This window comes from Pinus tabuliformis, chromosome Q, assembly GCF_031772625.1.
Source record: "Pinus tabuliformis cultivar Carrire ecotype Pingquan chromosome Q, CPIR1, whole genome shotgun sequence".
NCBI classification, from domain to species: Eukaryota; Viridiplantae; Streptophyta; class Pinopsida; order Pinales; family Pinaceae; genus Pinus; species Pinus tabuliformis.
Genome location: NC_142296.1, coordinates 1,233,923,496 through 1,234,067,674, shown reverse-complemented (window position 1 = coordinate 1,234,067,674; position 144,179 = coordinate 1,233,923,496). Strand labels below are relative to the sequence as shown.

Sequence of the window (144,179 nt, the reverse complement as noted above, 5' to 3'; positions counted from 1 at the left end):
ATTCACGAAATCAAAGGTGCAGTTTGTAGCTATTATCTAGGAATTCATGTGTAGTGAGTTTGTGATGATGCATTTTCTCTGTTTTAGTTTTATTTTAATGATATACATCTTTCCTTTCCATATCTTGTTTCTTCAGTGGTTTTCCTTAATGTTCATAAGTAGAATTCTTTGTATAAAGCTCTGTTTTTATGGGAATATTATTTTGTGTGATTTTCTTCCTTTCTTAATGAATTCATGTGCTCATGCTCATTAAGGGACTTTTCTTCTTCCAAACACTACACTACACCGACAAACCCTAAAGCCATCACAAAATTATTGCTACCTTGCTCCTCTATATCTTTTTTGTTGTAACCCTTTGAGCCTTTGACCTAGCTACCTGGTTTTCATCCCTTGTCCAGCATCAAAACCTAAAACTTTCAAAACCCTACCTGAGCCTAACATATCTAGCCTAAAATCCTTTCCCATTCCAGTCATCTTTGGCTGTGAATTCATAGAGAGATCCCTCTCTAGTTTAGCAGGGCTAGCTACTGAAACGCAAGTGGTTTGAGGTTACCTCCTTCGGTCTCCCTTCTCAGCCTTGGGATATTGTGGAGGATAACACAAGCCACTCATCTTTAGGTAAGAGGGGAAAACACTCCAGAAGAAGGTAGTAAAAAGCCATTTAAGAGTAAAGGGAAAAAAAGGGTTTCAAAGGGAAGGGAAACAAAAATGCATTTATCAAGAAGGAAGGAGAGAAATTAACATGCAACATTATTCCAAAGAGGGTCACGATGAAGCTCATTGTTGGAAGCTTCATCCCAAAATGAAACCAAAAAAATTCAACAACAAGGGAAAACAAAAGAAAACTGCAACCACTCAACAAGATTTGGGATTCGATTCGGGTGATGAAACTAAAATTACATCCATGGGTATGAAAGGAAAAGAATCCATTGCTCTCACTAGTACTTCAAATTCACACAATGAAACTCCAAATGAAAAGAAGAGGATATAACTTTTTCACATAAGGGTGATCTCAAAACATAGCAAAATTGATACACTTTTCGACAGTGGCTCTCAAGCCAATCTTATCTCTGAAAACATTGTCAAAAGTTTAAACTTGGAAACCATTCCACATCATAAACCATATCCACTTGGATGGGTGTGTGACAATGCACAATTGCAGGTTACTAGAAAGTGTAAACTGAAATTCGCCATTACTGCAAATTTCATAGATGAAGTGGAGCTTGATGTTGTGCCATTAGACATATGTGGCATAGTTTTAGGAAGCCCATACCTCTATGACATAAAAGCTATCTTCCATAGACAAGAAAACAAATACCATTTGTTCAAAGATGGAGTAGAATATATTATAAGAGCTCATAGCAAGAAACTAAATCTTTCACTTGGTAATGCAGGGCAGATGAAAAGACTAGTGAATTCAAGCAAGAATTTTGTGCTTCTAATAATCAAACCCAAGAATGATGTTGATAATGAAGCTTTTAAAGATTGTTATTCAAAATTGAAATCTGAATTGATTGATCTAGTTAACCAATATGATGAGATGTTTCAGGTACCAAAAGGATGACCTCCCAAGAGAGGAATCCAACATGAGATACAGTTGCAGCAAGATTGTACTCTTCCTAACATTTGCATGTACAAGATGTCAGTGATGGAAAGTGTAGAAATTAAAAAACAAATTCAAGAGTTGATGGATAAAGGTATCATCATGCCATCTTCTTCGCCATGTGGTTCACCTATTGTCTTGGTGCCAAAGAAGGATAGAACATGGCTCATGTGTGTGGACTTCCGTGCATTGAACAATCATCATGCCATCTTCTTCGCCATGTGGTTCACCTATTGTCTTGGTGCCAAAGAAGGATGGAACATGGCTCATGTGTGTGGACTTCCGTGCATTGAACAATGGTAAAGCATCGTTACCCACTGCCTAGAATAGATGATTTACTTGATCAATTGAAAGATGCAAAGTATTTTACTAAGTTGGACTTAAGAAGTGGCTACCATCAAATTAGAATTGTTGAAGCAGACATTTGAAGACAACATTCATAACAAAACAAGGTTTTTTTGAATGACTAATTATGCCTTTTGGTTTATGTAATGCTCTTGCTACATTAATGTGTGTGATGAATGATGTGTTGAGGCCATTTATTGATGATTTTGCTATAGTCTACTTAGATGACATCTTAATTTTCAGTAAATCTCGTGATGAACATGTCATACTTGGTGTCTTAAAGAGAGAACAATTTTATCTTAAGATGTCAATGTATGAGTTTGGAAAAACTTCTTTAGTTTACTTGGGTCATATTGTTGGAGGAGGTGAGTTGAAAATAGATCCCTCCAAGGTTGATGTCATTTTGAATTGGCCAAGGCCCAAGACAATTACTGAGGTAAGAAGTTTTTTGGGAGCAACCCAATATTGGAGGAAATTCATTGCTAACTTTTCTTCTATAGCAGCTCCTTTGCATGCATTGACAAGTGTGAAAAAGGTTTTTCAGTGGGGAGGAAAACAATAAAAGGCCTTTGATGCATTGAAGGAAAAGATCAGTTCAGCTCCAGTACTTGCACTTCCAGACTTGAGATAGTCATTTGAGATTCAAATTGATGCTAGTGACTATGCCATGGGTGTAGTTCTCATGCAACATGGTAAGCCTATCTATTTTCATTTGGAAACTTTTAATGGTGCATTAATTAACTATCCTACATATGAAAAGGAATTGTATGCATTGGTGCAGAGTGTGAAAAAGTGGAAAGACTACTTGATGGAAACAATCATTCACACTGATCATCAACCATTGCAATACTTGCAATTTCAATCAAAGTTGCAACAATCAAGGCACTTCCGATGGATGGGTTTTCTTCAACAATTCCACTTGGTAATCAAGTATAAGAAAGGTATCTACAATAAATTTGTTGATATGCTTTCTAGGCCTATTGTTAGTGCAGCTACTTTACTCAAGCATAATTATGTTTTGCATGAAAGTTATATTGGGCAATACGCATTAGACAATGACTTTCAAGATGTTTATGCAAACTTGAGTCAAGGTAACCAAGTAGAGGAATTGGATTATCATTTGAATGATAACTTGTTGTACCATCTTGGCAAGCTTTGTATTCCACTGGGAGAAAGAGTCAACATCATAATAGAGGCACATACTTCTCTTATTGCTGGTCATTTCGGTGTAAGTAAGACGGTGGCACATCTACAGAGGTATTGTTATTGGCCTCGTATGCTTGAAAGTGTGTCACATTTTATTAAAGGATGTTCATTATGTGTAATCAGTAAGCCTAGCAATATGAAGTTAGGATTGTATACACCACTTTTCGTTCCTTCACGAACGTGGGAGTGTGTTTCAATGGATTTTGTAGGAGGTCTTCCATTGTAAAAAAAGAGGTCATGATTATTTGTATGTAGTTGTGGATAGGTTCAGTGAAATGTGTATTTTGATGCCATGTAAAAAGCAAGTTACAGCTGAACATACTGCTCAATTATTCTTTCAAAATGTATGGGTGCATTTTAGATTTCCCACACCCATTGTTAGTGATCAAGATTCTCACTTTGTTGGGAATTTTTTGTCAAGCTTGTGGGGATTCATGGACACCAAATTGAAAAAGAGTACAACATTTCATCTGCAAATAGAGGTGGTGAACAAGGCAATGATACATCTTCTTCATGGGTATTGCAGCAAGCATCCTAAGTTGTGGGATGAACATTTGCACTATATTCAACATGCTTAAAACTGGGCTAAGCACTCTTCAACTCAAACATCGCCATTTGAGGCATGTTTGGGATACTTGCCTAAATCTCCTTTGGATTTCATTTTTGGAAAATATGTTGCTATTGATGGTCATAGTGACATAGACAAAGCAAAAAGAGTTCATTGAACCACTCCAAATGGTACATGAAACAGTGCAAGATCAGCTTGAAAAGAGCAAAGGCAAGTACAAATCAAGGCACGACAAGCATCGTGTAGATCACAAGTTCCAAGTCAGTGATGAATGGATCGAGATTGGAAAGGTGAGGGAACTGTACCCTCACTTGCTGGACAACTGAAAGTGATCTTTTCGGGTCCAAAAAACTTCCAGTAGGGAGGAATGATTAGGTGCTAAAAAAATAGCTCAAATTTCAAAGTTGTCGAATTGGTGTGGAACCTGGACGACCGCATAGTGCTCGTCATCCTGAATCCGGTGCAACTTGTTTCATGGAAAACGGACTCTGTATGACTCCATAAACAAGTTCTGTTCACTTTCCCAAACAGGCGAATTTAAAAAAAAAAGGACAGCCCAATCAACAGTCTGTATTGCTGACATGGCACTGACTGGGTAGGTGATGTGGACGTTGACTTGGTCAAATCACTTTTTGGCTAATGAAAATCGTGCCAAGTGGTACATCCTAACTGGTCGAAATTTCGTGGTTTTTCATTGGTTGAAATGATGGCCAACCACAGGCTAACACATGGCCCAGCCGGAGGCTACCACATGGCAGCTCGGGAGGCCACCAAAATTGTTGCATAAATCAGACGGAGGTAGCAGGGGTCGAACCCGCGACCTCCCAACACATAACAGAGTCCAATACCAATACACACATGGATATGATTTAACAATGTATAGTGGCACATTCTATTTAAAGGACATGGGCATAGAGTTCGGTGGAACGGGCCAACCCATGCGGTTATATAACTGCGTCATGTGAATAACATCTATGCTCTAAGCTGCTAGCATTTTACGTGACCATCAGAGCTTGACCGCTGGGGAAAACCGCCAGGGTATGCCATGTGAACACTGCTTCTACTTAACCGCTAGGGTTTCGTGACTGCCAGAGGGAAGGGGCCAGCTCCGAGGGCTAGCCCTTAGGCGCATGACCCCCCCCCCCCCCCCCCCAGCACCCAAATATGACCCTATTTTTTTATTTTTAGGCCTCAGCAGGCAAATTAACCGTCCAACAAATCCGCCTGGATTTCAGCGGATTTGGTGGCCCGTTAGTGGAAAATGGGGCGAAAATGAGGGTCGGTGCCGGATTTTGGGCAAATTGTAGAGCGAATAGTGGAGAAACTAGGAGAGGTCATAACTTCTCCAATTTTCGACCAAATTGGGTGCAAAAAGAGGCTAGGTAGCCATTTTTGGACATTATGGACTCATTGGAGTAGGTTTCAGAAGCATTTGAGCATTGTAAACACATCTTTTTACACATTTGAGCATAATAGAGAGGCCCAAGCCATTGGAAGCTGGACCAAGGAGATGTAGCCCAGGAGGGGTGAACTCCTTCATCATGTTCCTGTTGTGATGTGTTTTTGGTGATGTTATGTACATTTATATGTTGTTATTCAGTTTCTATTTTATGTTAAATTTCTCATAAAATTAACATAAAAACTCATTTTTCACTTGCAAAACTCATGAATCCTTAAGCACATGAATAACATTTTGTTTCTAATTTGAGGAGGATCTTAGCACAATAAAGCTAATATTCTTAATCAGATCACTTTCTGCCAAGTTATTTATCGTGCCAAGGAGGTGTTCTGAAATGTAGTAGGGTAGTTGTTAAAATAAATTCTCCTTATCCTTGATAAAATATTGTGAAATTATGTTATCTTCTTATGTTCTTTGTTTGATTCTTTTCATCAAACAATTATCAAGAGAAAAAACAATCAAGACAGTAGACACAAGAAGTAGGCTCCAACCCCTCCAAGGGGAAAACCCAAAAATAATCTCTTCTCTTCTTTTAGAATCTGCTTCGAATGAGAAGACCAAGACCCAAAACCCTAGAGCAAGTCCTCCTTCAAGCATAATGACATCCCTCCAAGAATATCTTCTAAACAAGTAAAAGTTTGACCAAGTCAACAAGAGTTAAACCTCTTTAAATCTGCTTCACTTCATAATTTCGGCCTTCTACTTAATATCTACAACTTCAGTCCTTTGTAAGAGAAGAAACCCTTCTTTCTCACACGTGTCAACCTTCTAAGAAATATTCCTTCAAGCAAGTTAATGTCTCAAAAGTCAACAAGAGTCAAACTATGTTAGAATAGAGTTTCGACCCTCCTGCAACTTGGATCTGCTATCCTCGGCATCCTGCAATTCTCAGCCTCTCAGTAGTTGCAGAAGCCCTAACCTTCACACGTGTGAGTAGAAGAGTCAAAATTTTGGCTTCTTTCCTTTGTTAGGATTCTTCTTCTTGTCTTGTAGTGTTCTTCGCTCTTATTGTCTTGCTTTTCTTGCTTGATATCGAATTTCAGAAGTGTGTGTGCTAATGAGGTTGAGTTCTTCTTATATATAGCCTTCTCATGAGGTCGAATACCTTTATCTAGGCTGAGTTCTTATTGGTAGGGCTGACTTGAGCTAGGAGCCTTATTTTGACTTTCTAGACTCAAAATAAATTCTTTCACAAGGAATAACTAGCCCAATAGGGTCTTATACAAATGACATTTACTCGACTCATGACAATTATTCTTATGACATGACAGACCCTAGAATCATGAAGAACATGCTTAACCTAGTTGACCACTTAAAAGAAGCATGAAACCCATGCTTGAAAATAATAATTTTTATTTCTTCTTTTACTTGTTACATAAGATATACATAATGACATGAGTACAATGACAATTATGAAGACCAAAACTAGTTACATTTTCCAACACTCCCTCTTAACTAGGGGGGTATTCAAAATTGTACAACCAGTCGAAGGATATTCTCAAACTGTAGAGTTCTCAAAAAAAGAGTCGGGTTGGTAAGCCATCTTTACGCATCAATATCATGACCAACATTGTTGACATAATAAGGCCTTAATGTGACAAGCTCTTCTCATAACCGAGCATAATGTTGGGAGGCTTTATGTGAGATACCACACTACCTCTCAAGGTACATACCCCATCTGGATGTTCCCTAGGTATATTCTTTTAGGACTATTTTTATCTTGAATTCCCAATCCTCAAAGAATATTTGTCCTCTTCAGCCACTCTTGTCTTGGATACCTGTCCAATCCTCAAAGAGTGTCAGTAAACAAGACTACTTCTTATCTTGGATTTTATATCCTCAAGGAGATTAATCTGAAATGCTTATCCAATCCTCCATTCTCCTTCCTAGTGCCTTCACTAAGACTTACAGTGGTTAGTCCTGGTCTAGTGCATGACACATGGAGAATATGATGTCTTGACATCACTCCCTCTCAACTAGAGAGGAGATCCTCATTCGTTCTTGATTAAGGAATTGTTCCTTGCTTCTTTTCAATTATTTGAGGAGAGTTCGTACTCCCTCTAAAACGTAGAGGAGATTATTTCACTTCCTTACAATTTGGAAGTCATAACCACACGTTCTTTTAGCTTGTCTTCATAGATACATATGCTACTAGTTCTTCATGAAGATATCCAAGTAGTAGTTATATGGCTCCACCTTTCTTTTGCATCTCATCATATTGAGCTTCTTTCTTCCTGGATTTTATGGAGCCATATTCTTCCTTGATTTTTATGACAGGGTTCAAGCCATCAACCTTACACATCACTTTCTTCTAGTTATCATCAATGAATGCATTATATTGAGCATATCATAACTTCTTCTAAACATGAAAGTGATAATTTTTTGTTATATTAGGTTATACTCTTATATTGCTACCTTTCAATTCCAAGATGATGATGTAAACATCCAAAATATTCACTCAATCCATATGTTCTTTTAATTGAGTTCAACACCAACAATTGAACTTACCTGAACTGCCATTATGCATTTCTGCACTATCCTTACAGGTAGCAAAACAATATGTCAACCAGATAACCGGTAACAAAATATTAATATTAGACTTACCTTGTCATGATGGCCCTTTCATCAAAGTATTTTCTTACTTAAATCCTTTGAGATCAACATCCTTCCACATGTTTCATCTCCATATTGCATAAGGGTCCTTCTCCATGCATTCTTATTTAATCAAGGTTCCCATGGATTGAATTAACAATATCTTCCTTGGAGTTATCATTGTTAACCTCCCTTTCTTCCTTCCGAATACGATACTTGTTGTTGATCAATATCATTATATTTGTGCCATGTTATATTGTGTGAGAGTCTTGGTCCTTAGCCATTCCGAAGCATACTAAACTTCTTCTTCCAAGCATCAAGTAACAACATGGAAGACTTACCGAGCACATTCTTGTAACCAACTCTTTTTTCAAGGTTCTAGTAGATATGAACTTTACCTTCTAGAGAAGAGTTTCATACCTTTGCTTCTATACAACCATCTAGCCATCCTTTCTTTAAAGAGCTTGCTTCTTATATCTATCGAAGATATGTTTCTCTTCCCAAGAGAAATACTATAATTATGTCTTTCATACCGCATCTTGACCATTTGCATTCCTTAATCCTTCAAGAGTATTGTTTCCATACTGGATGGAATATATACTAGTCATAATGCTTCTTCCAATAACATTCCTAAATGATATTTCTTATGGGAGGATATTTAATGACACTTCTTGCAAAATAACTACCTCTAACAATATGTTAGAAAATACTTAGATGAACTACAATACACAATATGGTCCCAATGTTCTCATTCTTGTAAGCTAGATGATTTCTCCCAAAGCAAATTAATTAAGTAGACTCTAATTCCTCTATTGTCATATGCTTCAGTCTATGATATCATGTTTCACAAAAAAAAAAAACTTGTAAAGGATGCATTGATGCATACTATTCTACTTTCTATTCAATAAAAGAAAGACAAATTTCATAATGAACCTGTTGGAGATGGAGGTTCATTCAATAGTAAATATCCTTGGGATCTTCTCCTTTATGTCTCTTCTCAAGTTCTCCTTTTTCCTCAGCTATGTGAGCTTAACTTATTTCCTTCCTTTTGTCGTTCTTCTTGTTTGGACAATCCCTCTTGAAATGTCCATACTCTTTGCATCCAAAACATTATCTTGTTTTCCTTTGGACTATCCAAACTTCCCTTTATTCTTCTTCTTGGACCTTGCAATAAAGGCTTGATAGTTTTCATTTGATTATGTGTCATCCTTTACCTTTATCCTAGTTTCTTCCAAGATACATTGAGCCCATAACATCAAAAGGAGTATTATCCTTTTTAGAGTAGATAATAGTTGCAAAACTGCTTCAGTCTGGTGGGAAATCATTTAATACACAAGTGGTCATTTCCGAATCGGAAACAACTTCCCCAAGGCCTTGCATCTGATCTCTAATTTGTGATATCTCCATAAGATAAGTTGCCACGTCTTCATCCTTTGACTTCCTTATTCTATATAGTTGATTTCTCAAGGAAATCTTTTAACCTGATGTACTTATAGAGTACAATTTTACCAAATTCTCATACATGGCTTTGGATGTCTTCAAATCAACAACAAAGGAAACAAGATGATACTTTATGGATTCAATAATGATCCTTTGTGCTCTTACTTCTGCCTTCGTGTATTTTGCTAGCTCTTGATTCTTCTCTTTGTCTCATACAACCACTTCACCAATGACATATTCCATGACTTCATTTTTTGTGAGTGCCAAGTCAATCCTCTTCTTCCATTCTAGGAAATTTTCTCCAACAAACTTGTTGCTTTATTTGCAAAATGTAGCCATATGATTTGTAGATTGAGACATACAATATAATATGACACTAACTCGTCAACAAAGAGTTCTTCTTCTTGATGATGTCTCCAACGATCTTGATGCTTTCAAGACCTTCAAAGAGACTTCAAAACTTCTAAGATCCTTCACCAATAGTGTCTTCAAGCAAATTCAAAGAGTGGCTGGTGATCTGAAGATTCCTTGATGCTTCCTTTGCTTCAAGATGATTCACTAGAGAGCCTTCAACAAGAGCTTATTCTTCCTTCCTTCAATGGGAGCTTGATCCTTCTTGAGATGAATAGATCTTTAATGAAGGTTTGATGTAGTGACCTTCCTTATATATCAATAGGTATTCTTCTTATTTCCTTGTGTCGTATAGCAAGTGATTCCCTTTTACAAACAATCTCTTCTCAAGATTATCCTCAAGCTACCTTCTCTTCTTCAACACAGATTTGATACCATGTTGGAGAATGTAGTAGTCCAAGTCCTCCTCCAAGCATCAAGTAAACTCTCCAAGAATACCTTATAAATAAGTAAAAGGTTGACCAAGTTAACAAGAGTCAAACCTCAATAAATCTATTTCACTTCAGAATTTCGAGCTTCTACTTCAAATATGCAACTTTGGTCCTTTGGAACAACATAAACTCTTCTTTTTTGCGCGTGTCAACCTTCCAAGAAATCTTCCTTCAACCAAGTCAATGTATCTAAAGTCAACAAGAGTCAAACTAGGTCAAAATAGAGTTTTGTCCCTCTTGAAACTTGGATCTTCTATCCTCGGCCTCCTGAAACTTAGAACTACAATTATCGGTCGCCTAGTAGTTTCAGAAACCCTAGCCTTCACATGTGTAAGTAGAAAAGTCAAAATTTCGGCTTCTTTCCTTGCCTAAGATTCTTCTTCTTGTCTTCTAGTATTCTTTGCTCTTATTGTCTTGCTTTTCTTACTTGAGATCGAAGTGCATAAGTGTGTGTGCTAATGAGGTCAAGTTCTTCTTATGTATAGCTTTCTCATGAGGTCGAATACCTTTCTCTAGGCCGACTTCTTGCTCGTAGGGCCGACTTGTGTTAGGAGGCTTATTTTGACTTTCTAGACTCAAAATAAATTCTTTCACAATGTACAACTTACCTAATAGGGTCTTATACAAATGACATCGACTCTCTTAACTCATGAGAATTATTCTTATGACATGAAAAAACCTAGAAGCATGAAGAGCATGCTTAACCTAGTTGACCACTTAAAAGAAGCATGAAACCCATGTTTGAAAATAATATATTTTCTTTCTTCTTTCGCTTGTTACATAATATATACATAATGACATGAGTACAATGAAAATCATGAAGACCAAAACTAGTTACATTTTCAAACAAGAGGTGTAGTAGAAGATTTTCCTGGGCATTGGTGGATGTTGCTATTGATGGGAGGTGTGGGACACACAAGGAAATTAGTCCTTGTTAATGAACGAACATATGTATGTTCTAGGGGATGGGAAAAAGGATGTCCTAGGGAATGGAGACTGCATGTCTATGAATAGATGAAAAAGTTTTAACTGACTTGGAATGGTCATTAATCGACCATAACCCCCTATAATGGGAAATTGTTTAATTACTCAAAGGGTCGGGATCAGGTGGAACCCTTGACTGGGCTGAAGTGGTAGGATGTCGCATAAGTATGCGAGACTTGTGGATGGGTGAGACATGGAGGTCATCATTGGTCCCACCTAACATAGGGAATCTATGTAGCATTGACAGAAGTCAACATGGCAGGAGTCATGTCACTACAAAGCATGGGTCCACTGAGTCGTTTTGTGTTGCATCTTATGGTTGGGGCACTGTTGACAAAAGCCACTGAAAAGATGGAAGCTACAAGATGGAGAATCCTCCTTGTCACTTGATGTGGAAGTGTTTGTATCGTTATAAAAGCTAGGGAGTGGAATGCTCTTAGCATTGAGGTGTGGTGTGAAAGCACAAAGGCACCATGATGTGGCGTCCACTACAGTGGACCTCTCTTGAGGTGGTAGTACCACCTGGCATGTGACTTGTTGATGTGGCAAGGGGTTTAAGAGACCTAAACTTTAAAAGGGCATAAATTTTGATCCAAGAGTTGGAACAGGGTAAAATGCATATCATTGGAATTCTCTTGACAAGTTGGACGTGATGGTGTTATCCAAAGTCGATTCCGCCAACTTTGGGAAGGAAAAAATTTGGTAACCCCATTTCCATGAGGAAACTATGGAGGTTGGGTTAGATTAAAGTAACACTTCCCACTAGGCTTAGGGAATTCCAAGGGGGTGGAAGGGAGTGTTACATCCCCACGAAGAATCTTAACATGGCACATAAGTCTCCACCCTCCTCAGGAAGTTTACAACATAAAGCAAATCAATATATAACAATCCATGTGTAAGTTATCTCTAATGTATATGTCCATTGTAGTACAACCAAGTGTAGTCAACAAATTATGCACCTGACATTATATGATGTAATTTCAAGCATGGTGGAAGCACTTTTAGGATGACCCCAGATGTTACCACATAGCTTAAAGCTCTCGAGGCCAAGAAAAACTTATTAAGGGCCACTACTACTAACTCAAGTCATTAAAATATTCGTGCTTCTATGTCTAATTTTATTTTACTTATTTTTACTTGATACTATTGGGTTTCCAATTAAATTTGTAGGCTTGCCATCATGTTAGTTTGAATAATGTTTTACTACAAAATGCAAAAGACAACGTTTTCAATAAACTATAGTTAACTTGACTAGTTAGATCAATTTTCTATGTTAACACTTAGTATTTTAGTTTTCTTTCCAATTTTGATTTATATTTACATTGGATGTGCAACTTCCAATTGTTGCAAATTCTTTTCCTTCATTTTTGATTTGCACATGTTTAGTTTTGTACCTTCAAATGCGATTTAGACTAAATCCCCACTCTTGCCTCATCATCAAATTTTAATGTACAATTACTTTCACAATTGAACTTAACTCTTAGAATATGCTTCATTCTATCATTTCATTTCCATAAATAGGATTGCTAAAAGTAAGGATTTGGGAACACCAATCTTGAACGTCATTCATTGATGAATTATCAAGTCCTTGCTATTGAATATTACTACATGTTAGACTTACAGAGTTGCTCAATTAAAAAAAAAATCACCTACTTAAATGTTTGTGTTTAATCTTGTAGTCTACCCTATATTAGAATTTAATTCTCAATACGCACTTAAAAACAATCACAACCACACACTCAATTGAATATTAATTAACTTATAAAACTTGGTTTCAAGCCACAAATATCAACTTAGCATTCCCTCCTAATGGTCTCCTTGTCACCTCAACATTTTTCTCGGGCCAAACTCCACCAATGAGCTATGGTTGTTGTTGCACATTTTTATTATTGATAAAAATAATAAACAATAATACCTTATTCTCTTTCTAAAAATACAAAAATATACATAACTCGTTTTGAATTTTCATAACTTATAACTTTGTTATATGCCATTTCCATTGCTTTTGGCTCAAAAAAACATTTATCTTATTTGATACATATTATAGTCATATACATACTATATATATTTAGCTATTAATTTTAAATTATATAAAATAAATATACATGGAAATAATAAATAAATAAATTATTTTAATATTAAAAAGTTAAATATTTATAGAATTTATTTTATTTTTTGGTATTCCCCGTCTTAATAAATCCAAGATTATAATGAATCAGGTATTCCATAGAGATATTTCATTTCTCTAATTAAAGTGTCACTCTTGTGGTCTTTACTTCTTAAAAAAATAATGGTGGTAGCATAGTTGGATTTGTTATCGGGGAAGTGTTATCTAATCAAAGTGAAAGATATTGATAAAAGTATTGTTTAATGAATAGGAAAATATAATAAACAACTTAGGTAGAAAATGAAAATGATGTTTAACTTGGATTTAATTATTGCTTATGAGAATATAGATTCAAATGATTATTGTTTTAATTAGTTATGATTAACAAGGATAAACGTCATTATGGGTTTATAATGACATTTCTTACTTTATTTTTAAGTCACAGGATCATGTTATTTTTTTGGATAACTTTGAACATTTTGTATTATTTTACTATATTCATTATTTCAAAGATTTTATATTGTTTTGTGGTGCATCACTTTAAAGATGGTGTATTGTTGTATTGTACTTATTACACGTGTATTTTTTTCTTTCTTATATATTTATAAATTTATAAATTTTTGTTATATGTTGTTGTACCAAAAGATATGAGATACATCTTACAACTAGAATGGAATTAGTGTGATTACATTTACATAAGTGATATATATATTTTATAATTCATATCAAAATAATGATGTTTGATTTTTCTTATAAAAATATATGACATTTATATATTTAATAAGGATATTATTATAATTTTATTAAATAATGTATATATATATTAATGGTGTTAGAAATCTGTCAATTAAAGGGTTTCTTTGATGTAAAGTTTCAATTAGACCTTACATGTTTGGAGTAGGAACCTTATCCGGAATATCGGCTTAGTTGTCATGTATTTTTAAAGATATGTCTTGGCTCTAACTGTCAACAAGAGAGAGGAGTGCAAATGCGCTTTCAAAAAGCAAGGGAGTGTGCCCGATGAGTGTTCGATTGCATGTGTGTCAAAGTTCTTTCATTGTGGAGGGGAGAAAGAGTGAGCCTCTTAGAGAGAGGTCGTAGTACCACCCTGGTAGAGACACACATGAACAAGAAGGGTTCGTACAACATCAAGCAGAATAGTCCACAGAGATGCGATGATCATTGAAACCAATATGACAAGGAAGATTTGTCTAATATCCAGCGGAATAGTCCACGAGGATGCGACATCAATAATAGCAATTACAACACATTCTCAATATGATAAGTACCAAAATAACCAAAATAGTTCAACTACTTTAGCACAAATGAAAACAAACATGAATTACAAACATTCACAAAATAATATTACAAATATCCATAATCCATGCATGAAGAGCATGCTGGCCCATAGGGCTTCTTATATTAAGTAAAAGTTCCAAGACACATATATACAATGAACACCACTAACTCCAGTAGTGGAGCGTTGGAGCCACTCCTTGCTCCTCAAAAGAACTAGCTTATCTCTCTAATGCCTTACGGGAGGAGCCAAGGTGAAAAGTCCTTTGCTCATACAATGAGGGTGTATATATAACCAAGGGGTGATGCTTCACCCTCCTTGTGACTCTTTGACTACCCTCATGACTGTTTGACTTCCTATGACTTTTCGACTTACATGACTCTTCATATTCCATGTGTGTCCTTTGGACTTCCACTTTACAATACATTTCGAATAGGTAATTACATAATCCACAATAATGATGTGGCATATGATGACTTGTGACAGGACATGACATGACACTAATGACATGGACTGCATGATGATGTGACAGTGTCAAATTGTCCTTTTTGTTGCTTATTTCTTTGTGTCTTCTTGAACATATGGTACATGTTCTTATTCTTCCTCCTCCTTATGACTTGAAGATGAGGAGTCTTCCATGTGATCTTGATCTTGATCTTCTATTAGAGTTCAATGTTCCTTCGTCTTCTCGCATGTTGATCATCTTATCTCTTCAGCTCCATATGTGTCTTCTAAAATGTCCTCCTTTTCCATCTCCTTCTTCATCATCTTGCCATAACATGATAGAGTTCATGTATCTGCAATTCACTCATGACAAGACAACATCAGTCTGATAAACCCCTTAGTCTAAGATGGTGCACATTGATCCACTGATTGAACCAATGTTAGATGACAAGCTGGGAAAGAGGCTTGATGACTGCACAATTGCGCAACTCAAGCAGTCAGGGGTGAAGCTTGAGCCTTGAGATTGCGCAATGTGCAGTTCATGTAGGACTGAGGAAAAAATTTGCGCAATCTGGAAGCTCAGTGTGACAGACTGAGGGGATGGGCACTGAATCAACCTATTGCACAGTTTTGGAAGAGAGAGAAGCCCAAGTGATTGCGCAATTAAATAATTCAAGATCTCAGGGCTGAGTCCTGAACCTTGAGACTATGCAGTGTATAGTTCAGGCTGGGCAGAGGGAGAAAACTGAACAGTTTGGGGAGGCTAAACCACTACGCAATTGCGCAGACTAGGAGCTCAAGGGATGAGCTTGAGGTTACAGATTGTGAAGTGCGCAATTGAGGCCAGGTTGGGAAAAGGAATTGCGTAATTCTGGAGGTCAAGGTTGGGGCTTAAGCATAAAAAATGCGCAGTGCAGCAATCCTGTGAGGCAGGAAATGCGCATTGTGTAGTGCCAAGAGGGTGAGTCACAACTAGAGGATTGAAACTGCGCAGTGCATAGCTGATCTGATTTAGAATATTAGTTTGCAGTGCTAAGATCTTCCCTAGATTATAAATAAAATGCTTTCATTGTGCTTAAGGATTCATCAATTATTGCAAGTAAAATGAAGAGCTTTTATGTTAATTTTATGAGCAATTTAACATAAACCAGAAACTGAACAACAACATAAACATATACAGAACATAATCAAAAACACATTACAACAAGCACACGATAAAGGAGTTCACCCCTCCTAGGCTACATCTCCTTGGTCCAGCTTCCAATGGCTTGGGCCTCTCTATTATGCTCAAAATTGTAAAAATTTGTGTTTACAATGCTCAAATGCTTCTGAAACCTTCTCCCAAATGGTTATCTAGCCTCTTTTTGCATCCAATTTAGTGGAAAACTAAAGAATTTATGACCTCTCCTTGTTTTCCCACTATTTGTTCCACAAAATACTCCACATCCAACAGTTTTTGTTTTTTTTGTTTTTTGTTTTTTGTTTTATTTTGTTTTGTTTTTTTGTTTTTTTTAGCCTCTTTTTGCATCCAATTTAGTGGAAAACTAAAGAATTTATGACCTCTCCTTGTTTTCCCACTATTTGTTCCACAAAATGCTCCACATCCGACGGGTTTCCCACTATTTGTTCCACAAAATGCTCCACATCCACCTTTTTTTTCTTCTTTTTCTTTTTCGCGCGGCGGTCCATAATCTGTCGACACTGACAGCCCATCGCAAATTGCAATCAATGAAGTCCTGCGATCTTATGGACTGTGAACCAGGCAGGCGATATACGATTACGATTTGGCAGACCTGATAGAATTCTTAACTGGAGCTTATAATTGTATCGCATCCGGGATCCTTTCGCAGTCGGCGGAGTACCGGGGTCCTGTATATGCGGGACTTTGGACCGTGTTTGGGTTGAAATTGCAATATCGCATCGCAACCGAAACCTGTCAGGGCCGATTCTGTAGTGTCATGCAAGATGTGCGATCACATCATAACCTGGTACTTACCGGGGGATGATTATTTAACACCTCCCTTCGCCGATGTGCGATTGCGATCCATCGCATCGCGCCTCCGTCCGATTCTTGAATGCCTTCCCACCTGCCTTATTGCATCGCAGCCCTTCCCTGCTAGGAGTACGATTTTTAACATCGACCTGCCTGCGATTGCGATGTGCGACATGTGGGGGCCAATGGCGGCTTGCCACTTAGCGCCTCCTCATTCGCTGAAGGACTTTGCCACATCATCCAATCTTGCCATGTGAACAAGTCAAACCTGAACTTTGAATTGCTATAACTTCTACATATGAGCTTGTATTTGAGTGTCATTTGCACCGTTGGAATTAAAATAACGAGATATTTGATCTTAAGCTAAGTTTATCAAGATTCTAACACTTTGATTTTTGAGCCTAATTTTGAGCACCTGGTCACTTCTCGCCACTGGAAGTCTTTTGGACCCCAAAGGGATCACTTTCTTGTTCAGCAGGTGAGGGTACAGTTCCCTCACCTTTCCAACTTCTATCCATTTCAATTTTGAAGGAATTGTACCCTTGAGCCCCACTCAATAATCGATACTTCCCCTTTCTGATGTCCTTGTTCTTCTATCAAGTATAGTGTCTTACTGAAGCACATCAAGGAATTCTGGAGAAAAATCTTCAATAGATGGAATTTGAATATTCTCTCCTTGATCTTCAATCAAATGAAGCTCATACAACCTTAAATTCTCAACATTAACAACAACATAAATTTTCATATATGAAGGCAAATCCAACCTGAAGGCATTGTTACCAATCTTTTCCAAAATTCTGAATGGACCATATCTAATTGGTTTTAGCTTTTTACCTTCTCCTTGGAGCCTCTCTTTGTTAATGTGAAGCCAAACTTCATCACCAACTTGGAACTTGTGATCTTGACGATGCTTGTCGTGCCTTGCTTTGTACTTGCCTTTCCTTTTCTCAAGTTGTTCTTGAACTTTTTGGTGTACTAATTGGATTTGTTCAATGAACTTTCTTGCTTTATCTATGTCACTATGACCTTCAATAACAACATATTTGCCAAAAATAAAATCCAAAGGAGATTTAGGCAAGTATCCCAAACATGCCTCAAATGGCGAAGTTTGAGTTGAAGAGTGCTTGGCTCGGTTGTAAGCATGTTGAATATAGTGCAAATGTTCATCCCACAACTTAGGATGCTTGCTGCAATATCCACAAAGAAGATGTATCATTGTTTTGTTCACCACTTTTGTTTGACCATCTGTTTGTGGATGAAAATTTGTACTTTTTTTCAATTTGGTGTCCATTAATCCCCACAAGCTTGACCAAAAATTCCCAACAAAGAAATAATCTTGATCACTAACAATGGATGTGGGCAATCCAAAATGCACCCAAACATTCTAAAAGAATAAATGAGCAGTTTGTTCAGTTCTAACTTGCTTTTTACATGGCATCAAAATACACATTTTGCTTAACCTATCCACAACTACATACAAATAATCATGACCTCTTTTCGACAATGGAAGACCTCCTAAAAAATCCATAGAAACACTCTCCCATGGTCGTGAAGGAACCATAAGTGGTGTGTACAGTCCTAACTTCCTATTGCTAGGCTTACTAGTTGCAGATAATGAACATCCTTTAATAAAACGAGACACACTTTCAAGCATACGTGGCTAATAACAATACCTCTGTAGATGTGCCACCGTCTTACTTACACTGAAATGACCAACAATAAGAGAAGTATGTACCTCTCTTATGTTGTTAACTCTTTCTCCTTGCGAAATACAAAGCTTACCAAGACGGTACAACAAGTTATCATACAAATGATAATCCAATTCCTCTACTTGGTTACCTTGACTCAAGCTTGCATAAACATCTTGAAAGTCATTATCTAATGCATAATGCTCAATATAACTTTCATGTAAAACAGGATTATGCTTGAGTAAAGTAGTTGCACTAACAATCGACCTAGAAAGCATATCAACAACTTTATTGTAGATACCTTTCTTATACCTGATTACCAAGTGGAACTGTTGAAGGAAACCCATCCATCATAAGTGCCTTGATTGCTGCAACTTTGATTGATATTGCAAGTATTGCAATGGTTGATGATCAGTGTGAATGATTGTTTCCTTACCCATCAAGTAGTGTTTCCATTTTTTCAAACTTTGCACCAATGCATAAAATTCCTTGTCATATGTAGGATAGTTAATCATCGCACCATTAAAAGTTTCTGAATGAAAATGGGTAGGCTTACCATGTTGCATGAGAATTGCACCCATAGTGTAGTCACTAGCATCTGTCTGAATATCAAATTACTGTCTCAAGTTTGGAAGTGCAAGTACGGGAGTTGTGCTGATCTTTTTCTTCAACGCATCAAAGGCCTTTTGTTGTTTTCCTCCCCACTGAAAAACCTTTTTCACGCTTGTCAACGCATGCAAAGGAGCAGCTATAAGAGAACAATCAACAATGAATTTCCTTCAATATTGGGTTGCTCCCAAGAAACTTCTTACCTCTGTAACAATCTTGGGCCTTGGCCAATTCACAATGATGTCAACCTTGGAGGGATCTATTTTCAACTCACCTCCTCCAACAATATGACCCAAGTAAACTAAAGAAGTATTTCCAAACTCGCACTATGACATCTTCATATACAACTATTATTTTTCAAGACATCAAGTACTTTTCTTACATGCATGACATATTCAACACAGGATTCACTGAAAATTGAGATGTCATCTAAGTAGACTATGAAAAATTCATCAAGAAATGGCCTCAACACATCATTCATCACACGCATGAATGTAGCAGGAGCATTACATAAACCAAACAACATAACTAGCCATTCAAACAAACCATGTTTTGTTTTGAACGTTGTCTTCCAAATGTCTCCTTCAGTTATTCTAATTTGATGGTAGCCACTTCTTAATTCCATCTTAGTAAAGTACTTTACATCTTTCAATTGATCCAGTAAATCATCTATTCTAGGCAGTGGGTAACGGTTCTTTACCGTAATTTTGTTCAATGAACGAAAGTCCACACACATGGGCCATGTTCCATCCTTATTTGGCACCAAGACAGTAGGTGAACCACACAGAGAGGAAGATGGTTTGATGATCCCTTTATTCAATAACTCTTGAATTTGATTCTTAATTTCTGCGCTTTCCATCATTGACATCCTGTACATGCCAATGTTAGGAAGAGGACAATCTTGCTGCAACTGTATCTCGTGTTGGATTCCTATCTTGGGAGGTAATCCCTTTGGTTCTTGAAACATTTCTTCATATTGATTAACTACATCAACCAATTCAGATTTCAAATTCAAATTACAACCTTTAAAAGCTTCATTATCAACATCATTCGTGGGTTTTATCACGAGAAGCATAAAATTCTTGCTCGAATTCACCAGTCTTTTCATCTGCCCTGCATTAACAAGTGAAATATTTGTTTTCTTGCTATGAGCTCTCACAATATATTCTACTCCATTTTTGAATAAATGATATTTGTTTTCATGTCGATGGAAAATAACTTTTCTGTCATAAAGGTATGGGCTTCCCAAAATGATGCCACAAATATCTAACGGCACAATGTCAAGCTCCACTTCATCTATGAATTTTGCAGTGATGGAAAATCTCAGCTTACACTTTCTCGTAACCTGCAATTGTGCATTGTCACACACCCATCCAAGTGGATACGGTTTATGATGTGGAATAGTTTCCAGATTTAAACTCTTGACAATGTTTTCATAGATAATATTGACTTGAGAGCCGCTATCGAACATCGTATCAATCTTGTTATGTTTTGAGATCACCCTTATGTGAAACAATTCTATTCTCCTCTTTTCATTTGGACTTTCATTTTGCAAGTCTGAAGAACTAGTTCTAGCAATGGATTCCTTTTCTTTTAACCCCGTGGTTATGATTTTAGTTTCATTACCCGAATCAGATCCAAAATCCTGTGGAGTGGTCGCAGTTGTCTTCTGTTTTCCCTCGTTGTTGTTTCTTTTTGGTCTCGTTTTGGGACGAAGCTTCCAACAGTGAGCTTCATCGTGACCCTCTCTAGAACAATGTTTTCATGTAAGTTTCTCTCCTTCTTTTTTGATAAACGCATTTTTCTTTGCCTTCCCTTTGAAAGCCTTTTCTTTTCCCTTACTCTTAAATGGCTTTTTACTACCTTCTTTTGAGATATTTTTCCCTCTTGCTTCAAGATTTGTGGCTTTCACACACACATCATCTAGATTATTGGGATTAAACATTAAGATAGTATGCCTAATATAACTGTGTAAACCTCCTATGTACTTCAACAATGTGTCCTATGATTGCAAATCTACACCTAACATCAAAGACCTTTTTTCTGAATTCTTGGGTGTAATCTTGCACATTTTGACCTTTTAGCTGTCTAAAGTTTTGCTAATTCATGATGGCTTTCTGCATATAAGCTAGAGGGTAGAATTGTCTTTTAATTGCAACAATGAAATCATTCCAAGAAATTGAGATCTTACCATGTTTTTTAATCTCCTCTTGGGTCTTTGATTCCCACCATACTAGTGTTGCACCCTCCATTCTCAAGGAAGCTAACTGAATCTTTATGTCATCCTCTTGAAGGTTTTGAATCTTGCAATAGACCTCCAACTGACAAATCCAATTATCAAGCTTCTCTGCATTCACTTCACCATTATACATGGGCAACTTGAATTTAACATCAAGTTTTAAAAAAGGTGATTTACCAGTTCCTTTTGAAGAATGATGATGAGTATGAGTAAGGGTTGTGTTAGTGGAAGAGGGTGAAGATGCTTGTGAAGAAGAAGATGAAGAAGATGGTGGAGAGGGTGGAGGTTTGTCTCCATTCCCATTACCTCCTTTTCCATTTCCTCCTTAATAGCCTTCTCCTTTGGGAGGTTTGGAACTTTCTCCTTACAACCTGCTATTCCTCTCTTCATAAAGGACCTTCACCATATATGTCATATCAAAAAAAGCGTTTATGAAGGTCTTCCCATCTTATGTCATGTTTGTAGGTTCTTCTTCATGAGACATGATCTCTGGAGTCTCAATTGCAACTTGAGGCTGAACTGGTGTTGGAGATTGTGGCGACGTTGCTCTTCTTCCCCTTGACCCGACTTCAGGGCTTCCAACCAGCTTTCCTTCATCTCTTTTGAGTTTTAACCTTGTAAGCATGACATAAACTTGCAAACAACTAAATCCTTCTTTCACAAAGAAAACCTAGTGCTCTGGTACCAAATTCATCTGATTTAGAATATTAGTTTGCAGTGCTAAGATCTTCCTTAGATTATAAACAAAATGCTTTCATTGTGCTTAAGGATCCATCAATTTTTGCAAGTAAAATGAAGAGTTTTAATGTTAATTTTATGCGAAATTTAAGATAAACCAAAAACTGAACAGTAGCATAAACATATACAAAACATCATCAAAAACACATTACAACAAACACATGATAAATAAGTTTACCCCTCTTGGGATACGTCTCCTTGGTCCAGCTTCTAATGGCTTGTGCCTCTCTATTATGCTCAAAAGTGTAAAAAAACTATGTTTATAATGCTCAAATGCTTCTGAAACCTTCTCCCATCAGTTCAAAATGTCCAAAAATGGCTATCTAGCCTCTTTTTGCATCCAATTTGGTGGAAAATTGAAGAAGTTATGACCTCTCCTTGTTTTCCCACTATTTTTTCCACAAATTGCTCCACATCCAACAAGAACCGACAATTTTGCTCCAAAAATCCGCTAACCGAGAGAGAATTTTGCCTTGCGGCTGGCCATAATCCGTCGGCACCGACTGCCCATCACAAATCGCAATTGGCGGAGTCCTGTGGTCTTATGGACTGTGAACCAAGCGGGCGATATACGATTGTGATTCGACAAACCCGACAGAATTCTTAATTGGAGCTTATAATTGTATTGTGTCCGAGATCCTTTTGCAATCGGCAGAGTACCGAGGTCCTGTATATCTGGGACTTTGCACCGTGTTACGATTTGCAATTGCGATATAGCATCGCAACCCGAACCTGTCGGGGCAGATTCTGTAGTGTCGTGCGAGATGTGTGATCGCATCGCAACCTGGTACCTACCGAGGGTCAATTCTGTAACATCTCCCTTCGTCGATGTGCGATTGCGATCCATCGCATCGCACCTCTGGTCGATTCTTGAATTCCTTCTCACCTGCACTTCCCCGCTCGGGGGCTGATTTTGAACACCGACCTGCTTGCGATTGAAATTTGTGACATGCAGGGGCGAATGGAGGCTTGCCACTTGGCGCCTCCTCATTTGCTGGAGGATCTTGCCACATCATCCAATCCTGCCATGTGAGCAAGTCAAACCTGAACTTTGACTTACTATAACTTCTGCATATGAGCTCGGATTTGAGTGCCACTCGCATGGTTGGAATCAGAATGATGAGTTCTTTGATTTGAATCTAAGTTTTTCAATATTATGATACTTTTATTTTTGAGCCTAATTTTGAGCACATGATCAGTAGTTCAAGGAGGCTGAATGAAGCTAGGTTGCTTGGTTGGGAAGCCCTTCCAAAAATGGCTAAGTGTGGTATCGACGAGACTAATGTGGACAATGATAAGACTTTGAATGTGATCACACACTTAGAATACTTGATGACACAACAACATATATCATCCATGACAAATGAACAATGCATTTCCCTCCGTGTGACAACTTTATGACAAGTGCGAGACTGAAGACACACTTTACAACGACCGTGACGAAACTTATGCGACGGTGCTTAAAACTTTGGAAATGAGTGCGACTAATGTTTACATGGTTATAACAACTCATTTACACAAAGGTGATTGATGTTTCATGGTTAGACCAACTCATTCACACAGAGAAAACCCCTTGAAACCACCATAACATGCATTCATACATCGTGTGATAGTTAACATGCAAAAATATGACAATTTCTTAAGTGTGTACGACTCTTGCGATATGTGAACGACAATGAAAGTAACACATGCCAGAGGAAAAATGACATGAAAACGAAATTAATTAGAGTGAAATAAAGTGAAAGCGACAACCGGAGACATGACAGCGACACTTGGAAAACAAAGGTGTGCGAAAGCGATAATTTTCAAAAGTCACCAAAATAAAAGTACGAATGAAACTATAATTATGAGAAATTGTCATTGTCAGTGTGCACTGACTGTTGACATGGATTGGACATCACACATGCACAGTCTTGATGGAATGTGGTGTGCTTGTCTAAGCTTGTGTAAAAGAATGCGCTCATGAGCTTGTTGCGGACTGAGCATGTGTGAGAAAGTGACTTCGACACTTCCGATCCAAGAAGGGAGCTTAAAAGCATCTTCATGCACAGTCTCACAAAATGAAAGGAAAGACAACACACAACAAGGAAACAAAACCTAAAGGCAAGACAAAGAATGGCTAAAGCAAATATGATGTGAAACCAGACTCAGAAAACACAAGACATGCTATAGGAAACGAATGCAAAATGGATGTGCAGGTAAACTACAATGCAACTAGGCCTACTCCTAACCTAACCAACTAGAAGGTTGGGGTCACGTATAATGGAATTTCCAATGTAGCCACCGTAATCGTTCTCAACCTGCAATCACAAATATATGATCAATTAAAACAAATATAAAGTAATGTGCAAGAGAAAATATGAGAGCTTGAATAATTTTCACAATAAAAGGAAGGTCTTGCCTATGGGAAAAAAGGTGTGTCATAACCACTACTTTCATCCAATTCACATTCTTACCTTTTCAATTAATACCATATTCTAATAAACCTTAGAAGCTTCTCACGGATGTGTCTCCATCTAGACTGAACTCCTTAGAAAGTGTGAGGGGAGTGCGATGGAGCTTGCCATGTAAGATTGTTCCAACCATTCAACGATTGGATCGTAAAATTCATGATGATCCTCTTGAAAACCCTGAAATATTTGAAAAGATGAATTTTCAATTAGAGGTAGGGGATTACGATGGGAATCTTGTGAGGGAAAATAGATCTGATCATATTCAGCAGTCATGTTGAGACAATGAGGACCTGACATAACCATCAGCAAAGGCTGAAGTGCCTCAATTGCTCGACAAAAATCTGAATAGTGAGATATTGAATGATGAAGATCAAAGGATGTAAAACAATTGTCATTGGATGTGCTGATGGAAAAATGATAAGTTGAATGATAATCATCGGAGACAAAATAATGATTAGATGGGCTGATTAAAGAATCATATTCCCAGTTTGTAATTAACCAAGATAAATCAATTTGGACAGCTCTACGAATGCTTTGAACAATCGAACCAAGTTCCTCGCAAGCCAAATGTGACAAACCATTTTCCTATAACTGGTGACAAACTGTACAAGCATCGTAATCATCAAAAGAATTTAAAATGGATGCCAACACAACAAATACATGAGACCAGTCAGGGCATGGTGAACAGAGAAGAACTTGATTCGTGCGATAACTCATGCATTCATTATCACTCAAGAGGATTTCAGGTGCGATGAAGGGAAATATTTGCAATATAACATTCATAAGAAGAACCAGGAGTTGATTATTAAGGAATGAATTTGATAAGCATGATTCCTTCGGCCAAAGATAGTCCTTGGAATGATCAACTTTGCAATTCCATGACTCTATGAGAGATACACATTCCAAACCCGAGTTTGATGTGAGAGATTTGCATGAAGATGAATGAACTGAAACAAATTCTTGAATCCGGTCAGAAGTAAAATCTTGAAAATTTGAAATATCATACCTGAAATACCAAACATTTTTCAAAAGAAATTTTCATCGAGTGAAACCATGAAAAGAGAAGGATTGTGCGGGAAAAACCAGATCTGACTTAGTTCGAGGGGCTTACCAGAGTTGCGAGATCCTGACATAACCATCAACGAAAGTTGAAGTGCCTCGACTCCCTAGCAGGTCCCGAAACTTTCCAGGATTGTAAAATCACATTTTGAATATTGAACCAGATCATGCATGGTTTGAGGATAGCTGCTACCACTGGTTTCAATAAAGCCATTGCTCACTGAATGGTAGCCATCTTTGTCACTGATTTCACCAGATTTTTCAACTTCAACAACTAGATTACTCAAATCGAAAGATTCTTCTGATCACAAATAAGATGAATGAATCAGGGAAATTTCATGAGCAAGTTGATTTGAAGAGTTGTATTCATGCAAGAGAATAGATGATGAGGGATGGAAAGAGTATTGAATGATTCAATTGTTTTCATTTGCATCGTGGATAATCTCACTGCCTTATGTCAATTGAGAAGATAACTCATTAGATGAAGAACTTAAAGAGAGTGGAGTATCTTTGTCGCAAGTAGATGAATCACAGATGGTAGAGCATAAGGGATAGTGAGATGAAGAGGAAGTTTCGATAAGCCCATCTTCTTTGATCGAATTAGATTTTGGTTCTAAAGTAAAATCTTCATGATAAACCAAAAGATCAACTAATACACCTGGGCTTTCGTAATTGCATACATCAATAAAGTCATCATCATTGGAATGATTGTTTCCTGAGACTACAAATTAATTGAAATAATTGATTACATTTGATTCACTACCAATATTAGCAGATTGAAAATCATCCAAGAATGGAAGCGTGTCATCTTCACGTGGAGGATTTTGGAAAATAGAAGAAATATTGAAAGCATCTTCTCCTTCCTGCTCCCCTACCTGTGTAATATGACTACCTTGTATCTAATCGCAATTTGAACCAGCAACACGAAAATCAAGAGAGTGTGAAAAAATAGTTGGTGGAACAAATTGCTCAAGCAGATCATGGTACAAAGAGTCATGGCTTATAGATGATAGGGGATAACAAAAATTGAAATCAGACTCGAGACTAAAATTATGAACAATAACATCATCTTGTGGAATGGAGGAGTTAGTCTTCACCGTAGGCTTCCTGAGCCAATCTGGAATTTCCTCCATTGAATTTGAATCATGAAAAGCGGAAAAAGAACGAGAAGATGGATTAGGAATTTGATTTGCAGATTTCCAAACTTTACACTCACCACATGGAGGCACCCACATTGGGATTGGAAAAGGAGGACGACAAGGAATAAAAGGAACAATAGGTTCCTCCTTTGAAATTAGAGGTGTCTCAATATTCACAAGATTTGGGGAAGTGAAAACATTAGGAGGTTTAGATTCAAATAAATCCGAACCAGATGTTCAAAATTTTGCTTATAGAAATCTTGATCCATATCTTCTTCAGGAAACTCATAACATAAATGAAGGAATCTATTAGAAAAACCCTCAACTGATTCATCAAGCTCCATTCTGAGTTGATTGATTCTTTTGTGAACATCTCAATTATCATACCAATCGAAATATTGATGAATCTCCTTAGTAAAATGGCAAAGAGAATGAATGGAAGCAGATGGTAAGGTATGACACCAATGCTTAACACGACCTTCGAGAGTGAGGGTGAATATAATACACATAACATCTTCATCATCGATTTGGAAAGTTTTACAAAACCCAAGAAAATCATTTATGTGTCTGGATAAAAATATACCACCCTCACCATTAAAATTGAACTAAGACAAGGCATGAACAAGTTTCGTGGAGATTGAAAGTTTTCTAGGAGGTAGGTTGGAAAAACAATCTGGGATTATGATTTGGGAAAGAGCCATTTATGATAGGAGATTCAAAATAGACTCAACGGGCTCAGCTTGTCATATGGCCCTCCTTCTAGCGCCATTGTTGATGGTGCTGGAAATTCGTCAACCAAGGGGTCTCCCCGATGTGAAGTCCCAATTAGACCTCACACTGTTTAGAGTAGGATCCCCATCAGAAATATCGACCCGGTTTCCATGTATTCTTAAATATATGCCTTGGTTCTAACTGTCAGCAAGAGAGAGGAGTGAAAGTGCACCTTCGAAAAGCAAGGGGGTGTGCCTGGTGAGTGTTTGATCGCATGTGCGTCAAAGTTCTTTTAGTGCGGAGGGGAGGAAGAGTGAGCCTCTAAGAAAGAGATAGTAGTACCACCCTAGTAAAGACACACATGAACAATAAGGGTTCGTACAACATCAAGCGGAATAGTCCACAGAGATGCGACGGTCATTAAAAACAATATGACAAGGAATATCTGTCTAATATCCAATGGAATAGTCCACGAGGACATGACAAGGACAATAGAAATTACAACACATTATCAATATGATAAGTACCAAAATAAGCAAAATAGTTCAACTACTTTAGCAGAGATGAAAGCAAACATGAATTACAAACATTCACATAATAGTCTTACAAATATCCATAATCCATGCATGAAGAGTGTGTTGGCCCATAGGGCTTCTTATATTAAGTAAAAGTTCCAAGACACATATATACAATGAACACCACTAGCTCTAGTAATGGAACATTGGAGCCACTCATTGCTCCTCAAAAGAACTAGCTTATCTCTCTAATGCCTTACAGGATGAGCCAAGGTGAAAAGTCCTTTGCTCATACAATGAGGGTGTATATATAACTAAGAGGTGACGCTTTACCCTCCTTGTGACTCCTTGACTACTCTCATGAACTTTTTGACTTACATGACTCTTCATATTACATGTGTGTCCTATGGACTTCCACTTTACGATACATTTCAAATAGGTAATTACATAATCCACAATAATGATGTGACATATGATGACTTGTGACAAGACATGACATGACATTGATGACATGGACTGCATGATGATGTGACAGTTCCAAGCTGTCCTTCTTGTTGCTTCTTTCTTTGTGTCTTCTTGAATAGATGGTACATGTTCTTCTTCTTCCTCCTCCTTATGACTTGAAGATGAGGAGTCTTCCATGTGATATTCATCTTCATCTTCTATTAGAGTTTGATGTTCCTTCGTCTTCTCACCTACTGATCATCTTATCTCTTCAGCTCCATATGTGTCTTCTATCATGTCCTCCTTCTCCATCTCCTTCTTCATCATCTTGCCATAACATGATAGAGTTCCTGTATTTGAAATTCACTCATGACAAGATGACATCAGTTCGATAAAACCCTAGTTTAAGATGGTGCACATTGATCCATTGACTGAGCCAAAACTGAATGACATGCTGGGAAAGAGGCTCAGTGACTGCGCAATTGTGCAGCTCAGGGGTGAAGCTTGATCCTTGAGACTGCACAGTGTGCAGTTCAGGCAAGACTGAGGAAAAAAACTATGCAATCTAGAAGCGCAATGTGACAAGGTGAGGGGATGGGAACTGAATCAACCTATTGCACAGTTCTAGAGCAGAGAGAAGCCCAAGTGATTGCACAGTTCAAGAGCTCAGGGCTAAGGATTGAGCCTTGAGACTGCGCAGTGTGCATTTTAGGCTGGGTGAGAGAAAAAACTGCACAATTTTGGAAGCAAGTGAGACATGCCGAGGGGATGGGCACTGGATGAACAAACTGCACAATTTTGGGAGGCAGAGGAGGCTGGGCCATTGCACAATTGTACAGATCAGGAGCTCAAGGGATGAGCTTGAGGCTAGAGATTGTGAAGTGCGCAGTTGAGGCCAGGTTGGGAGAAATAATTACGCAATTTTGGAGGTCAAGGTTGGGGCTTAAGCACGGAAATTACGCAGTGCATCAATCCTAGGAGGCAAGAACTACGCATTACACAGTGCGGCAAGGTCACATCTAGAGGACTGAAACTGCGCAGTGCGCAGTTCAAGGAGGCCAAGTGAAGCTAGGTTGCTTGGTCGGGAAGCCTTTCCATAAATGGCTAAGTGTGGGATCGATGAGACTGATGTGAACAATGATAAGACTTCAAATGTGATCACACACTTAGAATACTTGACGACACAACAACATAGATCATCCATGACACATGAACAATGCATTTCCCTCTGTGTGACAACTTTACAATAAGTTACGACAAGTGCGACACTTAAGATACACTTTACGACGACTGTGACGACACTTGTGCGACAGTGCTTAAAACTTTGGGAATGAGTGCGACTAATGTTTACATGGTTAGACCAACTCATTCACATAAATACAACCCCTTGAAACCACCAAAACATGCATTCATACATCGTGTGATAGCTAACATGCGAAAATACGACAATTGCTAAAGTGTGAACGATTCTTACGATATGTGAATGACAGTGAAAGTAACACATGCCAGAGGAAATATGACATGAAAACGACACTAATTAGAGTGAAAGCAAGTGAAAGTGACAACTGAAAACATGAAAGTGACACTCGCGAAAACAAAGGTGCACAGAAGCGACTATTTTCAAAACTTATCAAAATAGAAGTACAAACACAACAATAATGTGAGAAACCGTCGTTGTCAGTGCGCACTGACTGTATAAAAGAAAAAGAAAAACTAAACAAATATATGAATATCACAATTAATTAAATCACATGTTAATAATTATATATATGATGAGAATATCGTATTAAATCAAAATCTGCACCTCGCATGTCAGTACAATGAAAATACTTAGAGGCTAACGATACCTATAACTTTACGACGGTCTTTATTATCAATATTTATTAACCATTTTACTATCCTAAAGGACACCGAGTCTTTGGAGGTGTAGATTCTCCAAAGGACTTGTAGATATAGACAAAATTTACACTGCATATTAGACCCACTATTAAGGAATAGTTGCGAGGGAATGAATACCATTTTTCATTAGGACTCCTACATCCAAGCTTACACCTTTATGGACAAGATCATCTGCAACATAATTGTGCATTCTCAACACATGAAATAAGCTAATTGTAGAGAAGGCTAGTTTCAAATTCCTGATTGGATCAATAACGCTTCACAACTTGCAATCCTTAGGCAAAGATCCATGGACAAGGTGGTGGATAACCAATTGAGAATCTCCCTGTTATGAAACCAGCTCAAAAAAAGATAGAAAAGATAGATCAATGCCTTAAAAATAGGCCTCTTCGATGGGGCAACCTCCTTTACAATACACAAATGAACAATTCTTGGATGATACAAATGACAAGGCCTCCTTTCTATATATAGGAGTATAAGGGGTCATAATATAATCAGAGCCGACATAACAATAATAATGTAAGGGCACAATAATAACAATAGTGGGCTTCGATGGGGCACAATAATAACAATATGGGGACTACATGGACACAACAATATAATAAGGGGCTTGTACTAATAACAATAAGAGGTTACACTAGTAGTATAGGGACCTAACATGCCCCTCTCCTTCAAAAAGTGTTGTCCTCAACGCTTAAGTAGCTCTTGATGCTTCTGTATAAAATTCTTGTCCTCCCATGTGGAATATTCAGTGGGTAAGTTCTTCCACTTGATGAGATACTCTGAAAGTGATCAATTTCGTAGCTGTCGGGTTTTTGTTTCTGTGACTGCTCCAGGTTCCAATATGATTTTTCCTTCCTCATCAAGTTCTGGCAATATTGTTTGAACTAGGAACTTCTGCAACTTTTGAATGAGTGGCCACACTTCTTCGTCCTTCTTCCATTCATCCCTTGCTTCATTTAACCAATCTGGTTGGATAATAGAAATAGCACAAAACAATGCTTCCACATCCTCATCCTTTCTTGAGAGTGCATCGACAACAACATTTTGCTTCTCTTTTTTGTAGATGATTTCAAAGTCATAACCCAACATATTTGTGACCCATTTTTTCTGTTCTTCTAATGATAAATATTTGTTCTAAATAGTATTTAAGACTATCATGATCCATTTTTACCTTGAAGTGTCTTCCCATTAGGTAAGGTCGCCATTTCTCAAGTGCATGTAGTATTGCCAACATTTCCTTCTCATAAATAGCTTGCTTGAGATGTAGTCGTAAAAATACCTAATCGCCTACATCAAAACTTCTTTCACTACAATGTTGATCTGCCTGTTGTTTCATTCGATTCTGCACCAAAGTGGCGTTATCTTTTAAAAGTTGGAGAACTTGTTGTTGATGCTCAATGTGATCTTTCACTGCTTGAATCTTTTTCTTCTTGATATGTCTTTCTATCTTGAAAGTTTGAGGAGTGGTAATTTCTTCCAATGCATTACAAGATATGGTCGGATTCATTTCTTGATGCTCGATGTGATCTTTCACTTCTTGAACATTTTTCTTCTTGATATGTCCTTCTATCTTGATAGTTTGAGGAGTGGTAATTATGGCCAATGCATTACAAGATATGGTCGGATTCATTTCTTCTTTCTCGATGTGATCTTTCACTTATTGAACCTTTTTCTTCTTCATATATCCTTCTATCTTGAGAGTTTGAGGAGTCGTAATTCTTGCTAATGATTTACAAGATATGGTCAGATTCATTTCTTCTTTCTCTGGGGTTGGTGTAGAGCCTCTACTCTACACCTACTTGTCTACCATTTCCCTCAGTTTTTCCTCATCTTTTCTTCACTTTTGCCTCATTTTCACTGTAAAACCACCCAGATCATTACATTAGGTGTCATTAAGCATGATCAAGTGAGTTTTGCTAATGGGTGACTGTTTTGTTTAGATTTTGATTTACTTGCAGGAATTCCGCAGCTGTCTGGCAATCCCGCAGCCATTCAGCGATCCCGCAGCCATCTGATGATCCCGCAGCCTTTTTGTTAAACTCAAGGTTCCACGTGTCAGTTTGCCAAATGAGCCACATGGGCACTTAGGTATCAACGTGCTCGAGGTTCCTGTGCCATTTGTTCAACCATCCACGTCATCTGTACCTCCGGTCAAAACTGGTCAAGTTACGGTCAAATAAAGGCAGCTTAACGGTGATTGTAAGCTGTTAGGTCACGTAAGCTCAAACAGTGACTTGTCCGCGTTTTTCAGGTGGTAGGGGACATGATCCAACACTGGATTCATTGCCCATGACGACAGAACCTCCAGCTCATCCACGCAGCCTTATGATGTGTCAATGAACCTTAAATACGCATTACAGTTAGTTGTTTTCAGTTATTAGCTGTACGTGTTAGGCCATCCTTCAGATGCCTATATATACTTGCGTCTGCGTACGCTTATTTTACTTTTTTAGCGGCTGTACTTTCTGAACTTGTGATAATTTTAAGAGCATTTGTAAACTCTGTTTTTATAGTGCTGTTCTAGCACTCTGTTTTGTACATTTCTGCAAATGGAGCAATAGAAACAGTGTTGTTTTGAAGCTTTCAGTTCCTTAAGTCTTCTTGTGGCTGAATGAATGGAGGGCCCCTGTTCATGTTAGCCTCTGTAAAGTATTTTATGTTCAGCATTTCTTTATTTTCTCATTCAGCATTTCTTTAAACATGTATAGTTTGATTTATTTGATTTCTTTTCTTTCAAGCTGATCAGTGTTGTTTCCTTGCAGGTTTTTAGCCCGGGATTTGTTTTTATGTTTGTGTATTTGCTTTACAAACTAATGGTATTTGAAGTTGACAGGTTCAAGTTGCTGCCTTTGTTCTTATAGCTGATTTTTAGTCTTATTTCTCAAAGTTCTGCTAACACATGAATGATCTTTTATCATAAATTGCTATCTTTTAAGGATCAGAATACCACTAACTTGCAGTTGGCTTTGAGTGCTTTTTAGACTAATCTTTCACTACTTTCTAATCATACTTTGCATAGTACATATGGCAGAAGTAGAGAGTTAGAAAGAGCAAAACGTTATCACTAGTCTTTAAAGTATATTTTTCTTATTTTTAATCACTTTTCTAATTCAACTTGAGCTACTTCCTAATCATGCTTTACACAGCACTATGTGTTTGAAGTAGGGAGTTAGGGAGAGATAATCATTATCTTTGGTTTTAAAAGTGACTTTCTTTTCTTTTGTTTGCAGCAGCATGAATGGTGCCTAGTGCCATTGGAAGTGGTTATTTGCTTTCAAGTTATTTCAAGTTACTTATTTCTTTCAGGCATTTACTTTCAAGCAAGTAGTTAGAGATCACTAATCACACACTATCACTCATCTGTTTATAAATCCCCACTCCATCTAAGGAAGATAAATTAACCACAAACAACACCCCCAACGATAAAAAAAACTCTAAGAGGTTGCTTAAGTACATATAGTACACCTTCACTTCATCAGCTTACGAGCCTTGGGTTGACAATTAATACTAGCAATTTAGATAACACTAAATTGACTAAACATTTTGGCGTCGTTGCTGGGGAAGTGAAATTAAGTAGCCATATTCTTAGAAAAAAAAACATAAAATTTCAAGAAAAGAAGTTAATAGCCTATCTAAGTATGCTCTCCTCTTGCACTTCGAAGTGATCTGGAGGATCAGAAAGGAGAAAGTTATTGATTTAATAGTTTCTTGAGTATGCTCTCTTCTTGCACCTAGAGTGACCTGGAAGATCAGAAAAAGAACTATTAACTTGACTTGAAGATAAAATAAAAAAATGACATGCATAGAGCTAGAGATTCTAGGGGAGGGTTTTTAGCTAGAGCTCGAAGTTCAATTTTTACAAGTCCATCTGCTTTAAGAGATAGACAAGAGACACCTCCCTTATCTCCAACCGAAACTCCTAGTCCTAGAATTCCTGAAATTCAAGAGCCAAGAGTTGACTCTCCTACACCTTCTATTGAGTTTGAACCAGGAAGAGACTCTTCTCTTTCTCCTACAAGAAAACCAATTGTAATTGAGGAAATAGACTCACCTGAAGAAGAAGGAGAAATCTCTTCTCATTCACCCTTTGTAGAAGAACCAGAAGATTTTGAAATCCCTAGGAGAATCATCATGGCAGAGGAAGAAGGAGGTGGTAGAGGTAGAGGTAGAGGAGGAGGAGGAAATAACAATAATAATGGAGGAGGTAGAGGTCCCATTGGAGGAAATAGAGATGGGGATAACTCATTTGGGTTTCCCATTGTTAATGAGGATTCCCGAGCCACCATGAAAAACATATCACCATCCGTCCTCCCAAATTTTCATGGGTTAAGAACTGAGGACCCTGAAACATTCTTGTTTGAATTTCAAGTTGTGTGTCGAACCTATGACTATCTGGATGATACTCAGAAACTCAAACTGTTCCCATCAACATTAAAAGATCAAGCTTTGAAATGGTTCATGGGGTTACTTACTCAATCCATTAGGACTTGGGATGAAATGAAACAAACCTTTTTGGATAGGTATTTGGACTATTGTATGCCTACTAATCACAAGGACGAGGTTTTTAAAATGATGCAAAAAGAAGATGAGAGCTTACAAGATTTACTTGAGAGGTTTCAATATAACTTAAAAAGAGCAAAAATGAGTACCTTGGATGAAGAGACCTTAAAAGCCCTCTTATTAAAAGCCATTAGGGATGAATGGATAGATAACTTAAACATGATGGGGAAAGGGGATATTTCTCAACTTTCTCTCAATGATATAGCAGAACTTTGTATCCATCTCTCAAGGGGCAAATCAAAAATTCAAAAAGGGCCTAGAGATCCTTCTCTCCTTAGGGAAAATAAATCTGCAACAGGATCAGTGAGTAGGGCTGAAATCGGTAATATGTTGGATGAATTTAAAACTGACATCTTAGGGAGTCTTAGTGAACAAATTGATACCCTTAAGATTCAAAATAAACAAAAAGCAGAAGCTGAGGCTATGACTATCTTTTGCCCGAAGTGTAGAAAGAAGCATGCTTTAAGGGAATGTCCCTTGGAAGCACAAGTTGTGGAAACATGTGTAATTTGTTCAGAAACCCATGAGACCAAGGATTGTCCTTCAATCCCTGGGCTCAAATCAGTCTTTCAAGAAGATCCAAGTACGCTTGAATCTCTTTGTTTTATTGCAAGGAGACCTTGGCAAGGACAACAGAATCAAGGGTTTAACAACTCTATGAATTCTCAATCCCAACCAAATTGGAACCCTTGGCAACAACCTTGGCCTCAACCACAAAATGCTTTTCAAGCATGGTTGCAAAGCATGCAAAATCCTTATGCGAGATTTGCTCAATTCTATCAATATCCTCCATCATTTCAGAATCAGCAAGCTCCCCAACTTCAAAATCAAGGTCAACAATTATCATTGCCATACCCTCAACAACAACAACCTCCTCCACAAAATCAAAATTCTCAACTCTCCCAGCAGAAGCCAAATCAACTTCCCTCTCAGCCATTACCCAATCCAAATAATAGGAATCCTCAAAATGCTTATGTGATGGAAGGTCAACCATTCCCTACCTATATGGTTGTTCCTCTCAATGAAGTACAACTCAGATCAGGTAGAATCCTAGATCAACCTTCTACAAGTGTTCAACAGCCAAGCATTTTTGAGGAAGAATCTCTTAAAGCTAATAAGGGTTCTGAAGCATTCCTTCAAAATCCAAACATTCAAGAAAAAGAAAAAGAATCAACTCCCTTAGTTGAGCAACCTACATCTTCAACTACACCGCCTTTCCCTGAAAGGTTACAAATTGACCAGGGGTGGAAAAACAAATTTGGTTGCCTGACTACAACTTTCTAGATGAATTGAAAAATGTCTGTATCAAGATTCCCTTGTTAACAGCCATTAAGGAAATTCCCATCCTAACAAAGACAATAAAGGAGTTGGGTTTGAAAAAAACAGGAAAGAAAACCAGAGATACCAAAAGGATACATCTAGTTGGAAAAATTGCAGACATTATGATGGGTAAGATTACCATGCAAAAGTATGTGGATCCCGGTAGTCCTATTGTTAAAACTCATATTAATGGGGTTGAAATCCCAAATACCTTGATTGACTTAGGAGCCGCTATCAACATCATGAGTAGACAGACCATGGATCAGTTAAAGCTTCCTAACCTTCTCTTTACACCTACTTTGCTGCAACTTGCAGATAGATCAATCATCAAACCTGATGGTGTATTGGAAGATATTCCAGTCTCACTAGATTCTTGGGAGTATCCAGTTGATTTTATGATTTTAACTCCCAAGAACAATCTAGGAGGACATCCTCTTATTTTAGGAAGACCTTGGCTGGCCACAGCTGATGCTTTCATAAGTTGTAGGTCTGGGGACATGTATATATCAGATGGTAATTCTACCAAGAAATTCAACTTGTATCCTCCCGCAAAGGCAATAACAGAAATAGGAGAAGATGAGTGGATCAATGATGAGGATACTCTTCAACCTGTTCTAACCATCTCTGAGATTAGTGAGGACAGTTAAATTCTAAATACATTAGAAAATTTTGAGACACCTTTAGAATATGACTCTACACAGTTTCAGTTAGATGCAGACATTGAATATCTCTCCTCTAGACAGATGTCTCTCTTCTCAATGGAAGAATTTGGTAGTTCTACAGTTGAAATCTTTCCATGAAAAACATTAAACATTAACAAGAACTTGAAAAGATTACAACAAGAAGAATTAACTAAACTGTTGCAAAAACATTCCACTGCCTTTGCATGGGAATACACTGACATGAAAGGAATCGACCCTAAGACTTGTATTCATCACATTTATATTGAAGAAAACAGCAGACCTATTAGGCAGCCACAAAGACGGATGAATCCAAATCTTAGGGAAATTGTGAAAGAAGAACTTCAGAAATTGCTCAAGGTAAACTTCATTTACCCCATTTCAGATAGCCAATGTGTTTCTCCCTTGGTTATAGTGCCCAAAAAGAATGGTAAATGGAGAGTTTGCATTGATTATCGAGAATTGAACAAGGCAACCTTAAAGGATCATTTCCCTCTACCTTTTATTGATCAGGTACTAGACACTTTAGTAGGCAAAAAGTATTTCTCATTCTTGGATGGTTTTAGTGGTTACAACCAAATTCAGGTAGCACCTGAAGATCAAGACAAAACCACATTTACTTGTCCTTGGGGAACTTTTGCCTACCGAGTACTCCCTTTTGGATTGTGCAATGCACCCGCTACATTTCAAAGGGCTGTACTAGGAATCTTTTCAGATCTGATTCATGATTGTGTAGAGGTATACATGGACGATTTCACAATTTATGGTAATACATTTGAAGAAGCTTTGGAAAATTTGGAAAAAGTATTGTTAAGATGTAAGGAAACAAATCTTTCTTTAAGTCATGAAAAGTGTTTTATGATGTTTACTGAAGGGATTGTTTTAGGACATCATATTTCAGGAGATGGAATCAAAGTTGATAGATCTAAAGTCGAAGTCATCTCTAAGTTACCTGTTCCAAATTGCCAAAGAGATGTTAGAAGTTTTCTTGGGTTTACTGGTTATTACAGAAGATTTATTGAAAACTTCACTAAGATAGCATCCCCTCTTTTCAAACTCCTTACTAAAGATTGTGAATTTAAGTGGGATCCTAAATGTCAATCTGCCTTTGAAGCTTTAAAGATTAGAATATCTGAAGCACCCATTCTAAGGGGTCCAAATTGGAAACTCCCTTTCCACATTTCTACTGATGCTTCAGATACAGCTTTAGGAGCTGTTTTGGGACAAAAGGATTTGATCCCTTATGCCATTTATTACACAAGTAAGAATTTGACTCCCACTGAGTTAAATTACACTGTTACTGAAAAGGAATTTCTAGCCGTTGTTCATGCGATAAACAAGTTTAGACATTATATAACCGGTTATGAAACCTTTGTCCACACTGATCACTCTGCCATTAGATACCTCATGAACAAACCAGTCACTAATGGTAGAGTTACAAGATGGCTTTTGCTTTTACAAGAATTCAACATAACTGTGTTAGATCGACCAGGTAAACAGAACACAGTGGCTGATTTCTTGTCTAGAATTCAAAACACTAACGAGGATTCTCCTGTAGATGATAAATTTCCAGATGAATATTTGTTTGCAGTAACTACCAAAACTCCTTGGTATGCTGATATTGCTAATTATTTAGTTACTGGAAAGCTACCTTTACATTTATTTCCTAATGAGAAGAGGAAAATCATTCAGGAGAGTTCACATTATTCTTGGATTTCTAATGAATTGTTCAAAACAGGGCCAGATTGTATGATCAGAAGATGTGTACGGGAGGATGAAATGCCTGACATCCTTAAGGCATGTCATGATGAACCTTGTGGCGGACACTTTGCTGATAAGAGGACAGCCTATAAAATCCTTTCTTTAGGATATTATTGGCCTTCTCTCTTTAAGGATGCAAAGCAATATGTTAGAAGGTGTGACAGTTGTCAGAGAGTTGGGAGACCAACTCTTTCAAATGAAATGCCACTACAGCCACAGGTATGCATCGAACCCTTCGAGAAATGGGCTCTAGATTTTGTTGGACCAATTAATCCGCCATCCAAGCAAAAGAGATATATATTGGTTTGTACTGATTATGTTACAAAGTGGGTAGAAGCTAAAGCATTGACTTCTGCTACTGAAAATTCAGTTGTTCAATTTCTTTTTGAGGATATTTTCACTCGTTTTGGTGTCCCAAGAGAAATTGTAACAGATCAGGGGAGCCAATTTACATCAAGGATGATGGAGAAGCTGATGGAGGAGTATAAGATCAAGCATAGAACATCTACTCCATACCATCCGCAAGCGAATGGTCAAGTAGAATCTACAAATAAAGTTCTTGAAAGCATCATCACAAAGACTGTTCATCTTCATAGAAGAGATTGGGCAGAAAGGCTTCCTGAAGCCTTATGGGCCTATAGAACCACATGGAGGAACACCACAGGACATTCTCCCTATGAACTTGTCTATGGGAAGGAAGTCCTGTTCCCCATTGAGTTCCAAATCAAGACCTTCAAGACAGCAGTTCAATTGGGGATGAGCTTATCAGAAGCACAGAATGAACCAGTTAAATGAACTAGATGAAATGAGACAAGATGCAATTCTAAGGACCGATCTAGTTCAGCACCAAAGAATCAAATGGCATGATCGACATATCAAAGAAAAGAAGTTTCAAAAGGGTGATTGGGCACTCTTGTTTGATTCCAAATTTAAGGACTTCAAAGGAAAATTTCAAACTCATTGGCTTGGGCCATATGAGATTGATGAAGTCTTTAATAATGGAGCAGTTAGAGTGAAGACTATTGATGAACTTCAAACTCCCTTTATTGTGAATGGCCACCGGTTGAAAGTTTACCACAAGCCACTCTCAAAAGAGGAGTTTGTTAAGTTGTTCCAAGGTGATTCTGAAATAAGGCTGGTGGAGAAGAATTCTTCTCCTCCATTAGCCTAATCTCTGTTTCTTTCAATTTCAATAAAAAAAAAAAAAAGAAAAAAAAAGAAAAAAAAGAATAAATGTATGAGCCTGAAAACCAATCTCTGATTGGCAGTCTCATGCAGAAAACCTGAGGTGAAAATCAGGGTCACCTGACACCTCATGTTTTCCAAAAAAAAATCTCTCTCTCTCTCTTTCATCTCATTTCGCCATTTCATCCATTCCATTTCACCATCTCATTCCATCTAACCATTCTCACTTCACCTCACTGCTTTCCACCCATTCATCCATTCATTCCATTTCATTTCATTAATAAAAGTTTTTTTTCAGGCAACTAAGGTTATTTTGTGCAGCTGGAGGACACCATTGCAGTTCCCGCAGCTATTTGGCAATTCTGCAGCCGTTTAGCCTTTCCGCAGCCCTCTGCACCTGCACAAAGAAACACAGTCTGTTTGAAAAAATTTTACAGTTCAAAAATCACCAATAACAAGGAGGAAAGAGTCATGTAACAACAATAAGTTAACAAAGGGTTAATGGCAAATCATTGAAAGGCAAACCAAACGCGGATCTGAGGTATGTTTTAATCTTAAACTTACAGTTATTTCATTACGCAAAAGTTTTCTGGGTTATGTCTTTTTGCCACTAATTGTAATGATTACCCATTTTCCCTACCATGCGACCATATATCTACGTATCTCCCAAGTCTATCAGTCCTTGATTATCATGATTTTGAAAATCACTTACGGCTGCTTCTGTCATTAATGCTTTCGTACCCTAGTGACGTAGCCTAATGTACTACGACTCTCTAAGTCCTCATCCCGCAGCCATGTGTAAACCTACCGCCGAAATCTAAGGATCTAGCCGTTTCCATTCATTATTTCGAAACCCTCCTACGCTCATAACACTCCATTTCACGCTATTCCATTCTCTCATTTCCTTCATTCCATTCCACTCACTACGTTGCCTCCATAAACCATACTCTGTTTTTTTTCCCTCTCTGCTAATTCTGAGAAACAGTGAATACATATAACCAGTGAATGTATGTTACGGTTGTATTACGACTGCTAAACCACCGTTCCACTGTGTTAAAGCTGTTAATCCACCATTTCACTATGTTCAAGCCGTGAATTCACTGTGTCTAGGGCTATTGCTGAAACCATACAACCTCTTTTCCACAAAATTCTGAACAGAGCCGAGAATTTACTGTGTAAAGCCACCATTGAAGTCGTGTTTTAGAACAGAGCCGTAGAGTCAATGGGGAAACTTTTAAGGGCTGAACCAGAAGGTTCAAAATTCCTGGAAGCATATCCTCAAGTTAAGGAGGCGTTGCAAAAAGCCAACTGGCTGCAGTGCATCAAGAAATTTAAAGGCTACCACAAGGAGGTTACAAAGGCCTTTGCAAGGTCATTCAGAGATAAAGACAATCAAGTAGAGGTGGGTGATTTAACGTTTGCAGTCAGTGAGGGCAGCATAGCACAAGCTACATCTCTCCCACAAACCGGAGAAAGGTGGTTTAAAAACCGTTCAGTTCAAGATCAACAATGGAAGCAGATTTTAAAAAACCCAGGTATGGATACCAGTGTCTTCACAAAAGGAATTCCTGTCACTTATGTTAAGGAAGAATGGAAAATTTTACTGTTGTTAGTACAAAAATTTTTCACTTGTGAAGGGAGATTTGGGGTCTTATATGTTTATCATGGTAAAGTTATGCTGCAATTTCAAGGAGAACATGATATAAATCTTCCCTACTTTCTATTCCAAAGCCTTAGAAAAATGTGTTCCATGGCCCAAAGGAATCCACGAAACATTGAAGCACATCTCTGTCATCATAGTCTTGTTAAGATGTTAGTGGAGGAACAATTAAAAGCAAAACGAGACACCTGGGAGAAATTTCTTGTGAGAAATCATTTTGAAGAAGCTGGAGAAACCTTTGTACCTAGAAAAAGTAGAAGAAAAAGAAAAGAGGATACCCTTGAAACTGATATCTTAGAGGGAACTGTCCAAGGACAGATTGAAGAGGAAACTGAAATACATCATTCTGAACATGAGATTGAGCCTGAACCTACTGTGGACAGTGATCCAATAGCTCAAGGGATTATCACACAAACCCTCTCAGAACTTGCCCAAGAAGCTGCCCAGAAGATAAAAGAAAATAGGAAGAAACAAAAGCAAGACAAGGGAAAATCCATAGTTCAAGAAATTTATCAAACTCCAGAGACTTCTAGTGAGGAAGATAGTCAACCCTTAGCACAAAGGTTGGCCAAACTCCATGAAAAAACTGCCCTTTCCAAGAAAGTAAAAGTGCAGAAACCAAGGAAAAAGGCACAAAGAGAAACACAGAGTGTTACCAATGTAAGAAGGAGCAGCAGATTGCAGAATAAAGGGAGAGCCACAAGGACACTTTTCATTTATCTAAGCACACCTGAGAAGGGTGCTATAAAATCAGACCTTGAGGATAGTCCACAACGTGATGCAGCTACTCCTCCAAGGGAGGACAGACCATTTCAGCCGGAGTTTGAAACTGGAATTGAGCATGAACACAGTCCAAGAAAGTCACAATTGTTGACCCAATTCAGCAAGAGGTGTACAACTATTTTGAAACATTAGAGCAAAACACTGCTGGCCCAAGTAATATCATACCTCATGAGCAGCAAATAGACATACTCAAACAAGAGATCTATGAACTTGAGGTGCTAAATCGCCACATTAAGCAGGAAAATGAAAAAATCAAGCAGCAAGCTGATATTGACAAAGCGATCCAAGATAACACCATGCTTCACATGGGCATGTGGCAGAAGAAAAACAGGAGACTCAAGAAGAAATGTAGAAGGCTAAACAGAGCCTTAATCAATTTGAAATTCAGATGCATGTTCAAGAGACCAAAAGTCAATGTCTCCACACAGAGGAAGAAGAGGAGATTGGATGTCTTAGCAGAGGCATCCCAGCAGGCGGATTGAGCTGTGTTTCATTGCATGAGGACATGCAATACCCTCGTAGTGGGGGTATGTAGAGCCTCTACTCTACACCTACTTGTCTACCATTTCCCTCAGTTTTTCCTCATCTTTTCTTCACTTTTGCCTCATTTTCACTGTAAAACCACCTAGATCATTACATTAGGTGTCATTAAGCATGATCAAGTGAGTTTTGCTAATGGGTGACTGTTTTGTTTAGATTTTGATTTACTTGCAGGAATTCCATAGCTGTCTGGCAATCCCGCAGCCATTCAGCGATCCCGCAGCCATCTGATGATCCCGCAACCTTTTTGTTAAACTCAAGGTTCCACGTGTCAGTTTGCCAAATGAGCCACATGGGCACTTAGGTATCAACGTGCTCGAGGTTCCTGTGCCATTTGTTCAACCATCCATGTCATCTGTACCTCCGGTCAAAACTGGTCAAGTTACGGTCAAATAAAGGCAGCTTAACGGTGATTGTAAGCTGTTAGGTCACGTCAGCTCAAACGGTGACTTGTCCGCGTTTTGCAGGTGGTAGGGGACATGATCCAACACTGGATTCATTGCCCATGACGACAGAACCTCCAACTCATCCACGCAGCCTTATGATGTGTCAATGAACCTTAAATACGCATTACAGTTAGTTGTTTTTCAGTTATTAGCTGTACGTGTTAGGCCATCCTTCAGATGCCTATATATACTTGCGTCTGCGTACGCTTATTTTACTTTTTTAGCGGCTGTACTTTCTGAACTTGTGATAATTTTAAGAGCATTTGTAAACTCTGTTTTTATAGTGTTGTTCTAGCACTCTGTTTTGTACATTTCTGCAAATGGAGCAATAGAAACAGTGTTGTTTTGAAGCTTTCAGTTCCTTAAGTCTTCTTGTGGCTGAATGAATGGAGGGCCCCTGTTCATGTTAGCCTCTGTAAAGTATTTTATGTTCAGCATTTCTTTATTTTCTCATTCAGCATTTCTTTAAACATGTATAGTTTGATTTATTTGATTTCTTTTCTTTCAAGCTGATCAGTGTTGTTTCCTTGCAGGTTTTTAGCCCGGGATTTGTTTTTATGTTTGTGTATTTGCTTTACAAACTAATGGTATTTGAAGTTGACAGGTTCAAGTTGCTGTCTTTGTTCTTATAGCTGATTTTTAGTCTTATTTCTCAAAGTTCTGCTAACACATGAATGATCTTTTATCATAAATTGCTATCTTTTAAGGATCAGAATACCACTAACTTGCAGTTGGCTTTGAGTGCTTTTTAGACTAATCTTTCACTACTTTCTAATCATACTTTGCATAGTACATATGGCAGAAGTAGAGAGTTAGAAAGAGCAAAACGTTATCACTAGTCTTTAAAGTATATTTTTCTTATTTTTAATCACTTTTCTAATTCAACTTGAGCTACTTCCTAATCGTGCTTTACACAACACTATGTGTTTGAAGTAGGGAGTTAGGGAGAGATAATCATTATCTTTGGTTTTAAAAGTGACTTTCTTTTCTTTTGTTTGCAGCAGCATGAATGGTGCCTAGTGCCATTGGAAGTGGTTATTTGCTTTCAAGTTATTTCAAGTTACTTATTTCTTTCAAGCATTTACTTTCAAGCAAGTAGTTAGAGATCACTAATCACACACTATCACTCATCTGTTTATAAATCCCCACTCCATCTAAGGAAGATAAATTAACCACAAACAACACCCCCAACGATAAAAAAAAACTCTAAGAGGTTGCTTAAGTACATATAGTACAGCTTCAGTTCATCAGCTTACGAGCCTCGGGTTGACAATTAATACTAGCAATTTAGATAACACTAAATTGACTAAACAGTTGGTTCCTGGTGTATGTCCTCTTCTTTTGATGTTTCTTGATCCTTTTCTTCCTCCTCTTCATAATCTATGTAAAATAATTTCTTCTCAACACACTTATGACCTTTAGTGTATTTGCTATCACAATTGTAGCAAAGCCCTTTTTCTCTTTTTTCTTCCAATTGTTGTGGTGTAAACCTTGTAGGTTGTGGAAGGCTAGGAGCAAAAACACTTCCATATTTGTAGTTGTGAGTGGTGGGATTCCTTGTTTCCATAATTCCACTTTCAGTTTTTCTTGCCAACCTGAATGCCTTCTCCAATGAATCATGTTCCCAAAGAGGAACCTCATGTTGAATGTTATCCTTTTTAGTCCCTATGAAGACATCAACCCTTTGCTTCTCTGGAATATCATTTACCCTTATATTCAATTTTTGAAAGTCCTCAATGTGCTCTGCCATTGAACCCTTTTGTTTGAGATTTATCAATTGGCTAAACAAGGTGTTTCTCTTTGTATCTTTATAATGTGCTATCATTTCCTTCGTGAAAATTGACCATGTGACAAGTGGTTTACGAGAAAAAATCCCTTCATACCATAAAAATTGATTCGGTTCTAAATATAAATATGTAATACGTACCTTTTGTAACAGTTGCACCTCATGTAGATCAAAATATTGCTCCATCTGTAGTATCCAATTTACCGGATCCTTGCCATCAAACTTCCTCATATCGCTTGTTATTAGGAGCTTGATCTTGAAACGACTGTAACTTTGTAATTTCGGATATTTAATTTCTAAAATTTTGGTTTGTGATATCCCTCTAAGTCCTCTTTCTAACCTCTTAATTCAGATTGCAATTGGATTCCCGAAGAAAGAGTTATGTCCAATCTCCCGCGATGACCTAATTATAGACGGTTCAATAGAGCGAACTTCTACAACGTGCCACGTGTCACTATTTCGACCTTAGGTTTTGAAAATGATACCCAACAAACTACAGTCCATATGCTTTCTGTCACTTTTTATGAAATTTGAATCAGATGCTCAGAGAGAGAGTTATGACGATTTTCCCAAGGTCACCTGTTTGGGGTGTAATTCGGGAGCCTGCAAAAACCCTAAATGTCTCGGACCATATCTCTGAAAATATAGCGAAAAAAGATCTGAAATTCGGGCCCGAGCTTCACCAAGATTTCAGCTCAAATGGGTTTTAATTTCAGAATCTAAAATGCAGTAGAAACAAAATTAGAGCGAACATTCCATGATGACCTGTTTGAGATGGAATTCTAGAGCTTGCAAAACCCCTAACTTCCTCAGATCATATCTTCGAAAATATAACGAGACAAGATCTGAAATTAGGACCCGAGGTTCAATGAGATTTCATCTCAAATGGGTTTTTTTTTGAGCTTTTGAAACGTCGCAGAAAAAAAGCTATAGCGAAAATGCCACGATGACTTGTTTGGAGCAGTGAAACACTAGAATCCAAAGCTCTGATACCAAATGTTATGAAACCAGCTCACAAAAAGATAGAAAAGATAGATCAACGCCTTAGAAATAAGGCTCTTCGAGGGGGAAACCTCTTTTACATTACACAAATGAACAATTCTTGGATGATACAAATGACAATACCTCCTTTCTATATATAGGAGTCTAAGGGGTCATAATATAATCAGAGCCCACATAACAATAATAATGTAAGGGCACAATAATAACAATAGTGGGCTTCTATGGGGCACAATAATAACAATATGGGGATTACATGGGCACAACAATATAATAAGGGAGTTGTACTAATAACAATAAGGGGTTACAATAGTAGTATAGGAACCTAACGCTCCCAACACCACCAAATCTTTAATGTTTGCTTCTTTGGCTAGAAAGAACCCTTGCAATAATCCATGTGTCTCTAGCACATTATTTGCACAATTGCCTAACCCCAACTATACTCAATTTCATTTTTTCCATCAAGGTTACAAATAACCCTCTAGATCTTGCCACCCCAATAACTATAACTAATTAAACAATAAAAAAAACATTATTTTTTTCTGAATGCTTATGTGAAGTATTAAATTAGATTATTATATTTTTTTATTAAATTAAAAAGATAAATATTTAATATTTTTAAATTTTAATAATTAATTGATTGATTAATTTTTAAATTTGAGATTCAATGTAATTATAATTTAGAATTATATTATTATTATTAAAAAATTTAAAAATAATAATAATAAACCACTTTTTATTCAGCATTAAAACCGTTGAATTTTGAAAACTCAAGCATTATTAAATAGAACAATAAAACAATTAGAGTAAAAAATTCAGCGTGTCCAACAAAACCTCCCACAAGGCAGAATTCTGTTGACCCCAAAAACTTGTAATACCTTCAAAATGACGCGAGAGAGGCTCTTCGAGAAGGAGAAAATCACAATTCATAGGCTTCATAGTCATGAATTAACACATTTAATTCAATGCGCACTTGCAAAGTGCAAAAGATCAAAAATTAAGAAGTCTAAAATAAATTGCTTTCCGATTAATGCTTGGTTTGACGAGGAATGCAAAAAGACAAGGGGAATGTGGAAAGAGTCAAACAAGGATAACATAAAGCTCAAAGCTTACAAGCAGTTATTAAGCAAGAAAAAGGTCAATTTCATGGTTTCAAGGAGGGAAGAACTAATCTTCCTTGAGAAAAATAATCCCAAATTATTTTGGAAGGAACTCCAACCGAAAAAGATACAGATTGGAAATAGTATTGCAGCTTCTAAATGGTTTGACTATGCAAGACAACTCTATGAGCAGGATCCCAAGGGTGACCCTCCCCCCTTGGTCAACACTGATACTGAACTCTTCACGGTGCAAGAGGTAGAGATGGGTATCAAGAAGTTGGGTGTTGGAAAAGCAAAAGACTTAGTTGAACTCCAAACAAAATATCTAAAGTGGGGCTCAAAGATTCTTGCACCTCACATTACAAAAAAGTTCAACAACATCATACAACAAGGGCTCCTCACATATTGGGCAACTAGTATGGAAATACCTCTTTTCAAGAGCGGTGGCGTCAATAGTCCCTCCAATTATAGGACCATCATGATAAACCCTTTGTTTGCAAAGCTATTTGGAAGCATGCTAGAAAAAAAAATTAGCAAGTGGGCAGAAGAAAGAGATAAGTGTGCTAAAGGGCAAGCAAGTTTTAGACCTAAACATTCCACAGTTGATCATTGTATAACTTTAAGGCACATCATTGAAAAAGTTTGGGAGAAAAAGGAAGAAGTCTTTTGTTGCTTTATTGATTTCAGAAAAGTGTTTGACTCGGTTCCTAGGGATAAGCTTTGGCACAGAATGGTGGAACTTTGGGTTCCTAAACATTTGAAAGCAGCTGTGCATAGGCTGTATGAAGAGGTGAAAGCCAAAATTAGAACTTCATCGGGCATTTCTGAAAGTTTTAGAAGCGATATCGGGGTCAAGCAAGGTTGCCCACTGTCTCCTACCCTTTTTGGTTTATATATCAACAAACTTGAGGAGTAGTTAAATTCGCAAGGGGGTGATGGTATCTAATTGGGCAAGTTTGTTATAAGGCTTATTTTGTATGCAGATGACTTTATTCTGATTGCTAAATCGACTCTTGGTTTGCGAGAGCACTTACTATCCCTTGAGCATTTTTGTAGAAGTGTGGGGATGCAAGTCAATATCAACAAAACGAAAGTAGTGATTTTCTCTAAGAAAAGAAAACATACCCAACATAAGTTCTACTTTGAAGGCAACATTATGGAAGAAGTTGCAGATTACAAATATCTTGGAATTGACTTCAACAAAAATCTAAGTTGGAATGTTTGTAGAAAGAAAAGAACTTTAGGGGTTGGAAAGCATTTTATGCTTTTCAAAATAGGTGTAGAGAGGCAGAGTTATGGGACTGAAAAACCACTCAAACTCTTTTTGGGCTTCTAGTGATTCCAACGATTCTCTATGGTTGTGAACTATGGGCCAGTAGTACATCCGACATGCAGTGGAGACCAATTAAGAAAATTCAAAAGCCTTTGATTACAAACAAATTTAAGATTAAAAGTGCAGTTCCTTATGTTATCTTGTTAAGTGAAAGAGAGACTGCTCCTATTGAAGCAATTACTATGGTGCGAGTCATTAGGTATTTAAAAAAAAATGAGCAAATGGAAGAGGGTAGATGGCCTAAAGTTGTCTTTAATGACAGATTGTGCAAGAGAAAAGATACTTGGATGCAGCAAAATAACAAATGATTTAGTAAATGGGGTATTTGCTTGAACGCGTGTCCCATAAACAAAAAAGAGATAAAAGTTGTTGTTAAGGAACAGTTCCACAAGCGTACTTGGGATAAGGAGCTAGGAAGAAAGAAAAAATACTATATTGAAGTGTTTAATCCCACTGATAGTCATCTACCAAAAGCATACATAGAGGCCAATATCTCTTGGAGAGCCAAAATTCTTATTGCTCAGTTAAGGACTAATTCTCATCAGCTCCGTTGTGAAACAGGGCGCTGGAAAAGGCCTAAAGGAGTGTGGGAAATAAAGGAAGAAATAAATTATTTTAATGTCCACGAGGCTAAAGATAGCCTATGGGACAGATTGCTTCTTCATCTTCTTGATGTATTCAACCCTTTCTCTGTGAAGCTTCAAAATAAATGCTCCCAGCTTCTTGACAAACCCCTCGCTAAATAGATTATCCCAAGAGCTAGCTGCCAACATATCTGCATAACTTTCCCTGTTGTCTTTGAAGGCCTCACATTCTAAAATGAAATGCTTTCCAGTTTCCACTTTTCCGGAAGAACAAAAAATGCATACTCTTTCCTCCCACACTTCCTTTGGCCTTTTCCAGCGCCCTGTTTCACAACGAAGTTGATGAGAATTAGTCCTTCACTGAGCAATAATAATTTTGGCTCTCCAAGAGATATTGGCCTCTATGTATGCTTTTGGTTGATGACTATGAGTGGGATTAAAAACTTCAATATAGTAATTTTATTTCTTCCTAACTCCTTATCCCAAGTACGCTTGTGGAACTTTTCCATAACAAAAACTTTTATCTCTTTGCTGTTTATGGGACACGCGTTCAAGCAAATACCCCATTTACTAAACCATTTGTTATTTTGCTACATCCAAGTTTTTTTTTCTCTTACACAATCTATCATTAAAGACAACCTTAGGCCATCTACCCTCTTCCATTTGCTCAATTTTTTTTAAATACCTTATGATTCGCACCATAGCAATCGCTTCAATAGGAGCAATCCCTGTTTCACTTAACAAGATAGCATAAGGAACTACACTTTTAATCTTAAATTTGTTTGTAATCAAACGCTTATGAATTTTCTCAATTTGTCTCCACTGCATGTTGGATGTATTGCTGGCCCATAGTTCACAACCATAGAGAATCATCGGAATCACTAGAAGCCCAAAAATAATTTGAGTGGTTTTCCAGTCCCATAACTCTGCCTCTCTACACCTATTTTGAAAAGCATAAAATGCTTTCCAACTCCCCAAAGTTCTTTTCTTTCTACAACCATTCCAGCGTAGATTTTTGTTGAATTCAATTTCGAGGTATTTGTAATCCGCAACTTCTTCCAGAATGTTGCCTTCAAAGTAGAACTTATACTGGTTATGTTTACTTTTCTTAGAGAAAACCACAACTTTCATTTTGCTGATATTGACTTGCATCCCCACACTTTACAAAAATGCTCAAGGGATAGTAAGTGCTCTCACAAACCAAGAGCCGATTTAACAATCAGAATAAGGTCATCTGCATACAAAAGAATCCTTATAACAAACTTGCCCAAATAGATACCATCACCCCCTTGCAAATTTAACCACTCCTCAAGCTTGTCGATATATAAACCAAAAAGGGTAGGAGACAGTGGGCAACCTTGTTTGACCCCAATATCGCTTCTAAAACTTTCAGAAATGCTTACTGAAGTTCTAATTTTGACTTTCACCTCTTCATACAGCCTATGCACAACTGCTCTCAAATGTTTAGGAACCCCAAGTTCCTCCATTATGTGCCAAAGCTTATCCCTAGAAACCGAGTCAAACGCTTTTCTGAAATTAATAAAGCAACAAAAGACTTCTTCATTTTTCTCCCAAACTTTTTCAACGATGTGCCTTAAAGTTATACAATGATCAACTATGGAATGTTTAGGTCTAAAACCTGATTTCCCTTTAGCATGCTTATCTCTTTCTTCTGCCCGCTTGCTAATTTTGTTTTCTAGCATGCTTCCAAATAGCTTTGCAAAAAAAGGGTTTATCATGATGGTCCTATAATTGGAGGGATTATTGACCTCACCGCTCTTGAAAAGAGGTATTGCGAGACTAGTTGTCCAATTTGTGGGGAGCCCTTGTTGTGTGATGTTGTTGAAGATTTTTGTAATGTGAGGTGCAAGAATCTTTGAGCCCCACTTTAGATATTCTGCTTGGAGTTCAGCTAAGTCTTTTGATTTTCCAACACCCACCTTCTTGATGCCCATCTCTACCTCTTGTACCGTGAAGAGTTCAGTATCAGTGTTGACCAAGGGGGGAGGGTCAACCTTGGGAACCTGCTCATAGAGTTGTCTTGCATAGTCAAAAAATTTAGAAGCTATAATATTATTTCCAATTTGTATCTTTTTTCGGTTGGAGCTCCTTCCAAAATAATTTGGGATTATTTTTCTGAAGGAAGATTAGTTCTTCCCTCCTTGAAACGATGAAATCAGCCTTTTTCTTGCTTAATAACTGTTTGTAAGCTTTGAGCTTTATGTTATCCTTGTTTGACTCTTTCCACATTCTCCTTGCCTTTTTGCATTCCTCGTCAAACCAAGCATTAATCAGAAAGCAATTTGTTTCAGACTTCTTAATTTTTGCTCTTTTGCACTTTGCAAGTGCGCATTGAATTAAATGTGTTAATTCATGACTATGAAGGTTGTGAATTGTAATTTTCTCTTCTCGAAGAGCCTCTCTAACGTCATTTTGAAGGTATTACAATTTTCTGGGGTCAAAAGAATTATGCCATGTGGGAGATTTTGTTGGACATGCTGAATTTTTTATTCTAATTGTTTTTTTCCAATCCAAGAGAAACATAAATAAATTGGCTTATGATCTGATTTCAAGTCCCAGAGCTGATCTCCAATCAAAACTTTCTCCATTTTCTCACACAGACAATGCGAGCAAATTACATAATCTACCACACTTGCTCCATTGTAAGTATTACAAGTGAAATTACAGGACTTTGCCCATCTAGTCAAGCCATTACAAATGACTAAATCAAAGGCCCCACATAGAGTAAGCAATTTTTCACCAAAGAGATTGCAACCCTTGTCCTCTGAAATTCTTTCCCGCTGATGATTATTTTCTTCTGTAAGCCAAATAGGGTCACAATCATCTTTACAACAAAGTATGCTAGCTTGCTCACTTGCAGGCCTAGCATTGAAATCACCCACTATAAAGACTTCACTTAGCTGCAAATATGCAATATCCGCTTTTAAAGCTGCAAATGGATCTTTCTGGTCAAGCCCTCTACCTTTGTAGATTTTTAAAACCTGCGACACAAAATAACATGCTGCAATTCTGATGTGGTTTCCATTTTCTAATATTTTAAACCAAATGAATTGCTTATTTGAGTCTTCTTTTTCTAACTGAATGAGACGACCTTCTTTCTCCCTTACTAAAACCATGATACCCCCGTGCCCTTTGCCATTCCCTGCTGCCTTGTTCCACACTACCATCTTCCAGTATCCTTCAAATAGAGGTGTCTTGCACCCTTCATGCTCATGTGTTTCTATGAGGCAAATTATGTCTCTATCTTCCGCAATAGGCCCTAACCCAGGTCCTTGTCTCCATGGGTAACCTCTGCAGTTCCAACAAAATAATCTTAAGGAAACCTGGGTATGACTTGATTGCTATTTATTTTGACATGCAAGACTCACATTTGAGTCTTTGTCCCTACTTTCCCATACTGACCTTGCTTTCTGATTTCCTGTTGAAGAGTTTGTTGCCTCTTCTTTATTACCATCTTGCTGCTCTGTTTTGGAAGGAGGTCCAAATCGCGCTATCACAACTTTGCCTTTATAAATCCATGCTCTCTTGCCTTCATCTCTTGCTGCCCTAACCTTTAAAATTTCCTCCCTTCTTTCCTCCTGTTGTTTTACAGTTAAATCTTCTTCTAGGAAAAAACGAGAACCCCTCAAGAGATGTTTCTTGCTTAGAATGATATATTTATCACGCAAGCTAGGCATAATGACTTTTATGGGCCTGACTCTCTCCCCGTTAAACTTACCCACCCTCCATGCTTGGCATATTTGTCCTTGCCATAGCAACTTGTCTTTCAAGAAGTCTCTTGCAAGGTCAATAGTACATTCATTTTTTCCATAGTCTTTCACCCTTTTAATAATTATGTTTGCTGCCCTATTTTTTCTTTCTTTGCCTTCACTGTCTTGCATGTTGTCAACCTGAACATTTGTTTCTCCTTCCTTACTAGCAGAATTGCTAATAACTTCAGCCCAAGTTTTGGAAACTTTGGTGGAATCTCCTTTCGTTTCTTCTCTTGCGTTCTCTTTATGGTTGTTGATTTCACATTCACCACCTTTGTACTTTCCACTACAGATTTCTTTATGTTTTGCACATCTGCCTTCATGCGTTGCCATTTTGTCTTCCCTATCAGGAGAGCTTCCTGTAACAATGCCACTTGTTTTTTTAAAACTTTATTGCTTTCTGCTAAAGCCTTGTTCTTAGCTATTATTATATGAATTTTATGATCTCTTTCCCACCCTTTAGCTTCTAAAACCTCCAACCTTTGTTTTGCATTTAACAATTCTTTCACATAAAGATCAGATGACTAGGTGAGAGGTGTGGATGTGGGACTATATAAGGCAGAATCATCAATGACTTTTCCTCTAGACTTCTTGTTGCCACGTGCTTGTAGAGGAGATTTGTTTGAGTGCTTCTTGCGAAGGGCTCGAGTACTTTTCTTTTTAGATTGTTTCTTCCTTGTTTGCTCCCATTTTATACGGGTTATCATTCGTTTTAAAATGCCCCGATATTGTTTTGCATTGACCCAAACCCACTTCCCAGCTTTGGTGGATGAGGAAATTTTCACTTGTCCTAAATCATTTGTCTCCACATGTTCTAAAATTTCTTGTTCCTTTGTCATGTTTGAATGCATTTGTCATCCAACCTGTTTCGAGAAATATGTAGGTCTATAAAATGCCAAGATTAGTTCGCACTGCTCCTTGCTGTTCAGGTTATCGCTGCTCCTTGCTCGCTGCTTGATACTTCTGCTGCATAAAAGCTCCCTGCTCTCACACTGCTCACTGTTCACTGCTGACCACACTGCTTACACTACTCTACTCACACTGCTCGGATAGCTAAATATTAGAGCCACAAAACAAAACACAACAAAACCCTGTTACTTTACCCATCTTAGAGCCACCGTTTCCTCTCAGAGCCATTCATTTGGGAATTGTCCATCCAAATCTAAGGGGTGGTTAAGTGTGCAAGGCATTTTCTTCCCCCACACGTCAAGAGAAGATAGGTTCCCGTGGACTCCAAGGGTGTGTAAAACTTATTGTTCTCAAAATCTTCCCTAGGTAGACTTGAGAGGATTTATTATCGAGTTTTGAATTCAATGTTGACTGCGATCCATCCGCTTTGAAACCTAGTTCTCATCTTTTGTTATTTCGGAAAAGTGGAAACAGAAAAACATTTTATTTTAAAATGTGAGGCCTTCAAAGACAACAGAGAAAATTATGCAGATACGCTGGCAACTAGCTCTTGGGATAATCTATTTAGCAAAGAGTTTATCGAGAAATTGAGTACATTTATTTTAAAACTTCATAAAAAAAAAAAAAAAACCAAATACAAAATACATAAAGAAGCCATCTGTCCTATCATCTATCTTTAACCTCATAAAAGATAATTAATTTCTTTCTTTCCTACAATTTTATAGGAATTCACTTTCAAAGCCACTCAATTTTACGAGCCCAACCGCTATCAAATACAACAATCTACAATATATGTGCAAAACCCGCCTCACTGTAGACGGGCTTATCCGCTTCATAACCGGTAGCACCATACGATACGATACAAAGCACGCAAGCGAATCCATGGCAATGGCAGCCATTTCAGCTCTTTCGATAGCGGCCTGTAATTCATTAAATTCATGTACATTTAAGGTATCATAATTTTCAATTTCGTCAACTTTTGTTATTTCAAGTGCATTTACTTGTTTTCTGATTTGGGTCATTGTTTTGTGCAGGGGAATGCAGCCAATGTGAGGAGGGGATCTCTGTTTGCTTCATTCCCCAGACTACAAGTTCCCCGTACGAAATTGGGTCTGAGAAAGCATATACAGAGTGGGGTGATATGTCAAGCTGCTGCTACTCTCACTGAAACGTCATCCTCATCCATTGGTTAGTTTAATTGAACTCTTATTCCTTTTCTGCCCTCCTCAATTCCAATGATTATGGCTACCGAACTTCAGTTGTGCATAGCTTTTGGCTAAAACGTCCAAATCAATTGATGGCTTATATTGGCTAGAAGGCCATAGCGCGAATGCTTCCAGTTTTGTAACTCATTTTTAGTGGATATATTACAGGGCGTTTTCGCTTGAACAATCTGGGGCCACAACGGGGTTCGCGTAAGAGAAACAAGAGGAAGGGGAGAGGCCATGCTGCTGGACAAGGAGGCAGTTGTGGGTTTGGCATGAGGGGTCAGAAGTCAAGGTCAGGGCCTGGAGTTAGACACGGTTTTGAGGGTGGTCAGATGCCACTTTACAGAAGAATTCCTAAATTGAGGGGCATTGCTGGAGGTCTGTATTATTTCCTCTTTGATTTTTTTAATGGAATGCTTCAAGAAACATGCTCTGAGGAGCTGCTGCATATAGAGTAAACTTCCTTCGGCTTAGGTGTAGTCTAGCTATTCCACGAAAATTAAGTGGTACTTGCACTCGGTTTACTTTGGAGGTTTTTTTGGTGTGTATGTTTAATTTGTCTATAATCTGGTAGGGATTTATTGAAATCATAATTTTCAGTTGTAAACTTTCTACTATTATAGTGTTCAACCGTTTTTACAGTTTTTGAGAGTGCTAAATCCATATTTTTTACAGTTTTTGAGACTGCTAAATCCATATATCCAATAAAAACGATTTAAATAATAAAAATAAAAAATTTAACATTATTATTATATTATTATTATTTTCCACCAAATTCGAACAAAAAAACTCCTAAACATATAATAAATAAACAAACTCATCAAACAAACTCATCAATGATCCGATGCTCTTTGTGTTATTTTTTTTTTTTGTAAATGGCCCCCTTTTAACTAAGTGGGCTTACCTTCGGCTTGGATGCCTTGCCCATAGGATATATATTCTGTCAAAATCATCCAGAATTTTAACCTCGTATTGTTCATTGAAATACACAGTGTAGGACAAAAACCATTATTAAGTCAAAATCATCCAGGATTTTAACCTGGACTTGTTCATCGAGATAGACAACATATGACAAAATCCATCCAGGAGTTTAACCTGGACTTGTTCATCGAGATACACAACATATGACAAAATCCATCCAGGCTTGACTAACAACAATGAGATTTCACAAAATAGATTCAGATAACGATGATGAGATATCACAACAAAGCACATGGTTCACCACATTAATGCAGCATCATGTTCTCAAGGGATTTGAACTTTGATATTTTTTAATGAGATTTCACAAAATAGATTCAGATAACGATGATGAGATATCACAACAAAGCACATGGTTCACCACATTAATGCAGCATCATGTTCTCAAGGGAATTGAACTTTGATATTTTTTTCGTCTTGTTTTTTTTTTTTAACTTTTTGAGTATTTTTTTATTTTTATTTTTTATGATTCATGAATAGTAAATGAGGTAAATTATCAGTCTTGATTATGGAGGTTAACCCCGAAGGGATCAAGAGAGTTGAATCGGTTACCATCCCAATTCTGGGAAAGAAGTTTCCCAGATCTAGTCCTCGTGATCTTCAACCTTTGAGCTGATCTAAAATATTAATTTATAACAACAAACGGCCAGTGATATTTCATCTCACTTCAACCCAACACACTAGCCAGTATAACTGGTTACTGAACACATGCCAACCAGTTTCAGCTCTTTGGGTACACTTTTCAAGAATAAATAAGATCTGAAATCATTTTAATTACTGCAGATTCATAACAGTAAATATGCTTTATTATCTTCAATAGGTTTGTCAAATCACTTTTCACTTTCAGCCCTTAAATATGGCAAGTTAAGTGCCCAAAAATACTTAAGAAGACCATGACCACTCAAAATTAAATCTGCAATTACACAAGTATTAGAGAATTGAAAACTTTATACGTATATAATATATATTTATAAAAGAATGAAAAAATACTTAAGAAGACCATGACCACTCAAAATTAAATCTGCAATTACACAAGTCTTAGAGAATTGAAAACTTTATACGTATATAATATATATTTATAAAAGAATGAAATGCATCTACATACTCACAACTTATCATAATGCTCATACAATCTCTTTGACTTGGCATATATATATATATATATAATATTTTATTGGGGTGGTTATGGAGGAGTTTTATGGAGAGGAGTGTGGCATACTTGGAGGGCCACATGTGTGGCTTTTGCATGTATTTATTTGGTTTTATTTTTAAAGGGTGCACTTGTGGAGACCCTTCATGTTTTCTATATATATTGTTTTATAGAGTTTTGATATTGTCAAAACTCTAATTCGCCCTTATCTCCTTAGATTTATGTTGTTGGTAGTCGTCCACTTGTTATTTTGGGTTTGACTACATCTTACACAATCATCAATGGAGTCAGTTGCCTTGGGATTTGTACACGTAAATCGGTTGTTATATCTCTCACAGGTTGGAGGGTGCACTTCGTGAGCACTTCTAGCTGGACCCATGGGCACATCCTCTTGGATTGATGAGTATTTTATTAGGTTTTGCATGCATCCATTCTTGGAGGGCAAATTGTACATGGACCCATGTAGCATTTGACTTGGTATAATGCTAATTTCTAGATGGTGCGTCTTCTCTGGGAGGTTTTCTTTGCATAACATTGCCTATTTTTGGATAAGGGCAACCTGTCTTGAGGAGGCCAGTGTCCACATGTTTCGATATTGTCGACCATGGATATAACTACTACGATATTTTAAAATTTGTTGACAATCAGGGATGAGTTAAAAATTGCAGTACACCTGAGTCAGTGGGAAATGTAAATGTTCTCTTATAGCGGAAAAAATAATAATAAGTTGATAAAGGAGTATAGACAGTTTGTTTTTGTTTTTAACTTGGGTGTTATGCCGTGGTTCCTAGTGAGAGGTAAATTACAAAAATATAGTATATTTTATTGTATGAGAGGCTTAGCTCACTCTATATTTTATTATAGAGGAGACTTAACTCATTCTATTAAAGGAGGAGTTTCTCTCAATTTCAAAGAAAAATTGGCAATTGAAGCTTTAGGAGTTGAGAAATGATGAAGTATCAAGCTGAGGAATTGAAGCGTGATGGAGCTCCTTTGTAGTTTGTATCACCACTCTTAAAGATCAATGGAAGATTGAGGCGTTGATCCATTTTTATGTATGGTTTATTTATGCTCTTCAATTTAATGTTCGGATTATTCTTCTTGTCATTTTTTTATAAAGGCTCAGCAATGGATTTCTTCATCTAGGAGTAAAACAATTTGAGGAGGTTTTATCTTTTGCTTTATTTGCTGTTTTCTTTCTGCACTTGTTTTCTTTACTTCTATCAATTAAGTTCCAGATTTGGAAGCGCATCTCAGCCATAAAACAACATCTTTATAATTTTATTGATGAGTGGCAATCGTAGCCCTCCAAGATTACTTAACTTAAAAATGAATGTATCAAATAGTTTCTTCATATATTAATTGGTAGAAGATGGTAAACAATTTTTTTCTGCCATATGACCTGCTTCAAGGCAGTTGTTTGTGACACATTAGTTCTCTTTTTTATCCAATGCAGTGACTCCATTGGCCCATGATTGATAGACACTGGTTTCCTGCCATCTCTTATCATGACTCCATTGGCCCATTATTGATAGGTGTTGGTTTCCTTTCATCTCTTTCCATCCGTTGTTTTTTCCTTAGCAATCTTATTTAGGGAAGCCCGCTTTGACTTGGAAAAGGGACAATCAAAAGACAGAGGAAGAACTATTGAGGTGACATCAGTTAGCCTTCTTAAGTTGTACAAAAATAACACCTTGGTGATTGGGACTTTACACATTTTGTGAGTGCTAAATTTTGTTGTAACAAGTAGCAAGGAAAGTCTATTCATTGCCAAGCACACAATCGTGTAATTATTGCTTTCTGTTGTGACATGATAATTTGCTAATGTATCAAACAATTTTCACTGAAATTTTAGGAAGGCCATTTTTTCTAGATTATTTCTTGCACCTGTGATTTGTTATTTGATGGAAATGTTAAGTCCAATTAAGAAACTTCTTGTTTTGTGAAAAACAACCATATATTGGGGGCATAATTGCATGAATTTTGTGAAATATTGAAGTTTACTAAGGATGAAAGGTTGTGTAACTATAATTAGTGCCTGCAAAATAGTTCTACCATGATCAAAATATAGACAACACGAGTCCAATACATATATTTTCTTCTCTTGGAAAGCAACTATACCTATTTTAATGAACAAAATGTATACAACCAGAAACGCAGTCTATGGTAAGTGAAAAGGTTGTAAAGATAAGATAATATTATTAAGGTGCATTTGGTGACTAAAAAGATTGGTCAATGGGACTAAAAGTTACAATCCCCAACAAGAACCTGTGGACGTGTGCAACTCTTTTCCAAGAACATAAAAAAGGCAATTTAAGAAAATACATGAAATATACACGAAGCATGATCTTGTGCACAAAGAGATGAAAGTGACAAAGGGCTAGGCCAAAGAGCAACCTTAAGGACCACAAGGCCCTAGCTCAACATCAATATTACAAATGGGGATGAGACTAGAGGTGGAGGGAAAGGGTACATCCTTGCCTCTGTCTATCATTGTGGAGGCCTTGATATGAATTCTTATGATGTCATCTTGGGAATACTAAGAGCCAAGGGGGATTGGTTATGCAATCTTGGGAGAAACCCTAGATCAAAGTGAATTGCCTCTTCAAACATCGAAGGCTACTAGGAAGAATTTTTGAGTGGAGGACTTGTTGCTTGATCAGACATGGTGAATAATACTTTGTATGGTCTGATTATGAGGCCTCATAGTTCTAGGGTGTTTGCTATGTTGGTGGGATCTGTGTTGAGATTCAGAGCTAGAGCTTATCCAGTATCTCACGGAGGTTAGAAGACATGTCGGGGGGTTGGTGGGAGGGGCATTGAGAATAAGTCTGAGGTCTCATTGATCTAGAGTTTGAAATGATATTGGCTTCAACTTGCCTCTTGTTGCCATTGGTGGATGAGATAATAAGGAATAAAGAGGTGATTTGCCTAACAGGATTTGGTTGAGGACATCCTCACAGGATATGAGATTTGTGTCGAAGTATTGCCCTTGTAGAAAGGTCCATGCTTCTCTAGAAGGTGGAGAGGGAGGCTCCTATGTTCTGGAACATGTAATTAAAATTCCTTTTAATCTCATAACAAATGGGACATTTGAAGATGGGGTGCTCCTTCAACTTGATATCATAAAATGTGATGTGGTGCTCCTAAAGGGGACAACCAATTAATAGAGATGACTAGTGATTGAAGCAATAAGGAAGCCTCCTAGAGCTAACAAATTCTGTGTCTAAGGGGTCTAGGGAAGCAATATCCTTAGAAGAATACATAGCTAGATAGGATTATTTTTCCCTCTTGGAAGTCGAGTCCCTCAGAATTTGGACCTTTTGAAGAAAGGAGACAAGTCCAAAGATGGCTTCCGGGGGCAAAGGATGGGCACCAACTCTGCCTAGATGATGGCACAAGAAATTGTCCATATGCAAGTTGCAACAAATTATGTTGTAACATTAGGGTCTATATCTTCTCAATGCTAGCCCAATTGGCCTTAAACAAACTAGCTCCCTAGACGTTTGAGTCATAAAGGATAATGTGTTTGATGACAATGTCCAAGAGGTGCATCTTGGACAAGATAGCTTGGAAGTAATGTTGAGACTTGAAAGCACTGTCTTGAGTAGTGTAGGGGAGCCATATTTCTTGTTAAGCCCAAGTTAGAAGGCATGCCTCAACCTAACTAGTCACTATGGCCGTGAGAATCGAACCATAAGTATGTGTAGACCATGGTGATATCTATCTTGTTTCCTTGAAAGTGGAAGTGGTAGTCTAAGAGAGCACTTTTAGATGCATTTTAGATCATAACCTTAGTTTTACTGAGGGTAATTGTCAAATGTTGAAGATCATATAAGTTGGATGGGGAGTCACTTTGTCTGTAAAGCCTCTTAATTGATGAGGCTAAGAGGATTATATTGTCGACAAATAAAAGTTAAGGAGATCAAGACATGATGTTGGAGGCAACTTACACTATCATGTGTGTGCTGTCTTTGGAAGGACTCCAACTTATTAAAATAGATCCTAATGAGGTTTGATGAGAAAGAGCAACCCTGCTTGACTCCTATGGTGCTCCTAATGAAATTTGAGATGCCATGGGTGGTGTGAAAAGTCAAGACAACCAAGGAACAACTCATAAAATATCATAATGTCAACCAACCATATCTTTGGAATGCCAATTTCATGTAATTGATGGAAAATGCATCTCCCATAACAAAGTTGAATACCTTTCGAAAGTCTACAAAGCAACAAAAGTCTTAGCAAAGTGATGATGAGCCTCCTTGGTAATGGCTTGGAAAGTGAAGATGTAGTAAATTGTTTGATATTCGTCGTGGGAGTTTGCCTGTCCTATAGCCTTGAGGTTCCTTCTCTCAAGCTCATCATAAAGCAATATATGCAATATTGTAGCATATAGCTTAGAAAAGGTGTGTCTAATCATGAATTTTTATAGTTGTTAAGATCGAAAGGGACCCCCTAATTTAAAAATGGGGTGGATGATATGGGGGTATCATGGAGGAGGAAAAATCTAGCAAACATGATTAAACAAATCAACAATGTAGAAGTCAAGAGAGTGAATGCCATGTTTGAGAAACTCGGCTTTATGATATTTGTTAATGACCTTGCTAGGGCTTATAATCTTATAGCTCTCAGGTTTTCTCCATGGGAAAATATATTGCATGGGGGGGGTGTGATGTAGTCTGGATGCTACACATGGATGTTGTAAAGAGGGGCAATATGAAGGAACATGAAATGATGATCAATGTCCTATGGGAGAGCAATGTGCCTTGGAAGGAGGGTGTGCTAAAAGGGTTTAGGTGAATGTTCGAAGGATTCAAGGAGCTTGCATCTTGTTGCAAGAAAATTGCACCTCTTGTGACAAAGGAGACCTTTGCAATCTCTCCAAAGGCGATGAATGGAGGGGGGGTCATGAGGAAGAGCGAAGTGAAGATTTCTAAGAAGCTTGCACTCTTCTTCGTGTCATTGGTTAATGGGGTAGAGGTTGGGAGTGGGTGTAGGGGTTACAACTAATATGTTGGATGGTGTGGGGGTAGGAGCAAAGTGTAGCTTCCCAAATGGTCTTGGAACCATATCTGTGTCTAGGGATGGAAGGTGGAAAGTAAATATAAGTGTTAACATACTCCACATCAAAGTGGATTTTAGTTTTGGGGGGCATGGTTGGATGAGGTAGGGGAAGGGGAGATCAAGGGAGGCAAGATGTGAGGGAGCAAAGCTTGGCTAGCTAGGACACAAAATCTACCACACTAGCCTTTGTTGAAAATAGCGAAGGAATGGATTCCTTGATTTTTGCCTTAATTCAAGGAATCAAATTTGTGATCTTAATCATGCACTAGTTCCAGTGATGGGGACGAGTTCAAGAAGCAGTTTGACTAGTGCGAGTTTGTGGAAGACTAAGTTAATTGTCTTCTAGTGTGAGTTAAATTGGGAATTGAGTGAACAAGTGGAGTTAGCCTCCTAAATTTTAGGAGGATCCAGTTAACTAAGTGTGTTGACTTTTGTTAACTAGAAAAGCTCCAGTTCAACTCCTAATTTAGAAAATTTACTAACACTAGCCTAATCGAAAAGCTTATAAGGAGATTGAAGGCACACCATTTATCAATCAATTCTTGATCACAAGTTTTTGAGCAAGAGAGCTTGTGAGAGGAACAAGCAAGAGGATTTATGACAAAGGAGACCTTTGCAATCTCTCCAAAGGTGATGAATGGAGGGGGGGTCATTAGGAAGAGCGAAGTGAATATTTCCAAGATGAAGTTTGCACTCTTCTTCGTGTCATTGTTTAATGGGGGAGAGGTTGGGAGTGGGTGTAGGGGTTACAACTAATATGTTGGATGGTGTGGGGGTAGGAGCGAAGGGTAGCTTCCCAAATGGTCTTGGAACCATATTTGTGTATAGGGATGGAAGGTGGGAAGTAAATATAAGTGTTAACATACTCCACATCAAAGTGGATTTTAGTTTGGGGAGGCATGGTTGGATGAGCTAGGGGAAGGGGAGATAAAGGGAGGCAAGATGTGAAGGAGTAAAGCTTGGCTAGCTAGGACACAAAATCTACCACACTAGCCTTTGTTGAAAATAATGAAGGAATGGATTCCTTGATTTGTGCCTTAATTCAAGGAATCAAATTTGTGATCTTCTTAATCATGCACGAGTTCCAGTGATGAGGACGAGTTCAAGAAGCAGTTTGACTAGTGCGAGTTTGTGGAAGACTAAGTTAATTGTCTTCTAGTGTGAGTTAAATTGGGAACTGAGTGAACAAGTGGAGTTAGCCTCCTAAATTTTAGGAGGATCCAGTTAACTAAGTGTGTTGACTTTTGTTAACTAGAAAAGCTCCAGTTCAACTCCTAATTTAGAAAATCCACTAACACTAGCCTAATCGAAAAGCTTATAAGGAGATTGAAGGCACACAATTTATCAATCAATTCTTGAGCACGAGTGTTTGAGCAAGCGAGCTTGTGAGAGGAACAAGCGAGCTTGTGAGAGGAACAAGCAAGAGGATTTATGACAAAGCAGACCTTCGCAATCTCTCCAAAGGTGATGAATGGAAGGGGGGTCATGAGGAAGAGCGAAGTGAATATTTCCAAGAAGAAGTTTGCACTCTTCTTCATGTCATTGGTTGATGGGGTAGAGGTTGGGAGTGGGTGTAGGGTTACAACTAATATGTTGGATGGTGTGGGGGTAGGAGCGAAGGGTAGCTTCCCAAATGGTCTTGGAACCATATTTGTGTCTAGGGATGGAAGGTGGGAAGTAAATATAAGTGTTAACCTAAGTAACCTGACACGTGGATTCGAGATTCGTCGGATACGGGGATTCGAGTGTCGGATTTAGACACGTTGACCCCCCGGGACAGGACACGTTTGGATACGTTATATATTATTTTATTAAAAAAAATATATATATATATATATATATTAAAAATTAGATATTTCTTACACAAATTCTCATTAATGATACAAATTCATTGATTTCAAACATAGATCTTCATCTAGATGTAAGTTTTACTATTTACAAAGTAAGTTAGTAACATTATAGCATGCACAATACATACAAAATTCAAATACATGTCACATAAATGATAAATCAATGAATCATAAATTCTAAATTCATAAATGATAAATCATAATACATATTCAATTCATCAATGATCCAATAGGAGAAGACAAGATAGTAAGATAAAGACACTGACAGCTGTAGTTCTCTCATTAAGTCATCAAAATCAAAATGTGTTACATAGGTAGTGCAATGCCAATGGCAAATAGAAGTAGAGAATACAAAACAACTACAAGTATACAAGCCTCAAGGCAGTAGGTAGCTCGTGACTCATGAGTCATCAATCCTCATAGTCATCATCAAAATCAGCGTCACTATCCTCATCATCATGGTCAGCACTGCTCTCCTATGCATCTGCTGGTGTGGAGGATGACCCCTCTACAGTATCACCATCATCAAATCTAACAGGGTCTAGCACTGGATCATTGAGATCCATGTTGGCCAATGCCAACTCAACACTGCTGTCCAGACCCATATCATTAGGAAAGACATCCCACATCTTTGTCTTTCCCTTCAACCACTCTTCCCTCTGCCTGTAAATAAGACGAAGGTTGGTGTGCACATACACCATTGTCTCTGCCCTGGACTTCTCAAGCCTGCTCTTCTTAACACTATACAAATTCCCATATGTGCTCCAATTCCTCTCGTAGCAAGAGGAGGAAGTCACCTGAGAGAGGAGCCTCATGGCTAACTGCTGTAGAGGAGGGCTTGTTGCCCCATGATTTGCCCACCAAGAATAGGGCTTCTGAGCCCCTTGTCTCTAATCACATAATATCCAGCAAATCGACGAGTGCCAGTGGAAAACTCTGCAAAGGCATCCTCCACCTCATCAAGCAATGCTCTATCCTGAGAAACCCGCCTAAATGCATCCTTCCTCCCCCGTGAGATTTCACCATCCATGTGAGGAGGGAATCTACGGGAAGGTCCACCATTCAGCCACTCATGGCTGTAGTATTTTGGGTTCAATGAGTGAGCCAAACAATGTAAAGGTGTGCAATTCTTGTCCCATTTGCTGACAAGAATATCCTGTATAGTACCACAGAAGGCCTCTGGTGATGTCTCATACTCGGGGCACTCACTCTGTAGAATAATGCTCCTCACAGACTCAATCATGGAATCCCATCCCTCATAAACCTCTCCTAGGATGGGTTTGTCTGTATCTGCAAATCGAAGCAAAGAAATGATAGGGTCCATGATCTGAATAATTAGATCTACCCTCTCCCACCAAGCATCATCTAACACTGTGTCCTTCACTCTTTTAGAGGCTACTTGATCTGTCTTTCTCCAAAAAGACCAAAACTCTGAAATAACCATGGCCCCAAGAGCGGTCTTGACCTCCCTCAACCTCTTCAACATGATGAATGAAGAGGCAAACCGTGTATCCACAATCTTCAACAATGATAGATTGTTGTACTCCTTGTAGATAGTGAGGGCATTTGTATGATTTTGTACAAAGTTACGGATATGCCGTGCATCCTCAATAATGTTACCAATCCAGAAGCAATGGATTTCAGTGCTAAGTTCAATGAATGGACAATGCAAGGTGTCCAAAACACTTGTGGATATTTAGCTTCCACAATCATGCCAATAGCCTTGCAAACAGGTGCATTATCTGTAATGATTTGCACACAAGAATCAACACCTACATCTTCAATAACTTTAATAAACAACTCACCCATATATTGTGCATCTTTGTATTGTCCAAGTGTATCCACTGCTTTCAAGAAAACTGGACCATTCAAGGAAGACACCATGAAGTTGATGAGTGGGTGCCGTGCTGGATCTGTCCATCCATTAGAAACAATGCTAACCCCAGATGTTGGCCATGATGCTTTAATAGGCTCAAGCATTTTTTGCACCTCTTTTTTTGCCTTCGTCAACAATGTGGTTCTAAGTTTCTCTGAACCAGGAGGCACATACCATGATGGAGCCCCGTGAGTTAGAGCTTGGCACATCTCAATAAATAGAGGTGAGCATGCAACATTAAAGGATATGAAGTTTTGATAGAAAAAAAAGGCAATGGTGAGATCAAGCTCTTCCCGTTTCTCTTTTTGAAAAATCTTGTCCATTGGACCAAGTGAAATTGCCTTTCTTTTTGCTGCTTGTCCCCCACTAGAACTCTCAAATGGAAATTTGTTGTTGCCTTTCCTCAAAAATGGAAGGGGGTCATCATTCTTGGTTTTTTTTGATTTTGCAGCCACATTTGCCATACCAACAGTGAACTCTTTTTCCATTTCTTTCCTCTTTTGTAAAGGAACTTGTGTACAAGCTCCAACTCCACAACCTGGTAAAGCCAACAAATGGCCTTTCACACGAAAATATGTGCTTGTGAAAGTACTGTGGCAAAAGTTGCATCTCCAATTCACATTGCCTCCTCCCTTCACCTTGCTGCTTGGCCCATCCTCTCTTGTGACATATTTCCACAAAGGATATTTCTCAATGTTACCTTTAGGAGGAAGTCTTCCCTCAACATTACTTGTAGCAGACTTTGATGAAATTGGGGGAGGAGGGGCATCTCCAATGGGGACATTCTTCCCCTTCCTTTGCCCCCTACCTGCTGCCCTTGATTGAGCCATGAATACTGTAAAAAAATAAACAAAACATGCACAAATTTGTAAAAGAAATGCATATACAAATTGCTGTAATACAAATGCAAAAAAATAGAGAGGAAATGCACTTACTTGTTGCTTGAATCTCCTTGAAAATGCTCCAAACCCTTGGCTCCTTGCTCCAAACTGTTGATTTGGGGTAGCATTGGATGTGCTCTAGCCATGAAAATTGGCGGAGAGGCTAAAGCACATGAGATCTCCAAGACCCAGAAATGGTTTGGACAGATTCTAACCGGTTTGGGAGATATTAAAATAATTAATATTTTTAATGGAGTTCCTAAGTCTAAACTTAGGAAAAATAAAATATTAATGGGTATTAATATAAAACTGGGTTAGAATGGTCCAAAAGTCATGGATCAAGCCAAATTTAATTTTAGCCGTTGATTAGAGATTTAATCTCGGCCGTTGATGGACCAACGAGAAAAGTATAAGAGGAGGCTTGAGGGTCAGTTGGAGAACACACCAAGATTGATCGGTTAGTTTGATTTTCTGGAGCAGGGTTTGCTGAGAAAATTCGAACGAATGATCTGAGTTGCAGCTGAGGGGCAGTGAATACATAGTAGAGAGGCAGAGTTAGTACCAGGAGGATCAGCGCAGAGCCAGGAGAGGGACGCAGAGCCAACTAGAGGCCACGCAGAGGCAATCAGAAGTTGTGCAGAGCCAGAGAGGGCTAGCGTGTGAGACGTAGAGGGTCCAGGGGCTAACGTAGAGGCTCCAGAAGCTGATGCAGAGCCCAGAGAGCCTGACACTGGGCCAGAGAGGCTGACGCAGGGGCTAGAGGCAGCGCTGGGAGCATTTCGTGGGACAGACTGAGAGCTGGAGAGTTGGATAGGGTGACGCAGAGCAACAAAAGCTGCATTGTTGCTGTGGGATCGTTCATCTGGTGATTTAGTCGGAATATCTGTCTCCGACTGAGAGGTACTACTGCTGAGGGCATTCTCTGTTGGGTGAGCCATTTCTGGCACCTAGGTTGTATTCTGAAACTGCATAATAATAGCTACATCGGTTTTCCCGCATTGGGTTTTTCCGGGGACATTAGTCCAAAAACAATGGTGTCACTTGTGTGCTTGTTTACTTTTAGTTGATGATCTATACGTGTTGATACTGTACTTGTATTTATTTTCAGTATTTACATGGTAAATAACTTGTTAAGTAATTGAACAAGTAGGAAGAAATAAATCAGATAGTACAGAAATAATTTCTAACGGGTTAAAATTAGAAATTCCAACATGGTATCAGAGCGCGTGGTTGCAGATCATAGGATAACTAAAGGCATCAGCCGAGCATAGCAGTAGTAATAGGAAACAACTGTCCCGAGTGATAGAAGCTGTTCCTAGCAGAAAGCAGCAAGGAATGGGTGACATAGAGTGCCTGCGTCATCAGTTTGAGTCAGGAGGAGGACTAGCGCAGTGGTAGAGAGGAGCATACCTAACCTACGCAGTGCCCGGTCATCTTTCTCAGCCAGGAAGGATTGACATTGTGGCTAGAAGGTGTAAATTTTGCCGGTGTCGGGATTGCGTAGAGCCTAGAGGCTCAGTTTGTTGGAATTTCTAAGTCTGACACATTAGAAACCCTTCATGCTGATCCGAATGGAAAATGGCATCAACCCGTGGTACTCATCCACCCATATTATTCATCGACCCATGGAATTTACCCATGGTATTGTAAATGGCATCCACCCATGGTATTGTAAGTGACATCCACCCATGGTATTCATTCATCCATGGTATTGTGACATCCACCCATGGTATTCATTTACCCATGGAATTGGCCCATGGTATTGTGAAATCCACCCATGGTATTCATTCACCCATGGAATTGACCCGCGGTATTGTAACTGAAAAATACTATAAGTAACAAGTCACATTTTGTAAAAGGACAGATTGTCCGCCACAATGTAGCCTTTACAGTGTAGAGGCATGTAGCGACCACATCTCTTCTCAGAGATAAGCTACCATCGCCCTAGCTGGTTTATTTCCATTACTATTTTAAATAAAAGTTTCTTTGTGGTTTTGTTTATTGGGCATTCTCCTTATTTTTCTTTTGGCAATTCAAGTTTTCAGATCTTGGGGGTCTCTCTCCCCAAGATCCATTTCAATCTTTCAGATCTTGGGGGCCTCCTCCCAAGATCCGGATCAGACTGATCCGGATTTAAATAGGAACGCAATAAAATATAGAGATAACCATAAAGACAAATATGCAGCGGAAATAATACTTCATTTCATTAATGGAAAATACTGAAATATGCTTACAAATAGAAATAGAAATAACCCAGCTAGGGCGATGGTAGCTTATTTCTGAGAAGAGATGTGTCGGCTACATGCCTCTGAACTGTTCCGAACTGTGTTTACAATGAGGCTCGAAGGCCTCTTTATTATTGAGAAACAATGGAAAACCCTTCACATTCCAAAACCTAACCCTAGAAGATGAAACGCCAAATTGTGGGCCCCGTTTTGGGGTGAGTTGGACAACCAACTTCCCGAGGTCGCGAATTGGTCGTATTATCTCCATTTGACGCGCATGATAGCCCGTTGGAAAGATCTCTCCGATGACTACGACGGAAAAGACGATTTTTAGACGGAAAAGACGATTTTTAGACAGAAAAATCGCTGCGGTGGATTTCCCAAAAAATGTCGTTTAGGCCCTCAAAACGGCTCCGGAAGTTTAGGACCCGAAAAATTGCTAAAAATAGTAAATTGTGCTATAATTAAGGAAACAAAAAAACTGAAAGAGACAGTTGTGGGGGTCCAAATGGGATAGGTGGGTGGCCACCAACATCCACCTGGATCATTCCTCCCCCCTTAGGAAGCAATGGTCCCCATTGCGTTGAGTTCCTCCCTGAGATGAGGAAGCTTCTGCTGAGCTGGGTCTTTGGTGAGCTGTTCTGCAATCTCTGATGTGTCCAGAAATGGTGGGGAGCATGGTCGGCGACGGTCCACATTGAACACTCGGTGCAAGCGAAGGAATGGAGGAATGCTGTGCTTCAAAGCATTGTTTCCCGTAGCCTTGTTACTGGTGTAAGGACGATGTCGAAGTGGTCTGAGTTTCTGATGGGTTCTGGTAAGGCGCTTCCTCTGCAAATGTAACCAAACTTTGTCGCCCACCTGAAACTTGTGTGGTACCCCTCCGGGTAAGGAGAAGTTGTTCCTGTGTTCTGTCACGACTGTATCCCTCTGTTGCTTCTGTTGTGTGGAGGAACCCTTCGCGGGGGTCATGTAAGTAGCAACGATCTTCCCCTTACTTTGGGAGAGAACCAGATAGAAAATAAATTTCCTAGTCTGTGACATGAGCTTGCTGCCTTTCTTAGCAGGGATCAAAGAGGTGGCGGTAGGTGGGGCTACCTCCGGTATCCTGTATAATGAATTATCCAAAGAAATGATGACAGCGCGAGGCCTTGACTCATACACAACATGTCGCCTCCACAAGTATGGCTGGCCGAATAGTACATCACAAACATCCAGAGGTGTAACATCACACAATACCTCGTCTGTGAAGGGCTTGATGCTGTAGGGAAGGCGGCACTGCTGGCGAACTTTGAGATCTCGTCCTACGTGAAGCCAACCGATACTGTACGACTGTGGGTGTGGTGTAGTTGGTAGGCCCAACCGCTTCACGACCTTTGCTGAAATGAGGTTCTTTTCGCTGCCACTGTCGACAATGAATTGCAGCGGCGAACCCTTCACCCACATCTGTGAGTGGAAAAGACGTTCCCCCTCCTCTGGATCTTCGGGCTCATTTTTCTGGATCTTGGCAGTAGCAACAATGGCGCTGGGATTTGCATTAATGATCTGCTTCCCTTTGTCATTCCCCTTGTCGTGTTCTAACTCAGAGTCGTAACATGCATCTGATTCGGAACCCTTCAACTCGGCCACCAGCGACTGCTTGGTCCGACACTCACTTGTGTTATGAGTGGGACTCTTGTGGAACTCACACCACTTTCCTGTGTCCTTCTTTGGCTTCGTGGTGTTGTTCTTTTCTTTCAGCTTCGAGGGGTTGTCTTGGGTCACCCCACCTTGGCTTTGTCCTTTGGGCTTTGGATTTGCAGATCCAAAGTCTCGCTTCTTCTGTTTGAACTTTTGCTCGATTTTGACAGCGTATAGGTATGCTGTGCCGAGTGAGGAGATGTTCAAGAACTCCATCTCTTCCTGGATGTATCTGTGTAGGCAGCCGCGGTATTTGAGTACCAGATGTAGCTTAGAATCTTTGATACCCAACTGTGTGCGAAGGGTATGAAAAATATTTGTGAACTCTGGCACATCTTGGTCTCGTCCCTGCCGCAGTGTTGTCCATTTGATGTATTTGTCCTCATAGCTTTTGACAGGGTAGTACTGCTCCTTGATGGCATCCCGAAAGTCATTCCAAGTGGGGGCGGCTGAAAACAGTGAGCCTGTACTTTCATCCTTCTGCTCGTAGTATGTTTCCCACCAGTCCTTGACGTGGGGGGCTGCTTTGAGAAGAGCGAAAACAATCTTTTCCCGACTTGAAAATTCATGAACAGAAAAATACCCATCTAGCAGATTTAACCATTTATCTACGGCATCTGCGTCTATTTTACCCTCGAAGATGGGGATTTGAAAATTAACTTGTACCTTAAACGGTGTGGCGTTTCCAGAGTAGCTGTTGGAAGCCGATGCATCACCTCTGGGTAGCCGCTGAAGGATCTGCGCAAAGCTATCCATCATCGCGTTCCTTTGCCGCTCGAGGGCTTCTTCGAGCAAGATTCTAATAGGATCTCTTGCCCCCTCGTCTTTCTTCTCATCCGCCATGGGAGGTCGTCGAGATTTGCGAGGCTGGTCTTGCAAAGGTTCGACCAATTCAAGCCCTAACTCCTTATATCCCGACCTCGTTGGGGACATGCAAAGAAAAACGGAGAAAAAGCAGACCGCTCTGATACCACTGATCCGGATTTAAATAGGAACGCAATAAAATATAGAGATAACCATTAAGACAGATATGCAGCGGAAATAATACTTCATTTCATTAATGGAAAATACTGAAATATGCTTACAAATAGAAATAGAAATAACCCAGCTAGGGCGATGGTAGGGCCTCCTCCCAAGATCCGGATCACATGCACTTTACTGATTTATTCCTACCTACTTGTTCTGTTAATTAACAAGTTATTTACCATGTAAATACTGGAAATAAATACAAGTACATGCTCAACACATTACAGATCATCAACTGAAGGAAATAGAAACAAGCACACAAGTGACACCGTTGTTTTTGGACTAATGTCCCTGGAAAAACCCAATGCGGGAAAACCAGTGCAACTATCTGAGGGTTTGATTTATTAAGCAGTTTCAGAATACAATCTGGGTGCCAAATCCGGCTCACCCAACAGAGAAAAATCTCGGCAGTAGTACCTCTCTACTCGGAAGCAGATATTCCGGCTGAAACCTCGGATAAACACTCCGGCAGCTCCACAGCTCCAATCTGCCCCACGAAACCCTAGCGTCAGCCTCTAGGGACTGCGTCAACCTCTCTCTGGCCTAGCGTTAGCCCAATGTCACTTTGGCTTGGCTTGCGTCAGCCTCTAGAGGCACTACGTCAGTCCTCTGGCCCTCTGTGTCACCCATGCTGGCCCTCTGAGGCACTGCGCAACTCCTGGTTGCCTCTGCGTGAGCCCTGGCTGGCTCTGCGTGAACCCTTGGCTGCTTCTGCGTCCCTCTCCGGCTATTGCGCTGATCCTCCCGGTGCTATCTCTGCCTCTCTGCTTCTGTATTCACTACCCCTCAGCTGCAACTCTGATTACTCTCTCAACTTTCTCAGCAAACCCAGCCCTAGAAAGTCGAAATCTTGATCTCTTGGTGTTTTCTCCAAGTGACCCTCAAGCCTCCTCTTATACTTTTCTCGTTGACAAATCAACGACCAAGATTAATTCCCTAATCAACGGCTAAGATTAGATCTGGCTTGATCCATGACTTTTGGACTATTCTAACACAGTTTTATATTAATTCACATTAATATTTTATCTTCCCTAAGTTTAGACTTAGGGAATCCCTTAAAAATATCAATTATTTTAATATATCCCAAACTATTTAGAATCTGCCAAACCCTTTCTGGGTATTGGAGATCTCATGTGCCTTAGCCTCTCCACCAATTTTCGTGGCTAGTGCACATCCGATGCTACCCCAAATCAACACTCCCTCTTAGCGAGGACTGTGCTATAGCAATACTCCTCACTGAGTATCACATTCATCATCCGGCATCGGTCCCTGTGCTGATGCTAGGCCTGCTGCCCATCATCTGCACTGCTTCATCCTGTACTGCTACCCATGGCCCTACCACTGTCACTGCTGCATCCGTACTGCAACTCCTGCATCCGTGCCGCTGCCCATGGCCCTGTCACTGCCATTGCTGCATCTGCACTGCAACCCCTCTCATCATGCTGCATCGTGCTGCCCGTAGCACTACCACTGCTAACTGTTGCACTGCAACTCAGTTACTGAGAAGTAAGCAACTGATCTCCCAACTTTGACATCTCTGTCAAGCTAGAGACACCCTCGATGCTGAAACTCCCTCGATCGCTGACAAGTGCTCCCTCTCTAACCTCTGTGCCGCTGCAACAACGCCATGCATCTCACACTGTTGCACACCTCTCTGTGCCATCCTGCACTGGTGCAACACTCCCGTGCTTCTCGCATTGCTGCCTCACGCTGCCTTGGGAATCTTGCACTGTAGTTCCCTGCATCTCACACCGTTGCACACCTCTCTGTGCCATCCTGCACTGGTGCAACACTCCCGTGCTTCTCGCATTGCTGCCTCATGCTGTCTTGGGAATCTTGCACTGTAGCTCCCTCTGTTGTTCCATCCGCATCCGTCTCTACTGACATCACCAGTACTGCTACTCCTCTTCGGGGCTCCCGTAGTAAGGTCTAATCCAAGAGGTTGGGTGTCTCGAGGATCCTGCCCCTCATCGCCTATAGTCCGTCTGACTACAACTTGATGTCTCCCCACTTCCGCTCAAGTGGTGTGTGTGCACTCATGGCACAGTCATCGTCTGTCTCCACTTCCTTCTCTACCCTTACTGGCATAGCCTTGGTCTTGGAGGCCTCTCCCTTGCTCTTCTTCCTTGGACGCTGGGTCACATAAGGACCTAGCTCCCCACAATGGAAGCATTTGACCTTGGGGAGGTCCTTCTTCTTCCGTTTCTCCTGCTTTCCCTCAGATGGTAGGGCAATATCCACCTCCTCCTCCTTCTTGATTCTGACCCCCTTGTCGCTACTTCCCGCCTTGCTCAGCCTTTTAATCTCTTCTTGGCGAAGAGCAGCCCACATTTCCTCCCAATCTGGAGGGGTCACCCTGCCCAGTATGCTCTGGAGAAACACCTCTCAGTCTTCTGAGACTGCGTTCAGGGCTGTTTTCACCATCAATTCTTGATCTGGTGTGGCCTCTATGGAAGTCAGTTGATCCCGGATCTCCTTCAATCGACCGAGGAAGGGGTCGATCTGTTCCCCCTTTTGCGTCTGATATGATCGCAACTGATTTTCTAGTAACATCCTTCTTTGCACAGAATTATGCTGGTACAATTTCTTTAAGGCCTCCCACATCTCATTTGCCGTGTCCTTTTCAGCAATATGTGGTACTACATGATCCTTGACCCCGTCAAGAATGATGCTCTTGGCCCTCGCCATTGCCTCCTCGTACTTGTTGTTATCAGCTGGGTCAACTGGGATAGCTATCATCCTTAAGGCGAAGTGCTTGACACGATTCCTGTCTAGAACGGATAGGATTCTGGCCTTCCAGACTATGAAGTTTGAGGCTTCGTCCAGTCTGTCCTGGTCTCTTACCCCGTTCACTGCCATCTCGTTGCTCCTCTACTTCCCTCCTGGAAGTTCTTGGTGTGACTCCCTCTGAGCCTCGATTTCCCTCTTGGAAACCCTTCTGCCAATGTCGAGATGCCCCCACTCCGATCGTTAGTGCAGTTGCACCACTGATCCAGATTTCTCGGCTAGAAATCCTCGGTAGCAACTCCCTCCTCCTTGGCCTTGCCTTGTTAGGTACTGTTCTGACTACAGTACCCCACCAACTCCACTCTGCAACTTACCCACAGCCTCCAAAACCCCAGCAAACTGAAGGTTAGAGCTCCTAGGATCTGCGCAATCCTGGCACCGGCAATTCAGCTTCCTCAATCAACTGCGTCGCCCTCCTAGCCTCTGCGTGAGCTTGTCTTTGCCTCCCTCAGCCTTTGCTTTGCCTCTTCTTGGCTCAATCTTGATGACGCAGGCACTGCATCACCCCTTGTTGCTACTCTGCTAGGAACAATTTCTGTCACTCAGGACAACTGTTTTCTACTGCTGCTGTTCTGCTCGGCTAATGTTCTCAGTTCTCCTGTGATCTGCAACCACGCTCCGATACCATGTTGGAATTTCTAAGTCTGACACGTTAGAAACCCTTCATGCACTTTATTGATTTATTCCTACCTACTTGTTCTGTTAATTAACAAGTTATTTACCATGTAAATACTGGAAATAAATACAAGTACATGCTCAACACATTACAGATCATCAACTGAAAGAAATAGAAACAAGCACACAAGTGTGACCGTTGTTTTTGGACTAATGTCCCCGGAAAGACCCAATGCGGGAAAACCGGTGCAGCGATTTGAGGGTTTGATTTATTAAGCAGTTTTAGAATACAATTTGGGTGCCAAATCTGGCTCACCCAATAGAGAAAAAGCTCGGCAGTAGTACCGCTCTACTCGGAAGCAGATATTTCGACCGAAACCCCAGATAAACACTCCGGCAGCTCCACAGCTCCAATTTGCCCCACGAAACCCCAACGTCAGCCACTAGGGACTGCGTCAGCCTCTCTCTGGCACAACGTTAGCCCAATGTCACTCTGGCTTGGCCTCCGTCAACCTCTGGAGGCACTGCGTTAGTCCTCTGGCCCTCTGTGTCACCCACGCTGGCCCTCTGAGGCACTGCACAACCCTTGGCTACCTTTGTGTGAGCCTTGGATGGCTCTGCGTGAACCCTTGGCTGCTTCTGCATCCCTCTCTCCGGCTACTGCACTGATCCTCCCGGTGCTATCTCTGCCTCTCTACTTCTGTATTCACTGCCCCTCAGCTGCAACTCTGATCACTCTCTCAACTTTCTCAGCAAACCCAGCCCCAAAAAGTCGAAATCTTGATCTCTTGGTGTTTTCTCCAAGTGACCCTGAAGCCTCCTCTTATACTTTTTTTCGTTGACAAATCAACGACCGAGATTAAGTCTCTAATCAACGGCTAAGATTAGATCTGGCTTGATCCATGACCTTTGGACCATTCTAACACAGTTTTATATTAATTCACATTAATATTTTATTTTCCCCAAGTTTAGACTTAGGGACTCCATTAAAAACATTAATTATTTTAATATCTCCCAAACTGTTTAGAATCTGCCCAAACCCTTTCTGGGTATTGGAGATCTCATGTGCCTTAGCCTCTCCACCAATTTTCGTGGCTAGAGCACATCCGATGCTACCCCAAATCAACACAGTTCTTCAAGTTGCTGAGGTATAGGGGGTTGCGGATAATTTGCGGAGCAAAGTTGGTGGGGTACTTTGGTCAGAAAAGTATCTGATGGGGCAAGACCAAGGAGGAGGGATTTCCAGAAAGGAAATCGAGACTCAAAGGGAGTCGAACCGAGGACTTCCAGGAGGGAAGTAAAGAGACTCAGAGGAGTCGGAAGAAGAGCAACAAGATGGCAGTGAATGGGCTGAGAGATCAGGATAGACTGGACGGAGCTTCCAACTTCGTAGTCTGGAAGGCCAGGATCTTGTCCATTCTAGACAGGTATCGCATCAAGCACTTCGCCTTGAAAACGATAGCGATCCCAATTGACCCAGCTGAAAATGAGAAGTATGAGGAGGCAATGGCCAGGGCAAAGTGCATCATCCTTGATGGGGTCAAGGATCATGTGGTGCCGCATATTGCCGAGAAGGACACAACAAATGAGATGTGGGAGGCCCTGAAGAAATTGTACCAGCATACTTCTGTGCAGAGGAAGATGTTACTTGAAAATCAGTTGCGGTCATACCAGATGCAGAAGGGAGAGCAGATAGATGTCTTCCTCGGTGGATTGAAGGAGATCCGTGATTAGCTAACTTCCATAGGGGCCATGCCGGATCAGGAATTGATGGTGAGGACTGCATTGAACGTAGTCTCAAAGGATTGGGAGGTATTTGTCCAGAGCATACTGGGCAGGTCGAGCCTTCCAGATTGGGAGGAACTGTGGGCGGCTCTTCATCAAGAAGAGATCAGACGGGTGACCAAGGCGGGGAGTAGCGGAAAAGGGGTCAGAATCAAGAAGGAGGAAGAAGAAGATGCGGCTCTCGCATCTGCGGGAAAGCAGGAGAAAAGAAAGAAGAAGGACCTCTCCAAGGTCAAGTGCTTCCATTGTGGGGAACTGGGTCACTATGTGAACCAGTGTCCGAGGAAGAAGAGTAAGGGAGAGGCTTCTGACTCAAAGGCAGCGCCAGCAAAGGTGGAGAAAGAAGTCGAGGAGGATGACGACTGTGCCATGAGTGCTCATGTGCCACTTGAGAGGAAGTGGGGAGACATCGAGCTGTAGTTAGACGGACTACAGGCGATGAGGGGCAAGATCCTCGAGGTACCCAACCTCTTGGATTATACCTTGCTACGGGAGCCCCGAAGAGGAGTAGCAGGACTGGAAGATGTCGGTAGAGACGGATGCAGATGAAGTGACAGAGAGTGCTACAGTGCAGGAGTCCCGGGACAACGTAGAGGCTAGCAGGATGCAACAGTGCGAGAAGCATGGGAGTATTGCACCAGTGCAGGATGGCACGGAGAGGTGTGCAATGGTGTGAGATGCATGGAGTTGTTGCAGCAACGCAGAGGTTAGTAGAGGGAGCACTTGTTAGCGACAGAGGGAGCTTCAGCATCGGGAGAGTCTCTAGCCTGACAGGGATGTCAGAGTTGGGTGGATCAGTTACTTCCTTCTCAGTAACTGGGTTGCAGTGCAGCAGTTAGCAGTGGCAGTGCTATGGGCAGCACGATGCAGCGTGAGGAGAAGGGGATGTAGTGCAGATGCAGCAGTGGCAGTGGCAGGGCCATGGGCAGCAACACGGATGCAGAGGGAGCTGCCGTACAGATGCAGCAGTGGCAGTGGCAGGGCCATGGGCAGTAGTACAGGATGCAACAATGCAGAGGATGTGGGCGGGGAGGCCTAGCATCAACACTGGTAATCAAAGTAATGCTCAGTGAGGAGTGTTACTAGAGCATAATCCTCGCTAAGAGGAAGTGTTGATTCGGGGTAGCATTGGATGTGCTCTAGCCATGAAAATTGGTGGAGAGGCTAAAGCATATGAGATCTCCAAGACCCAGAAATGGTTTGGGCAAATTCTAACCGGTTTGGGAGATATTAAAATAATTAATATTTTCAATGGAGTTCCCAAGTCTAAACTTGGGAAAAATAAATTATTAATGGGTATTAATATAAAACTGGGTTAGAATGGTCCAAAAGTCATGGATCAAGCCAAATCTAATCTTAGTCGTTGATTAGAGATTCAATCTCAGCTGTTGATGGACCAACGAGAAAAGTATAAGAGGATGCTTGAGGGTGAGTTGGAGAACACACCTAGAGAGATCAAGAACTTGATTTTCTGGGGCAGGGTTTGCTGAGGAAATTGAGTGAGTGATCTGAGTTGTAGCTGAGGGGCAGTGAATACATAGCAGAGAGGCAAAGTTAGTACCAGGAGGATCAGCGCAGAGCCGGGAGAGGCCATGCAGAGCCAGCTAGAAGCTGCACAGAGCCAGAGAGGGCCAGCGTGTGAGACGCAGAGGGTCCAGGGGCTAACACAAAGGTTTCAGAAGCTGACGCAGAGCCCAGAGAGGTTGACACTTGGCTCAGAGAGGCTGACATAGGGCCTAGAGGCAACGCTGGGAGCATTTCGTGGGACAGACTGAGAGCTGGAGAGTCGGATAGGGTGACGCAGTCCCTATCAGAGTGATGCAGAGCAACAGAAGCTGCATTGTTGCTGTGGGATCGTTCATCTGGTGATTTAGCCGGAATATCTGTCTCTCACTGAGAGGTACTACTGCCGAGGGCATTCTCTGTTGGGTGAGCCATTTCTGGCACCCAGGTTGTATTCTGAAACTGCATAATAATAGCTGCACTGGTTTTCCCACATTGGGTTTTTCCGAGGACATTAGTCCAAAAACAACGGTGTCACTTGTGTGCTTGTTTACTTTCAGTTGATGATTTGTATGTGTTGATACTTATTACAGGAAGAATTTCTAAGAGGTTAAACTTAGAAATTCCAACACAAACTCCTCACAACAAACCCACAATCCAACTATTGCAAAAGAAATGACAACAAATGATGAAAATAGAGTCATTTCCGCCCTTTATTGGCCGCGCGGGTCCTAGAATTCCGGATTCATGTCCGAATTTCGGGACACGATCCGGATTCGATCGTGTCCCAATCGAACACAACATGTCACGAAATTCGGACATGATTTAGGTAGAATCGTATCGGATTCGACGGATTCAGACACGTGGCCCTCTAACAACGAATCCGATTTCAGAGGTGTTAAGATACTCCACATCAAAGTGGATTTTAGTTTGGGGGGCATGGTTGGATGAGGTAGGGGAAGGGGAGATCAAGGGAGGCAAGATGTGAGGGAGCAAAGCTTGGCTGGCTAGGACACAAAGTCTACCACACTAGTCTTCGTTGAAAATAGCGAAGGAATGGATTCCTTGATTTGTGCCTTAATTCAAGGAATCAAATTTGTGATCTTCTTAATCATGCACGAGTTCCAGTGATGGGGACGAGTTCATGACGCAATTTGACTAGTGCGAGTTTGTGGAAGACTAAGTTAATTGTCTTCTAGTGTGAGTTAAATTGGGAACTAAGTGAACAAGTGGAGTTAGCCTCCTAAATTTTAGGAGGATCCAATTAACTAAGTGTGTTGACTTTTGTTAACTAGAAAAGCTCCAGTTCAACTCCTAATTTAGAAAATTCACAAACACTAGCCTAATCGAAAAGCTTATAAGGAGATTGAAGGCACACAATTTATGAATCAATTCTTGAGCATGAGTTTGTGAGCAAGAGAGCTTGTGAGAGGAACAAGCAAGAGGATTTATCTTGTGCGAATTGTTGGAGGAGAATTTCCCTTGGGAAGCAGATCAATATTCTTGCAGAGTTGTTTCAAGCCTAGTTCAAGGTTGAGAGATCAGATTGCATTCTCTATTGAAGCAGGGTTATTTGTAAGAGATCTGTAGCCTATTTTTCTTCAATAAAATTCTCAAGCAAGCAAGGGTTTTCCCTGTTGGGTTCCCTAGAAAAATTGTGTTGTTTTTGTGTTAATTTTGTGAAATTATTTATGTTCTATTCCGCTGCTATTTGGTAGAGAAATTTTGTTTGTGTGAAAAGAAAATTTATTTTTAGATTGTTCATAACAACAGATCATAATTTTGTGGAAATTCTACATGGTATCAAAGCTATGAACAGAGATCAATCAGCACATAGTCTTCAAAGATGACAACTCACACAAGATTGGGATTGCGAGAGCAGGATAGATTGGATGGCTCTTCAAATTTTGGTGTTTGGAAGGTCCGCATATTGTTTTTGTTGGATGAGTTTGGGCTGAAAGAATTTGCTGAGAAAGGTGTTGCAAAACCTTCAGATCCAAACGAGTTGAGGCTCTTCCAAAGGTAGATGGCCAAGGCCAAGAGAATGATCTTGGATGGACTTTGGGATCATATAGTTCCTCATGTTGCAGGTAAAGATACAACTAAGGACATGTGGGATGCCTTAGTCAAGCTCTACCAGAACTCTTCAGAGAACTGGAAGATGGTCCTCCAAGAAAAGTTGAGGACAATCAAGATGCACAAGGGTGAGAGTGTCACTGCCTATCTCACTAGAGTTCAAGAAGTCCGTGATGAGCTAGCAATTGTTGGAGAGAAGCCTATAGACATAGAGCTAGTGCGTGTGGCTCTAAATGGGTTTACCAAAGATTGGCATACTTTTGTCCAAAGCATTACTGGACGAGATAAGTTGTCGGATTGGGAATGCCTATGGAGTGACTTCATCTAGGAGGAGCTAAGGCTCAGGCTAGTTGAGACTTCTAGCAACAGTGGCAAGGGTTCCAAGGTTGAGAAGGAGGAGGAGAATCTTGCTCTTGCAGGCAAAGGCAAGAAAGTCAAGGTGAAGAGTGAAAACAGTCAAAAGGGTGACAAGAAGAAGACAGATTTGAGTAAGATCAAATGCTTCCATTGCCATACTTTTGGACACTATGCTTCCAAGTGTCCTAATTGGAAGAAGAAGGGGTTGAATAAGGAGCATGTAGCTGCATCAGCTAAGGTAGATGAGTTTGCCTCTCAGTTTGAGAAGGACTTCTCATTGATAGCTTGCATGGCAAGCTCAATAGGGAGTAGTACGTGGTATATTGATTCAAGAGCCTCTTTCCATATGACTGGAAATTGAGAGTATTTCAGCCAGCTGGATGAGAAGGACATGCAGTTGAACATCGAGCTTGGAGATAATGGCAAGTATGCTACCAAGGGGGTTGGTACTGTTAGCTTTGAGTGGGCGTCATATAATACTCTTCATCTCAAATATGTTCTCTATGTTCCAGGGTTGAAGAAGAACTTCGTTTCAATGTCTATCCTTGAGGATAGAGGATATGATGTTACCTTTAGTAGAGGTAAGGCTTACCTCCAGCACTTGGCTTCTGGATGTAAGAAGCAAATAGGTGTGAGGGTGAAAAACTCTACAAGTTGCATGTAGAGACTAGTGCAACCTTGAGCAGCAAGGCAGGATGTGTAGATGTAGGTGAACTTTGGCACAAGCGCATGGGACACTTGCATCATGGGGCGTTGAAAATTCTTCAACAGATTGCCACAAGATTACCAATAGGAGGCCTTGACAAGGGTGGAGTGTGCAAGGGGTGCACGCTTGGCAAGTATGCCAAGTCTTCCTTCCATGGTCAGGACAATGGAGCCAAAGGGATTTTGGAGTTGGTGCATTCAGATGTGTGCAGGCCTTTTCTTCTCCATCACTGATGAGACACAGGTTCATGGAGTTTAAGGCCTTGGTAGAGAAGTAGACCGGGAAGAAAATCAAGGCAGTGAGAAGTGACAATGGTGGAGAATACATCTCTAATGCCTTCAAGGAGTTTTGTGCAAAGGAAGGTATTAGGAGAGAGTTGATAGCACCTCATAACCCTCAACAAAATGGGGTGGCTGAGAGGAAGAACAAGAGTATTGTTGGAGCAACTAGGGCTATGTTGCATGATCAAGATCTGCCTAGGTTCTTGTGGGCAGAAGCATGCAACACTGTGGTATTTTTGCAGAATAAGATTCCACACAAGGTGCTTGGATGAGTCACACCAGAGGAGGCTTTCACAACAAGAAGCCTGATGTTTCACACTTCCAGATCTTTGGCACAAAGGTCTACTGTCATGTGTCCAAAGATAACAGGAAGAAGTTAGATGCCACAATAGAGAAGGGTATCTTTGTGGGGTATAGTGAAACATCTCAAGCATACAGGGTGTATCTTCCAGGACTCAAGAAGATAGTTCTCAGGCGAGATGTGAGATTCTAGGAGGTTGGGCTTTGAGGGTTTCCTTAGAGTGTGAGCAGATTGTAGTACCTGAGGAGGCGCTACTCGCTCCCAAACAAGAGGGGCACAATTAGTGTTGGAATTTCTAAGTCTAACCTGTTAGAAATCCTTTATGTACTTTCTGATTTATTCCTACTTACTTGTTCTGTGAATTAACAAGTTGTTTACCATGTAAATACTGGAAATAAATACAAGTACATGCTCAACACATTACAGATCATCAACTAAAGGAAACAGAAACAAGCACACAAGTGACACCGTTATTTTTGGACTAATGTCCCTGGAAAAACCTAATGCGGGAAAACCGGTGCATCTATCTTAGGGTTTGATTTATTAAGCAGTTTCAGAATACAATCTGGGTGCCAAATTTGGCTCACCCAATAGAGTAAAATCTCGGCAATAGTACCTCTCTACTCGGAAGCAGATATATCGGTTGAAACCCTGGATAAACACTCTGGTAGCTTCATAGCTCCAATCTGCTTGACGAAACCCTAGCGTCAGCCTCTCTCTGGCCCAGCGTTAGCCCAACATCACTCTGGCTTGGCCTGCGTCAGCCTTTGGAGGTAGTGTGTCAGTCCTCTGGCCCTCTGCGTCACCCACGCTGGCCCTCTGAGGCACTGTGCAGCTCCTGGCTGGCTATGTGTGAGCCCTGGCTAGCTCTGCGTGAACCCTTGGTTGCTTCTGCGTCCCTCTCTCCGACTACTGCGCTGATCCTCTCGGTGCTATCTTTGCCTCTCTGCTTCTGTATTCACTGCCCCTCAGTTGCAACTCTGATCACTCTCTCAACTTTCTCAGCAAACCCAGCCCTAGAAAGTCGAAATCTTGATCTCTTGGTGTGTTCTCCAAGTGACCCTCAAGCCTCCTCTTATACTTTTCTCGTTGACAAATCAACGACCGAGATTAAGTCCCTAATCAACGGCTAAGATTAGATCTGGCTTGATCCATGACTTTTGGACCATTCTAACACAGTTTTATATTAATTCACATTAATATTTTATTTTCCCTAAGTTTAGACTTAGGGACTCCATTAAAAATATTAATTATTTTAATATCTCCCAAACTATTTAGAATCTGCCCAAACCCTTTCTGGGTATTGGAGATCTCATGTGCCTTAGCCTCTCCACCAATTTTCGTGGCTAGAGCACATCCGATGCTACCCCAAATCAACACTCCCTCTTAGTGAGGACTGTGCTCTAGCAATACTCCTCACTGAGTATCACCTTGATCATCCGGCATCGGTCCCTGTGCTGATGCTAGGCTTGTTGCCCATCATCTGCACTGTTGCATCCTGTACTACTACCCATGGCCTTGCCACTGCCATTGCTGCATCCGTATTGCAACTCCCTCTGCATCTGTGCTGCTGCCCATGGCCCTGCCACTGCCACTGCTGCATCTGCACTGCAACCCCTCTCATCATGCTGCCCATAGCACTACTGCTAACTGCTGCACTGCAACTCAGTTACTGAGAAGTAAGTAACTGATCTCCCAACTTTGACATCTCTGTCAGGCTAGAGACACCCTCGATGCTGAAACTCCCTCTGTTGCTGACAAGTGCTCCCTCTTTGACCTCTGCGCTGCTGCAACAACTCCATGCATCTCGCACTGTTGCACACCTCTCTGTGCCATCTTGCACTGGTGCAACACTCCCGTGCTTCTTGCACTACTGCCTCACGCTGTCCTGGGAATCTTGCACTGTAGCTCCCTCTGTCGCTCCATCCACATCCGTCTCTACCGACATCCGCCAGTCCTGCTACTCCTCTTTGGGGCTCCCGTAGCAAGGTCTAATCCAAGAGGTTGGGTACCTCGAGGATCCTGCCCCTCATCGCCTGTAGTCCGTCTGACTATAGCTCGATGTCTCCCCACTTCCGCTCAAGTGGTGTGTGTGCACTCATGGCACAGTCATCGTCTGTCTCCACTTCCTTCTCTGCCCTTGTTGGCGCAACCTTGGTCTTGGAGGCCTCTCCCTTGCTCTTCTTCCTTGGACACTGGGTCGCATAATGACCCAGCTCCCCATAGTGGAAGCATTTGACCTTGGAGAGGTCCTTCTTCTTCCGTTTCTCCTGCTTTCCCTCAGATGCTAGGGCAACATCCACCTCCTCCTCCTTGATTCTGATCCCCTTTTCGCTGCTTCCCGCCTTGCTCAACCTTCTGATCTCTTCTTGGTGAAGAGCAACCCACATTTCCTCCCAATCTGGAAGGGTCGCCCTGCCCAGTATGCTCTGGACAAACACCTCCCAGTCTTCTGAGACTGCGTTCAGGGCTGTTCTCACCATCAATTCTGGATCCGGTGTGGCCCCTATGGAAGTCAGCTGATCCCGGATCTCCTTCAGTCGACTGAGGAAGGTGTTGATCTGTTCTCCCTTCTGCATCTGGTATGATCGTAGCTGATTTTATAGGAGCATCTTCCTGTGCATAGAAGTATGCTTATACAACTTGGTCAGGGCCTCCCACATCTCTTGTGCCGTGTTCTTCTCGGCAATATGTGGTACTATATGATCCTTGACCCCGTCAAGGATGATACTCTTAGCCCTCGCCATTGCATCCTCGTACCTATCGTTATCAGCCGGGTCAACTGGGACCGCTATCGTCTTCAAGGCGAAGTGCTTGACACAATTTCTGTCAAGTACGGATAAGATTCTGGCCTTCCAGACTATGAAGTTTGAGGCTCCGTCCAGTTTGTCCTGGTCTCTTACTCTGTGTAGTGCCATTTCGCTGCTCCTCTACTTCCCTCCTGGAAGTTCTCGGTGTGACTCCCTTTGAGCCTCGATTTCCTTCCTAGAAACCCTTCTGCCAATGTCGAGATGCCCCCACTCTGATCGTTTGTGCAGCTGCACCACTGATCTGGATTTCTTGGCTAGAAACCCTTGGTAGCAACTCCCTCCTCCTTGGCCTTGCCCTGTTAGGTACTGTTCTGACTACAGTACCCCACCAGCTCCACTCTACAACTGCCTCCTAAACGCCAACAAACTGAAGGTTAGAGCTCTTATGCTTTGCGCAATCCCGGCACCGGCAATTCAGCTTCCTCAACCAACTGCGTCAGCCCTCCTGGCCTCTGCGTGGCTCTGTGTGAGCCTGTCTTTGCCTCCCTCAGCCTCTGTGTTGCCTCTTCCTGGCTCAATCTTGATGACGCAGGCACTGCGTCACCCCTTCCTTGCTGCTACTTTGCTAGGAACAACTTCTGTCACTCGGGACAACTGTTTTCTGCTGCTGTTGCTCTGCTTGGCTGATGTCCTCAGTTCTCCTGTGATCTGCAACCATGCTCTGATACCATGTTGGAATTTCTAAGTCTAACCCGTTAGAAACCCTTCATGTACTTTCTGATTTATTCCTACCTACTTGTTCTATTAATTAACAAGTTATTTACCATGTAAATACTGGAAATAAATACAAGTACATGCTCAACACATTATAGATCATCAACTGAAGGAAATAGAAACAAGCACACAAGTGACACCATTGTTTTTGGACTAATGTCCCCGGAAAAACCCAATGCGAGAAAACTGGTGCAGCTATCTAAGGGTTTGATTTATTAAGCAGTTTCAGAATACAATCTGGGTGCCAAATCCGGCTCACCCAACAGAGTAAAATCTCAACAGTAGTATCTCTCTACTCGGAAGCAGATATTCCAGCTGAAACCCCGAATAAACACTTTGGCAACTTCACAGCTCCAATCTGCCCCACGAAACCCCATCGCCAGCCTCTAGGGACTGCGTTAGCCTCTCTTTGGCCCAGCGTCACTCTGGCTTGGCCTGCGTCAGCCTTTGGAGGCAGTGCGTCAGCCCTCTGGCCCTCTATGTCACCCACGCTGGCCCTCTGAGGCACTGCGCAGCTCCTGGCTGGCTCTGCGTGAACCCTTGGTTGCTTCTGCGTCCCTCTCTCCGACTACTGCGCTGATCCTCTCGGTGCTATCTCTACCTCTCTGCTTCTCTATTCACTGCCCCTCAGTTGCAACTCTGATCACTGTCTCAACTTTCTCAGCAAACCCAGCCCCAGAAAGTCGAAATCTTAATCTCTTGGTGTGTTCTCCAAGTGACCCTCAAGCCTCCTCTTATACTTTTCTCGTTGACAAACCAATGACCGAGATTAAGTCCCTAATCAAGAGCTAAGATTAGATCTGGCTTGATCCATGACTTTTGGACCATTCTAACATAGTTTTATATTAATTCACATTAATATTTTAATATCTCCCAAATTGTTTAGAATCTGCCAAAACCGTTTCTGGGTATTGGAGATTTCATGTGCCTTAGCCTCTCCACCAATTTTCGTGGCTAGAGCACATCCGACGCTACCCCAAATCACAATTAGTGCCTTAGAGTTAGCCACAACCACAGTCTAGTGGTAAGAGGGTAGCATAGTAGGATTTGTAGCAGGGTGAGGAGGACATGTCAGGCTGAGAGTAGATAGATTGGCCAGAGCCACCCACCACAGGGAGGAAGAAGGCCAAGTGGGCCGAGAGGTTGATCCAGGAGGCTCAGGAGCAGGTCGAGGCTCCTAGCACCATGTTTAGGCAAAGTAAACAACCACAGAGGTACATGAGTTATATGGCATTGATGACATAGTTGGTGGACGCTGAACCTTCTTCTTATGAGGAGGCAACTACTCAGTAGGTAAGTTTGGCAGGATGCCATGGTGGAGGAGTATTCCTCTATCATGAAGAATGATGTTTGGGAGGTTGTTCCACAACTTGAGGGGAAATCAGTAGTTGGATCCAGATGGGTGTACAAGCTGAAGCATGGAGCAGATGGGAGTGTGGAGAAGTTCAAGGCCAGGTTTGTGGCCAAGGGCTTCTCACAGATTGAGGGCATAGACTATGAGGATACTTTTTCCCCAGTAGCATGATATTCATCCATTAGGACTATTTTGGCACTTGCAGCACAGATGGGGTGGAAGATCCACCAGATGGACGTGAAGACAACATTTCTCAATGGGGTTGTTGAGGAGGAGATCTATATAGAGCAGCCAGAGGGGTTCGAGCAATTTAGTAGAGACACACGTGTGCAGGCTGAAGAGAGCTCTTTATGGGCTCAAGTAGGCTCCGAGAGCATGGTACACTCGGATTGATAGCTACCTTCGAGGATTGGGCTTCACTAAGAGTGAGGCAGATCCCAACCTGTACTACATCATGGTTGGAGGGCTTTCGCTCATTCTAGTTCTCTATGTCGATGACCTTATACTGACTGGAGATGAGAGCCTGATCCAGGATTGCAAGGAGGACCTTGCAAGGGAGTTTGAGATGAAGGATATGGGGCTTATGCACTATTTCCTTGGCTTGGAGGTTTGGCAGGGTGATGGTGAGATCTTCATGGGACAGGGCAAGTACACAACAAAGATTCTCCAGAGATTTCATATGTAGGATTGCAGGCCCATGGCCACACCTCTAGTCACAAACTGGAGGAAGGTGGATGCTGACAGAGGAGAGCGAGTGGATCCTACAATATACAGGCAACTCATTGGGTCGTTGATGTATTTGGTCAACACACGACTTGATATTTGTTTTGTAGTCAACCAACTGAGTCAGTTCATGGTTGAACCAACCAGAGTGCATTGGGTTGCTGCAAAACATGTGTTGAGATACCTCAGAGGCACAACGAACTATGGATTGTGGTACAGACAGGTTGATGGAGTGAGGCTTGAGGGCTTCACAGATGCAGATTGGGCAGGGAGCTCCACAAACAGGAAGAGTACTTCAGGTGGCATCTTCAACATTGGGTCAATTGCAGTTTCTTGGTACAACAAGAAGCAAAGATCAGTTGCACTTAGTTCAACAAAGGCCGAGTACATGGTTGCTAGTCAAGTAGCTTGTGAGGCTATTTGGATGAGGAAGTTACTTGTGGGACTTTTCAGACAGGGGATGGAGCCTACCATGATACATTGTGATAATCAGAGTTGCATTAAGCTCTCTGAGAATCCAGTGTTTCATGATCGCTCAAAGCATATCGAGATCCGGTATCACCATCTTAGAGATTGTGTGCAGAAGGGGATAGTCAAGCTACCGTACATTCCAACAGGGGAGCAAACAACAAACATCTTGACCAAGGCATTGGCAAGAGGTAGTTTTGTTCATCATAGAGATAAGTTGTGAGTTGTACAAAATCCCTTCCTCACTAAGAGGGAGTGTTGAAAATAGAGAAGGAATGGATTCCTTCATTTGTGCCTTAATTTGTGATCTTCTTAATCATGCATGAGTTCCAATGATGAGGACGAGTTCAAGAAGCAGTTTGATTAGTGCGAGTTTGTGGAAGACTAAGTCAATTGTCTTCTAGTGTGAGCTTAATTGGGAACTGAGTGAACAAGTAGAGTTAGCCTCCTAAATTTTAGGAGGATCCAGTTAACTAAGTGTGTTGACTTTTGTTAACTAGAAAAGCTCCAGTTCAACTCCTAATTTAGAAAACTCACTAACAATAGCCTAATCGAAAAGCTTATAAGGAGATTGAAGGCACACAATTGATCAATCAATTCTTGAGCACGAGTTTGTGAGCAAGAGAGCTTGTGAGAGGAACAAGCAAGAGGATTTATCTTGTGCGAATTGTTGGAGGAGAATTTCCCTTGGGAAGCAGATCAGTATTCTTGCAGAGTTGTTTCAAGCCTAGTTCAAGGCTGAGAGATCAGATTGCATTCTCTATTGAAGCAGGGTTTTTTTTTTCCCAAGGAAAAATTGTAATTTTCATTGATAGTTTGAAAATTACATGCTGTAGATGCTAGTAGCATATGCTGTAAAAGTGGTCAAGGCCACTGACTCTGCTGTTCTATCCAAAAATGAATCTATCCCAAGCATGGGAGACTGTTTAAATAATTACATATGATATGTTTTGGAAATATATAGACATGAAATGTACAATATCAAAAATTAAATACATCAAAAAACTCCATATATGACAAAAAATCAGGGCCTGTTGGGTTATTTGTAAGAGATCTGTAGCCTATTTTTCTTCAATAAAATTCTCAAGCAAGCGAGGGTTTTCCCTGTTGGGTTCCCTAGAAAAATTGTGTTGTTTTTGTGAAATTATTTCTGTTCTATTCCACTGCTATTTGGTAGAGAAATTCTGTGTCTGTGTGAAAAGAAAAAATATTTTCAGATTGTTCATAACAGCAGATCAGAATTTCGTGGAAATTCTACAGCCTTGTCACCGTAGGGAAAATGTGTGAATTTGTGGGAGTTGGAGAGTAAGAGAAACCTTTAAGGAGTAGTAAACCATGAGATTCTCCAAGTTGAAGAGTATGCTCCCATATACATTGGAATGGGACCCACTCCATCATCCCAGACCCTATACAAACACATAGTGCTACGGTTGAACATCCTTGGATCTCTTGTGAATTGGTACTCATAAAGACGTAGTTTGGCCATTGAAGTTGCCCAAGAGGATAACATATCCCAACACGGAGTAAGTATAAATATCTGGGCAAAGGTTGAAGAAGAGAGGTCCCCATTAGAGTCAGAATGTTTGGTTTGGGTAGTGGAAGAAGCTGGAAAGGCTCCTAAGTCCCAGTATAGGTAATGAAATATCCAAATGATTTTGCAGGAGATTGGACATTTGAAAATGAGGTGCTCATCAGACTCGGTCACTTGTAAGGAAACAAAGATACACAAAAACAAAACAGAGGTATTTCTGTATAGAATAGGATCATGGACTGAAGTCATAGTGATGAAAATTTGAAATACTGACCAAGATTTGATTGGCATAATATGAGCTAAGAAAATCCAACAAATAACATCAACTCATCAATGCAAAATAAACATGTTAATTAAAAGATGCGATTTTGGTTTCGTTCCATATCGATTACTTTACATGTAAATTGTTTTATGGACATGTAAAAGAATAAAGTCAATGGAATAGGATTTGCAAAACTTTAAACCCTCGTTTATTTGCTCAGCATCATACTGGAATCTGCCCATTCTCGTTAAGTTGATCTAACTCTTGTTTCCATGATGTGCAGCTTTGGAAAAGCAAGATATTCGGGTATTGTTTGTTAAGCAAAGATATTTTCTAGAACGGAATTTTATCCATGTCATCTTATGAAGAGATACAGTCAACTTGTACCTCTAACTTGCTTAAGATGCATTGCATGTATGTGGAGTCTTTCTCTTCGACAATGATTTTGTTCCTTAGAACTGTGACTTTTTGATGCCAGCTTCAGAAGTGCTAAACTTGTGAATCTCCAACAACCATGATTTAGGATCTATTGACTCATAGCTTATGATAAAATAACTAAAAATTGCAATTATAGTTCATCTAATTTTTGTTCATTATTTCTCCAAAACACTAGCTTCTTTATAAAGAACTCAACTCCTCATATTATCTATCACGGTACCAAGGACTATAACAATCCAACACCCATAACTTATCAAAGACTCTCCAACATAAAGAGAGTCTAGACTCTACAAAAAAGCTTTTGTATGCTTTGCTCTTATGCAAATTTCATTACTGAAATTCTCTAATGGTTTATCAGTATTTCTCTGATTTCGTTTTTTGGTTGTTCAGGTATGGGTGCTGGACTGCCAAAGTACATTCCTATAAATTTAGAGGACATAGAAACTGCAGGCTTTAAAGATGGTGAGGAGGTTTCTCTGGAGAGTCTGAAGAGTAAAGGCTTGATCAACCCTTCTGGAAGGGAGAGAAAACTTCCATTAAAGGTCTGTATGCTTTTAAAAACTTAGCTGCAACTTGATTCTATTTTCAAACAAGAGTTTCTGGGAGTAAATTACCTGTCATGCTGGTACATACAAGAAACTGTCTTCTATATCATGCTTGGACTTTATAATATTGATAACCATTCATGACATTTCTACTAGTATCTCATTTGTAGGTCAGGATTGAAGAGGAAGCAGATGCCCAATTTCTGTGCCTGCGAATCCAGCATTATTTTCACTTGTTATGATTCATGAAACTATTTAAAGAAGTGTTTGAACTATCGCATGCCTTAGTTGGAGTCATATCAGAGTTTAGCAATTTTTCATTATGGATATGGTTTTTGAATAATTCACTATCTTGGCTGACGTAGTATATCATATTGCTTAATAGTATATAGAAATCAAGCAGCTTCTATCAAATCGCTAGAGTTAATTTTGCTTGTAGAAGACATCTGTAGTATGAAAATTGTTTCGAAGGTTACTTTGTGAAGAAAACTGTTATCTAATTGTTGACAAATTGACATGTAAAATAGTTTGGAAGTCATCAAATGTGAACTAATAGGTTTGACAGGATAATAGGCTAGGATTAAGGGCCAATCAGAATTATTCTCTTTGACTCTAGAATTCAGTTACATTACAGTTTGTTAATAATTTTTTAGTTACATTAGTAACAGTTTAAGGTCACTGTCAATTACAATTAAACTACTATTACTCTCCTTGCTATCTTTTGCAGGCAATCAAAATCAGACTTTTACTATTTTAAATATCGCTTTGAATTAGATCTGTGTTCAAACTTCAAACAAGCAATATCTGAGTGCAGTTGCATCGGATCAGGGGTACATCTTGAATCAAATATACAGATCTAAAGCCTTGTTTTGTTCTAACTTCAGTAGTGTGAAACTTAGTACTGGGACTGGGTGAGTACTCTTGAATTCACCGAGGCAACTCAGTTCACCATGAAAAGTGAATCACTCACCTGAGATTCAGGTCAACTTGATTAATTTAGTCAAGGCTTGGCTAAACTTGGACAAACATAGACAAACTCTCAAAACATGGATAATACAGCAAATATATATATATATATAGATATATATTTAATTTATTAATTAATAATTAGTGAAGAGACACATCTTAATGAAAAGACATGTCTCTTCTAAAAGATATGACTCTTAATGAAAGGGCACTTCTGCCTAGGTATTTATATGGGGTGTTATTTTTCTCATATATTCCTTATGGATTTCCTTTATATTCCAATTATTTTGGATAATTAATTGGCGAGTCATATTTGTTGTCACTTGTCACATTTGGTATTTTCTGATTCCAACCATTGACCACACTTCATTTAGAATTTCTTTGATCAGGCCCTTGGCCACCTTTTATCAGAGTTTACCTGATTTTGGTCCTTGACCACCCCTTGGCTTTTGGCCATTTAATGTCAAAAATTCAGTTGAAGCAAAAAAACTCATTCTGCTCAGAAGTTTGAAGCAAACCAAAACCAAGAAAGTTCTATTGAAAGAAAGTGATAGAAATAAGTAATCTACTGCAGAGGAAACGTGAAGAAGATGGACTCTAATATCACAAAAAAATCCTGACTGCTAAGATCGTGCCCATTCTAAAACCCTTGGTACCGGAAGAATCTGTAGACAGGGTGCGGGTTAAAGGAAATAAAACTATATATTTAAGCAAGAACTGCCATCCAGTGAATTAGTTGCTGTTTTTACTTTGAAATAGTGGTTGGAAATTGGGACATTAACTCTCCAACAGTGAGGGTCCACATCGCTGGTTACCAGCAGTGTATGCAGGTTATGTAGAGAGCCGCTAGTTCAAAATCGGCGCCACTTAACAACCCATTTATCATTGCAAATATCCATCCTGTAAAGCCGTGATTGTAGAAGATTTCATGCTATTTTGATTGCTGCCGTTAGGAAAAGCAAAGTGGTAATCTATTTTTTTGTTTGTTTTGTAATTCTTCTTCTCTCGTATCCCAGAGGAACCCAGCAACCCGCTTGACATTTAACTACCAGTGAATCTTTGGGGGCTATGATATGTCCTCCTCCCTGTAGCCTGGGTCACAATAGGGGGGATTTGAACCTGGGTCTTTCGAATTTCAACGATTTCACATTTCTCGGATTAACCAATTGAGCTGCCCCCGGGACCCAATCTATTTTTAATTCAACAAAAAGGGAAATATCATACTTTGAGAAGGAATATATATTTATAAGAGAATCTTAAAAGTAAGTGGGAAAAAAGTGACCCATCATAATAAAGTACCACATTCAAAAAAAGTATTAGCGTATTTCTTTTGCCGTAGTCTAACGAGACTGCTTTTTTGCCCTGAAAGTCATGGAAATTCCGGCCATATTTTGAGAAAATTCTGCAGGGATTTTTGTAAATCCAAGTTACGGTCATTAAACTTCAAGATTTTAGGTGTCCCAGAGGTTTTTGATGGTGCCGAATTCATTTCCACCATAAAAAAATATGATTCAAACACTGCCTCAACAAGATTTTTTAAAATTTTTTTTTGCCCGAATTCCAGCCACTTTTGGCCCTCCGGGCAATTCCTCCGCTTGCGTAGACGACTCCATTTCTTTCTTGTGACTAAGAAACATAAAAGGTATATTCCTTGCTGTTTAGGAAAATGATTATTCAAAAGGTGACCTTAGAAAGGGGAAAAAATCAATAAATATTACCGTAAGAAAGAAGCTAATAAAAAGAAGGGATATATAAGCTCTATACCGAAGGTATCATTTGTCACAAATTATTGATAAAGTAAATGGAGTCTCATAGTGAAAAAAACGGAAGGTTGCCTAGAACCACAAAAAAATGTGTTTCAGTGCTACTTAGAATCAAGGGGACACCTGCAGAAAAGATATTGCTATTTTTATAGATCCTACTACGGATAATAATTATATCACTACTGAATGTGTTAACCAATTAGTGATTCCTGAGATAAATATAATTGAAAAAATAGACTCATGGGATGAAAAAGAATATGAGACAAGCAATTTACAATTGAATATTGGAGATTATAATTCTGTATTGCAATTCAGAATTAGATCTTGATTTTGTAATGACAGTGACATAATTCTGGGTTCACTCTAGTGGAAGCGCTAAGAAACTTCATCTTAAATACAAGAAGAATTTTTTGATACTCCTACAAGAAAAAAAATATAACATTGTAAGACGTTACATTGGAGCCAGATTCAGTGACATCAGAAGACCTTAACGATATCTCAAAAGTGATTCTTCAACATAATCAAAAGTCAGTGCAAAAGATGCAAAAAGAATTTGACAAAGTTTTTGTCGATAAAAAAGAAATTCTTCGTCTCAAGAGTCATAGTCAAAACTTGATCACACAGATTAACAAATTAAAAGATGAAAAGAAGTCGATGGAAGACAAGTTAGGACGATTTATCGAGAAGGAAACATTGAAGTCTTCACATGAACAAATCCTAGTTGAGGAGAAGGGAAAAAATACTGATCTAGTTAATATCATGATTCACGAAGATGCTAAACAAATTGAAGTAAAAAACATATTCAGGTGTTGAAGTACAAACAATGAAAACCCCAAGTGAAGATCCAACGATCAAGACCAAAGCAACATTAGAGCGTGACGAAGATCATAGACCAAAGGTAAGTCAAGAAAGCACTACAAGTATAATAAGGGGAAGTCAGGCTACAAAAACTCTTATCTATCCCAATCACAAGAGCAGGTATCTTAACCAATCAATGTATCAACATCACTAAAAGTGGAAACAATTAACCTATCCGCTGAAGAATATTGATACTGGCATCATTAAATCTCATAATAACAATTCACATTGTGTATCATATAAGCTATGTCACATGGTTCGAGTTCGAATTCGAGTTCGACAACGATTAAGTTCGATTCGAATTCGAATTTTCCGATCAGGTTCGAATGAGGTTCGGCATTAGGTTCGACTATACATATTTTTCAATATATATATATATATATATATGACCTCAGTCTAATGGAGCAAGAATAACCTTGTATAATGGACGTTGCAAAGATTGAAGGATTAGACATTCTCGGCATATCTGTTTTAGCATACAAATCTACCTAGACATATCACAATTGCACAGCGAGTGATCTCGACATACCTGTGAGGATCTCAGCTGAATGGAGTAGCAAAGATCTAGGACAAAGGCACAGTGTCAATGGATCTCGCATAGCAGTCTTGGCATCAAGGCCTCGGTGATACTCCTGTAGAAGTCTAGACTCTAGACAAAGAACAGCAGTGATAGAACCTCTCTCTCGGCCTAATAAGATTGATGTTAGACGTTGTCTCAATCACATATATATATATATATATATATATATATACACACTACAATTTTGGCACAATAACAAAGCCGCAGAAATGATCATTCTCGGAGGATACAAATTTATGTTGCCTGTGACTCCCTTTTGTCCACTATAAACATAGAAAGACTCGTGAAGAAAATTCTTTGATCTTGCTATCCTCCATAAATGCTAAACAATGTTGCAACCGGAATATTGCGTGGGTTAGCTAGAGATGTATTTTCCTATTTATCTGCACTGAACAAAATGTTAATGTACATCGACAATAATGTTCCATCGTTAGAGGAGCTTAGAGTATTCACTGAATGGAGGAATTTTCCTCAAAGGAATTTAGAAAGTATTATTAAGTTAGAAATGTCTTCCATAGTAGAATAATCATTAGTGTATTAGCCACTGAGGACACACGGTACAATCCCTGCATAACAAAGAGCCACAGTAACCATTACAGTCTCGGAATAAATGAGACAGTAAGGACCTCAGTATAGTGAGGAATAGTATCTCATCTCGGTGGATCTATTTCTTAACAGTCAATGTATATATATATGTAATTGAAAGATCTTCGGATCCCTCACTATCTTTACATGATCTCACTATCTCGGTGTAAGAAAGATCACAATGATCCTGCAGTCATGGAATACACTCTCGCATGATCACAGTCAACATGATGGTCTAGAGTACAGTGATGAAGGTAGGATAAAACAGCTATCATGGCTGTCATAATGAAGTTCTCAGTGCATCATTAAAAAAAATCGAACCTTAAAAAATTCTTTAAAATTCGCCTTCAGGTTCGTTGAGGTTCGTTTAGGTTCGAGTTCGTTCAGGTTCGACTTGAGGTTCGAATTTCAGGTTCGGCGAACCTGAACGAATTTCAATTTTTTTTTTCAGGTTCGCCGAATTTCGAACCTGAACCTTCAGGTTCGCCGAACCCTGTGACATAGCATATAAGCACAAAGTTCCACAAAGGATCGAATTGAGAGGGTCATATTATTTTACTGTTTGACAATTTTGCTCAGCACTTAGAGGTTCATATTGTCTTGTATCATCAACTATGACAGCTCCAAAAATAGAGATTGATGGGAAGACATTACACACCATGGAAAAAGACCTAAAGAATTTCCATAAATATGCTTTGAAGACAAAGCATTTCGAAAAGGGAAGGTGATGTAACAAATATAAATATATATAAAAATAATAATTAATAATTAGTGAAGAGACATATCCTAGTAAAATGGCGTGTTTCTATTAAAGGACATGGCTATTAATGAAAGGGCACTCTCGCCTAGGTATTTATACGGGGCCCTCATTTGTAATCTAATATATCATATTCTCATAAATTTATATGTATTTATTGCCCTTATGGATTCCTTTATATTCAAATATTTTGAATATTTAATCGATGAGCCAAATTGGTTATCACAAATAACTTCACGAGAATTGGATAAACTCGGTAAGTTCTTGTTGTCAAAACCCAAAAGATTGGCAAAAGTCATGGATGGAATTGATTGTAATGATGCTTGCTAATTCTGAATAATTTATATTATTTTTATTTGTTGTGTTTTTACTAAGATTTATGGTGGTGAGTTGATTCTTACTCTTTGGCTTATTGAGTTGTCACCAAGTTTGAGTCTTGTGATTCTATTGTGAAGTGTGTTGCCTAAGAATCTAGCAGGTCTTGCAAGTGATGAACTACAAGGCAAAATTAAACTAAGGGACAACAATGGGGTGTGCCCCACTGTTGCTATAGCCACGACCCCTTGCTCTTTGTGGATTTTCACCACTGGGAGGCTTCCCTTTAGTAGGTCACCCAAGGATATATCAAATACAAGGATCAAGGTGACAAGAGGCTTCTAAAGGACAACTCTATATAAGGACGAGGCTCAATAAGCTAGGAAAAGGCAATTTGCATCCTCTAATAAGGCCAATTTAGGGCACAATTGATCTAGGGCTTGAGAAATAGCAAGCCAAAGGGATTAACCTAGGATCAAGAGGCTAAGAAAAGATTTCCCAACAATGAATTAACAATCAAATGGACTAAGAAACCTTCAACAATCCTCCAAGTTGAAGCCTAGGGAAAACTAGAGTTTCCTAGGGAAAAAGAATTCAACTTGAGAATGGATGGATTGGCCACTAAAGGAAGTTGATTTGAGGCAATCAAGGCTCCTTTCAATGTTGAATCCTTTATCAAGCCAAAATTCCAACTCTCGGTCAACTTGAACCCTAGGCGTGGCCTGACCTTAAGAGGGCTGAAATTAGAAAAAGAGAGGGAAGATTAGTTTGGGGTTAAATTTGTGAGTGATTGACCAAGTGACAAGGCTAGTCCCTAATCCTTGGGATGATGGAGTCTATGGGAGTGAAAATTTTTCTAAATCTTGGTAAGGAGTAAGGGAATTTTGAAGCCCTAGCTCAAAACCCTAGCTATTACTTTTGTGAGGGATCAAAGTCACTTGGGAGAGCTAGTTTAAAGATACACCAAGGGGATTGTCATTCACATCTTATACATGAGTAATGCATACAATGTCATTATCTAGATTCTATACAATTGATCTTCAATAATAAATGACATAATAGAAAAACCCTAGATAACAATTCATTCCATACATTAGACACAAGAACAAATATTTATCAAATACAAGGCTTACAAGATAAAATGCATGAAGAATCCTTTATTGATCCAAAGTAACATCTCCAATGCCAAGAAATAGCTCCAATATGCCAAAATACACCATAGAGTTGTTAGTTTTTAGAGTAGAAACAAACATGTGTTCTAGTCTCTATGGTGTCTAAGAGGTTAAGGAGAATGAGATCTCCAAAACCCAGAAAAGGTTTCGCGAGAAAAGCCTTAGAGACACCTTAATTAAATTAATTAGCCATAATTAAATTTTTTCCTAAGTCTAACTTAGGAAAAGTGGTTAATCAAATCAGATTAATTGAGGGAGGTCAATTTTGCTCTAGAGACTTTCAGAAAAGTGAATTGATGGAGTCAAGATGATCATAGCCATTGATTGAGATGTGATCATGGCCATTGAGAGTCCAACAAAAGATTATAAGAGTAGGGTTGATGGGGTTTGGAGAGCCCATCTAGTGAGTTCAAACATTTCGACTTACCAAGTTGCAGTGACTCAGCAAGGGCGCAGTTGAAGCTAGGGAGACACCAACAACGAGGTATTCAATAAAGAATTGGGAGGAACTTTTCCGGAGAAAATTTCCATAGTGATTTCCAGTTTCCAGAGGCAGGAAGGAGATCGATTTAATCTGCAGAGAAGGAGGTTGATTAAGCAGTGCGAGTTAGCCAGTTTATCCAGCACGGGTTGTTGGAGGAGACCATGTTTCAGTTGCCAGTTGTCAGACATATTTTCTGGAGGCAGAGCGAGTGGGTCTAGCAATTGTTGGAGGCAATTTTCTTGCTGGGACGATTTCCCAAAGGCTGTACGAATTTCTCGGGACTAGTAGTGCGTATTCTAGCTAGATAATGTGAATAGGCTGAAGAAGTGTGAATTGGTTGGGAGAGGCCGAATCCAGTTGCAGAGGGAGACAAAGTCCCCAGTATATTTTGATAGTGGAGATCAATATTTGTCGAAGGTTTGCCAATCTACGACAACCAGTTGTAATTTCTCCTAAATTGTTGAATAATAATAAAACCCTCATTTGCTGCACTGGTTTTCCCTTCGAGGTTTTTCCAAGGACATTTGTCCAAAAATAACGATGTCATATTTTATGTGTGCATTATTTTCTTAGTTCCGTATTTTATCTTCCGCAACATTTTTAATTGTGAAGATTGCAATAGTGATTTAATCGTTATTTGCCATAAAGTTAATTATAGAAGACAAATAATATCCAATAGATAGAAGATTAAATTCCAGTTTATTGCAATTGTGGAAATTTCACAAGAGTCACATCTCCATAAGAATCTAAGAAGGCCAAAATGTTAGTTTTTGTCGCATCAGATGTGTTCTAGCCACATAATTTTGTGGAGAGGCTAGAATACAAGAGATCTCCAAAACCCAAAAATTGATTCTGGAAATTCTGCCTAGAAATGACTTAATTAGATAATTAGCCAATTTTTAAATATTTCCTAAGTTTAAACTTTAGGGAATATGGTTAATTAATCAAAATTAATTAAGTCAAGGTGTGAATGTTCTAGAAACTCACACAGATCGACTTCAAGTTAATCTTAACCATCGATTAAGATTTAATCTTGGCCGTTGGAGTCCCAACAGAGGATTATAAGAAGAAGTCGATGGGCACTTGGAGAATACACTTGAGCAGTTCGATTTCATGAGTAGATCAATTTCTAGAGTAGCAACAGTCAGTTGCCGGAGAGAGAGCTAGTGAGATCGAAGCAGTGAGAGGAGGGCAGACACAATGAAGTCGAAGGAAGGATTCCAGATCCAGTGAGTGCATTTGCAGAGAGGTAGAAGAGCCACAGAGAGGCTGACGTAGAGCAGCACAGTAGCCTCTAGAGGCAAAGTCGATTTGCTTAGAGAGACTGACGTTTTCAGTTCCAGAGGCCGGGACAGAGTCCTAGAGTGCTGGAGAAGCATCTTTCTGGTCAGCAGAACGCAGAACGACTTCATCAGAGTCCAGTCCGAAGTAAGTTGTCAAGCTAGCTATGCAAAGCAGCGTAGAGGTTGACATAGAGCTTCAGGAGGCCAAAATTCTGAAGGCAAGTTGTGCTGGGAGATTGCCTGTGGGGTGAGGAAAATTTCTCTCTAGATTTTTGCTAGTATTTCTCTGTAGGATTGCCAGTTTCAACGTCCAGTTGTACTCAAATTATTTCACTGTTGCTTAATAATAAAACCCTCTGCTGTTGCACCGATTTTCCCAAGTTGGGTTTTTTTCCGGGGACATTTGTCCAAAAATAACTGTGTAAATTTATGTATGCTAGCATTTCTTCCAACGTTTTTCTTCCACAGTTTTATTTGTGTAGGTTGCAGTGTGAGTTATTCAATATTTGCTGTATGAAATAGTAAATAAATTGTTAACTTTAATTAACAATTAGGAGAATAATTTCCAGTTGCTCCACTAGGATTCCTGTTGTGGAATTTTCACATGGTATCAGAGCACAGAGGATCATCCAAAGAGCTCGATAGCGAAGATAGAAGGATTTTCGCTATTCAGTGTGAGAAGCAAATCGAAACCCCAAAGGCAGCGCGGTCACTTTGCCAAGAGGCCGAGTTTCTTGAGGAGATTCGATTTTTTTGAGTGAGGGACAGAAAAATTCGATCTCTCTAGATCAAGGGATTCCAGAGGCAGAGGGAGCAACCTAGTATTTTCGCAGAGCAAATCTCTAGTTGGACGTAGTAGTTTTGCAGCAGTTTGCTAGAGCAGAGCTAGCGTCAGGTGGAAGAAGAGCACACATTGAGGGAAAATTTTCCTCAGGGAACTTCTAGTCTCAAGAAGTTTGATTTCCCTTGTAGATCAGCAGTCGTTGTGAGCAGAGTTTCTCACTCCAGAAGGGAGTGCGAATAGCCTAGCAGTAGTTGAGCAGAAGGGAAGAGGAGATTTTCGACATTTGTTGAGATGGCCACTGCTGGACTTCGAGATCAGGACAGGTTGGATGGAGCTTCCAACTATGTCATCTGGAAGGCAAGGATGTCCTTCCTTCTGGATGAATTTGGCTTGAAGACATATATTGATGTAGTGGTACTAGTGCCCTAGGATGCAGATCAGCTGAAGGAGTCTAGAAAGGAGATGGTGCTAGCAAGGAGGTTGATCCTAGACAGAGTCCGAGATCACAATGTTTCTCACATAGCTGGCAAAGATATTGCCAAGGAGATGTGGGATACACTTTCCACGCTGTACCAGGGCACTTCCGAGCAACAAAAGATGTACTTAGAGGAGAAGCTGAGGCTCATCCAGATGCAGAAGGGGGAAGGCATAGACCCCTTCCTCACCAGGATTCAGGAGGTCCGGGACCAGTTGTCAGCTGTTGGGGTAGCGCCTCAACCTACAGAGCTAGTGAGATTGGCACTCAACAGTGTCTCCGAGGACTGGCAGGTCTTTGTCCAAAGCATATTGGGCAGAGACAAGTTACCAGAGTGGGACAGGATGTGGGTTGACTTACAACAGGAGGAATTGAGGCAAGCTCTTCTAAAGAGCTCCATAAGTGGTAGTAGCAGCGGATCGAAGCAGGTGAAGGAGGAGGAGAATGTGGCCCTCGCATCTAAGGGTCCCAATCAAGGACAGGGGGAGCAACAAAAGAAAAAGGACCTGTCGAAGGTCAAGTGCTTCAGATGTGGTGAGCTCGATCACTACAGTACCCAATGTCCTCTTAGGAAGAAGGACAAGGAGGAGAAGCAGGACTAGTAGGTAGCATCAACATAGATCGGTAGGCTTTCCTCCAGGCTGGAGGAAGACTTTGCCATGTTTGCTGACATACCTCCAGGAGTGAGGTGGAGTGACTTGGTTTTGTAGCCCCAAAGTGCTACAAATGGGTAGGATCCTTGAGGAGTCCACCTCTTGGATCAATACCTTGCTACGGGGGCCCACAGTATTCAGTAGCAGGATGGATCAGTGGCAGTAGATGTAGTCAGATGCCAGAGTGACAGATGCAGAGTCTAGTAGTAGTCAGATGCTGAGGAGCGCAATGCAGAGTTGGCAACAGTGTAGGTGGCATAATGCAGAGTCAACAGCAACGCAAATTCCTTAGTGACAACGCAGATGCTAGTAACAGTCAGAGACTCGGGTGACAGATGCATCATACTGATCACAGTTGATTCAGTATTTAGGATGCTTCTCAGTTGCAGTTGTTGCAGTTGCAACAACAACATATGAGAGGGAGTTGTAGTGTAGATGCAGTGTTGGCAGCAATTTAGCAGAGTCAGCAACAACACAGATGAAGTGTATATCAAAGTTGTGCAGTGGTTGGTGGGCAGCAGTGCCAGACATCAGCAATGTGACAGGAGATGATGCAGAGGCAGGGTGCTGTCACAGGATGTGCAATACAACACTAGAACACATTCCTTGCTAAGAGGGAGTGTTAGTTTTTGTAGCATCGGATGTGTTCTCACCACAAAATTTTATGGAGAGGCTAGAATATATGAGATCTCCAAAACCCATAAATCATTTCTGGAAATTCCACCTAGAAATGACTTAATTAGATAATCAACCAGTTTTTAAATATCTCCTAAGTCTAAACTTAGGGAATATGGTTAATTAATCAGAATTAATTAAGTCAAGGTGTGAATATTCTAGAAACTCACATGGATCAACTTCAAGTTAATCCTAGCCATCGATTAATATTTAATCTTGGCCATTGGAGTCCCAATAGAGGATTATCAGAAGAAGTTGATGGGCACTTGGAGAATACACTTGAGCAGTTCGATTTCATGAGCATATTGATTTCCAGAGTAGCACCTGTCAGTTGCTGGAGAGAGAGCTAGTGAGATCGAAGCAGTGAGAGGGGCAGAGACAGTGAAGCCAGAGGAAGGATTAAAAATTTGGTGATTGCATTTGTAGAGAGTTTGATGCAGAGCAACGTAGTAGCCTCTAGAGGCAAAGTCGATTTGCTGGGAGAGACTGACGTTTTTAGTTCAAGAGGCTAGGAAGGAATCTCAGAGTGTCGGAGAAGTGTCTTTTTGGTCAGCAGAAGGCAAAACGACTTCATTAAAATCAAGTCTGAAGCAAGCCGTCCAACCAGCTACGCAAAGGCTGACACAGAGCTTCAGGAGGTTGAAATTCTGAAGGCAAGTTGTGCCAGGAGATTGCCTGTGGGGTGAGGAAAATTCCTCTCCAGATTTTTGCCAATATTTCTTTGTAGGATTGTCAGTTTCGACATCCTGTTGTACTCAGATTATTTCGCTGGTGCTTAATAATAAAACCCTTAGCTGCCGCACCGGTTTTCCCAAGTTGGGTTTTTCTGGGGACATTTGTCCAAAATTAACTGTGTAAATTTATGTGCATGCTAGCATTTCTTCCAGCATTTATTCTTCTGCAGTTTTATTTGTGTAGGTTGCAATGTGAGTTATTCAGTGTTTGTTGTAGGAAACATTAAATAAATAGTTAAATTTTAATTACAATTAGGAGAATAATTTCCAGTGGTTGCAATAGGATTCTAATTGTGGAATTTTCACACGAAATTCTCTAAGAAGGACGAATTATGTCACAAGTGATGATGAACTAACACATTGAGTGTCTCCTCTTTTTATATGAGGAGTAGGACTAGTAATTAGTCTAATGAAAGCCCCTATAACAAGTTTGATGCTAAAACATGCTTGGGTTACAAGCCAACCCATTAACTTTATGAAATGTGGCATAATTAGCCAACACATGTGAGTCTTAAGCTCTCTAGGGCTGACGTCATCCAATGAAAGTGCTCAAACTGGCATGTCCAAGGGTGATGGGTTCTGTTGTAGCATCCATTGTCCATTGTTTTCAGTTTTATTACAAAAATGAAAAAAATCAAATATTATGTTGTAGCGGAAATAAGGGGAAAAGTGGAAATTTGAAAGAAATAACTTATTTTATTTTATTGATAGCTTTGAATGTGAGAAACCTGCGAGAAGATCTGAGCTGTTCGCTTGCAAGGATCCGACGGAAATCGCGTGGGTAACTAGAATGAAGTTTGTTTCGGAAATCGAACGTGATGGTGTATGAAATGCAGTGTAATCCGTTGAAGTTCAGATCAATCGTTGCCGTCCATCGAAAGGGACGAGATCCGACAGATATCGCGTCGAAAAGTAATCGGGTTTTATTTTTAAAATCGGACCCGATAAATCTTTAACTGGTAGTTTTATTTCTTATCGGGTCCGTGTGGGAGTCAAAGGGTTGTTGAAAAAACGGACGCGATAAGGTTTTGTTCGATAGGTTTAAAGTTTCGTTGAGTTCCGAGGGATCAGACCGTCCATTGAATGGGTGATCGGACGGTGATCGCGCATAGCTCAGGCGGACGCGATAGGTTTATGAACCAGAGTTTTAATTCTTTTGAGTTTCGTGGTAACCGAAGGTTTGCCATATTTCGCGTAAATCAACCGATTTCGCTATTTTAGCAAAATAACCAAAGTTAGAGATGATGACCAAAACTTCAAAGGGACGGTGATTGGTTGGGTTTCCTTGTGTTTTGACCAATCACAACACTTCCGATATGTAGGTGGCCCACAAGTCCATGCACGAAGTTTTGTTAAAGTGCAGTGTGTTGTGTTAAAACAGTTTAACTATTATTATAACATCTACAGATAAACTTCATTAGCAGTGAAGCCATAGATCTTAACAACGAACAACCATCATCAGTTTTCTAAATTCTATTACTTGTTATTTTATTTTCTTGAGAATGAGGTGTCTTTTACCCTCTAATGTAATATTTTGTAGTGATTTTTACTTTAGACAGTTAGTAGATAGTTAAGCAGTTTGACAGTTTTGGTGATTACCAACTGTCTCATAATGTATAAAAAGAGGAAAATTTACAAAGAAAGGGTTCGAACTTTGGAGAACCTGGAGACTAGGCCACTGTATTCTTGATAAAATTGTTGATTAATGAAAGAATCAGAAGTTTTCCACACATTGTTGGGTATGATTTTGTGACTTCTCTGTTATGTGTCATCATATGTTTTCTTCCTTTAAGTATGGTAATGAAGCCGCAGGTCTTTATTTGCTTATGTAAATGAAGTTAAAATCCATTAAAAGAGCGCGCCTATACTTAAAGTTCCTACCTCTGCAGTTCTTCTAAGTTACAGATAGTAGTTTCTGCGTACGACAACATATTATCTTTAACTTCTCCAAGTGTCATAGATAGTAGATTCTGTGTAAAACATCATATTGTCTCTGACTTCTTCAAGCTTTCTTCATTCATCATTTATATTCAACAATCAAATGGCATTTTGAGATTTCCATGTCACCTAAGTATTAAGGTTTAAAAACCAAGTCTTTCAGGTCCTTCATTTGAGAATACAACATACAATTAAGTGACAAACACGTGACAATAATTATAAATATTAATGTCTTAAGCACAATTTCTACACAGCCAAGAAATTGGTTTCTTAAGGGACAACATTAATTGGCGCCGCTGTCGGGGAGAGAAGACAAGAATACTTTTCCCTGGGTTTTTTAATATTTTTCCTCTGGTTGTTCAGTGAGGAGGAAATATTTGGCTGTTTTGAACAAAAGCAATAACTCTGGCTCCAAAGGGACCCCATACAAGGTCAGATACCTCATAGCAAAAAGTTCAAGCCCTTTCAGATCCTGAGAGGCTAGTTTCCAAGAGGGTTGGAAGGCCTAAAACTCCACTTACACCAAGTCCTACATTGTCTGCACCAGGCAATAGTTCATCACATCTTTTACATTCATCTTTTATTGACCAAGAGTCACCTCTTACATCCAATTCATTTCAAGAACCCAACTGTCAAGAACAATCTTTAGAGTCTGTTTCTTTTTCAGTGTTTGCTATAGTTATTCAACCTGAACCTACAACTACATTACCACCTCTGCACACTCCATTTTCTCCTCAGTCAGGTTCCACATGTGCTGGTAATCAAGGTTCAATAAATTCAGGAGCAAACATGGCAACATCTGCATTCTTGATGAATAGGTATGCACCTATTCAATTGCCACAACAGTTGAATCAATTGCCACAAGAATACTTAAAGATTCTTCCTCGTTTCACAGGGGAGGATGAACAGACAACAGAGAATCATATATCGGTATTTTGTAATTTCGCAGAAAACCTAAATGTTGAATACCTGGATGCAGGGAAAATTTTAGGGGCTAATGTTCGCCCAGTGGGCTAATTTTCCATGATTTTTCCACAAAAAAGATTCGCCAATTTCCAATTTTATAAAAGACGATTCGCCCAAATTTTAGAATATAAAATTATTTTACCTTAAAAATCGCCAATATTATATAGAGACTATATATAAAATAATTATAAATTTGATTAATTTTACAAATATATCAATAAACATTTATAATTTGCATATTAGGGATTAGTGAGATTCGCCAATGTTTTAAACTTCAAGAAAATTTTCCATCCTTAAAATTTTCCTTGCCTGGATGTTGTTCTGAGACTTTTTGTGCAATCCTTGGATGGAGAAGCAAGAAAATGGTTTAAAGGGCTTCCTAATAACTCTATTACAACATGGGAAGAGATGGAGCGCCTGTTCACCCAGAGATGGGGAGAGAAAAGAGACCATGGGTATTCACTCACAGAGTTTAATGCTATCAAGAAGAAGTCTGATGAAAGTGTTGTTGAATTCATCAGAAGGTTTAATAAATTGTACAATAGTCTTCCAATGGAGATTAAGCCCCCTCTTGCTGGTGCAAAAATAACTTTTGCAGGGGCTTTTGAGTCAAATTTTGGATTTACATTGAGGGAGAGAAGATCTGCAACCCTTGATCAGATCCAAACTGATGCATTAGAGATAGAAGCAAATCTGGTGGCTGCAGGTAAAACACCAGAGACACAACCTATCCAAGATAAGGGAAAGGCTAAAGTAGAGTCTTCTCAGAGGCAAGCACAATAGAACATAAATTTTAATCCTCAATATAGAAGACAACCTCTGCAAATTTTGCAGAAGGAGAGAAAAGATCAAGATCAGATTCAAGCACCACTATATATAGAAGCAGATCCTGATGAAATACCAGAGCATTCCAGGGACCATGATGATCAGATTTCCACATTGTATGCAGTAGATGAAGATGAACTAGGTGTTGAGGGAGAAGAATATGAATATGCTGAAACAGATGCCATTTATGATGAGAATGAAATTGATGAGTATTGGAAGCAGTTTTTTGATTTTATGCAGGTAGAACTACATAAGAAATATGACTTGAGATCAAGGAAAAGGTCTAGAAGTCAAGAAGATGAAGGTGAGCAGCAAGTTCCAGCTCCCTTACAGAAGGCGACTCCACAAGAACCACAGCCTGCAAAACAATTGAATAAAGGAAAGCAACAACAAAATACAAGTAGCAAGATTCAAATGCTTCAATGTGAGTTTTCTCAAGACAAAAGGGAAAAAATTCCTTTAGAAAAACTTGTTTCCATTCCACAAGAGATTTTAATCATGAAGAGAGGTGAAGATGAAAATGAAAGGAATACTAAACAGGGTCATGTGTTTAGTCTAACTAAAGAATTAGAGAAAATCAGAATTCAAGTGCCCCTCACAGAGTTGGTCAAAACACCATTTTATCAGAGAGAGATTGCTGAGTTTATCAATCTAAGAGAGAATGTGAATGTAAATGACACTGTGAACCTGCAAGAAGATAAACCAGTAGTAGTTTTTGGTCCACATGTGGAGGAGGTAGATTCTTCAACCCCTCCTTTCTACATTTCTCTATTGATTCATGATTTCCTCTTGCACAATTGTATGTTTGATTCAGGAGCTTCACATAACCTTATGCCATTATCAGTGATGAAACAACTAAACCTTCAAGTTACTAAACCTTACAGAGACTTGTATTCTTTTGATTCAAATAAAGTCAAGTTTCTAGGGGTCATTAAAGATATGGTGGTGTCGCTAGCCCAGATCCCAGCTAGAAGCTTGGTAATGGATGTAGTGGTAGCAGATATCCTTGCTAGGTTTGGAATGTTGCTATCTAGGTCATGGGGAGCCAAATTGGGTGGTGTTTTGAAACTAGATTTTACATATGTTGTTATACCAATTTTTGGTGGAGAAGAAAGGAGGTTGTATAGAGAAACTAGATTTGTAAAAACAATTACAAAAAAACGGAGCAAGTAATTCACCTGTATATAGCCAGGAGAAAGATGACTTTGCTTGCTTCATGCTGCATGATAATGCAGAGCTGGCTGAAGATAACCAAAGGCAGCTTACTTCAGCCAGTGTAAATACAGAGCTGCAAACAGAAGGGGTGTGGAAGTGCTTCTTTGATGGAGCCTATTCTAAGGAAGGAATAGGTGCTGGTTTTCTTCTGATTGCACCTGGAGGTAATATGTTCCCTTTTTCTTTTAAATTGGAGTTCGAAGCAACAAATAATGTGGCAGAATATGAGTCCTTGATCATTGCTCTGCAAACAACAAAACAAATGGGAGTCAAGTCAATTTCTGTCTTTGGAGATTCAGAGCTAATTATAAAGCAAATAAAGAACCATTGTCAGACAAAACACCCTAGGCTTAGGGCATACAGAAACGAAGTGTGGGATTTGGTTGAGAACTTCTTTGAAGCTTTCAACATTCAGTTCATTCCAAGAGATGGAAACAGATTAGTAGATTCTTTGGCTATGGCTGCTAGTACTTTTAGGCCTCCTATTAATCCGAAGCTAAGATATGAGGTTGAAATGAGGCACAGGCCTGTTCCTGATAATATAAAGCACTGGCAGATTTTTGAAGATGATCAGCAGATTAAGGAATTCTTGACTATGATTGAAGATTTTCAGGGCACAAAGATTGATCAAGATGAAGATGAAGCAACAAAAGGTGTGGAGGTAAGTGGTTTGAAAAATTCTATAGTTGATCAAAAGATTATTCAATTGAAAGATAATACTCTGCCAAGGGGACTTGTCCCTCTTGAAAGACTTTTTAACTCCAATGATGTAGTTGTTAGTTCACAGAAAATTCCACAGGATGAGCAGATTCAAGATTACAATATTGGAACCCAGGTTAGTCAAATTATTCAATGGAGTTCCACCTAATTATAAGGAGAGATATATTAAACTTTTCAAGGACTATGTTGATGTTTTTGCTTGGTCCTATGAGGATCTTAAAACATATGATGTAAGTATTATTCAGCACAAGATTCCCTTGAAAGAGGGGATTAAACCATTTAAGCAGAAGCTCAGGCAGATAAACCCTCTGCTTTTACCATTGATCGAGAAAGAAGTCAAAAAGTTGCTTGATGCCAAGATTATAGTTCCACTCAGGTACTCTGACTGGGTGGCCAATTTAGTGCCTGTAAGGAAGAAGAATGGAGAGATAAGGCTATGTGTAGACTTTAGAAATCTCAACAGGGCTTCCTTGAAAGATAACTATCCGTTACCTAAAATGGATCATGTGCTGCAGAAGGTAACAGGATCATTCAGGATGTCAATGCTGGATGGGTTTTCTGGGTATAACCAAGTGGCTGTGGATAAAGAAGATCAGAAGAAGACTGCATTCACAACTCCTTGGGGAACCTTTATGTATGCTAGAATGCCTTTTGGGTTGATGAATGCAGGTGCTACATTTCAGAGGGCTATGGACATTGCTTTTGTGGGAGATAAGTTTGTAGTGATATACTTGGATGACATCACTGTTTTCTCTAAGTTTGATGAGGAGCATCTGGACCATCTAAAAAAGACTTTTGAGAAATGTAGAAGATTTGGGCTTTCCTTGAATCCTAAGAAGTCCATTTTTGCTTTGGAGGAGGGAAAACTGCTGGGGCACATTGTTTCTAGAGATGGAGTGAAGATAGATCCAGCAAGGGTGCAAGTTGTGTAGAAAATACCTTTGCCTAGGAGTAAGAAGGACATTCAGAAATTTCTTGGAAAGATAAACTTTTTAAGGACGTTTGTAGAAATTGTAAAAGAAATTACTAATATGTTGAAGAAAGAGAATGAAGTGCATCGAACCAAGGAAGCCAAAGAGATTCTCCAGGATTAAAGAAGCATTGCAAGCTGTTCCAGTCCTAAAAAGCCCTGATTATCAAAAACCTTTCCAAGCTTTTTCATTTGCATCACCTACTTCAATAATTGCTGTCTTATTGCAGAAAAATGATGAAGAAAAGGAGCAGCCAATTGCTTTCTTTAGCAAGATTCTCAGAGATGTTGAACTAAAGTATAATATTCTTGAAAAACAGGTATATGCTTTGGTAAAAGCCTTAAGGACTTATGTACTGCAATCACAGATCATTGCTTATGTGCCAAATGCTGCAGTAAAGGATGTCTTAGTCCAGAGTGATGTAGAAGGCAAAAGAGGAAAATGGATAGCCAAGATCCAAGAGTATGACTTGGACATAAAGCCCACAAAGCTGGTGAAAGGGCAAGGATTGGCGAAGATGTTGACAGAGTCAAACTTTTAGGCATTGGGAATCAACTTGCTGACACCTGTGAATGAAGAAATAATTGAAGAAGGTGAAGAAAAATCAGACTCAGGTATGAAGATCAGGTATAAGTTTTTATGTTCAGAATGGTACAAGCACATAGTCCATTATTTGTGTTTCCTCTCTTGTCCTCAATCTTTGGATAGAACAAAGTATAGAGCATTAAAGATCAAAGCCCAACCATATGTGATTGTTGAGGGCAGATTGTATTGGAAGGATCCTGTAGGAATTTTGTTGTTATGTTTAACAGAGGATGAATTTACAGAGACCATTAAAGATTATCATGAGAAGTTATGTGGAGGACATTATAGTTGGAAGGCTACTGCACACAAAATCCTCCAGGCAGGGTTTTATTGGCCTACTTTATTTGGTGATACATATAAGTTTGTCAGAAGCTGTCAGAAGTGTCAGCTTTTTGCTGAGAAGAAGAGGTTAGCTCCCTTGCCTCTGATCCCAGTCTTCATAGAAGAACCATTCAGACAATGGGGACTGGACTTTGTTGGAGAGATTAACCCACCTTCAAGTGGACAGCACAAGTGGGTTCTCACAACTATTGATTATTTCACCAAGTGGGTAGAAGCTATACCTACTAAAAGGGAAAATGACTAGGTGGTGATGAAGTTCTTAGAGGAGAATATTTTCAGCAGATTTGGATGCCCTGTCAAAATCATAACAGATAATGCTCAAGTCTTCAATTCAAGTAAGTTTATTGCTTTTTGTCAAAAGTATAATGTTATTTTATCCCATTCAATAGCTTATCATCCACAGGGAAATGGATTGGCTGAATCCACTAACAAAACTTTGATGAAGATCCTTAAGAAAACTATTGCAGAGAACCAGAAAGACTGGGATTCTAAGTTAAAGTTTGCTCTATGGGTTGCCAGAGTGACTACAAGAAGGTCTACAGGCAAATCACCTTTTGAGTTAGTGCATGGAACTCAAGCTTTGTTCCCAAGTCAGCTTGTTAAGCCTGTGCTTGCAATGCTTCAGGAGGCAAAAGAAGAGCCTAATGCTCTGATAAGAAGAATGAATAAGGTAGTGGAGTTGAGTGAAAACTGGGAAAAGGTAAGACACAACTTGATTCTGTATCAATCAAAGATGAAGAGTATTTTTGGCAGAAAAGCCAGAGAGATTGATTTTAAAGTTGGAGACCTAGTATTAAGGTGGGATACTAGAAGAGAAGATAACGACAAACATGGAAAGTTTGATCCTCTCTGGTATGGTCCATTCAGAATTATAGAAGCAAGGACAAATAATACATTCTTTCTGGAGAATCTTGATGGTGAATCTTTACAGCGGCCTATCAATGGGCAGTACCTCAAACATTACTTCCAGTTCTGAAGCACAAACATCCTGCCATTGTAGATACCGAAGTGAATTCATTGTACAAATTCCATAGAAGTTTAATTGGCTAAGCAATATGTGACTCCATGCCCGAGGTGAAGGCACTGATCTGCGGTTCTTAGTGCTTCTGTGGCAAAAGCACTATCCCCAGGTGGAGCCAGATGTTGTAGCATCCATTGTCCATTGTTTTCAGTTTTATTACAAAAATGAAAAAAATCAAATATTATGTTGTAGCAGAAATAAGGGGAAAAGCAGAAATTTGAAAGAAATAACTTATTTTATTTTATTGACGGCTTTGAATGTGAGAAACCCGTGAGAAGATCTGAGCCGTTCGCTTGCAAGGCAACAGATCCGACGGCAATCGCGTGGGTAACTAGAACGAAGTTTATTTCAGAAATCGGACGCGATGGTGTATGAAATGCAGTTTAATCCGTTGAAGTCCGGATCAATCGCAGCCGTCCATCGAAAGGGACGAGATCCGACGAATATCGCGTCGAAAAGTAATCGGGTTTTATTTTTAAAATCGGACCCAATAAATCTTTAACTGACAGTTTTATTTCTTATCGGGTCTGTGTGGGAGTCAAAGGGTTGTTGAAAAAACGGACGCGATAAGGTTTTGTTCAACAGGTTTAAAGTTTTGTTGAGTTCCAAGGGATCAGACCGTCCATATAATGGGTGATCGGACGGTGATCGCGCACAACTCAGGTGGACGCGATAGGTTTATGAATCAGAGTTTTAATTCTTTTGAGTTCCGTGGTAACCGAAGGTTTGCCATATTTTGCGTAAATCAACTGATTTCGTTGTTTTAGCAAAATAACCAAAGTTAGAGATGATGACCAAAACTTCAAAGGGACGATGATTGGTCGGGTTTCCTTGTGTTTTGACCAATCACAACACTTCTGATATGTAGGTGGCCCACAAGTCCATGCATGGAGTTTTGTTAAAGTGCAGTTTGTTGTGTTAAAACAGTTTAAATATTATCAGAACATCTACAGATAAACTTCATCAGCAGTCAAGCCACAGATCTGAACAACGAACAACCATCATCAGTTTTCTAAATTCTGTTACTTCTTGTTATTTTATTTTCTTGAGAATGAGGTGTCTTTTACCCTCTAATGTAATATTTTGTAGTGATTTTTACTTTAGACAGTTAGTAGATAGTTAAGCAGTTTGACAGTTTTGGTGATTACCAACTGTCTCATAATGTATAAAAAGAGGAAAATTTACAGAGAAAGGGTTCGAACTTTGGAGAACCTAGAGACTAGGCCACTGTATTCTTGATAAAACTGTTGATTAATGAAAGAATCAGAAGTTTTCCACACATTGTTGGGTATGATTTTGTGACTTCTTTGTTATGTGTCATCATATGTTTTCTTCCTTTAAGTATGGTAATGAAGCTGCAGGTCTTTATTTGCTTATGTAAATGAAGTTAAAATCCCTTAAAATAATGCTCCTATACTTGAAGTTCCTACCTCTGCAATTCTTCTAAGTTACAGATAGTAGTTTCTGTGTAAGACAACATATTATCTTTAACTTCTCCAAGTGTCATAGATAGTAGATTCTGTGTAAAACAACATATTGTCTCTGACTTCTTCAAGCTTTCTTCATTCATCATTTATATTCAGCAATCAAATGGCATTATGAGATTTTCATGTCACCTAAGTATTAAGGGTTAAAAACCAAGTCTTTCAGGTCCTTCATTTGAGAATACAACATACAATTAAGTGACAAACAAGTGACAATAATTATAAACATTAATGTCTTAAGCACAATTTCTACACAACCAGGAAATTGGTTTCTTAAGGGACAACAGGTTCCAAGGTGATGTAGAAGTATTTCAAGTCCATGATTTGAGGGTTTGACCCTCAAATCCCCCTCATTGCCTCCTGTGGGGTCTCAAGATCCAGTCGAGGCACCGCAAAGTGGTCTCCATGGGTCTTCAACTGCTAATAGTGGCCTCCTCTGCTCCAACGTTGAGGGCTTCTCAGGTGCAACAAGCCTTCCCTAGTCTCACAATGTCTAGGCTCTGAATCAACTGTCATCCTTACTTTTGTGTCAAGGCTGGCCTGGGGGCATGTTGGGTCCAACTATGTCATCCTGAAGAATCATCAAATCCGGGACAAAGTCAACCAATGGTTTGGGTGGTAGAGGTGTTGTGGGACATGTGTCATCCCATGCTGCTAGTAGGAGGACCATGAGTCTCAATGCTTCACTTGTTTGTGCCAATGTACTTTTCTGGAGGGATTGGGTACTGTTGAGAAGGTGCCCAAGACCTGGGTTGCTGAACCACCTAACAAGAACAACATGAATTCTAGTGAAAGCAACCAGTCATTAGGGACAAAGATCATTAGTGCATCTAAGTGAACCAAACTTGAATGTTAAGGGCAATTTAATACTTCAAACAAGGACCCCTTCCAAAATCAGGACCCTGATCTTGCAATGGTGTTTTCTCCCTAGGTAGGGGTGGCTAAAGGTCAACCCTATTAGGTGTTTCCAACCCCTAAGGGGAAGTAACATTTCCTTGGTCCACCCTTCAATTGATAGGTGTTAGTGAATAGTAATGATGACAATAGAGGGGATAAGACTTCATGGCCAAGTGCCATGGCCAAAGGGACCAATTGATGGGGGGTGTCCACATCTTAAGTGTATAGATGTGAGGAGGGAGCATTTGTGGATGCATGAATTACCAACTCGGCCTTTGTTTTTCCACCCCTCTTGTGCACCTTTTACTTCTTGATTTTTCTTTGTATTACTGCTTATAGCTCAAGGGTTAGAGCTTGCTTTGAATGATGTAGAAATTGATTACCCCTTACTGATGAGTCATTTTATCCCTCATCACGGTTGGGACATGCAAGGGTTTCCTCTTTTGATGTGATGGAGCAATGAATGCTCAGGGATCAGGGGATGTCCATATGAGTGAGGTAGAGATCAAGCTAAGCTTTTGCCCATGTGCTAATCTTTATGTCCCTGGCCATCTTTTGCATTTTGATTTGCCTTTCTTGAGTTCTTTTATGGCTGTGATTGCTGCATCAACCTCCTAGGGAAAAGCTTCCGAGCCCTACCCAAGTATGTGGATATATAGAGGCCAAATCCCAAAGAGCCAATGAAAAATTGAACCGAAGAGTGGAGGTGATATAGGGCTTATAATGTAAGATGGAATGTGTTAAGTATCATGTATGGGAAGATGGAACTACACTATCTCAATCAAGATTTCCCAAGTAGTGCCCTTCCTATATCCAAAGGGCCTTAAGGGAGGTCCTGTTACCGCTCAAACTAGCAGGGGTCCTACGAGGGGATCTTATAGAACAACTACTAGGTCAAGGGGCAGCAATGGAGCGATAGCCCACTGTCACCTCAGCTAAGGCTCCCTACTTTTTACAGACTTTCACCGATGGGAGGAGACCCGGTAGAAGAGGAATCACAATGATGAATAGATCAATGATCGGATAAGGAGTGATTCTTAAAGCCTATTCACAAGAGAGACTCAATTAAATAGCTTGCTTGAGAAGCAAGGTGATAAGCTCTCTAGGAAGGGCTAAGAGGACACTTGAGCCTAGGTTTAGAGGATATGCCTTGACAAGGGGCTTCCTGGACTTAAGGATCCTTATGGAGAAATGGATTCTATGTAATCCTTGTGGAATTTGAGTTATAAAGTTGTCAGACCACAGAGAACCCAAGTGGACCCAAACTAGGTCAAGGGTATGGAGTTGATCGACCAAAGAGGGGCTTGACCTAATTAGGAAAGAGAATAGGATCAAAGGACTAATTTTCTTTTGAGATTTGAATGCAATGATACAAATGAGTACACTAACCCAAATCAACCTAGGGAGAGAAATGATCCTCGAGCTAGGGCTTGTGATATCTTGGGATTCACTGTCGAAATTGCTTGAAATTTGGAGGACCCCTTGAGAAGACCCCAACGCAGTTGTGGACCAATTTTCAAGGTGTTTGGATGGCTACAAAAGATTTCGCTTGATGCCCTAGGTGACCCTCTAGGGTTAGGCCTAGAAATTAGAAAAGTGAGGAAAAGGGGTAAATTTGACCACCAAAGGGATACGAGGATCAGTGCCTTATTACTTGGGCTTAATGGAGTCAAGATACACATAGATCATGAAATTTCGTAAGCTAAGGAGCCCTAATTGACCTTTGCTAGCCTCTCCAAGGGCAACAACTAGGTCAATAGAGATTTATACTTCAAATTTGCAAAGGAGACAAAGTTTCGAGGTCTTTAACCTAAGAGGTGCCTCTAGGAACATTCACCCAATCCCTCAAAGGCCAACACATACATTTAATTACTTATTCAAGGTCCCAGAAGAATTTCACCTTACATGTAACGCATACAAGAATAAAGATAACAATGTACATGCAAATAACTAGTAAGATAAAAGGAATAACATCAAAATTTTGACTTACATGAGAGAAAGAGTATATCCATTTATCAACTTCGCATTAGAGAAGCTCCAAAGACAATAGTGAAATCCAAACATCATAGTGCATCAAGAAAAGCTCCAAAAATTCATCCCAGCAAAAAGTGCAAAAACCTCATAAGAGATACTAAATTACTAATCCAATGCAAGTGATGGTGATCAAAATGAATCTTCTCACTTCTATTTATACAATCACTAAGGAGTTCGATTTGCCTAATTTGGCCTAATGGAGCCCCAAATAATAAAATAATGTGTAATAATAACATCCCTTGGTGACAAACCCACCAAGATAGCTCAATAACACAATAATAAGCCTCCCAAGAGGGTTGGTTTCATCAAAACAAAACATGAAGATCAACGACACTAGATGCAGGTACTCAACCAGGGCTAAAACCCCTCTTTATGGGAAAACCCAGTCAAAACTTCTACTAATCAAATTGAAATAGATCAAGACCTTAGACCTGACCAAAATGCCTTTCTCCTCCACCAAGTCAGCCTTCCAATATGATTCAACAAACTTGAGTAGTCTCTTCTTGTCCAACAGCTACAATCCAACAAGAACCCAGAATTGCGGCCCCCAACAACTCCAAAATTTCGGCCTACCTACAATTCTGCAACTTCGATCCTTCCAACAACCCAAAAACTTCGCACGTGTGAGATAAAGAGAGAAAAATTCGACTTCTTATACTTGATAAAGAGCTCCTTCTTCTTCGTTAGGGTTTCTCTCTTCCTTGATTTTTGCACCTTTTTTTGTCCCCAACAACTGCAAATCAAACTTGTTGGTGATATATTTCAAATGAGGTCTAGTCGCTGCCTTTATATAGTAGATTCTATCCCTCAATTAGGCCGACTTGGTGGAGGCCTAGATGACCTAATTTTCATCAAAATAAATTTCTTCTTTGATAGATGAAGCCCAAGAAGGGTCTTCTACATATTGACAAAGACAAGGACACTTGACATAAACCCTAGAAGCCTACAATGGAGGCTTTGACCTAAAAACCATTGACCCAAGCATGAAACCCATGCTTTAATAAGTCAATTTCTTTTATAATAATTTATTAAATATTTATTTTGACAAATACATTACATCATGACTCAAATACAATTATGAAGACCAACACTAGTTACATTTTTCAACACTTCCTCTTAACTAGGGAGGTATTCATAATTACATATATACAGAGGTACATGGAAGATCTCAAAGTGATATACTCTATGAAGAGTCACAACACACACAGTGCTATAGATTAGATACCTGACCAGGGTACTCTAATCGGGTGGGACTAAGGTGTGTTCCAAGCTTTAGCCTCTATAGGTACCATCAAGCTTCCACTCTAACACCAACCTAGGGATCTAGGTGCGTATCCAAGGTCAGAGCTCTATGACCAATGCCACCCTCCCTACTTCGGGATCTAGACATCAACACATAGGCTGACCAAATGTCCTCCCAAGCATCTTGTTGCCACAATATGCTTCATCTCTCCTTATCAACTAAATCAGATATATATCCACCACTCCAAGCATGCTTCAAACGTTTAAACTTTTTACGGAGAGATCCTACACAATCACAACCCCAATCAGTAATAAACTTTCAAGTATATATACAAGTAAACACAAACCTTCGGGGTCCTCAATCATTTTGATGCTACTTATATCATCATCAAGTTATCCAAATACAACTTGTCAAAAGTTTTTTCTTTTATTTCTTCAGTAGCACTAAATACAACCTTAGTACTTCTCAAGTATTTTGTTTGCAAATCCATCAGTATTCATTCACTGTTTCATTCTTTCTTCAAGGTATTTACTATGACTGTCATAATATGCCCTCCCTCTCAACTGGGGAGATGTACCTTTTCTTCTATCCAATCTCCCTCTCAACTTAGGGAGAACAACAACATTGAATATACTTCATTCTTTCTCATGTCATCTTGATCATCATCATTCTTATAGCTTCCTTCATCATGCTCATCATTATTATTGCCTTTAATTACGAACATCTTCAACATCTTGAAGATTATGTACCTGCAAAACTTTAATAGAAAGTACAATCAAATACAAATATACAAAAGCATGAAGTCAACTATATCAAAATCATGTGATTAAAATGGAAGCATCAAAGCTTTCAAGCTTTTGACATCAAATACCTAAACCTAGTTAGGTCCATATTCAACAATGTTTACATACTAATCTTGCTAGGGTTTTGTCATAAACCCTAAACTCCATCTTTGAGACACAAAGCCTTAGATTCAATTAAATAACAATCCAATCATAGTACTATACATCCGAGGTTTCAACAATATTCCTTTTAGAATTTACATGTCAGACTCTACTAGAGTTTGTTGCAAACCCTAGATTTTATCATCAAAGCTAAATCACATCAATAATGGAAAATAATATCATCATGCCCTAGAATATCAATCACTACTAGGGTTTGGTTATATGCCCTAGATTTCATCAACTATCAAGATAACATACTTGCATATACATATCTTGGGTTTCATTATCATGCACTAGCATCAATATCCATACCTACTAGGTAAACCCAAGACACAAACATCAATACATCAGAGTTAGATATATAACAATTTTAATCAGACTAGGGATTTGATCATACAGACGAATATACACCTAGGATTTCATTCATAACATCTTATTATAACTATTACAAGGGTTTTGTTCATAAACCCTAATTTACCAAACCCTAAAGATTTAGGGTTTCACTATATAACAACAAACCCTAAAGGGTACAGTGATGTGTGGTTTGACAGTAAGTCACTTGGGCGAAGCCTGGGAGACCGAAGTTCAAATCTCATTGAGTACACTGACCTGCTGTGGTGGAAGCTAAAGGGGCGGATTCCCCAATCCCGTCTTGGCGGCACGTGAGTCTGCTCTTGCTAAAATCATAGGATCTTAGTATACCCGACTTGTAGGTGGTTGGATGTACTCCTGGTGTTATAGAGGCAGCTACGAGGATTGATCCTGGGTCTCCCATAGATTAGGACTGGCAGTTACCGATTCACCATGTGGTTTAAAAAAAAACAAACCCTAAAGGATTAGGGTTATCAAAACCCTAAAATTCAAAGGAATAAGATTTCATCATATGTTCTAGACTTTATCAACAAACCCTAAGAAGACTAGGGTTTCATAGTCAACATTGACATACCCTTATCATTAATAGGCTAGGGTTTTATAGTGAACCCTAAGGTTAGGGTTTCACACGAATGATCAAATGACGAGATAGTATAATGAAGGCAGATTCAATCTAATGATTAATCACCCTAACAAGAATCTTTAAGATTCAAAAACCTAGACATAAATATGTTAGTAATGTAAAGTAAATTTCAGAAGAAGAAAGATCATACCTTTTGTATCAAGAAAACCTTGCAACAAATCTTGTAGTATTTGACATACCTTTAGTTGTTCTTTAACAAACCTTGTAGTACATCAATTCTTGAAGGGCTTCCTTTGCAACAATCTTTTTATGATTTAAGTCTTTCCTTTGAAGTCTCCTCCAGAACCTTTGTGTACTCTGCAAGCTTTTCCTACCAAGGAAAATATAAAAAAAAGGTTATGAGTATATAATACAAACAAATCTCGATGTGAGGAGGAAACTAAACATGAAAGATAAAACAAAGAACAATATACTTATCTTTTGGTAAAATGGTGAAGGATCCCTCTTAATCTAATCTTTCTAAGGGATACCTACAACTTATCAAAACAACTTAAAAGATTTTAACAAGATATATTGAATCTATGAACTATGAAAATCAAAACATAAAAGAAAACATTGCAAAACTTAAAGTAGGATATGCAAGGGATAGTATCCCTAAGAGTCTCTAGCAAATAAGTCTTTGACTTTGGATTCTTCTGTCTTGTTCTTCTTTGGTGGAGCTTCATCAACAACATTTGCATGTTCTCTTTCTCTCTTCTTATTCCTTGGATTTTCAAAACAATGTCTTTTGTAATGACCCATCTTACGACAATTGTAGCATTCAATCTTGGATAGGTCAACTTTTTTCCTTAGTAATCTTTAAGATTAAAAAACCTAGACATAAATATGTTAGTAATGTAAAGTAAATTTCAGAAGAAGAAAGATCATACCTTTTGTATCAAGAAAACCTTGCAACAAATCTTGTAGTATTTGACATACCTTTAGTTGTTCTTTAACAAACCTTGTTGTACATCAATTCTTGAAGGGCTTTCTTTGCAACAAATTTTTTATGATTTAAGTCTTTCCTTTGAAGTCTCCTCCAGAACCTTTGTGTACTTTGCAAGCTTTTCCTACCTAGGAAAATATAAAAAAAGGTTCTGAGTATATAATACAAACAAATCTCGATGTGAGGAGGAAATTAAACATGAAATATGAAACAAAGAACAATATACTTATCTTTTGGTAAAATGGTGAAGGCTCCCTCTTAATCTAATCTTTCTAAGGGATACCTACAACTTATCAAAACAACTTCAAATATTCTAACAAGATATATTGAATCTATGAACTATGAAAATCAAAACATAAAAGAAAACATTGCAAAATTTAAAGTAGGATATGCAAGGGATAGTATCCCTAAGAGTCTCTAGCATATACATCTTTGACTTTGGATTCTTCTGTCTTGTTCCTCTTTGGTGGAGCTTCATCAACAACATTTGCATGTTCTCTTTCTCTCTTCTTATTCCTTGGATTTTCAGGACAATGACTTTTGTAATGACCCATCTTATGACAATTGTAGCATTCAATCTTGGATAGGTCAACTTTTTTCCTTGGTCCTTTGAACTTCTTGAATGTCCCATTCTTCTTATGTTGAGCAGTGTAGGCATTTGAAATGTTGTCTTCTTCATCCTCGTTATTTACTAATGAGATGTGGGCTTCTTCTTTATTGCATGCATTCCACATTTGTTCAAAGGTAGGTGTATCTTTCCAACTGTTAATTCCTGATGCAAATGAGCTCCATGATTTTGGTAGACCTAGTAGTGCAGCAATCACAAGTTCTTTCTCTGGTACAACTTCATCAATTGCTTGTAGTTCATCTCTTATTCTAGATATCCTTACAAAATATGATGATATAGTGTCATCCTTTGTCATCTTCATTGTTCTTAGTTCATTTTTGAGACTAGCTATCTGACCAATGTTCTTGATGGTAAACAACTTGGAAAGGGCTTCATACATTTCTTGTGCAAAATCTATATTGGATATGTATGGGATTAGATTGTCCTTCACTCCATCTACTATCAGATTCATGGCCAAAATGTCAGTTTCCTTGAATTTCTCCTTTCTTGCATCATCTGTAGGTTTCTTAACATTTCCTTAAACAAAATCCAAAACTTTATGCTTAGTGAGAATAAGATCTATCATCTTCTACCATGCCCTGTAGTTGGAGGCTCCTTTTAGCTTGTTTTTTGTCTTCATTGAGGTTGTCAGTCTCTATAGTTAATAAGCTTATCTTTTTATATGATCCTTTCCTTAATGACCTTCTTTTGTTCCTTCCTCCTTAACTCTTCTTTCAATTGACCTTCAAGCTGCCTTTTCCTTCCTTCTTCACCTTAGCTCTGATACCATGTTAGAAAATCAGAAAGGCAAAAATATTTTCTTATGTTGATAATTACTTGTGATATTCTTGTAGTTTTATTATCTTCTCTTTATGTTCTTCTTTTATCTTAGTTTCATCAAGCAATCATCAAAACAAAACATGAAGATCAACGACACTAGATGTAGGCACTCAGTTAGGGCTAAAACCCCTCTCTAGGGGAAAACCCAGTCAAACTCTTCCACTAATCAAATTGAGATAGACCAAGACCTTAGACCTGACCAAAAGACCTTCATCCTCCACAAGTCAGCCTTTAGTCTCTTCTTGTCCAACAACTACAACCTAGCAACAACCCAAAATTTTGGCTCCCAACAACTCTAGAATTTCGATCCAGCTACAGTACTGCAACTTTGGCCCTTCCAGCAACCCAACAACTTTGCACGTGTGAGATAAAGAGAGAAAAATTCAACTTCTTATGCTTGATAAAGACCTCCTTCTTCGCTAGGGTTTCTCTCCTCTTCCTTGAATTTCACACCTTTTTTTGCTTCTAGCAACTGCAGATTGAACTTGTTGGTGATATATTTCAAATGAGGTCAAGTTGCTGCCTTTATATAGTAGATTTTGCCCCTCAATTAGGCCGACTTGTCCAGGTTGAGGTCGACTTGGTGGAGGAGGCCTAGATGACCTAATTTACATCAAAATAAATTTCTTCTTTGATAGATGAAGCCCAAGAAGGGTCTTCTACATATTGACAAAGACAAAGACACTTGACATAAACCCTAAAAGCCTACAATGGAGGCTTTGACCTAGAAACCATTGATCCAAGCATGAAACCCATGCTTTAATAAGTCAATTTCTTTTATAATAAATTTTCTTTTCTTTCTTTTGAGAAATACATTACATCATGATTCATACAATTATGAAGACCAACACTAGTTACATTTTTCAACACAAAGTACAATAGAGTATAGACTTAGATATGTTAGAGGTGATGGAGTGCGATTAGTGGGATATACAAACTTAGATGAAGATGAGAGTGTAGCTGATAGGAAAAACACCTTGGGGTGCTTCTTTAGTTTGGGATGAACAATGAATTCATCGTTTAGGAGGAAGCAAAGTTTAGTGGTGCTCAGTTCAGCAGACACTAAGTACATGGCTTCGAGTTTAGTGAGTTGCGAGGCCATTTGGCTTCGCAAGATGCTCACAAAGTTGTTTGGTCTTGAGTTGGAATAGATGGTTATTCATTGTGACAATCAATGTTGCATTAAGCTCTCTGAAAATCCAGTGCTTCATGATAGGTCTAAGCATATAGAGATCAAGTATCACTTCATTAGAGGTAGGGTCCAGAGGGGTGCTGTGAGGTTGCAGTACATATCCACAGATGAGCAGGTGGCAAACATTCTCACCAAGCCCCTAGTGAAGGGGAATTTTATGTTCTATAGGGACAAGCTGGGGGTGGTGGAAATCCTTTCCTTGCTAGGAGGGATTGTCGATGTTTGTAGCATCAGAAGGTCTTCTGCACAGGTTGAGTGTCTAGCATGTAGGAGAGAGTTCTCTTTAGGTGCTTGTTCGAGATGAACAAGTATCATGATTTCTTTTCTAAGCTTTCACTTAGGAAAAACACATCAATTAATTTATTAGGGACAAGTAACCTAATTATTTAAGTGATTTCGATCTGATCTCCATTGTTGACCTAAGTGGATTATGAATTAATCCTAGCCTTCTATCTCTTTGGAGATTAGGGATTTGGCTCAAGTGAAATTGTAAAAAGAACCTAAGGGAGAGGATGGACACAAAATTACATTTTGAGGAAACAATTTTCTCATGAGTGATAGGCACGAGTGACTGAGGAGAAAGGGGTAAGGGTTGTAAGGGTTTTACCCTAAGGAGATAAAGAAGACTAGTATTTGGGATAAACCCTAGAGGAGCAAAAGAAGCATTTTATGTTGTAGCTGTTATGAGAGAAGAAGACTAGGGTTTTGTGGCATTTTGAAACCCTAGTTTTGCTTGGGGTGCGTGTTGTGGAGAGAGGAGGAATGCCTTTTTACACTTGTGGAATACAAGTGTATTTTCTGAGGAGGATTTGCTGGTGTGTATGCCAGCTTGTTGAGGATCTTTAGTGAAGTGACCAGCAGCTTTGATTGGAAGTTATTCTTAGCTAGGAGAAGGTGGTTAGGGTTTTCTTATGGTTTCCCTATCTAGGGTTTGGAGAGCTTGACTTGTACCAATGTGTGATGAACTATTGGTATATGTATATACAGGAAGTGTTCCAACTGTCCAAATCATCTTATTATCCTTTTTATTGGGTAGATTTTTACATTGAACTAAATTGGTTTAAGTAATATATATATATATATATATATATATGCGGGCCTTGACGGGTTTTATAGTGAGATGGGTCACTCGCATAGAACCCGCGGTTTCTACCTGTACCCGCCAAAACCCGCATAAAACTCAGCTACTTGTGTTGAACTCGTGAAGAACTGCATATGACCCGCATAAGACCCGTGGAGACCCTAAAATTCGATTTTTTTTTTTTGGCTCTAATTTTTAATTTTTTAATTTTTGTGGAGATCATGTTAGGGAAAGGGAAAATGGAGGGAAAATTTTGCTGAGTCTTATACGGGTCGTTCCCAAGTCTTATACGGGTCGCTGAGTCAATAGCCAAACGAGTATCATACGAGTACGGTTCGTGCAACATTGATATATATATGTGTGTGTGTGTGTGTGTGTTCCAACTGTCCAAATTATTGGGTAGATTTACATTGAACTAAATTGGTTTAACCGTACTCAGAAGATAAAAGATCAGATTTACTGCTATAATCTTTTGTAATAAGAGACTTTTGAGATCTGATATATGCCTGGAAAACTGTGCCCTAAGCACTGAAGCTTTGTGGGATTGAAGCATACTTGAATGTTATTTATTTTTTTGGATTGCCTCGTGAAATTGGGTTGAAGAGAAGTGAAATATTGCTACCGTAAATTCATATTTCAGATTCTGCCTTAGGCTGAAAGTCACAGGAAATAGATCCGGGGAAGCTTAACGTTGAGGTGAAATTTCAGAATTTGCAATATACTGTCTGATTCTCGAAAACTCTACAATGTTAGGGCTAAACTTGGTTTGTGATATAACCATGATCAGGATAATTATGCCTTAACTCATTTAAGTTTCAAGAAACTAAGTAGTGGTCAAGCTAACTAATTTAGATTGGTTAGAAATAATGCTAGTTCAGTGTAAGTTGTGGTCATTTGAGTATAATTTAACGCAATTTAACGCATACTTAGAAGATAAAGGAGCAGATTTACTGCTATAATCTTTTGTAATAAGAGACTTTTGAGATCTGTTATATGCTTGGAAACTGTGCCCTAAGCGCTGAAGCTTTGTGGTATTGAAGCATACTTAAATGTTATTTATTTTTTTGAATTGCCTTGTGAAATTGGGTGGAGGAGAAGTGAAATATTGCTGCCCTAAATTCATATTTCAGATTCTGCCCTAGGCTGATAGTTACAGGAAATAGATCCGGGGAAGCTCAATGTTGAGGTGAAATTTCAGAATTTGCAATATACTGTCTGATTCTCGAAAACTCTTCAATGTTAGGGCTAAAATTGGTTTGTAATATAATCATGAGCAGGATAATATGTCTTAACTCATTTAACTTTCAAGAAACTAAGTAGTGGTCAAGTTAACTAATTTTGATTGGTTAGAAATATGCTAATTCAGTGTAAGTTGTGGCCATTTGAGTATAATTTACTAATGTCTGATTGAACATATCTGTGTACATAAGTCTGGTAATGAAATGCGATTTATATGCATATTTATCTATTCTTGATTTTCTCATACTAGTGAAGTAGATTTGGATTGATGCAAGTGTTGCCCTAATGGTTTTAACTTGATTGCAGATTCTTGGAGACGGGGAATTGACTACAAAGCTCACGATAAAAGCGCGCGCCTTCTCTTCTTCTGCAAAACAGAAGTTGGAAAGCAGCGGATGTACATTAATAACATTACCAGGGAGGAAGAAGTGGGTTAAACCTTCAGTGGATAAACACCTAGCTCGTGCTAATGAGTACTTTGCAAGAAAGAGAGCAGAAGCATCGAATTAGTTTTGGTTGAGGCTTCTTGTACATAAGATTGGCTCATGGCATAACTTTCAAAAGTGCCACTGCTCGTTTCCAATCGTGTTTTTGACAAGGTTAGAAGAGATTGGCTAGGGTCTTGAAAAACTCAGATGGTAGACTGCTCCAGCATGTTGCTGTTTCTGTTGCACGGTTATTATTTCTGATATTTGTAACATCCATTTTTCTTACTAAGAGAAACTTGTCATTTTGGTCCTTACTTTTTTAAGTGAAAACAACCCTATGTCGATTCTGTAAGTATGGACAAGGGTTCTAATTCACGCATTTGACTGTTGGAGGACATGTTTCAATGCCTGATCAAACTAACAAGGACTGTATCTTGATCTGTGGGTGCTTTTGACAATGAAATGACGATACACAGCTCAACACCAAATGCAGAAGGGCTAATATATTTTGTTCCCAAAATACTAGATGGAGCAGACGACGACGACGACTACTTCCTTTTTAATCTATTATGAGTAAAAAAATAATAATTGTTTCATGGTGCAATACATGTACTACTGGGTTCGTGTCAAAAGAAGACTTTACAAATACCAGTATTACATCAATTAGTAACTTGTTTTAGTGGTTGTGTTTGTTCCAGTTATGGAAATTATATTTAAATATAATTTAGTAAATGTTAATGTGTTTTGGTGGTCAGTGCAATTTAAAAAAAATCATAGTTGAGGTGAACCATTGGGGCGTACCAAGGCATTTTTAAGAACCATAAAAGAATAACAATAAAATTGTACAAAGTGAGTGCCAAAAGAGATGCGATTAAGCCCATAAGCACAAAATGGTTAATGGCCGGAAGGGCACCGAATCCTAAATAAAGAATGCTATCAATGGGCAGCTCTTATAATATCCAAGGTCAAGAATAAGTTGTAGATTAGTATCACTGTTTAAGGTCACGAATAAGTTGTAGATTAGGTATTATTGTTTATTGGTTGGGTGCTCTAGAGTATGGAGATTTGTTGATGTGTTTTCATGTCATATGTCAATTAGAGTGATTTTGGTTTATATTTGAACTTATATTCTTTTAAAAAGAGATTAAATCTATATTTTTAAAATCTTTAATGTGATTTTTTCCGAAAATATTTTATATAAAAGAGATTTAGTTAAGTCTTTAATAATTCAAAGTCATTTTCAATATAGTGTTTCCTTAGATAAGCAAAGTGAGGATAACTTTCTTTTTAAAAATGATACTAAAAATAAGAAAATTTGTTATAATCATCTTCTCTTTGGATAGCACTATGTGTTACCTTCATCGAACACTTGTGGAATAAAAAACTAAGGATATATCTCCAAGATATCACTATTTTCCTTGTCATCCACTTTTATCCATTTCTAATTTATCTTTTATCCATTACTTTTTTTGGGTATCTAGAGGAATCAATGAAGGGGCTTGGCTCGTACTCATGTGATAGGGGGTCAATTTTGACCGCCACTATTGTCACATCTAGGTGAACCCATGCCCCATGCATGGTCCACACAATAAATCAAGGTATTTGAACTTCAAACCTCAAATTTGCACATCGTCTTCATATTACGATGATCACTAGTTGCACCCCTCCCCAAGAGGTTTTTATTCATTATCCTTTATTTTTCATTTTCTCATCATTATTTTGCACTCATTATTTGTTTTCCTAGCCATTTTTAGAATTTTGAGTAAGTTATTATTCCTATTTCTACGCTAAACTACTCTTAATTTTTTTACTAGTAGAATTGACTATTAGGGTGGTCTTGTATTCACATGACATGAGGTTGATTCCATTAGCTACCACCATAAACCACCAGGTGTGGTAAAAACCACTAGGTGCACCACACTTGCCTCTAATGTGAATACATGTTAATTGAGGGATCAAACCAAGGACTTCATAATATTTTACATAACATGTTTACATCCTTTGCCATATAAGCTACCCCCAAGGGCTACTCTTTTTTTCATCTTTACTTAAATCATTCTATGAATGCGGGTTGTAGACCTTTCTTCACTTCACTTCATCTCTTTATCTTTTCGCAAGTCCACATCCTACAATTTGCATCTGCATTTCCATAGCTTACAAATTGCACTGCCATTTTACACTTGGCCCTTTTTTTTTAAACGTGTGGAGGCTTTATTGTGGACCTCTCTTTACTTCACTCTACCCTACATTTTCATAGCCTACAAATTGCACCCCGCAAGTCTATATCCTACAAATTGTATCCCTTTTTATACTTTGCCATTTTACATTACTTTCTTTCTACATTACTCATTTTACTTATAAATTTACTTTTATCTTAACTTAGTCATCTTTCGTTTTATCTACAACTAGTTATTTTTCTCACTTTTTATTTTTCAATGTTACTTTTACCTCTCCACATTATCCTTTCCATCTGCATTATTCTCCTGTCTTAGATTATTTTCATGCATTCTCATATCTTAAGTCTCCTCTTTTTCTTTACCACACCTCTCAATGACACGTGGCATCAATATCTATGAGTGAAACTTGGAAGATATGGGTTGTACATGGATTGTTGGGTAGTAACTTAGCATGATGATTGAACAATTAGATGACAACAAAAAACTACATTATGCATAAGTTATACATGGTTTGATGGGTTTTTCTACTTAATACACAATATAGGGAGCCTGTTTCCTTATAAATTGTTATAAATTCCTTTTGACAATACATGGGGAATAAAGAGGGTGGATTTATAAATCAAAGGCCAAGATTGACAGGGCGCAGATCAATGATTGTTGATTTACTATCTTCTTGAGACTATATATTGAGCTCTCGATGTCCAATTGAGCAAGCGAGAGTTCGTTGGAAAGCTAAAGACATGAAGAACAACCTAGAAATGATTTACATGGTTGGAATGATAATTATCATGTCCTAAAAATTAAAATAACAATCGTGAATATTTCTAAATTGACAACAATTTATTTTGGAAAAATGATTTATATTAAAAGGGATTTTTGAACTTCTAAAGTGAAGCCTAATTTGGAGGATGCATATCTAAGTTCGATACTTAATTCAGTTATCACAAAATGACTAAAAACCCTAACTGTAAATCATTTCCAAGAAGATGAATAGAAGGTTATATACAATATGTGAAACACATTCAAAGAGGGGAGTTGGACATTATTCCATCCACCAGTTCTTATATTTATTTTCGAGGCATTTCCTTTCTTTTGTCCCAATCTTTGATTGTCCATCTTTATTAGTGTATTGTTCATTTGTAAAGCTGATGCTTGATTGTATTTAGCCTTTTCTTCCAGGCTTCCACTATTATCTTATTTGGTTCATGGGAGCCCCATCTCAACCCATTTGGATTTTTTTAATTATTCAAGTATTGCGGACATTGTGTTATGTGATAGATACACACTTTATTCTAATTTGAATGTCAATTTGTAATATTTTTTCTCTCGCAGAGAGTTATTCTAGGAGTTCATAACATTTGTAGTTTTAGACTTCATATAAGCAATGAGGTTTTGTGTATATTTGTCATATGCATCTTTGTAATCTTAAATGAATGAAATCATTTAAAGCTCTTTGAATTTCTGGGCCATTATCTTAAGTGTAAATAAATTGAAAGTTTGACTTTATTTGATAGATGTGTATCAAAAATCCAAGTAAAAAAGAAGAGTACTACCTCTATAAAAACAAAGAGTGGATCTTAATAATTTATTTAAGAACAACCTAGGAGGTTGATTCTTGTCCCTAATAGGAAAAGAGATCAACACGACTATGTTGCTAGAAGGGCGTTCCTCTAATAATGAACATTTGAATTTGAAAGAGAGGATTTAGATGCCATGTGTCATGTTATGGAACATGTGCTCCTAGAACCCTCATTCATGCTTCTAAAGTCTACCAATTGTCTACATTATACCTCCAAATATATATAAAACACCTCATATAATTCAATGTGACCTTAAGTGGTGAGAAATCCTCTTGAATATGCATCACATGCCTTGAAAATATGAAGTAAAGGTAATGAGACTGGATGTTGCAATGCCTAGAAAGTAAGTATTGTCTCTAATTGATAACAAATGCACAATGAATAAAAAGGGACGAAAAACCGTTTTTGCATTAGAATGGTTAGTGCATGTTTTTGGAGGCATTAGAAGCTGCGCGTAAATAGTTCAGTGAGAGAGTTCAAAAATATTAAAGTTATGAACCTTGCACCTTAAAAATGATAAAAAAACTAATAATTATTGTCCTATTCAAGGCAAAAATCTCCTTTTATAATGAATACGATGTACAAGATAGTATTTGATGATTCTAAGACTAAGCCTCCTTTGTGTGTGGGTGTGTGTGCATATAAAGGAGACAAAGGGTACAATTATAATAAAATGGGACAATGGGAGGTTGTAGCCTACATAACAATATAATAATAGAAATATAATCACTCAATATTTAGGGCTTGATAAGGGGTTTTAAGGTTAACATGGGGCTTATATAAGGCTTAACATGCCCCTATGCTTCAAACAAGTTTTGTCCTTAACACTTGACTAACTACTAGTGATTCTGCAAGAACAAGTCATCTTTCTATGTCATCTCTTCCACTGCTAGGGTCTTTTGTTTAATGATGTACTCCAAAATTGTTGGGTTACTCGACTGCTTAATCTTTGTCTTAATGATTGTTTCTACTTCTAGCATGATTTACATTTATCGGTTGTAAATGAATAGCTTGTTTATGATCTTGATTAGGTGGAACACCTTTAGGTATTAACAAAAACACCTTGAGATGATTGTTGACAACTTTATGGAGATCCCATGGCATAAATGACATTTAATTTTGAATATTTAGTAAACATAATTGTGCCATTACACCTTGGTGCCTCTTTTTTAGTATTTTTGTCATTCCATTAGAGCTTATCACTTTAGAGTGTTTCCCTTGGATACCTCTAAGCTCAATTTCCTTTCCTTCTAAGGTAAATCTTATGAAGAGATCTTAAAAATTAAAAGTCACTATTCCCAATGATTGTAATCATTGGACCCTTAATACAACATCAATACCACCCATTTGTATTGCAATCATGGGACTATCTAACAAATACTCCCCCATATTGAGCTTAATACTATGGCACTTCCTTGAACAATTTATGGTGCCTCCATCTACAATCATTACTTGAAACTATGATGTTGGATGAAATGATTGAGAAGTTTTGCTAATTTGTAATTGATGAAGTTATGGGTACTACTTGAATCAATCAACACTATTACCTTTTTATTTTTGATATATCCTTCTATCTTGAGGGTTTGTGGAGTATTGATGCCAACCAATGCATGACATGATATTGTTGGAGTAGTCTCTTCTAGCTCTAGATCTTGTGACGGGTCCAATTTTTTATCTTCTTCCTCTTTAGAGTCTGTAGAATAATTTATCCTCACTACATTTATGTTTCTTGCTATAATTGTTGCCACAGTTGAAACATAGTCCCTTCATAGTCCCTTTTCTCTTATTTCATCCATTTTCTTAGAAGTCAACCTTGTTGGTTTAGGAAAGGGAGCATGATCTTCACTATAGTTGTTAGCGACTAATTTTCCAATGGATATACTTTTACTTTCAACTTCCCTTGCCAACTTGAAAGCATGCTCTAGAGATTTAGGTTTAAAGAGACACAACTCATGTTGGATGCTTTCCTTTAAAGTTCCCATAAATACGTCTAACAAATTATCCTTTGAAATTTTCTTTACTCTGAGACTCAACTTTTGGAATTGTTGAATGTGCTCTATAACTTGACCTTTTTGTCTAAGATTTACCAATTGAGTGGAGAATGTGTTGCTCTTAATATCCCCATAATGTGCTTTCAATTTCTTTGTAAAATTGGGCCAAGATATAACTTAATCCTTTCTCCTTTCACAAATCCATTAGTACCATACATGTTGCTCTTGTTCTAAAAATTAAGATATAATATGTACCTTTTGTAAGGATGCCACTTGGTATAGATCCAAGTATTGCTACATCTGAAATATCCACATTACATCATCATTACCATCAAACTTTTTCATATCGATTTTTGGAATATAGTAGTTCCTTACTACCGACTTTAAGCCCTAATGATCTGGATCTTGGATTGAAAAATGATGATTATGGTTTTGCAATACAATAGTTGTTCTCTCCAATTGTGATGGCATACTTTCCATATGAGGTTGATTCTCAACATCATGCTTCTCATTATGTTCATGATTTCCTTGAATCTCCATGTCCCTATTAGGGAAATCTTTTAATATAATGTTTTGTAATTCTTTTATTTCTTCCTAGATGGGTTTTTGCATTTTTTTTTCTTATTTTCATTCATCTTATTTTCCATTTCTCTTTTAAGTTTTTATTGAGAACTTGATAAGTTCACTTTTTTCAACATTCTAACATCTATTTCATCAATTTTATTCTGTAATTGAGAAAACCTAAATTCTAATTCTTCACTTTCTTCATGAGTCAAGGATGAGCCTTCAGTGGATTTAATTAGTATGGTAGCTTTATTTGGAGGCATGTTGGAAAATAATAATAGTACTCTTTACCACAACTTTTAGTCACCCAAAAAATGTGATGTTCAATCAATTGTTAGGTCACTTGTAAGTTACGTACCTTAATTTGGAGAATATTTGAATGGATGAAGTTTTTCTTGATATATCTCTGAGATTTGAGACCTTTTTGATATGAAACTTTGGTCTGTAATACTATGATATTTCTTTTTGCAATTCCATAGGTGTTAATTAAGTTTGATGTGTTAATTGAGTTTGATGTGCCAAGTGAAATTTATGCTAACCTTCCCAAACTTGCTTATTTTTGGCCTCTTTCCACGTGCAAACTTATATATTGTGCCATATGTCTAATTATTGAAATATAATTTTGAAATTTGAACTTGAGGTACTTCTGTATGTTTTTTGAGATTCTTAAAGATTTCATAGTCTGAAAAAGTCCAAAAAATATAGTAAAAATACCAAGCTAACATGTTTAAAATTTATTTTAGGATTGTTCTAAAACCCTAACTTCCACAAGGTATAACTCTGAAATTATATTGAACCAAATTATGAAAATTCAATTATATGCTCCCCAAGGTTTCTTCTTAATATGGTCCAAGTTTTTTTTTGTAAGCTTGGTAGGACTACATATTCATCATGTCCAACTTCTCACCCTAATCTGAAGGGATAACACAAGATTTGAACCCAATACTTCTGGTGTGCTGATACTTCATTTCCACGACCATTGCCAATTGAGCTACCCCAAGTGGGCAATATGGTCTGTAACAGCCCTGGTGAAAATTCCATGTAAAAAATATACAAGGCCATGGTGACGGGACATGTATTCCAAGCTGAATGGCGGGGGAAACATTTTAATAGGCGCTGATTCGGTTTATTATGGCTAAGGAAATTGGCAAAGGCAATGGCTAAGGATTTGGAAAGACAAAATGGCATTTTTGGCACATTTAATGGAAATTAGGAGAAAAGGAATATGAAAGGTCACAGGTTGCATGCGAGGAGGAAAATGAAGAAAATATAGGCCTCATCAATAAAAAGGCTTCTAAGGATCAGTGGATAAGACTTGATCAGTTAAGTTTGAGAGCACTCACATTATTCTCTCTCTCTCTCTCATACTCTTGGATACTTAGAGTTTTCTTGGAGCACCCTTGGTGGGTGTGGCATACTTGGATTCTTGGAGCAAGAAAGGAAAATGAAGAGAATGAAAGCACAAGAAGGCATCGAGATCAACATTTACATCGGATTTGCTTGCAGGTACTGAGTTTCATGTATGTTTCCTTCACTATTTTTGGCATGCATGGCATTTGCATGTGGATTTTTTGGTTGTGATATGTCATTGGCATTGAGGATGGTCGAGATTGACAATGGATTTCCTAGCCTTGCCATTTCTTGGATAGACATGGTGATTGTGGGTTTATTTTCATTGTTGTGTTTTTGGTTGGTTTTCATGTTTCCTTAGCTTGGGTTGAGTTACTAGTCCTATAGCCTTGGTTGGAAAAACGCTCTGGAGCCCTGGAACAACTTGGGTTGAGTTACTAGTCCTGGACCCTTAGTTGGAAAAACGCTCTAGAGCCCTTAGTGGGTTGAGTTACTAGTCCTGGAGCCTTGGTTGGAAAAACACTGTGGAGTCCGGTAAAACACTGTGGGTTGAGTTACTAGTCCTAGAGCCTTGGTTGGACAAACATTCTAGACCCATGAAAGGCTTGGATAGAGACCGATATGATGATGGTTTTGTGATGTCCGACCATGAGGTGGAACCACTGTTTGATGGGCTGAGGTGGATGGCCTCTGGAAGCCCTGGATGAGTTTTGATTGATGTGTTCTATGAGATCCCACATTCATATTTGGAATATGGCAACATGTGAATTATTGAAGAGAGATTTGGCTCAACCATTCTACGGCCGGGTGGAATGTGGAAGTCCCATCCCAGGTTTGGATTTTTCATCATTAATGAAAGGTTATTTCTCCTATTATTTCTATGAGTATTATGATGGATTATATGTGGTGTATATGGCTGTGATTTGATTGATATTTATGTCCCTGTTATGCTGGTTACTTATATGTTTTATGACAACAACCATGTGTGGCTCTCATCATGTTTTTAATTGTAATTGAATGATCAATGTATCTATGACCTAATGGATGGAATGGAAATTCAAGTGATAAGGAAACAATGCTTCATGGAGAATCTCAGATAAGTATGAGACCCTTATGCTCAGATCTGTTACTTACACCCGTAGGTTGCATCTTTACTAAGTGTTTGACAAAATGCCTTTATGGCTAGTAGGGGTCCAATCAAGGTCTTGAACAAGAATTTTCTTTAGTACTGTCATTTCCGTGTTATTTTGATGATTTGAAGAGATGGTTCAATTTTGGGTAGTGACCTGGGCTCTGGCCTAAACAAGTGGATAAAAACCCAGAGTCGCTGGCATAGCATTGAAAAATTGGGTCTCTGGTCGCTGGCAGACAAGTCTGTGAGAACGACTATAGGGTTATATTCGCATGCATGCCTTGTCATGGGAGAGACTTTGGGTTTAATTCATCTAAATTCTAGGTTAACTCAGGGGTTGGGCACTTGGAGTGGTGGATTAGCTCCTAGGGGTCCTGAAGCACCTGAGGGAGGTCTGTGTGTTGTGTTTCCGTCGATTCCATTTCCTTAAGGTCACCTAGGAGGTTGAATCATATCATAGTAGCCTCTCATCGCATGTTTACCCTGACTGGCCAGTTGCTTGGGTAGATGTGGGAGGAGGGTGTTAGAGAGTGGTATCAGAGCGTGGTTGCACTCTCCTTAGGTTGTGTGTTGATTATGATTTCTGTTGGTTTCATATGTTTTGATTATGCATGTAGTCCATGTGCTTGTTGCATCTGCATGGTGTTGATCATGGTTATAGTGATGTCGCCATGTGAAGGTTGAAGGTGTTGTCGTGGAGTATGTCTTCCTGCGTGTATGGTTGATTATGTTGTCATGCATGTATGGTCTTGGTTATAGTTATGCATGAATAGTAGGTCAAACATGCCTTGTGAAGTCATGGTATGCAATTTAGGTCATCATGATGCTATTGGTTGTTATGATGCTAATGTGTATGAGACAGAGTAGGAGATGTAGATCATCATAATGAGGTTGCAACATTGGACTTTGGGGTAAGAGAAGATCGTAATACATGTATTGTATGTTTAGCATGCAAGTATGTAATCTAAGGATTGTCAAATGAATTAGGTTTATGTACATGTATTTTGATGTTATCGTTACATTCATGATAGGTGATAGTTGATTAGTATAGTCACATGCACATGTGTAATGAATGATAGTAACCTTTGGTTGTATGCATTGCTATTTTTGTTTTATGTTAGATAACTTGATGATCATGTTATATGTTGTTGACGAGTATGCTATAGGTTAACTTGTTGTTGTTATATGATAGTTAGCTTGATGATTAGGTCATATGTTGTTGATGAGCATGTTATATGTTAGTTAACTTGATGATTAGGGTAATTTCATTAAGATCTTGATGTCATATGTATCATGCTAAATTGGATTGACCTATGCAGATCATTAGGGTTACGACATTCAATTATGAGTCGACTTATTGTGTTGCAACGTGTGTTAATAATCTAGACCGATCGTACATATTTGATTGCTATGCATAAATAATAAATGCTTATGAGTTTATGATGTGAACATGTTAGTTAGTTAGTGTTATGGATATCATGATATTATTTATGTTTGAGTTGACATGTTGTAAAGTTATATCTTGCTAACTAGATTGATTGTGTAGACAAGATAACTCCCTTGAGATACATTGAGGTATGAGATTTCTTATGTCGTCTATTTAGTGTTTTAATGTTTGATTATGTCTTCTATTTGGTGTTTGAGGGTTTGGTGTCTATTATGTCGTCTAGTTGATTTATTTAACATGGTATGTTTGAAAGTTGGTTGAATGTTTGATGAGTTGCATAATACGAGTATGTGTTCCAATGATCTTGTTTTAAGATGATTGTACTAACACATGTGTTGAGACAATTGATATGTACTTGAGTGTAGTAGGTGATAGTTGTAGCATTATGTCTAATGACTATGAGTTGACTATGGATGATGACATGATTATTAGTCTTGGTAAAGGTTGATTTCAAATTGATATATATGATTGTTTTGATATTTGGAATGTGTGGTTGACATGTGGGAAGAGTCGCAGGAAACATGCTTTGTATTAGCGTGATGAGGTAATAATTGATGTGTTATATACTAACAGTCAGGTGATGTGATAACATAATAAGACTCAATTGTAGCAAGGTAAAATGGTAAAAGAAAGGAATTGGGCAAGAATTCCTTTGGCTATGTTTGGAAACCCTAATTACAAATGAATGAGTAATTTGCATACAAGAAGTCTTCTTAAACTTGATTTTGTCTGACATTATGTGGATATGTGCTATAGTCATGAACATGTACTTGATAGGTATATTAGCCAGTTTCTAGTTACAGGTAGATCTGTCAAGGAAATTGGAGTCCCTTGAGACATGGCACAGATGTGTTCAACTACAAGGCAGCGTGCTTGACATAACAAGATAAGGTAATTGGTGTATTGTTATGTTATATATATACTAACAATTATGTGTTTATGGCAGTATGATGCAGGGGATTGCATGGAAAAATAAATTTCCATGAAATTTTGAAGAAGGCTCAGGTTGAGATTTCCTTGGGAACCATGGGGATTGAGTCATGGTGTCTATTGCCAATCTTGTGCTTTTGGTCTTTTATGAATTGTTGAGCTTGATTGTGGTTTTGTTTATGTCTAGTGCAAGGCCTTTCCACTTTGTTGTGGTGTCATATTGTTATTTACTTTCATGGTTTTCTTCTTAGTTGTTTCTTGTCTTGCCTTTTATGTTTTGAGTCTTGGGAATTGTTTGGGAAAGAGGAAAGTTGATGGAGCTCGGGAGAGCTGTGTGGTACCTGAAAGGTAATGTGAGATTTAGAGGAAGCTCAATGCATGGGTAAGCGCAGTGGAAGGTAAGAGTATGATAACCAGCTGGATTGGTTGGGTCCATTGTCGTGAATGGATAGTGGCAGTATAGTCATGAGAAAGGTAACCAGAAAAGGTAAAGTAAATGGATTTGAGGTGTCAGATGCCTTGGCCAAGTTGGGAATTGTGGTTCACAATGTTGTGCATGATATGCACAAATAGGGAAGTTCTCTTAACTTAGAACTTATATTATATGGTAATTATGTTATGATCATGATTATGTTGATGTTTATATGTGTATACATGTATGTATGTATGTATGTCATGTCTGACAGGGTTGTCATGAATCATGATTATTAACGCTAACATTTATATATATATGTATGTGTGTATGTATATCATTGTATGACAAGATCATGATTGTTTTATGTTAATGTTTATGTATATGTATGTATGTATCCATGTATCTATGTCATTGTTTGGCAGGGTCATCAGGAATTGTCCTTGTGGAGGAATGATTGCTTACACAGGCGAATGGCATGGAGAGATTCTTGGTTCATGAGAAATCAAGTGGGAAGAGTAATCATGACAAATTTATGAGGTCAATATCATATGAATATGAATTTATATTGTATGCTTGTATTATGCCTATGCTTATATTATGGACAAGTTTTACCAGGGGATACATCAGAAAAATGAAAGAAGTGTGGTCTACGACATGCTAGGATAAGCATGAATAAGACACCAGAAGCAAGGCTTCTTGGTAAGGACAATGTGGTTTCGGATGTGTGGTATCACTGTTGTGCATATGTTGTATATGTTGTACATGTTGCATCTGTGATGATTGTGCACATGTAGTATTGTGCATATGTAGTGTGTGTACATGTTGTTTATGCAATATTATGTACAAGGTGTTAGTACAGATAGTGTTGTATGAATGTTGCATATTTAGTGCTGGGTATATATGATGCTATGCACATGTTGAATATATGGTGCTGTGTACATATTGTACTATGTGCATGATGAATATGGGGTGTTGTATGCGTATGGTGCTCTGCGTGTGTTGGATATGCGGTATTGTGTACAGATGATGCTATGTACATGTTGGATATGCAATGCTATGTACATGTGGTGTTGTGTGTATGTTTGACATGTCACCGTTATGTACATATGGTGTGGTGTGCATGATTGTACAAGTGGTGTTGTGTGCATGTGGTGCTGTATGCATGTTGTACAAGTGGCACTGTGCGCAGGTGGTCCTGTGTACATGTCATGCATGTGGCGCTGTGTACATGTGGTGTCGTGTACATGTCGTGCATGTGGTACTATGTACATGTGGTATTGTGTACACGTTGTACAAGTGGTGTAGTGTACATGCGGCGTTGTGTACACATTGTGAAAGTGGCGCCGTGTACATGTGATGCTGTGCACACGTTGTACAGGTGGTGCGGTGTATAGGTGGTACTGTGTACATGTGGGATTGAGTGCATGTCATACATGCTATGTTGCAGGCATGTAGTACTATGTATGTGCATTGTGTAGGTGCATGTATTGTGTGGTGTTGTACATCGGGTATAGATGTATTGTGTTGTGTTGTACGTTGAGTGTAGGTGTATGTATTATGTTATGCACTAGATGTAGGCATATGTATTGTATTGTATACACTGGGTGTAGGTGTATGTGTTGTATGTTAGGTGTAGGTGCATGTATTGCATGGAGTTGTATGTCGTGTGTGGTCGTATGTGTGTGATGCACATTATGTATATGTGCACCTGGTTGAGGAGAAGGCACTGGGTGTTTGTCGGGTGTGGCAACCGATCCGGTGTGCATACGAAATAAGAACAAAGGAAGAAGTAAGGATCGATTAAAGGATAAGTATCAGTATATTATTTCAGTTTTATTATGCATGTGATTTATGATTTTGGTATATGATGATTACATGTGAATTATGATTTTGGTTTATGATGGTTACATGTGATTTATGATTTTGATCTATGATGGTTATGTTTTGAGCTAACCTGATGAGATATTTTTATACATGTTGATTTGGTCAAATATGCTAGTTTGACTTGTTGTGACAGGAAGCGAACATGATTGCAAATGTACCTTATTGACGAGCTACCAATGAGGTATGATTTGAAGTTATTTCAATTTATTTTAAATCTAATGGAAGTTATGTGCTTGGTACAGGAAGCATGAACATGCCTGGTTGGGTGGTTGAAATCGACTATAAGAATTAGCAGCATCAGTGAAAGGAATTGGAAAATGCAGTAGTATGCTGGTAAAGCACTTCAGGAGCAGGGCCATTGTGGGACACTGGTACCCAATAGTGTCCATTGATTTCCATGAGCATGCTATGACCGGTATGATGGTTTTGAGGTAGGGATATGCCTTGGTTTTTGTATCTTTTGATGCGAGGAAGCCTTGCCAAGGGATGGACTGCCCGAGATGGGGGTGCCAACGAAACTTGGAAGGTGAGTGACTGCATGGAAGGGGTTGAATGGATTTCCTGAGGGACTGTGTAGAAAAGAAGGGAAGACCGAGGACGGTTTTGTTTTGGTCATTAGCATTGGCAGATAGAATCAGATGCAGATTGGGAGTGCACCCTGGAACAATGAGACGGTAACTGTTCACTGAGAGGACAGGTGGCATAGGATTATAGCGTTGGACATTGGATGCAGTTTGACTGTGACAGTGGATTCTGTACCTCTTGGGAAGGAGGTGAATCCTGGTACTACCTTGAGGGTGGAGGTGTGAGCCTCTAGATTCCCTTGTTGATTGATACGGGCATCGTATCCTTTTATTTGTTGGTCGAGAAAATGTGTATATATGTATATGTTTATATCATTGTGAATACTGTATCGAGCTGGATTTATAAAGCTCCATAGACAATATGGTTATCTGCTGGGTGAAACAAATGTGCGTATGTGTATGTGGTTATTATTGTAAATACCGTAATGAACTGTGTTATAAAGCTCTAGTAAACGGTATGATTTTCATGTTTAGCAGGTGGTCATTGTAAATACTGCAACGAGCTGTATTTTAAAGCTCTATGGGAAGTATGTTTTGTTTTCAACAGTCTTTTTGGTTATAGGTGTCATTGAACACCGAGGATGGTGTTCCCCCAAGGGGGAGGGTTATGTAACAACCATGGTGAAAATTCCATGTAAAAAATATATAAGGCCAAGGTGATGGGACACGTATTCCAGGATGAATAGTGGGGGAAACATCCTAATAGGTGTTGATTCGGTTTATTATGGATAAGGAATTTGGAAAAGTAAATGGATAAGGATTTGGAAAGGCAAAATGACATTTTTGGCATATTTATTTATGAAAATAATGGAAATTAGGAGAAAAGGAAGGTGAAAGGTCACAGGTTGCACGTGAGGAGGAAAATGAAGGAAAATAATGGAAAATGAAGAAAATAGAGGCCCCATCAATAAAAGGCTTTTGAGGATTAGTGGGAAAGACTTGATTAATTCAGTTTTGGAGCTCTCACATTATTCTCTCTCTCTCTCTCATACTCTTGGATACTTAGAGTTTTCTTAGAGCACGCTTGTTGGGTGTGGCATACTTGGATTCTTGGAGCAAGAAAGCAAAGGAAGAGAAGGAAAGTGCAAGAAGGTATCAGGGTTAGCATCTACATCATATTTGCTTGCAGGTACCGAGTTGCATGTATGTTTCCTTCACTAGTTTTGGCATGCATGGCATATGCATGTGGTTTTTTTTGTTGTGATCTGTCATTGGCATGGAGGATGGTCAGGATTGACAGTGGATTGCCTAGTCTTTCCGTTTCCTGGATAGCCATGGTGATTGTGGGTTTACTTTCATTGTTGTGTTTTTGGTTAGTTCTCATGTTTCCTTAGCTTAGGTTGAGTTACTAGTCCCGGAGCCTTGGTTGGACAAACGCTTTGGAGCCCTGGAACAACTTGGGTTGAGTTACTAGTCCTAGAGCCTTGGTTGGACAAACGCTTTGGAGCCCTTGATGGGGTGAATCACTAATCCTGGAGCCTTGGTTGGAAAAACACTTTGGAGCCCTTGGTGGGTTGAGTTACTAGTCCTGGAGACTTGGTTGGAAAAGCACTCTAGATCCTGGTAAAAGCTGTGGGTTGAGTTACTAGTCTTAGAGCCTTGGTTGGACAAACGCTCTGGAGCCCTAGAAGGCTTGGATAAAGATTGATTTGATGATGGTTTTGTGATGTCCGACCATGAGGTGGAATAATTGTTTGATGGGTTGAGGTGGATGACCTCTGGAATCTCTGGATGAGTTTTGATTGATGTTTTCTATGAGATCCCACATTCATGCTTGGAATATGGCACGAGCGTGAATGGTTGAAGAGAGATCTGGCTCATCCATTCTATGGTCGGGTGGAAATTAGGAAGTCCCACCCCGAGTTTAGATTTTTGCATCATTAATGAAAGGTTATTTATCCTGGTATTTCTATGAGTATTATGATGGATTATATGTGGTGTATATGGCTATGATTTCATTGATATTTTTGTCCCTATTATGTTAGTTATGTATATGTTTTATGACAACAACCATGTGTGGCTCTCATCATGTTTTTACTTGTAATTGAATGATCAATGTATCTATGACCTAATGGATGTAATGGAAATTAAAGTGCTAAGGAAATACTGCTTCCTGGTGAATCTCAAATAAATATGAGATCCCTATGCTTATATATGTTACTTACACCTATAGGTTGCATTTTTACTAAGTGTTTGAAAAAATGCTTGTCATGGCTACTAGGGGTCTAGTCAAGATCTTGAACACGCATTTGCTTTAGTATTGTCATTTCCATATTATTTTACTGATTTGAAGAGATGGTTCAATTTTGGGCAGTGACCTAGGCTCTGGGCCTGAAAAAGTGGCTAAAAACCCAGAGTCCCTGGTATAACACTGAAAAATTAGGTCTTTGGTCACTAGTAGGCAAGCCTGTAAGAGAGAATATAGGGTTATAGTCGCATGCATGCATTTTTATGAGAGTGACTTTGGGTTTAATTCATCTAAATTCTAGGTTAACTTAGGGATTGGGCACCTGGATTGGTGGATTAACTCCTGGGGGTCCTGAAGCACCTGAGGTAGGTCTGTGTGTTGTGTTTCTATCGATTCCATTTGCTTAAGGTCACTAATGAGGTTGAATCATATCATTGTAGCCTCTCATCGCATGTTCACCCCAGTTGGCCAGTTGCTTGGGTAGATGTCGGAGGAGGGTGTTACATGGTCCAAGTTTCATTGTCTAAAACCTCATAGAAAAAAAAAATATTGAAAAAATGTTAATCTTACTTGTTTGAAACTGATTTCAGGAGTATTCAGGAACATGAAATTCCTTACAGAATATGTCCGAAATTATAACAAACCAAGATCTGAAATTTGAACTAGATGTTCATTGAGACTTCACCTCAATGTGATCCAAGTTTCACAGTTTCAAACCTCACATAAAATAAATTATAGTGAAATTAACAAACTGATATGATTTCAGGAGCATTCAAGCTCCCTAACTTCCTTGGAGTAGATCTCCGAAATATAACAACTAAGATATGAAATTTGAATTAGATATTCCTGAAATTTCTCTTCAATATTACCCAAGTCTCACTGTATGAAACTTTCCAACAAAAAAAATTATAATGAAAATGTGATGATAACTTATTTGAAGTAGAAAAATCCTAGGATCATGAGCTTTGATACCAAATGTTATGAACTTGTTGATGGTGCTTGATGTCGACAACAGGGAAGGCAGTCTCCCCGATATTAAGTCCCAATTAGGCTTCACACCGTTTGGAGCAGGAGCACCAATTTGAAAATAAGATCAGTTGCCACAATTGTGATCTTTAAGATGTGCCTTGGCTGCAATAAACACATAAGAAGGCATACACATAACGATGAAGACAAGAAGTGAGTAAAATTTGTGTAATATCAATTTTAATGCATAAAAGGTCCTTTCACACAAAGGAAAAGAGAGAGAGCCTCTGGAAGAAAAGTAATAGTACTATCGTAAAAGAGGTGCACACACATATAAAAGAATCGTCAGTTAACCTGGAAATTAGTTCATAAGATAATCATGATCATGAAAGCAAATGAAACACACATTCAATAATATATATACTAAATTGAATGAAATAGTTCATTAACCTTAGCATGTATAAAACAACATATACCATAAACATTTAAAAAATAGTCTTACAACAACCATGATACATGCATGAAAGTGTGTTGCCTCTGCGAGATTTTGATAATTAAGTGAAAGTTCCAAGTACACAATGCAATGATATGACACTGGCCCCAATAGTGGAACATGAAGTTACCACTTGCTTCTCCAAAGAATGATATTTACTCCTATGCTAGACTAGAGAAGCCAAGGCTACCAATCTTAAGTTCCAAGCCCTTTGCTTGAGTTACGAGGGTTTATTTATAAGAAATGAGGTGACCTTTCACCTTCTCTTGTGACCTGTGAGCTCCCTCATGACTCTTGATATCTTTTTTTTTTTTTTTTTTTTATCTAATGAATCTTCATATTCCCTATTTGACTCTTGGAATTCCACTTTGCATTTACATTTCTTATCATTTTCTAAATACATAAGACAAAATGTGGCTAGAGCCTAATAAGACAAAGTTGTATACATTATGCTTGAGCTTGAGAAATCTGTAGCTTGGCAACTTCTACTTGTGGTTCTAATGTGACATGTTGATACTAATCCTTGTACTATTCTTCTATGTCCTCAAACATTGATGGAAGATTTGGACCTTATCTGAATCTTGCCTCCATTGCATCCAAATAGATGGTTTTAAAACTAGTTTGAACACTATTTCATAATAAGAACAAATTCATATTCAACTTGGCAAGTATGACTACACATTGTTGAATCTTCTACCTTGTTATCTCTAAATCTTCTTTGTTGGAAACTTACCTAAGGTTTCTCAAGAGTTCTTGAATTTCTTGTCTGATAACATTTATGCCCTTTGTTTCCACAAATGCCGCAACAAAGGGTATCTTGTGCACTCTTACCAACGGATATAACCCATGATACAGTCATGAGTAGATAGTTATGATGTTAGCCACATAAGCA

General features: G+C 39.0%; 1 protein-coding gene across 1 annotated transcript; it reads left to right on the top strand.

Annotated features, from left to right (window-relative positions):
* Positions 1–54,573: 54,573 nt before the first annotated feature.
* Positions 54,574–126,026, top strand: RPL15 (ribosomal protein L15). Its single transcript, XM_089386059.1, has 5 exons — positions 54,574–54,747; positions 54,831–54,984; positions 55,170–55,382; positions 90,836–90,987; positions 125,465–126,026. Exons 1-5 carry the CDS (start codon positions 54,589–54,591, stop codon positions 125,666–125,668), a joined length of 882 nt encoding a protein of 293 aa, XP_089242185.1. The 5' UTR covers positions 54,574–54,588; the 3' UTR covers positions 125,669–126,026.
* Positions 126,027–144,179: the final 18,153 nt, after the last annotated feature.

Coding starts and splice junctions, on each gene's coding strand:
- RPL15 (XM_089386059.1), top strand. CDS start 54,589: ATGTGCAAAACCCGCCTCACTGTAGACGGGCTTATCCGCTTCATAACC. Junction 55,383..90,835: donor ATTGAGGGGCATTGCTGGAG/GTCTGTATTATT, acceptor TTGGTTGTTCAG/GTATGGGTGCTGGACTGCCA. Junction 90,988..125,464: donor AGAGAAAACTTCCATTAAAG/GTCTGTATGCTT, acceptor ACTTGATTGCAG/ATTCTTGGAGACGGGGAATT.